This window comes from Trichosurus vulpecula, chromosome 4 (assembly GCF_011100635.1).
Source record: "Trichosurus vulpecula isolate mTriVul1 chromosome 4, mTriVul1.pri, whole genome shotgun sequence".
Lineage (NCBI taxonomy): Eukaryota > Metazoa > Chordata > Mammalia > Diprotodontia > Phalangeridae > Trichosurus > Trichosurus vulpecula.
In genome coordinates this window covers 223,788,131-223,904,934 of record NC_050576.1, presented here as the reverse complement: position 1 = coordinate 223,904,934, position 116,804 = coordinate 223,788,131, and the positions used below count along the sequence as shown (strand labels likewise).

General features: G+C 39.2%; 5 protein-coding genes across 12 annotated transcripts; 2 read left to right on the top strand and 3 right to left on the bottom strand.

Moving 5' to 3' along the window:
- Positions 1–22,861: 22,861 nt before the first annotated feature.
- MXRA7 (matrix remodeling associated 7) lies at positions 22,862–60,734 on the bottom strand. 2 transcript variants are annotated; one of them, XM_036753164.1, is made up of 5 exons: positions 60,171–60,486; positions 46,392–46,452; positions 38,260–38,356; positions 36,827–36,906; positions 24,310–24,398 (listed from the first exon to the last, which is right to left on the bottom strand). In XM_036753164.1, the coding sequence occupies exons 1-4, from the start codon at positions 60,447–60,449 to the stop codon at positions 36,873–36,875; spliced, it is 471 nt and encodes a 156-aa protein (XP_036609059.1). In that variant the 5' UTR covers positions 60,450–60,486; the 3' UTR covers positions 24,310–24,398; positions 36,827–36,872. The 2 variants fall into 2 exon arrangements, with proteins under 2 accessions (XP_036609058.1, XP_036609059.1); XM_036753163.1 differs by lacking the exon at positions 36,827–36,906 and having other exon boundaries at positions 22,862–24,398; positions 60,171–60,734.
- A 3,281-nt stretch (positions 60,735–64,015) lies between these two features.
- On the bottom strand, positions 64,016–74,475 carry JMJD6 (jumonji domain containing 6, arginine demethylase and lysine hydroxylase). 2 transcript variants are annotated; one of them, XM_036756653.1, is made up of 7 exons: positions 74,202–74,475; positions 73,289–73,677; positions 71,302–71,588; positions 70,002–70,137; positions 68,567–68,705; positions 66,881–67,008; positions 64,016–65,599 (listed from the first exon to the last, which is right to left on the bottom strand). In XM_036756653.1, the coding sequence occupies exons 1-7, from the start codon at positions 74,328–74,330 to the stop codon at positions 65,563–65,565; spliced, it is 1,245 nt and encodes a 414-aa protein (XP_036612548.1). In that variant the 5' UTR covers positions 74,331–74,475; the 3' UTR covers positions 64,016–65,562. The 2 variants fall into 2 exon arrangements, with proteins under 2 accessions (XP_036612548.1, XP_036612547.1); XM_036756652.1 differs by lacking the exons at positions 64,016–65,599; positions 66,881–67,008 and adding an exon at positions 69,488–69,572 and having other exon boundaries at positions 68,580–68,705; positions 74,202–74,462.
- A 317-nt stretch (positions 74,476–74,792) lies between these two features.
- Positions 74,793–78,849, top strand: METTL23 (methyltransferase like 23). Of its 3 annotated transcripts, none has more exons than XM_036753617.1 (5): positions 74,793–75,201; positions 76,553–76,657; positions 77,681–77,918; positions 78,048–78,132; positions 78,423–78,849. In XM_036753617.1, the coding sequence occupies exons 1-5, from the start codon at positions 75,082–75,084 to the stop codon at positions 78,586–78,588; spliced, it is 714 nt and encodes a 237-aa protein (XP_036609512.1). In that variant the 5' UTR covers positions 74,793–75,081; the 3' UTR covers positions 78,589–78,849. The 3 variants fall into 3 exon arrangements, with proteins under 3 accessions (XP_036609512.1, XP_036609514.1, XP_036609513.1); XM_036753619.1 differs by having other exon boundaries at positions 77,668–77,918; XM_036753618.1 differs by lacking the exon at positions 74,793–75,201 and adding an exon at positions 75,355–75,376.
- On the bottom strand, positions 78,390–82,762 carry SRSF2 (serine and arginine rich splicing factor 2). 4 transcript variants are annotated; one of them, XR_005010131.1, is made up of 5 exons: positions 82,078–82,757; positions 81,261–81,571; positions 80,862–80,965; positions 80,152–80,246; positions 78,390–79,645 (listed from the first exon to the last, which is right to left on the bottom strand). XR_005010131.1 is itself a non-coding variant. In XM_036753620.1 (3 exons), the coding sequence occupies exons 1-2, from the start codon at positions 82,437–82,439 to the stop codon at positions 81,268–81,270; spliced, it is 666 nt and encodes a 221-aa protein (XP_036609515.1). In that variant the 5' UTR covers positions 82,440–82,762; the 3' UTR covers positions 78,390–80,246; positions 81,261–81,267. The 4 variants fall into 4 exon arrangements, 1 of the variants encoding a protein (XP_036609515.1); XR_005010130.1 differs by having other exon boundaries at positions 78,390–80,246; XR_005010129.1 differs by lacking the exon at positions 80,862–80,965 and having other exon boundaries at positions 82,078–82,756.
- Positions 82,763–82,798: 36 nt separating this feature from the next.
- Positions 82,799–116,495, top strand: MFSD11 (major facilitator superfamily domain containing 11). Its single transcript, XM_036753616.1, has 13 exons — positions 82,799–83,688; positions 84,169–84,224; positions 86,230–86,337; positions 86,812–86,891; positions 87,011–87,107; positions 88,764–88,822; positions 89,383–89,527; positions 93,089–93,129; positions 96,060–96,125; positions 97,276–97,401; positions 112,561–112,735; positions 113,897–114,032; positions 114,633–116,495. The coding sequence occupies exons 1-13, from the start codon at positions 83,593–83,595 to the stop codon at positions 114,795–114,797; spliced, it is 1,350 nt and encodes a 449-aa protein (XP_036609511.1). The 5' UTR covers positions 82,799–83,592; the 3' UTR covers positions 114,798–116,495.
- Positions 116,496–116,804: the final 309 nt, after the last annotated feature.

The window sequence follows — 116,804 nt, the reverse complement described above, 5'->3', positions numbered from 1 at the left end:
AAACATTAAACTGTGATTCCTCAAGCATCCAGTAGCAGGGCATTCCCTTTACCATTGAATAATTAGGACACCTCTACTACCAGATAGCCTTTGAAACCTCCATTTTTAGTCAATCTGGTAACGAGTCTCTCCAAACCGAGTCAACGTAGTCTTCAGATGTTAGATATACATTTCATTGCTGGGTACATAATAATAGCTAATACTTATGTACACCTTAGAATTTACAAAGTGCTTTACATATTTTCTCCCATTAAGGGTTATGATGATCCCCATTTTACAGTTTCAGACTCAGTTCTTCTTGACTCAAAGGCCAGTGCTGGATTCCCCATGCCACTTTGCTTTTAAAGCCTTTCCAACTTAGTAGGATCTGTAACAGCAAGAGCTCCCTTAGCATTACTTTAAAAAACCCAAAGTGGCCCCAAAATTGTGATAGGACTTCGTTGGTGGTAAACGTCAATTTTATACACACACACACACACACACACACACACACACATACATACATATAAATATGACTGTGAGAGGAGAGAAAGAAGGAAGAGCCACAGGGCGGAAAAAATCAGTGGTGAATATGGAAGCTCAGGGAAAAGGCTTAAAAGCCTTTATATATACGTGTGTGTGTGTGTGTGTGTGTGTGTGTGTGTACACCAACCAATTGATATAGAGGCATGGGACCTTCTCACACCTCCAGAACAGAGTAGTGGATTTAGACCCTAGTTCCCTGGTAAATGTGAGGTACTGAGACACAAGGTATAATAAATGGGGACAAGTCGTGGCCTGCTAGAGGTCACAGAGCTTCTAAATGGCCAAGCTGAAACTTCAGCTTCATTCTCCTGACTCCTAGTCCAGTGCTGACATCAACATCGGAGCAATGGGCTTTGAGACATTGACACTGAGGGATTCCTATGGGTATTTTGGAAGGGACACAGATAAACTGGAAAGTCTCTAAAGGAAGACAACCAGGATGGTGAAAGATTATGATTCTGGGGATACTTAGTGTGGAGAAAAGAGGATTTAGGGGAGATAGCAGGTATCTTCTACTTCCCAAGAGAAAGGACTAGTCTCTGAGTTGCTTCAGAGGGTGGGAACAGAAGCCATAGATTTCTAACCACTAGATGGCAGTGTTAGCTTTTTTCTCATGGGATATTTTCTGATCAATGTTTTATGAGGAGATCTTTCAGGAGCTTCTCCTTGCTAATAATAGGCTTCCCAAGGATAGTGAGTGCAAAGAAAAGCTGCCTGTAGTGAGCCCTTCAATATGACTGAGGTCAGGATTGAAATGAGAGCTTTCCTTCTCCTCTGTAAAGCAGCACCTAGGGATTCAGGAAGCACTGCTGACCAGCGTGAAATGGCTGCTGATTGGGAAACCAGCAGGCAGAAAGGCAATGGCTATCCTTAATCAGATGCTGCATTTAACAAACCCACAGTGGAGCTGAGTGTGTAACAGCAGACAGATTCTCACCAGCAGCAGAGTGGGGTTGGTGGCTCTGGTCTTGGGAGAGGCTCTGAGGAAGAGGCTGTGTTCTGAATGTGCTGGACTCAGTGGGGGGGGGGGGGGGGTGTCGTAGGAGAAATGCCAGGGAACCATGGACACACATGGCATGCATTCCACCACATTGATAAGGGGGTAAGGAATTGAAAGGACTGAAATCATAACTGTATTAGAATGTACAGCAAAACAACATCTGAGACTTCAACTCTGTCTTATTTTGGCTATTTTTTTTTTTAGCTAGTCAGAGACAGAGTTCTAATAGCAGATGGAGGATCCAGCCAAGGAGAGAGGAGAGGAGGGGAGAATGCACTGTGGAGCTCTGACTTTGAGCCTTGCCCACCTAGTGCTGCGGGAGCAGGACGGGGACCACCGCCTGGAAACTCTTCATGAGGGCTCCAGGTGCTGCAGAGTGAAAAAGGCAGGAACAATCTGGGTAGATAAATTTTAGAATCGACATCGTCTAGGACAAGGGTTCTTAACTTGAAGTCCATGAACTTTTTAAAAATATTTTGATAACTATATTTCAATATAATTGGTTTTCTTTGTAAGATATTTTTATCTGTTACAGAATTCTGAGAAGGAGATCATAGACTTTAGCAGACTGCTAGGACATTTTCCGTGTCTACAATGGCCAGTATCTGCTGGGTTGACTTGAAAGGAAGCATCACCGTCAGGTGGACAATGATCAGGTGTTTGAGCCTGTGGCTAATGAAGGGAATGAAAATGTAATGGGACAGTAGGAGGGAGTTTCCCACAATCCCAATTCCTGTTTTAGAGAGGGGGAGTCGTCCTATCAATTCCTTGGGTAAATAAATTAGAGTTTGAGCAAAGAGGATCTGGAGGAGAAACCTCAGGCATCTGTGAGCTCAGAATAGGTCAGACAGTAGGATGTGAGCCTCACATAACAAGAAGACAATGACAAAAAAGAAGTCAGAATAAAGGAGAATATCAAAGAAATCAAAATGTGGTGAGTCCACAGTCATGTGGCAAGAGAAAGGAATAACTGCTATATGACCGTTTGTATGTTCATGATGTCATCTGTGGACCCTCTGTGGTAAATTTATAAGATAATAATAATCATAATTGCTAACATTTATAAAGCACCTACTGTGTGCCAGGCGCTGTGCTAAGCACTTTACAATTATTATTTCATTTGATCCTTATAACAACCCTGGGAGATAGGTGCTGTTATCCCCAGGTTGCAAATGAGGAAACTGAAGCAGACAGAAGTGAAGAGTCACACACACACACACACACACACACACACACACACACACACACACTGCAAGCATCTGAGGGTAGGTTTGAGCTCAGGTCTTCCAGACGCTAGGTCCAGCACTAACCGCTGCACCACCTAGCTGCTCCAAATAGGGACCAGTCATCCAGAATCATCAACACAATTAGGTTATATGTGATCTGTATTGTTGCATGTTTCATCCATATAGACAAGATTATTGAACCATTGAAAATGTGGCCAAACAGTGGATTTTCTCTTTCATGATTAACCTTATTCCCTTGCTTGGTTAAGAGTTATCCAAGGGTGTGCTGGAGACAGTCATAATCAGCTCCTGAGAGCTGGTGTGAGTATTTTCACCTTGGAAATATTATTATTCAGGGTTTTGTTCATTCCATTTATTTTCTAGACTTAAGAAAGTGGTGGAGAAGTGTTGATAATACAGATTAAACTTAAAAGTGTTTCATGCATTCTTTTTTATGTTTTTGGACAGCCAGTTATTAAATTTATTGGCATACCCCTGGAATTACGCCCCTGACCATAGTTCTTGAATGTACCTCCTTCCATTCCCCTGCATTTTTAATATGACTCTTTATGTTTAGATTGCATAAATTATGAACCAATTTACCCATTCTGGAAAACAATTTGGAACTGTGCCTCAAAGGTTATTAAATTTGACTCATTGATAATGTTACTAGTTGTATATTCCAAAGAGACAACAGAAAGAGAAAAAGGACCAATATGTACAAAATTAGTTATAGCAGCTCTTTTTGTGGTAGCAAAGAATTGGAAACTGAGAGAGTGCCCTTCAAGTGGGGAATGGCTGACCACGTTATGAATGTGATAGAATAGTAAAATAATGAAGGATATGGTTTCAGAGAAACCTGGGAACATATATGTGAACTGATGAAAAAGTGAGCAGAATGGGGTGAATTATTTATACAGTAACAATAATATTGTACAGACAACTTTGAAAGACTTTAGAACTCTGATCAATGCAATTGACCAACCACAATTCCAAACTCAGGATGAAATACGCTACCCACCTCCTAACAGAGAAATAATGGACTCAGTGTTGACTGAAACCTTTTTTTAATGGCCAATGGGGAAATTAACTTTGCTTGACTATACGTGTTTGTAACAGGGATTTTGTTTTCTCATTTAAGAGTGGGGTGAGGGGAGAATGGAAGGGAGAGAAAGTAGATTTTTATTGATTGAAAAAGTTTAATTTTTTAAAAATGCTTGGATTGAACATCCATTTGGAACTGATTACATTATATGCTCATAGAATAACAGGATCATAAACTTAAGGGTTAGAAAAGAATTTAGATGGCATCTAACCAAACAGTTTTGGCCTTCATTAAGAAAAGCAGTTTCTGTGATTGGGGAGGTATTTTGCACATTGTAAACATTTTTCAAATGTTTTTTTCATTCAATGGAACGAAGGGCCAAGGGAAGGGGGAGACTTTTTTTTTTCATTAACCAGTGGCATATGTTGACTGCTATGATTTCATTAACCAGTGACATGTTTTGACCGCTATGATACTCCACTCATGTTTGAAGTCTTATTCCTCAGCTATATGTGTCACCCTAAGAAAAACTGTTCATGTGTCAGGGCATTAAAAACTTCACAAACAAATGCACAAAGGAAGTATTGACTACACCCTTTGCCTGTAATAACACAATGTAAATTAGGATCATTAAAGGGCCTCTGAAGGAAGGACTCAAACTTAAATGGAGCCTAAATAACTTAACCCTAAGTATGGGTAGGTCCAAGAACATATCACAGAAACAATAGATAATTTAATTAAAGAAAATGAGAACAATGGGACAACGAAGTTGTTCTTAAGGGAAAATGTATACCTCTAAGCACTGTCACCCACAAAATAGAGAAAGGGTAGATCAGTTAATTGGGCGTGAACCTAGGCTACATACATGTTCAGGTATGTATGTGTGTATGTGCAGGGTATCCCAAAGACTATTAAAGCTTAAAACTGCACTAAAACTTTCGGAATACAGGCATACGCACAACACATACATGCACAATACACCATACATGTATGTGTACACGTGTGTGTATGCACATGGATGCTCATGTAGATGCACACCTGTATACATGCAAACATCAGTTGTTCTTCACTCTAGAAAAATAAAACATGCAAACACAGACACACACATGAATACACATATATTTTTGTTGCTATTCAGGCATTTCAGCCATGTTCGACTCTTCATGACCCCATCTGGGGTTTTCTTGGCAAAGATACTGGAGTGGTTTGCCACTTCCTTCCCCAACTAATTTTTTTTTAACAGATGAGAAACTAAGGCAAATAGGGTTAAGTGACTTGCCCAGGGTCACACTGCTGGTAAGTGTCAGAGGTCACATTTGAACTCAAGTCTTTATGACTGCAGGCCTGGCACCTTCCCATCTGCCACCTAGCTGCCCAACATACATGGATACATGTGTATAACACACATATATGTGTGCATGTGTGTTTCTGTGAGTGTGCTATTATGACGAGTACTGTGCCCCGAAGCAGAAAGAATGTAGTTTTCTACATCAAGCATGCATAACTTCCAAGTTAGAGAGAGAGAGCTCTGGAAAATTCAACACAATAGAAGTTTACGTCCAGAAGTTTTTGCATCAAAAGCCTTGAACCTCCTTTTTCATTTCCCTGGGCCAACCACACTCTCTGGGTCCCATTTGCTCAGACTCCAAATGGAAGGTTCCCATTCCTGGTAGAACAGAACTGGTACACCCAATTGTAAGGGGTTCATTTGATCTCAGATGCTTTTGTTTCTTTTGGATCAAAGGAGACTGGAGTCAGATGGTGGAGAGATAGTTCATGATGTGTAACTAGGACTTATGAATAAAGGATAGATATTAAAATTTACCTCCTGAAAGCATATCTCTTTTTTTTCCTTCTGGATGCACACACACACACACACAGATACAAACAGACTTGTGTGCACACCCACACAGCTCTCTACCCTGGCCTTCTTGGAGTATGTGATTTGGGTTTGAGCCAGAGGATCATGCAGGTCACAGAGAAGGAAGTCAAACATTGTTCATGGGTCACACCCCTAGGTTTCTGCCTCAATTTTCACTCCTACCAAGCATTGTTCTGGAAGTTAGACCCGATTATATTCTGGACCAGGTATGGGCTCTAATAGTGTGACTTTTGAGGCTCACAACAGCTCAGCAGCCAAGGGCCATATCTACAAATACCTAACCAGCCTAGTCAGACATATGGACCCCTCGCCTCCTTTCTCTGCTCTGTCCCGCACCCCCGTACCAGGGAGAGAAGAGAGCCGGCCAAACAGCGGAGTTGGCAAGCCTGTAACCACGGCTTCTGTGTGCATGTGGTCCCCTCGTCCCCTATTCCGTTAGTGCCACTGCTTCCGGAGGTGCCCCAAACCAGGTTGCAGCCCCGGGGAAAGCAAGGTGGCTAAATACAAAGCATCGAAACTAGGACGGGGAGAAGGAAGGGCGGATGACCCTGCAGTGTTTCACCTCGTCCTCCCCCCACCCCACCCAGTAGAAGGTCAGGGGGCACTCCGGTGGTTCTATGGCCGGAGCCTGCGGGCTGGCCGGGAGGCTGACCTCGGGGAGCTTCACGTTGGCTGCTGACCCCTCCTCAGGTCGTCTCTTTCGGGTTGGCTTTACTTTCTACTACTCAGCTTCGCAGTGCAACCCCGACCCCTAGTACAGAGCAAGATAAAGTACCCCGGAACTGTTCCCAAAGTCAGGCACTCAAGCCTGTAACGCAGCATCCACGTTGTCACCCCGCACCCGCTAGAGAGCTTGGTGATCCTTCCTCTCCTTCCCTCCCCTCCCCCTCCTCTTTGCCCTTCCCTCTTCTTTCCCATCCTCCTTTTCCTTCCTCCTCCCTTCTCTTTTTTTCACTTTCCCCCTTCTCCTCCTCCTCCTCCCTTTCCCTTTCTCCTCTTTCATTTTCCTCTTCCTTCCTTCCTCCCCTCCTCTTCTCTTCTCCCCCTCTTCCCCTTCTTTGTTCTTCGGCCTTCATCCCCTTCTCCTTCCCTCCCCCTTACCTTTTTCCTCTTTCCCTTCTCTCACCCTACTCTCCTTCCTCTTCTTCTCTTTCCCTTTCTCCTTACTCCTCTCTCCCGCCCTCCCCTTCCTCCCTCCCTTTTTCCTCCCACTTCCCCTTCTCTTCTTTCTCCTTTCCCTTCTCCTCTTCCCCTCCTCCTCTTCTTTCTTGTTGCCCAGCTCCTCCCTCCTCCTTCCCTTTTTTCTCCCCCTCCCCCTTACCTCCTTCTTCCCCTTCCTTTTCCTTACTCTTCCCTCCCCTTCTCCTCTCCGTCTCCCCCACCTCCTCCTCCTTCCTCCAAAGCAGGGCAAGAAGAGGCCCAGAGGTTGTCATATGATAGGATTTAGAGCTTTAAGGGACCTTAGAGGTGCTCTGGCCCAACCCCCTCATTCTACAGAGTGATTGGCTAAGGCTTGCATGCCTAGCACCCCTTAGGGTCCTCTTCGCAACTCCCGTGACTTTGAGGTGAGGGTGGAGATAGGTCAGGGTTGGGGCATTGGAGGCTGAATACTTGCCAGGTTCTAGGGAGAACCCCACAGAGCTGGTTAACATGCCCCAATATCAATCTTTTAGTCAGCTGACATCTTCCTAATGTCAATTAACCAGTTAATATCAATCAGCTTTTACAAAGGGATATTTCCTGAGAAGTTAAAGGGTGAAAACAAAAACCATCGTGCGCGCACACACACACACACACACACATATACACACACCCCAAAAATCTGAGACTGTCATAAATATATACAGAGTCCAAGGGAAAAGTGGGTTCCAGCTTAAACAGCATGTGGGGCAAAGGGGTAATTTACAGTTCCTGGTTGGGTGTAAGTATTCTCCTGTTGTGGAGCCCTCCTAAGCCTTCAGTGGGCAGTACTCAGCTGAGCCTCCAAGGGTGGGGGGAGGGGTAGAGTACTTAATAGATAGATTGATAGAATACTAAAGCCACTCTTAGCATCAAGGGTTTAAACAGTTTATCTTCCCTCAAATGCTGGTTTGGTGCTTCGTTTGTTACTGAGCCAATCTCCCAGAGGTCAGACTTAATGGGGAGGGAGTGGGGGAAAGGGAATGTGACACTACCCTCTAGGCACACCCCTCCTTCCCCCAGGGCTGTCCTCTACTACAGCGGTGTGCCTTTCTGAAGTTCTCTACAAACTTTCCTCCAGAAACAATTCCTGGAATGCTTCTGCTGAATTTATTTCTGTCATCTACTTAGGCCCAAACCCAATACATTTTGTCATCTTATTTCAGCCAATGGCATGCATGATTAACTAGGTTTTTTTGCAACCAGTTGATGCCTTTGATTAATTCAATAGAGGTGTCTAGATATTGTACACCCACAGTTTATACATTTGATTGATTCTGTAATGGAATCAAAGAGATACTCATCTCACCTATTAAAGTAAATCAGAGCCTAGAGCATCTTGTTAATTACATTGAGGTTGGAATATGGGACACATAACTATTGGAAAAATCCATGTATGCAGATCTGCAGGTGTCTTATCAGGACCCAGGAGACAGGAGCTTAAAACCAGTGACTTCCTGAGTGCTAGCTAAGTGTAGAGTTTACTCACTAGCCTTGACCGGAAGCATGGATTTTCTCTCAGTGCCCCACTTTTTTATGTAGTCTTTGTACAGGTTATGCCCAGATTCTTATACTTACTTTTCACCTTTGCACCTTATCTTAGCTGGCCACCTTCTACATTGTCAGATTCCCCTAGATGCCTTATCAATCACCTTGTATTTATTTTATATATGCTTATATTGTATACATGAATATAAACATAAGCTCCTGGAGGCAGATAGTATTTAATTTCATTTTCTTTTTTTTTTGGAGGGGGGAAGGCAGGGCAATTGGGGTTAAGTGACTTGCCCAAGGTCACAGAGCTAGTACATGTGTCAAGTGTCTGAGACTGGATTTGAACTCAGGTCCTACTGACTCCAGGGCCGGTGCTCTACTCACTTCGCCACCTGGCTGCCCCTTTAATTTCATTTTCATCTGTACATCCCCAACACCTAGTATAGTACTTGGCACATAGTAGGTGCTTAATAAATTCCTGGCTATTGATTAAAAGAACTCTGAGGAGCATTTAGGTGATGTAGTGGATAGAGCTGAGTTCAAATGCAACCTCAGACAGTTACTTAGCTGTGTGACCTTGGGCAAGTCATTTAACCCCAACTGCCTCCAAAAAAATAAATAAAATAAATAAAAGCACTTTGAAATCAAGTCATTTCCTACTATAGCATTGCCTGGACCTCCTCACCCCCTTCAGCCAAACTGCTGCAGGAAATCCCAACCCAACTTTTAGGACACAGAAGAACAAACCCCAAATCAAGTCCTCCTGACTTGGAAAGAAATGTTTTAAAATACATTTTATTTGATATCTTTTGCTTTTACATCACCTAAATTTCCCTCTATATCCTTTTCCCCATCCCCCACCCAGAGCCATCCCTTAAAATAAAAATTACAAAAGAAAAAAGAACCAAAGTTGTAGAATTTTGCTACATACATTGTTGTATTCATTCTACAATGTTTTATTGCCTCTACTTCACTTGGCATCACTTCCTATAAGTCTAAGTTCTCTGTATTCATCATATCTGTTGTTTCTTAAAGCAGAGTAATATCCTACTATATACATAAACCACAATTTGTTTAGACTCTGCTGAATCAATGAGTGCTATTTTCAGAGAAATTTCTCCTCTTTGAGTTCATGTGGTAGATTACTACTGCCAAAATAAATCTACCACAACTCAGAAATTATAGCGCTTAAAAAATCTGGGTTTTATTATGCTTAATCACAGGTTCAAGATTCAAAACAATAACCCTGATCAAAGATTAGGATTCTAAACAGACTTTGTAGACAAAATTATATCAGAGTGATAGAAAAATAAATTCTTTTATATAGTATCATCTCATACATTCTTTTAAGCTGTAAAAGTTTTAAAAAGACAGATTTATAATCCCATGCTTCCTTCAATATCATAAAAGTTGAACAAATTTAATTAAGCAGAGTCATAATCTCATACCTGCCTTAAGGAAACAAGCCTAGTTAAACAGACTCTATAGGTAATATAAATCAGGTTACAGATTAAGGTACATTCAGAGGGTTCACAATAGGCTGATCGAAGGGGAAAGGATTTACATGTCATCAGGATAACCAGTCAGGGACAGTTGGGATTCTTCTTCAGATAACTTATTATCACTTTGGGAAGGTAGAACTCCCCTTCGGTTTCTATCTGAGAAATGTCAAACAGTCTTCCCTTTAACATGATTATTACATGAGTCAGGTTTTGGTCAGGTGAAGTTAAAATTAATATCAGATAGTCTTTCAGTTAGCCAAAAATTATACAAGGAACGGCCCTGAGCCCTGAACAATAAAAGGAAACAAAAAATTCTCATCATAGTACTTTGGTTCCAGTTATTTACTACCACCAAAAGAGCTGCCATAAATATGTTGGTGTATATGGAGACTATCTTTTTTACTGATGACCTCCTTGGGGTGTATGTCTAGCAGCAGAAGCTTTGAGACAAAGGATGTGGACATTTTAATTACTTTATTTGCATAATTCCAAATATTTTCCAAAAAGTTGTACTAATTCATAGCTCCAACAACAAGGTGCCCATCTTTCCACAACCCTTCCAACACTTATTCCCTTTCTTTGTCATCTTTGTCAGTTTACTCAGTGTGAGGTGACAGACACCTCAGGGTTGTTTTGATTTGCATTTCTCTCGTTGACGTTGTTTGTCCTTCATCCTCATAAAGGACCACGACATCATGGAGGTGATGCCATGACATGCAAGTGAATTGGATTTAAGTGAGGGAGAGGTTTGCAAAGTGACCAGCCTCACTTTCTCTCCTGAAGCCATCTGGGCTCCAGATATAGACCAGGACAACTAGAGATGGCCCTGGATGCAGTGGGAGACCTTGGCCTTTTAACAGGCCTCCGTTTGAGGCAAAGCCTATTGGATGAAGCAAAGAAAGGCCTCATCATCAATGTGGAGCATTTTTTATATGTTGCTAATAGTCAATCATTTCATCTTTTGAGAACTACTTACTCATATCCTTTGACTTACTTAGCTATTGGGCAATGACTTTGGGGGGAGTGTTGTTTTTGTGTATGTATGTGTATATGTGTAATATACATATATGTATATTATGTACAGTGTGTATTATACACATATGTATATAATATATACATATATGATATGAATATATGTATATCATATATAGGCACATATATCTATATATAATATAGGCATATATATATCCTTCAAAATATTTTTATATCCGATATGTAGTTCTCTCTTTTTGCTTCTTCAGACTTAGCACTGTTAATTCTAGTTTTTTTATTCTGCTAATTATTTCCATTGTGCAGGTCAGAAATTCTGCCATTGGTCCATTTATAATTTCTCTATAGATTTTGATTTCCTTCTTGAACCATTCTGGAACATTTTGCTGTAATTCCATGCTGTCTTGGGAATCCACATGATTCTATGTTTCTTTGGGTATTGGTTCATTTTCCCTTGTCTTACAATATTTGGAGACATTTGTAATATTTTAGATATTTTTATATACATCTTTTCTTGCAATCATTGTGTCTCCCTGTTGGTTTGCCTGGTTGTGCTGTAAGTTTTTCACTGAATTATCTTCATCCTTAGGGCTTTGGTTATTTTATTTTTTTCCTATATTCCCCTTTTGCTTACTTTCCGACTCCTTGGTTCTTTGATGTTGAGTTTACCCCCAGGGCTGGACCTCAGAGCTCTCTCAGCCTCCCGTCAAGCTGGGGAATTAACTTTTCACTGGCCTCGGTGCTGGCTTCTTGAGGTACTCTGTCCTGCTTCTTTCCTTTGAGCTTGGTGCCTGACTCAGTTCCCTCCCTTCTTTAGATCTTTGACCGGACTGAATCAGTGACTGCCAATTATCACAAGCTTGTGGAACCACGCGTCCTGGATACAATTTCTGCTGCCTTGGAGTTCCCTAACTTAGGGGTTGTCCCTGGCAGGGGGAACAGAAGTTTCCTCCTCATGCTTCCCCTGGACACTGAGAGAAGGGGCAGAGACTTCAGAAGTGAAATCCCCTAGTGGGTGCCAGAGTACAAGCCCTGGTGTCTCCCTGCCAGAAAGTGAAAGCAGGGAGAGGTGCTGCCTTTAATAATTAATGTTCTCCACTGTTAATTCATAGTTGTTAACCTTGTTGAGTTTCTTGCTTTCTTTTCCCATGCAAAGAGCTCTAATTACTTTGCCTCTGACACATAATTCTTATTTGGGGTTTGTCATTTCTTTGGGGTTTTGGGTTTTTTTTTTAAGAGAATTAATGGGTACTGGAGGAAATGTCTAGTCTGCCATCTTGGTCATGTGACCCTTATTTAAAAGAGAGAGAGAGGGGAGAGAGAGAGACAGAGAGAGATACATATATATACATATTGGTTGGATGGTTAGTTGGTTGGTTGTTGTCTGTCATTCTTGAAGAGGACCAAAATGACATCACTATTTTAGTCAAGTTACAGTGTGCCTGACTGTGACCGATCAGACCAATACAAGGTCGGAATGCTCTGCCACAGGTCAGGCACAAATAATCCATGTGAACATTTGGGGTGGATTCAAATGTACGTGCATATCTGTACATGTGTGTATATATGCCTGTATATATATATATATATATACTATATGTACACATACACATACATGCATTTATGTGTGTATGCATACAAGTGTATACATATACCTACACCTATATGTATACATATACATACACAAACACATACACATATATGAAACCTGCAATAATTTTTTAAAATTCCTTTTAAAAAGGAGTAGAAATGGGTGTTAGGATCAGGAAGATGAAGGTTCAAATACTGCCTGTGTTACATTAACTAGCTGTGTGGCCATGGGAAAGTTTAACCTTTCAATGCCTCGGGCGACTATCTAAGACTAAGTTAAAAATAAACTTTATAACTGTACAGAGAGTTTTCATATTGGGAACTCCTTATACTGATAAAATCAAAGGTCCTTTTCTAACCTCAAGGCTCCACAAAAGCAGAACTATTTACAGACTGAGAGCAGACATGTGATTGTCATTGAAGAAGGAAATTCCTGGTAAGAAAACAGTCCACCAGAACAGCTCAGCGCATTTCCTGCAATTCCCAGTCTAAGAGACTTGCCCAAGGTTACACAGCCACTGTGTGCCAGAGGCAAGCTTAGAACCCAGATATTCAGGGCTCTAAGGTAAACTCTCTATTCCATTCTCCAAACTGCCTTTGTATTTACAACAAAATGCACTTAATTAAATAATAATAATAGCTAGCCTTTATGTAGCACTTACTACAAGTCAGTCCCTGTGCTAAGCACTTGACAACTACCATCTCATTTGATCGTCTCAACAGCCCCAGCTGCTATTATCTCCACTTTACAGATGAGGAAACTGAGGCAAAGAGAGGCAAAGTAACTTGCCCAGAGTCACACAACTAGTAGACATCTGAGGCTAGATTTGAATTCGGGTCTTCTTGACTCCAGGCCCAGCACTCAATTCACTGTTTATCCACTCTATATCCCTCCCTTTCACATCTGTATACATATAACCTGATTAAAAAAAAAAATGAAACAACCTCATTGTCAATAAGCAGTTCTGGTTCTGCCTTTTTTTTTTTTTGCTTTGTATTAGTTGGGGGATCTTAGGGGCCTTTCTGTATTTCTTGATATCCTCATATTTGTCATTTTAAATTAATCATTTAATTAAAAACATTCGTTAAGTGTTTCCAGTATGCCAGACACTATGCTAAGCTTCTGGAAAAACAAAGACAAAAATGAAATTAAATAGTCTCTGGTTCAAGGAACTTCTCTGTGGGGAAATAACATGTACGCATATTAACATATACAAACTCTATCTATAATAAACACGAAATGAATACGAGCAAGTGTAGGGGTAAAGGAGAGGTACTTGGGAGGGACCAGGAAGGCGTCATGGAGGAGGTGAAAGTTGAGGAAAGGAAAGAAGGAATTCTGAGAAGCAAAGCTGAGGAGAGAGTGTTCCAGTCATGATGGGCAGTCTGTTCTTTCTCCTAGCACTTGCCCAACCCTCCAAAGCTAGTTTCCCATGTCTGGAACTCTGTTAACACTACCGTGTTCTGCCCTCATTCCGATCAAAGGAGTAACTGTGACACATGTTCTCCCACAGGTGAAGGAGGAGCTCTGATGAAATCTGGCTGTGGTTAAAGGAGCAACTTTTTTCTTCCTATTGAGGCTGGTCTGAAACTTGACACAGGCACAAGAATAAACAGTAGATATGCTTCTGCCCCACTGCTTCCCAACCCCAGAACATTAAGGTCACAGCCACTAAAGAAAGGTTGAGTTTTGTACAGTCACAGGGTAAGCCATAAAGTGAAGCCCTCAGTATTGCCACAAAAGACTGAGTACTTGGAACCCATTTAAAAAGTTTGAGAGACATAGTTTCTGGGTAATGAGTCATTTTACTAATAAGGCTAGCATCTCATTAATAAAAGGATGGTCATTTGTCCATCTCTCTCATACCCCTCATGGAACCCACTCAGTGCTTATATGCCCTTGAAAGAGTGGGTATTCCTGAGGGCAAAAATCAACTCTGATTAGTTAACAATTAATGATAGAATGAATATTATAATGAGAGGTGGACCTATTCTAATGACGGTCTGGGGTAGGGACTTTGATCACTCAGTCTTGATCAAAGAAAATTATCTATATCTGTATCACCAGCTGACAAAAGGGAGAATCCATATTTTCCTGGACCTAAACATAATAGGCCAGAATCTATCAATTCACCTATCTTTCGAATAGATCTGAGTAAACTGCAGGGGTTGGTTTCTGAATGAGGAAGTAGAAAAGGGGAAAAATCTTGGTCCTGATTCAGTAATTAGTAATTTCAAGTGAGAAATAATCATTTCTCTCACATGGAAAGGATGACAATAGCCCAGAAACAGGCACTGAGTACTCAAAACAAGGGAATGACCAGGGCTTCATTGAGAAGTCAGGACCAGGGGACAAGGCAGAAGAGAAGTTCAGGGGCAGATGATATCAAGAAAGACCCACACCATATCCAGGGGCCCAACACTCCTACCAGCCAGTGAAAGAGCCCAGGGGGCACAGTTGATAGAATACTGGGCCTGGAGTCAGGAAGACCTGAGTTCAAATAATGTCTCAGAAACTTATTAGTTGTGTGACCCTGGGCAAGTCACTTAATCTGTCTGCCTCAGTTTCCTCAATTGTATACTGGGGATAATAAATAACACCTAATTTCCAGAGTTGTGAGGACCAAATGAGATATTTGTGAAGCACAGTGACTAGCACATGTTGTTGAGGTTCAGTTGTTTCAGTCACCTCTGACTCTTTGTGACCCCATTTAGAGTTTTCTTGGCAAAAATTTGGAGTGGTTTGCCATTTGCTCCTCCAGCTCCTTTAACAGATGAGGAATTGAAGCAAACAGAGTTAAGCAACTTGCCCAGGGTCTCACAGCTAGTACATGTCTGAGGGAGAATTTGAACTCACAAAGATGTCTTCCTGACCCCAGGCCTAGCACTCTATCCACTGTAGCAGATGCATAATAGACACATTTTTTTTTGAAGGTAGCCAGGTGTCACAATGGATAGAACACAAAACTTGAAGCAAGAAAGACCTGAGTTCACCTGTGGCCTCAGACTCTAATGAGCCGTGTGACCGTGGGCAAGTCACGTAAGCTCTGTTTGTCTCAGTTTCCTCAACTGTAAAAATAGGGATCATAATAGCACCTACTTTCCAGGGTTGTTGTGAGATAATAAGATAATATTTGTAAAGCTCTTAGCACCATGGGTAGCACATAGTAGGTACCATGTATGTGTTAGTTACTATTGCTATCACCGCCAGGGCAGCATTCTTCCAGAGTTCCGTCCCACAGAGCAAGCAGCAGATAAAAGATACAAACTTTTAGAGTGTTTTAGAACGGCCTTTGAGGACCAAAACAGAGTGGAAGCAAAGGCCTACAGATGGTGGACCTCTGCTATAGTGTATATATAGTGGGAATGAGTTCAGATGTATTGCTTATACACTGCAAATTAAAATGTCGACCACAGAACTCTAGGCCTATCACTGACTACATGATATCAACTGGGTTTTGCAGATTGTTTTTTTAAGTTGCATGCCCAATTCATTCATCTCTTCTTTCTCTCTTACACTGACAAAAGTGTTTAAAGATATGAATATGAATTTTCTCCTAAGAATTACTTTGGCTGCATCCCACAAATTTGGGCTATCTTGCTGCTGTCATTATCTTTAATGGAATTATCTATTTTTCTACTATATTCATTATTTCTATTATTTTTCTTGGACACACTAATTCTTTAAGAATAAGTTATTTATTTTCCAATTAATTTTAAATCTTTCTTAGACCTTTATTTAATAAAATTATATTGCTTATGGTCAATAAAAGATATGTTTAATATCACTGTTTTTCTGCATTTGTCTGTTACTTTTTATGCCACTCATTACACTCATTACATTAAGCATAGCTTAAAAAAAATATAGTTCTTTCTATTTCTATTTAATAATTGCCAGAGGTCTAGCATATCTAATTTACCCAAAATGTTATTTGGGTCCCAACTCCTGTTCATGACCACTTATCTGTTGGGCTAACATATCTTTTTATTATATACTTGGATCAGTTCCCCACGTATTCTGGAGAATACAGCTTTATCATAGAAACATGCAATAAATTTTTTTTCTCATTAACTGTTTCTCCTCTAATTTGAACTGCACCAACTTTCTTTGTACAAAATGTGGTGCAATGCACAGTGTGCTGGGCCTGGAATTAGGAAGACCCAAGTTCAAACCCAGCCTTAGACACTTACTATCTGTGTGACCCTAGGCAACTTAACTTAGCCTCCGCTTGCCTCAGTTTCCTCACCTATAAAATGGGTATAAGCACATGCCTTGCAGGGCTACTGTGAGGACTAAAAGATAAAATACATAAAATCTTAGTACAGCGTCTGGTACATTTGCTATACAAATGTTAACTAATAATAGTAGCCATTTTCTCTCCTATGATCCTTTCTATTCCTTGTTTTGTCATAAATTCTTCTTTTATCCAGAGCTACAAAAAGTGTTGCCTTCTTTGATTCTCTAATTTGTTTTGTAGGTTACCTTTTCTGTCTCACTCATATATCTATTTGTAGCTCATTGTGGTATATGATGTAAGATGTTGGTCTAAACAATTTCTGCCAGTCTCAAATGACATTTTCCCAGCATTTTGTTGTCCCTTTAGTTGGGGTCTTTGGGTTTATTGATCAATGTGCTTTTTTTTTCATTTGATTCTTAACTTTTCCACTGATTGATTTTTCTATTTTTGATTAGTATCAAATAGATTTAGTGATGACTACTTTGTAATATAGTTTGAGATTGGTACTGTTATTGGTCCTTTTCCTTCCCCACACTTCATCATTAAAAAAAGTATTCTTGACCTTTTTTTTTCTGCAAGATGAATTTTTGTTTAGTTTTGGTTTTTTAGATTTCTAAAATAATCTCTTTGCAGTTTGCTATGGCATTGAATAAGTCAGTTAATTTAGATGGTATTGTCTACCTACCCATGAGCAATTAATACTTTACTAATTATTTAATGTCTATTTTTATTTCTGTAATGAGTGTTTTATAATCAAATTAATACAATTTCTCTATGTCTTGAGAGGGGGACTCAGATAGTTTATATATATATATACATATACATGTATGTATGTATATACATACATGTATATGTATATACGTTGTATAGCTATTTTAACACTAGGTCTCATGGAGAACAAAGGTTAGGCTGACTAAAAACCTGCTCCACCCTTGTTTCAACAATCCGGCTAGCCACTGCTGTGGGGGGTGTAAAACCAACAACAACTAGCTCACAGAATGCTGCAAACCCAGGTTCTTTTGATCTGCTTTACTAAGGAAAGCAATGTTAAGGGGTTAACAATCTTACCTTAATCCAGCATACAAATATCATTCACTTAGTTCAGGGGGAGAAGCCAGCACCCTGAACTTCAGAGCAAATACAAATTACATTACAAACATCAACAGACAGACCTTGTCTGATTCAAATCTCAATGCATCGTTACCAGAGTTTAACAAAGTCCCAACATCCAGGTTTACCAGCTGGAGGGCTCTTAACTACAGCTGCCTAGAGTCTCCACATTAGCACACCACCAAGAGTGAGAGCCCTAAGCAAATAGCCCTGTCTTCCCTTTTTATGCACTCTTCGGCCATCATCAAACATCATCTGAGTGACCAGAACTTAAGCTCTTACTATTGGCTCTGGTCTTAGCAACTTCCCTTAGGACCCACGTGACCTAAAATCGTCACAAAAATGTGACTTAAACCCACATGGTCTAAAAGCCTCTGACATTACAAACATGTCAAATCCATGTAAACTAGGCTTTCCCTTGAGGCAAGGAGTCATCAAGGACTCCTACTTTAATCGAGGAAACAAAGGCCAAACTCTTCAAGGGCACTTGGTTGAATAAGTGCTAAGAGCCCATCTTGATTCCCAACATACCTCTCCACTCCCTTTAAGGAAGAAGGGCTGGTTTCAAATCCTCATAGACCCCTCCTACTGGCTAAACGGCAGGACTTTAATTTCTTACTCCCCTTCTTTCTTCCTCAGTCCTTCAAGGTCAGAGCAGGAGAGGTTTAGGGGTAGCCCCAGGCTTGTGGTCTTGCTCTCAACTATACTCCTAATTACAATAAAATCAGTCCTCTATAGGAAATCAAACTAAATATCTGAATTCAGGTTTTAAGGTTCTGCTTGTTAGGAGAGTTACAGAATGATTCATAAACCTAAACTGTAGCTTGATAATCTTTATATTCCCTCTGAATTACTCAATCAAATGCACCCCCTTCACTCTTAGAATGCAGCAAAAAGCACCCACACAAATACGTATTTTGGCTCACTAACTTTTATAAAGAGGAAATACAAGTCAATAAAAAGAAAATAGCTAACTACAATGGGTCTGTTTGTGAATACACAAGTCCAAGTGAAGAAGTAATTTTATGAAGAATGGCCAGTTCCTCTGTAAAGTATCTGTAACCTGAAAGAAGATTCAGCCACACAGATGAGCTGCCGTGATTAAGCAGTTTCTATACCCCTCCAATAATCTCCTTGCCTTCCCTTTTTCTCCTGCTCCTGTGCCTAGGGGAAAACCATACAGCTACTGCAACCACTACCAAGGCCACCACCACCACTGTATGATTTCCTGCCACTTTTTTGCCATCTCAGCTGCTGTAGCCACTGCTACTAAGAAAGAACAAGAGCCATCCCAATCCTTTCTTCTCTAGCTAGATCCAAACTTTGTTAGACCTTCCAATCCTGCTCCAGTCCCCAAATTGTCCAGTATTCTTTTAGGCAAAGCATAGGGATGGAGGAGTTACATTTCACAAAGTTGTCACCATGAGTTTTCAGCACTGATCTTGCCTACTGAGACCATTATGTTATTTTGAATGGAATTTCAATTATTTATCTTTTCCCTGTTGGCATTTGTTAGTATAGCACAGACTACCCTGGCCCCTACCATCTAAAGGCCAGGTAGATAATTTGACCACTTTCCCAGGGTACTCTGCTATTAGCTCCAGCTCCCACCAATTGTGTTCCCCCAAATGTAGGGAGGGTCTCCTGTACCCGGGTTCTCTTAACCACTAACAACTGGATTTATTTTTGCACAGAAATATTTACTGCAGAAGATGTAATCAAAAATATACAAATTTACTCCCCCAAACACATGGGAGGCATAATCCCTGCATACTTGAGGCCCCCCTCTCTCTCTCTCTCACACACACACACACACACACCCCTTTGCACCACCTCAGTCTCTGGGAAGTGAAAAGTGATTAGGTTCATGGCTTAGCTCATTTCCTGTAGAGTACAAACCCAGTTCCAAGTGCAAAACTCCCCTTGGGCTTGAATCCCGAGTACCTTGACTTCTCAGGGCTTCCATGTTGAGTTGCGCCATCCCACCAACAATACTGGCTCCATAGTTGCCATGGCTTGTACTGCTGAGTCCCATGGGGATCATCTCGGGCACCTGAAAACTGAAGAGAACAAGCAACACAGAAGAGAAACAAACACCCCCAGATCCATTTCCCAGAGCCAAGGTAAAAAAAAGGAGAGCAGGGTATGGAAGACTTTTTCCGCTCACTGGTATAGTTCATGGCACCCATGCTGGGCACCCTCTGGACACAGCAGATCAGGGTGGCTGAAAAGGAAAACAGCAGAGAGAGCAGTGGAAAAAGAGAGGACAACAGGTTCAATCTCATCAGATACAGGCAGCCAGTCAAAGGAGACTACACTGATCTGTGAGGGAGGGGACTCAGAAGCCTCCATGCTGGACAATCCAGATATGCTCCAAAGGCCCCTCAGGATGACTACATGTTAGGCAAACTGGGCATGCCCAGACAACCCCAGGCTCCATTAGTGATATATAAAAAGCCAATTGTTATATGGAGAACTCAAAGTGAAAGTTTAAGTAAAAACACAATTTTAAGATATAGTCAATTAGGGGTGGTAGTGGTTTGCTTGACTATGCTTAAGATCTATATGTGAGTGTGGATTTTAAAATATAGATTGTGTCTTTCCAAAACATGTTTATGAATGGCATAGATATGATCTGAAGTCTGAACTATTTATCACAGTTGGAGAACTATGCCTGCACTAGCAGCCTACCTGGGAGGAGAGACAAACAGATTTCGGGACCACCCTCTTCCCTACAGTCTCTAAGAGAGGTATAGGGCTAAGATAGGTATTAACCTGTCTTCCACCCATCAGCTATCCCTAGTCTAGGCTTACAATAGGTTCAGAACAAAAGCCATGTCCCTGATTGCTCTAAATGTGGAAGCATATAACCCTTAGGTTATATGCTTCAACTTACCCTCTTCCTACCAATGCTAGTTACACAAAAGATCATCACAAATAGCGAATATTGAGTAAAGGCATCCATTAAAGCAAAATAGCAAAGAGAAACCAGAGTGGCACTAATTAGAATATGCCAAAGAATGCAAATAAGCTTCCCCCAAGAGACAAATGGTCAAATATGAGTGAACAGTTCTCAAAAGAAGAATTTCGTGTTATAAAGAACCATATAAAAATGCCCTAAATCACTAATAACAAGAAAAGTGCAAATCAAAATAACCCTGAAGTTTTACCTCACACCCAAAAAATTGGAAAAGATGGGAATAATCAATGTCAGAGAGATTGTAGAAAGACTGGCACATGAATGCATTGTTGATGGAGCTATAAGTACAACTATTATGGAAAATATTTTGGAATTGTGTAAAGTGACTAAAATGACCACACCTTTCAACCCAGAGATTCCGCTGCTGGGCACATACCTCGAGACAAGAAAGACTCCATTTTTGTACCTGTACTTTTTTGTGGTAGCAAAGACCTTGGGGGGAGAGGGGAGGGAGAAGTTGATGGCCACGAACTAGGATAAACAAACTGGACTACATGAATTTAATTGAATATTATTATAAGAAATGATTACTATAATTAATACAGAGAATCATGGAAATGCTTAGATGAACTGATGCAAAATGAAGTAAACAGAGCCAGAAAAAAAATACGGTAACTACAATGTAAATGGAAAGAACAAATATAAACATAAATGTGAAATTATAATTTTACAGAGGTGGGTAGTCCATGAGTTTGCATCAGATATTTTCAATGCACTGATTATTTTGTTGAATTTTTTTTCATCTTTTTGTTTTAAAAAAAAAATTTTTTGTTACATAGCAGGGGTTGGCAAACCATGGCCCATCAACTACATCTGTCCCACCACCTATTTCTAGACATAATGTAATTTTAAAATGTAAAAACCATCCTAAGCTTACTGGCTATACAAAAAAAAAAAAAAGGCCACGCAGGATATAGTTTGCCTAGCCTTAGGAGATGGCTCTTTGGAATGGGGAAGGGGAGTGATACAAGGGAAAATCTAAGAGAGAGATCAAAACAAAAGATATCAATAGAATCTATTTTTAATTGCTCTTGCTTCATCTTGGAATTAGAGTAGATCTTAGCTCAGACCAGGGAAGGTAAAACAGTTCCATTTATGGGAGGTATGTTCCCAACAGTCTTCAGAGTTACAAGCCCTGGAAGCTAAGGAACGTAATAGGTCCAGATCCCATATACATCCACAACTCCTAGGACTCCATTTCATCATTCACAAATATTTCTCTCTTGACTCCTCTCTCTACTTTTGACCCCAATCAACAGAAATAAGTCTTTTATGCAGGTATCCAACATCAGCATCAAACTTCACATTCTTCTAGCTACTCATGGGTCTCATTTCTCTTTTGCATTTACAGCCTCTGCACAGGGATATTTTTCTGTGTAGATATCAAAGAGGTTGTTATGTATGTTTGTTATGATTTTTAAAAATTGATGGATTAGTGTAAGAGGAAGAAATTCAATAGTGATGATAGGTATGCCAAGAAAAAAAAAGACAAAGACAAGAAAGAAAAAAGAGCCTTTGAAACATATCTTTTAAAATAAAAAAAAGGTTAAGGAGACACAGATAAACTAGATAGCTTTGAAAGTTAATACATGGAATTTATGATATCATTTTTAAGAGAAATACAGGAGGATAAGAAGATAAGGAGTTTCAAATGCAATCCTCTTTTTGTTTTAGGAGTTTTTGTATTCAGATATGTTTCTATTTGTTAACATATACTAAATTAAAAATAACCCCCAAAATTTAAATAAGTATTCACACACTCCATTTACTGTTTTCATACATTCCATTATCTGTTTTGTTGGCATTTAATCAGGCAACTTTCCTTCTTACAAAATTTTATTTATATATTTTTTTACATCATGAGAATTCCTCCCAGAATTCATCTACTTCCCAGTATTACTCCCAGAGAGTCATCCTATATAACAAATAATAGTTTTTAAAGAAAAAAAGAAAGGAAAAAATCAACATGGGACATGCCACATACTTTATTTGAAACCATAGACTTGCTTGAGAGTTAGTTCTGAGAGGGCTGTTTTGGCCATGAAGGGCCTGCTTTTTCGTGAGGCAAAAGTGCATTGATCTATTATCAGAAAAAACGAACTCAAAGTCGTTTATTAGTTTAGTGCATGAGAGTCATAATTCACTAAACAGTAGCTTCATGTTACAGATGAGGTGACTTGGAAAAGCTGCACATGAAGTAGGCACACAGAAATGTAATAAAACACGCTGGAGCATGAATACAGACATGACTGAATCACTGGTTGCTGGGAAATGATTGCTGCAACTTGACTGACAGTTTAGCAATCAGACCTGAGGGATCCCATTCTGAATAAAAGCGTCTTTCAGTTTCCGAGCCAGAATTGTAAATGGCAGTCATTGCAACTAACTAGAAAATTGGATGCCCTCACACTTGAACGGTTTTGTGATTTTAACAATGTGGGTACTCCTGTCAATATGTAAAGTACTTTGCAAACCTTAAGGTATTATAAAAATGCTAGCTATTATTACACCTTGGCAGATAGTCTTTCAGAGTTGCGATGGCTAATGAATTCATTAATCGGCAACCATGCTAGTGATGAATCTCTCCAAACATAGCTGGACTGGTGCCTAGATCACAAAAATGAGTTCCTCCCCCAGCTCACCCTTGAATAACCTTCAAGAACCAAGGGTCACTTCCACACCACAATGAGCCATCAGAAGAGTTCCTGTATAGATGTCAGTTAAATATTTTGTTATCTCTATTGTTTTATGTTGGGGTCATTTCTTTCCCTGGAGATTGGGAGCTCCTCCAAGGCAGATGCCATGTTTTTTGCTTCTTTTGTATATTCTGCAGTGCCTAGCATATTGTAGGCACCCTACATTTGAATTGGACAAAGACTAGAAATAACATAGAACAGACTCTTGTAGCATCATTTCTAGTACCTTTATTTTGATCCACGAAGTAAGATGAGTCTTTGAAATAGACTTTTAGACTATCTAGGAAGAAATGGACTTCAGACCCCTCAAAAAATATTCTTAGACCCTAACCCTGGGGTCTAAGGATGATAATAGTAAAGATACTGTATCTTTCAGCACCCCTAAATCCCCCCAAACAGCATACTGTTGTGTCATGAATTAGGACAGAGTCAGCCCTACTCTATGTCGCACCATCTAGTCTGGTCCCATATTATTAATGTTTATCTTGGAACTACCATGAGGAATTTCTTAGCTCAAGTCAGAAGATAAGATATATGTACTAATTATGTCACATAGTCCGAACCTCAACAACAAGCAATAGGGAAGGAAACTCGGCTAACAGGGTCTGCCCACCCCTCTTCCTCTATGGGGAGTATTACTGCTCCCTATGAGATGAGATATAAATAGCATATGCAAAAAGATATGTGTATATATATGCATATATATGTATTTAAACCTACAAAAATCTGAAAACAAAGGTTTCTAATCTAATAACAGTCACAGTACTGTCAAAGTCTTGTTACAGAGTAAGGCAGCAGCTCTTGGAGAGCTCCATTGTTTTGGAGCCTACATATCATAAAGCTTGAGCTGTTCCTGCATATCTCCATCGGACATCTCTCCAAAAGTCTCCGTGTTGTCCTTCATCAGTTTGAAGATGGCAGCCAGCTGTTCTTTTTTAACCCTGGCAAGAAGAAAGAGTAAAGAGATTTCTGGTTAGGAGAATTGAGTGAAGAGTCACACAAGAGCCTTATTTACACACAAGTATTCCAGCAAAGACCTAACAATTGTACCAGACCAATAATGACCAAGAAATTAAAAGAGAAACTAGACCAAGAGCCTTCACCTACCCCAGAATTACACAAAAAGACAGCCAGAAACCTATGACCAACAGGAAAGGAATTTGGTCAGAAAAACCAGTGTAAGTACATGCAAAACAAGACAGTACGTACCCTCCCAGTATAAATCAGAGTCAGGCTGGGGATACCTAAAACTTGCAATGGGGGCAGAAAGAAGTTTCACTCTACTCCTTAAGAATCTCCAGTGGTTTCCTCTTGCCATAAAAGTATATGTTATTTTCCTTTGTTTCATATTTAAAGCCTTTCAAAATCTCTTTCCAGTCTCCCTTTCTAGGCTTATTGCACCTTAATCTCTTTCATGAACTTGACATTCCAGCCAAACTGGCCTTACCTGCTGTTTTATGTAGAGGACATTACATCTCTCACTTTTCTACCTTTGCAGGGGATTGCCCCCCTCCCCGCACCCCCCCCCCCCCCCAGCCTCTGTGCTGGAATGAATGTACAAGCCCAGAACACACTCCTTCAAGCTGTTGCTCTTTCCAAATTTTTTCCTTGTTAATTTTATTTGTCCCATTTTTTACCTGTGACTTTAACCAAGTGCCACCTAACCTGACTCTCCATTTGCCCTCTCCCCTGGATATTACTTTCCATATACTTTGTATTTATTTTTCTTTGTGTATGTAAGTTCCTTGAGGGTAAAGGATTGTTTTGTTTTGTTTTGTTTTTGTATTTCTAGCTTCTCTGTAATGCCTGGTACCTAATAGGCTCATAATAAATTCTTGCTGAATGAATGAAATGTAGATCTCACTTTCAAGAAATCTGGTGATGAGTAAACACTAAATGGTTTAACATCCACGGAAGAAAAATGTCGGGCAAACAAGGAAGCAACCATTTTAAGAGGCACAGGTAAAAAAAAATGGAATATGAGGAAAAAAATTGGAAAAATTTAGGGTAAGCAAGGAAGCATTTATTTTAAGAGGCATGGGTTGAAAAATGGGGCAAATAAAATAAATGAAAAACTGTTGGCTGCTTCTATGCTCTAAAATAGAAAAAGACAAATGTTTATGCAGTAAAGGATATTTTCCACCTACCCACTCATATCAGGTAAGGGTTATAATAGTTCAGTATCTGATACTCATTTTTCTGTCTATATGTTTTACAGTTGGTTCAATACTGAACCACAGCATTATCATCTGTGTCGGATTTAGACATCAGAAATTTATGCTGCTTGGAAAAGCTTCCATTAGCATAGCGTGATACAGTAGGGTGACACCTTACAACACTCAATAACTAATCTGCTCCCAAGGATTTAATTACCGTCTCTATGCTGACGATTCTCAAATTTACCTGTTGCCCCAAACTCTCTGCTGATCTCCAATCTCACATTTCCAATTGCCTTTCAGACATCTCAAACTGGATGTATGGCAGCATCTTAAACTCAACATGTCTATAACTGAATTCATTATCTTCCTCTCTTAACCTCCTTTACCTCCGCTTCCCCCCAATGCCACAGACCCCTTCCTTATTACTGTAGAGGACAATCTCATCCTCCCAGTCCTTAAGGATCAAAGCCTAGTAGTCATCCTAGACTCCTCACTATCTCTCACCCCTCAAATCTGATCTGTTTCCAAGGCCTATGGATTTCACCTTTGCAGCATTTCTTGAGGATACCCCCTTCTCTCCTCTGACACTACCACCATTCTAGTGGAGGCCCTCATCACCTGGCCCCTGGACTACTGCAACAGCCTGCTGGTGGGTTTGCCTGCCTCAAGTGTCTCCCCACTCCAACCCATCCTCTATTCATCCGCCAAGGAGACATTCCTTCATTTCACTTTTATAACCTAGTCCCCTCCTACCTATGCAGTCTTCTTATACTTCATCTCACTCCACAGAATGTACTCTTTAGACCAGTGACTATTCCACAAACAAGACACTCCATCTCTCTGCTCTGGCATTCTCTCTAGACAGTTTCCTATGCCTGAAATGTTCTCCCTCCTCAACTCTACCTACTAACTTCCCTGGCTTCTTTGTACCATCTTTTATTGGAAGTCTTTCTCAGCCCCTCTTAATTCCAATGCCTTCGCTCTGTTAATTATTTCCTATTTATCCTGTATATAGCTTATTTTGCATATATTTGTTTGCATGTTGTCTTCTCCATTAAACTTTAAGTTCCTTGAAAGCAGAGGCTATCTTTTGACTCTTTTTGTATACCCAGTGCTTGGTACATACGTGATTAATCAATGTTTATTGATTGTTTGATTTTTACACAGGGCTTTAAAGGTTTACAAAATGTCTTCCTCAGAGCAATGCCATGAGGAAGTGATGTTATTATTTCCATTAAAGTTCAGAGAACAGCCTGCCACAGGTACTAGCAAGTTTGCTCAAGAGTTAACTACCTTCCTGCAGAGTTTTATTAATTATTCTGATTGACATTCTGGCTTAGACAAGTACAAAGTTAAGCAACTGTCATAAAGACTCAGTAGTTAACTACCTTCCTTCAGTATTTTCCAATACTGGCTTAGCCTTTCCCCCCATGTCAACCCTCCTCCCCCCCCCCCCCTCCACTGCTTAAGGTAGCAGGCTACATACATAGGATATATACTGAACTACACCTGCTGGGCCTCTAAGTTAACTCCTTACTATACATATCCATCTTTCCATAGTCTCTGAAGCCTATATCTTCTGGGAACCCAAGTTCCAATACCAGAGTTCTCATGATCATTTGGGAAAAATAAAGGCATAAATGATTTGTCCAATCTGGAAAACAGGGAGACAACAAAAGACTCAGCACCTATATCCTTACAGGCAAATGATGAAAAATAAATAAAAGAACTGTGTAAAGTGCTTTGAGTTACTTGGAATGGAAGGTCCTATACAACTACATTGATCTAGATTTCTGGGGCCTCATGTAAATAGGTATTATTTCAAGATGAGGATGGAAGTGGCAATTACATTTTTAGGGTTAACACAATGCCCTATACTACCATGAAAGGGTAACTAAAACACTAAGAGGAGGAAGGTGCTGAAATTTTAGTGTATTCAAGAGAGAGAAGTCAATGAAAAAATAAACCTGGAGGGAAAAACATAGCAATCCAGATTAGCTACTCACAGATTAATTAGATTGAATGAAGGAATATACAGCTTGAAGCCACTAGAAATAGTTTGGTGTGAAAGAGTGACTTTCAGATATGTAAACAAGAAAGTTAATTATAAAAACAGACAAACCTAGAAAACTATGCAAAGCATGCGTTATCCGTTTTGTATAACAAACAAGATTTAGACTCACCAAAGACACAACGTTGTCTATTGGCCACATGCATGGTTAAGTAGGTACCTCTCGTAATTGTCATTTAGTTGTGTATAAGGCATTTTTTTTCATGGTTGATACTCTGTAGGATGGTTTTCTAGTAAGAGGTTATGCCAACAGCATCAGACTTATCACAGGAATGGATGGGCGGTGGAATAAGCCCTAGAGGGTAATACTGATAGAATTCCAGGGCTTCTGTTATACAGAAAAAACTCTCTGTAGGCCTTGTAGATTTTTAAAAGTGTCTATCTAACAACTTTACGACCTGGAAATTAGTGTGATATGAACACTGCCAAAGAGAGGATATATGAAAATCTAGCAATCTAGTCAGAGAATCTGGTAAAAAACTAGTCAATCCATGCTGCTTTTTAGGTAAAGGCAAAACCAAGAGGCCAAACTTTAAAATAATATTCTAATTACTACTACTACTACAAAATTTCCAACAGGAATTCATCTGAGCTGGTATGAATTCCCATAAAGAGGCTTCTTATTAATCAATAAGGCTATTTTTCAAAATGTCCTCAAATTTTTGAAGGACTTGTCTTAGGTATAGACAAGAATACAAAATCAGTAAATGATAACTATGCTTTGCTTTCTGGTAGTCGATGAAGCAAGACTCAAATCAAGAGATGGTAAGACACCCTTTTCTTGGAGGTGGGAGGTCCATAGATATTACATGTTTTCAGACTTTTTCAATGTATTAATTAGTTGTGTTGACTTTTTTTCCTCTCTAAAAAAGTACTATTTTTCATACGGGCTATGGGAGGGGAAATGGAAGGAATACTTGGGATAACTATGGGGATATAAGAAACAGAAAACATTATAATAAATCTAATTAGCATACATAAAAAATTTTTAAAAGGATGGGGGATACCTTGGCCATATTTGAAAGCAATAGGAAAAAAGAGATCTTTGATTAAGCTTCTTAGGCTATCGGTGCTCTATTTAGACACAATTTACTTTAGTACTAAAGACACTCTGTGCCAGGGAACGATATAAATCCAGAAGGTTTCCACTTAGTTCCTACTCTTACACTCCAAACTCCTATGATGTAGATATAAACACGGGGCCACTGTTAAAGCTGAAGATCTGAGACAGAGAAGACATGGGGATTGAGAAAAATAATGGCGGGAGTGAGAAGGGACAGGGTAAATAGGATGAGAAAGATAGTGAGGAAAAATAGGAAGGAGGAAAATATACAAGTAATTATAGCTTAGGAGTGTAAATGGGATGAATTTACCCATAAAATGAAAATGGACAGCAAATTAAAAATCTGAATTTGACAATCTGTTGCTTTCAGGAAATATAATAAAAATGAGAGATAAAATAAAAGTGAAATATGAAAAATGAAGAATAAAATAAAGGGCTGCAGAAGAATTTATTACGCAAAAAAGAGTAGGGGTAGCAATCATGATCTCAGACAAAGTTAAAGCTAAAAACAGAGTTAATCGAAAGAGAAAAATGGGAAAATTACATTATATGTCACCAATATTATTTAGTATTGTTTTAGACCATTTAAAATAACCAGACAGTATAAAACACATGAAAGTATACCTGCCAAAAGAGACACAGGAACTATATGAACATAAATGTAAAACACTTTTTATACAAATAAAGTCAGATTTAAATAACTAAAGTAATATTTATTGTTATAGCCAATATAGTAAAAAATGACAACTTTACCTAACTAGTCTATTTATTCAATGCCATTATTAATTAAATTATTTAAAGAATTATCTTACTGAGTTAGAAAAAATAATAACAAAGTTCATTTGGAAGAACATAAGGTCAGGAATTTCAAAGAAACCAGAGGAGATTCAGCAGTATCATAGCTTAAACTATATTATAAGGCGAGAGAATTATTGAATTGTAAAATGGGAAAAATTTCAATTATTTTAAATGTAAAATGTCTTGTAAAAAGAAAACTAATATAGCCAAGAATAGAAGGTTGCAGAAAACTGGGGGAAAACTTTCATAGACAATCTTTCAAATAGGGTGTGATTGTGTTGGAATATTGGTATGGTGCAGGAAATGGTGAGCTGGCTGATTTAAAAAAAAAAACATGGAAAAACTTGGACCTATGAGGGATATCCACCTCCAGAAAAAGAGAGATGACAAGTGGGAATATGCATAGTATGTGTATGAGTGTATATGTGTATATATGTGTATTTTATAGATATCTATGTATATGTGTGTATGCATTTAACTGTAGCTTTCGTTAGGGCAGGGTTGGGGGGAGGGAGGGAAAAAAATAAAGTAAAAAGTGCATAGCATAGAACAAAAGAAAACCTAGAAGGAAGCAAAGAAAAGCTGAATAGCTTTGAAAACAATATGTAGTATTTATTATATAGGTTTTCTTGAAATTGGAATTTGTTTTATATTGAATCCTCTCATGTTTTGCTGTGTACATGGAAATGTTCTTTTTTTTCTCCTCATTTTGTATTGAAGTTTAAAATGAATAAAAAATTTACCAAAAAGAAAGAATGGTGAAATGAATGATAAAAGAAGGTTGTTGTGTAGTGACAAAGCATTGACCACTAAGCACCATTCAATCTTATTTACATAGCACCTGTAGAATGAAGATTGTAAAACTCTTCAATCTCCTCAAGTCCAACACATGTCAAAGTTATATGGTAGAGGAATCCTCCTTTCACTGTCTTTGATAGAAGAGATCTGACATTTTTATGGGTCTGTAGTTAGGGTATACCCACAAACATATAAAAGAAGTAATTTGGGGTCTTTACCCTAAAAGGACTATGAACTGAGATTTCTGGGGATGATAGAAAGTTATAGATCACTAAATATCACTGAAGTTCCTAGAAAGCTTGAAACATATGGCATCTGAGACATCCATTTATCAGTCTGAAACTGTGGGAGCTGTCATATAGGGAAGCAGTTGAGATGAGCAAAGAAAAGAACTTAAAAAACCCTGTTAAGTAGAGACATCAAGGACAGACTGAACAAATCCATTTCAGTGAGCAGCACTTTTAATGGGGTTGGCAAAAATGCACATAAATTTATATATCTCTTATATTAAATCAAGTTGAGGACTTCTCCCAGGGTCTAGAAACTAGTATCTCTAGGGATTTCACCCTTATTCACAAGAATTTCACTTCTCTAATGAAAAATTATAACATTCCTCTATCAGACCATAACTTCCTATCTCTTCCTATGTCTCATCCATTCTACACCCTCATTTAGACTTCTAATCCTTCCCCTCCTCAGTACTTTCTCAAGCTATCATCCCTACTCAGAATTCACTTATCTTCCTCTCCAAACTTGATCCTATAGTTAGCCAATTCAACTCTACACTTTCTTTTCTTTCTTTACAAGATTTTTTATTATTATTTTGTTTCTAACATTATAATTATCCCAAGTATCCCTTCTCCTCCCCCTCCAAGGTGCCCATCCCATATAACAAATAATATTTTTAGAGAGGAAAAAGTCAACGCAACTGATCAATATATTAAAAAGTCCAAAAACAACTGCAACGTGTAATACCTGTGTACTTCTCACCTCCATGAAGGGGTAAGTTGGGGGTGTCTTCTCATATCTCTTCAATTGTCAAAGTTATGCTTTTTCCTCTACTCTCAAATCTTGTGCTTTCTTGCCCTATCATCACTCATCCTTTGCACCTCAGCCCCACATTATGTTCATTATCTGCTTCATTTCTATTCAAGTGATGTTGCATAGAGCTAGACGAGTCATAGAACTGTGCTAATTGGGTATATTATAAATTCACGTTATGCAACTTTAACTGGGCCTTCACTGAAGCAAGGCTATCCTTTTATTCTTCCTTAGTTGATTCTCTATCCCACTCACATGTGCATTTGATCCTATCTCCGGTTTTCTCCAACAGACTCCAACCTTAATCACTGCACTCCTCTTTTTCTCTCCTCTTCCTGTCCCTTTTGAATTTCCAATTTCCACTTATCAATCTTCTCAACAGCCAAGGTTCTCTCCTAGGCCTGGGAAGACTTATATGAACTCACACAAAGTGAAGTGAGCAGATCAAGAGAACATTGTACACAGTAACAGCAAAATTGTACAATGATTGACTGTGAATGATTTAGCTACTTTGATTAATACAGTGATCCAAGACACAGTAATGACCCTTGATGAAAAATGTTATCTGCCTCCAGAGAGAGAACTGACAGAGCCATTCATACTGAAGTATATTTTTTTCAGTTTTTTTAAATTTTTCTTGCTTTTTTTTTTGCAACATAGCTAATATGGAAATGTTTTGCATGGTTCCACATGTATAATTAATATCAACACTTCTTGCCTTCTCGATAAGTGGAGGAGGGGTGGGAGGGAATTCAGTACTCAAAAAATTTTAAATGAATGTTAAAAATAAATGATAAAATTTTCAAAGTTTTAAATTTTTTTAAAGATCAGAAATTTTAGAGAAAAGGAAAAGTGAGAATGAATGTGCACACAGCAAATTATGATAAAAATTGGGAGTGACTGAAAATATTAATGATTCTATATACATTGAAATTAATTTAAATGTAGATAGTTACTAAGCACATTTGATGGGATAGATTTATGGTCAACGCTAATCTTTTAATAAATAAAACTTTGTTTGAAAGACCTTTAAAAAAATACTTCTTTGTACTCACAGTTACTTCCTGAGTTCCTGCCCTCATCAACTCTCACATAGATTATTGCAATATCTTAAATAGACTCCCTGCCTCAACCCTCTCTCAGATGCTGTCAATTTTCCACATTGCTACCAAAGTGATTTTCCTTAAGCACAGAATGATCATGTCACTGCCTACTCAATCAACACAGGTGGCTCTCTGTTGACTCTAGGCTAAAATATAAACTTCTCTGTTTAACTTCTAAAGCCTTTCACAAACTGGCCCCAATCTATCTTTCCAGTCTCATTGTATCTTGCTCCATTGAATGCACTCTACAATCAAGCCAAACTGTCCTTTCTTACACATGACACTCCATCTCCCACCTTTGTGTTTTTGCATTGGTTTTCCTCTATTGTTGGAATACATTCCTTCTTAGCCTCAGACCCACAGAATCCCTTTCCTCCTTCAAGACCCAGCTTAGCACAAACACTATTTTCTTTTCTTTCTCTCCCTTCCTTCCTTTCTTCTTCCATGAGATGAGTGAGCTTTCTAGGAACTTCAGTGATACTTAACGGATTATAATTTGCTGTCATCCCCAGAAATCTCAGTTCATATTCCTTTTAGGGTAGAGACCCCAAATTCCTTCTTTCATATGTTTTAGTGATGATACCCTAACTACAGCCCCATAAAAACATCAACCAGATCTCTTCTACCAAAGATACACTATTAGAGCTGGCCACTCCCCAGACAGGGTCAGTTCCCCCTGGGTCCAGGTCATGATTTCATGAATATGTGCATTTTCATGGATGTAAGTAAGGTGCATTTTAGTGTGTGTAAAGTGGATTTTCATTATTATTTCTTAGGATTCAGTTTCCCAGGATCCATGGCCACAACAATCTCTATTTCCCAGGCTCATGGTTCAAAACATCTCCACCACACTAGCAAAGCATTATATAGTGATAAATAATATATGCATTTGTGTTTACATTGCAAACATCCACTGCGACTGCGCAGTGAGATATAGGGATGAGGTGATGTAAACTTGTGAAGCTATTGCTGGCAAGATGCCTTCTTTGTCTGATGCCCTATAAAGCAGGTGGGTGCTAGCCAGTGAGTTAGGGAACCCTTAGGGTTGAATGCACAAGCTGGAATGCTGTGTGTGTGCCTTGACTGGCCCCCATCAAGACTTGAGGGGAATCAGTGTTTGCCTCAACTGGCCCCCACTGAGGCATGAGGGGATACAGGGGAATGTACAAGTTGTGCCTGTCTCAACTGACCCCCACTGAGGCATGAGGGGATATAGGGGAATGTACAAGTTGTGCCCATCTCAACTGACCCCATCAAGACATGGGGGTAGTTGCCCTGCCTTCTTGCCGGCCCTGCAAGAAGGGTGATTAGGGAATGCTGTAGGAGTTGTACTCCCATTATCAGCAACCCTCTTGTGAGAAGACTAGACTAGAATAAAATAAAATTATTAACCCCTTTGAAGCTGTCTTTCCTGTCTGACCAGATTAAGAGTGAGCTTGTGCTAGCAGCCCTTCTGTGTGCTAGTGTTATCTGCCTTACAATGGGATATCTCTGCATTTCTTTCCTGGAAGTTATCAAGGAAGGCATACTGAGGAAAGGTCCTCTTGTGGGCTGTGTGAGTATATAGGTGCCAACATCAACCCATGTCTGCTGTGGTTTCTAGCATGCCCAAGGAGATCATCTGCAACTTCATCTAAAATCTAGGCCCCACTTCCATCATCTCCACTGTACAATATTCTAGCTTCTGGTCCATGTGATGCCAAAAAAATGTAGTCATCCTGGTTGGCAAAGGTGAGGACATGGTTGCTTGTCATCCTTACATGGAAAGGGAACTGAAAGATATTTGAGACACGCTGTTAGCTAGGCAAGAAGAAAGACCACGAAGGATAAGGTGAGGCAGGGCCTCTGAGGCTGTGTCCAGGTCAGAGATATCATGCCACATCGCCACAGTGTGAAATACGCAGTGGGACCAGGCGGCTCGCAACAAGGCCAACTGGTGTCAGTTGTATGTCAGCAACAGATCTATGGCTCTCTTGTGTTTGCAGGCATAAACCAGAGAACCTGCTTCATGTTGTCACTGGCTCATTCACAGAATCATAAGGAAATAGCAGCTTCAACGCAACAGCGAACATCTTGAACTGAGAGCTGGAGTCTTGGGATATGGTGTTCATGATTCTAGGCTTTTCTACACCTGCACAGAGGTACTCATCATCCTGGCACCCCTTCAAGGATCAAGGGCTCCCTGCAGAGCTCAGTAGGGATCAACGGATTCTCATTGAGGGCTGCTCCGAACTCCTGTCTTTTCTCTATCAAAACATGCTGCTTTTGCTCCTGAACCCTGCAATACAAGTACTTCTGGCACAGGCACTCTTCAAGGCACAGAATGATTGCCACCAGCTGCAGCTCTCACCTCAGCGATCCTCTCATTTTCTTCAATAAACTTTTCCTGATCCCCCAGCCGTTAGTACCTTCCCTCCCAAAATCCTTTGATTTAACTACTTAGTATTTATTCTCCTTGTGTTTACACTGTATCACTTATATAGGGGCAGCTAGGTAGTGCAGTGGACAGAGTGCTGGTTCAAATCCACATTAGACACTTACTAGTTGTGTAACCCTGGGCAAGTCACTTAACCCTGTTTGCCTCAGTTTCCTCATCTGCAAAATGAGCTGGAGGTACACGAAGAGTCAGAGACGACTGAAAATAACAGAACAACAAATCACATATGTGTACTCATTTCCCGTTTGCAATGTAAGCTCTTTGAATATGCACTTTCATTTTTGGTATCTGCGTTCCTAGTGCCTAGCACAGTGCCTGCTACATAGTAGGACCATAATAAATGCTTACTAATTGACTACACTTCCAACAAAACCATCATATTGTAGGGGATGAAAAAACAAAAGCCAAACTTATTAGCCTCTGTGTCCCCAAGCATTCCTAAGCTGTGAAGGAAAACAAGTTAGAGTAATGTGGAATCAAGGAAGCATCAGGAGTAAAGTCACCTTCGTTACTCACACACAGGGAAGGGAGGGAAAAGGAAAAACAGACATTATAGACAAAAAGACATAAACATGAAGATACTCATAGAGTTGTCTTAAAAACATATGGTTCATGCTGACCAGGATGGCAGTAAGGGAAATTATATATTACATAAAATTATATCATATTAATAATTATAATTCAAACAATATTATTATTATAAAATTATAATTATAAATTATATATAATGTAAGTCCTCACCAGTTCATTTTAAACAATGATTGATGGACTTGATCTACTAATCACTTTCACCTTCCTTACAGAGTCACGGGAGGTGATGGTGTTGAGGGCAGACTGAAAATGGGGGAAAACTGTTCAACACACACAAGGCAGAACACCAAGAATAAGTACTTGAGTCTCCAACCCTGCCAAGGAAAGACTGAAATTACGATGATAAGACCTTGAGTGACTGGAAGAAAAGAATCTTTGAAAGTGCAAATGAACTGATCTTTCTGAAAGCAACCAAGGCACTCTGTCCTCTTATATAGCCCCACAGCTTATCACTGGCCCAAAGACCAGGTTTCTACTAAAATCCTAATTCAGGTTTTCCTGTTACCTGGCCATAAAACTGCCTTATTTTCCAAACCTCAATCTACAATAATGTGACTATAGTAGAAAGATCATTTGAGCTCAGCCAGCCTCTTCTGCAATGTTGTTGTCAAGTAAAATGGAGGAATTGCACTAAAAGATCTCAAAGGCTCCTCCGGATGCTAAATCATATGATCTTCTGGTATCTTTAATCCAGTCACTCCTCTTTCTGATCTACAGGAAGAGAGGGACTAATTCTGCCTTATTTCCTTCATCATTTATTTATATTAAAGCCTTGAGGACTAAAATTTGCTTCTGTTGCAATGTACTTTTTCCACGGTACACTGTAGTGGCAATGTTCTTTGTGGTTGCTTTTTAGTAAGATGCAGCTGTCATAGGGATTAAAACTAAAAGCTAACAATACAAAAGGACCATCTCCGCAGGGGTTACAGGTGTGCACACGCATGATGGTGCTCACCAGCATGCATGGTGAAATGACCCATTTGCCTTTCAGATTCTTCTCTTGCTTTCTCTAGGAAACAACAATCCCAGAACAGTCTAGCTCCTCCGTCCAGCTGTCCCATTAAGACTGAATATGGACCTGAGTCATCATGCATCCCATGGACATTCACAGCTGTCAAGGGGATTATGTATTCTGTTTTCGCTTGTGATTCTTGATGCTCATGAATGATGAAATGAGGTTCGGATGGAAGATACAGTTTGTTAATTGGTTATGAAGGAAGTAGGGGAAAACAGACCATGTCAGTTTTGTGTAACACATTCACAGACAATGAATGAAGCACCACTAGTCTAAGAAGTCAGTATCCTTACCAAAAATATTTGGGAGAGTATTTGTGGTGCAGAACTAAGGTACTTGCTACAGGCAAGTGAAGTCAGAGGTCAGCTCAATCCTGTAATATAAAGGGAGTAAACCTGATAAGACCAAAGAGGTGGCATGGTTAAGACCTGAGGGAAAGCAAAGGGCAGTTCGAACTAGCAAAGGTGGCCTAATTGGGGGCTGGGATACTAGGGGCGCTGCTCTCCTGGATGTGTTTGTTATTTTATTCTATGGAGAAACATATGCTGGCAGCAGTTTGAAAGAGGCTAAAGAGTTGAAGGCTACAGTGGACACCTGACACTATGATTATTATTGACAGTGTGTTTTGAAACTTGAAAGGCTGGAGGGGTCAGTGGGTAAGAAGAGCAACCTAACAAACAATAAAAACAGTTACCTAGCTTTGCATTTTTGTAGCAGCGTAATCTTCCACTCCACTTGGACTCTGGAACATCATTTAATGGTTATGATGAATGTGTCTGTGATAGGGAAGGGGTTGGTATCACAGCAAATGCCTGTGGGATGCTAGAGACTCCAGGAAGCTATACAGCTACCACAGATGCTCCCGACTTTACCAAATGAACCCAGGGCACACAGAGGGGCCACCAGTGTAGAGTAACAGCATCTGTACACATGTTGAAAATTTGAGGAGTTTTTACAACAGTCATTTCTCTATGGGTGTCCTGAAAATATTCTCCACAGCTGCCCCGGCAGGACTAAATGAGGGTAAATGAAATAACAAGATGACTCTGAGTATCCAGTGGGTCCTCAGCCAAGGACTGGGACAATAACTGGAATATAATCTGAGCAGCTGCAGCTGCCCTCTGAGTGCCACGGTCCAGAACAAAAGATTACACTTCTAGCACTGGGCAAGAAGGGAGAGGGATTTGTGGAGTAAGGATGGGAAGGAAGGAGCACATTCTGATAATCCGATTTGAGCTAGAAGAATGCTGCACTGCACTGAAGTGATAAATTGGTTTTGTCATGAGCTCCCCATGTAAGTGAACCACTTGGATTTACCTATTCAGAAGCCAACAAGCTTTGGCAGTGGGAGAAATAGGAATGGGCCTAGTTTTCTAATCCCCACCCCGCCCCCCACCCCAGCAGATACTCTCACCTATACTATGAGCTTGGCCCTGTCCTTCAATTCAAAGTGCCTCCTAGCACAATAAAGGAAACTCTTTTTTGCAAAGACGCTCAGAGAATTCTCAGGGATAAATATTATTAGAACTGAAAAGATTAGCTAATAAAAAAGAATCCCTGAAATATAAGAATGGGTAAGTGGGGAAGGAGAATGTTCCAAGGGATTCAGAGATACATCTCCCTCTTGGGTCTTGAGAGAACATGGCAGAAACTTGAAAATACTTAAAACTATATGAAGAGCTGAAAAGGTTCTTTAACACACAGGTAGGGGAGAAGTACAACCTACCTTTGTTCTTCCTCCAACTCTTCTTTGGTCATCATCTTCTTATATTGGTTTCCTCGAAGTTTCCCAGGGCTATATTTAAATGAAAATACCTCCTCTTCTGCAGAAAGGGAGAATGTATATGAGTAGTGACACAAGTTTAAATTCTGGGTCCCTAAACACAAATTTCAAAAAGGGCCCCTTTATTTTTTTTGTCAACTACAAAAAAGGCAGATTTCTACTGAAGAATACCCACCACCTCCTCTTTTAACACATGCAGCCCCCTTCAATGCAGGAGCACTGGATGAAGTACTTCTTCCTATGCATTGGAGACAATGCTAGCTTGAGGTGATACATGTCCTTCTCAATCCTACCATCTGAACATAGTCTGCCATCAGTTCTATACTTTTCCAAATAAAGTTCCAAGATTCCTCACTTCTACAGTGCCCTACATTCTATCCCCAGGTCCACACAAAATTAGAGTTAAAGGATCAATCTGTTTGGAGACAGTCTAGCTATGTGAATTCCAGTTCTCTTTCAAAGCTTCACTGCTGACACCAGAGAGTCAAAGGAACACTTGACAAGTTCCTCATGTCTTCCTGGTGTTAATGGAACATGTCCAACAGTCCACAGACCCTAAGAAACTGTTATGTCAGAGATTCCAAACCGAAAATTTAAGGACAAAGCTTAAAAGGTGTAAGTCAGAGGGGAGTGTCATTAAGTCTTAGCCTCAAACTACTATACCAAGACCACAGTCTAAGTATGGCACCCCATATCCAGAGGCCTTTACTAAATAAAGTGTCATAAACTAACTTAAAATAAGGGAGCAAATACAATAACCATCTTAGGTTAGCACAGTGCCTGGCATATAATAGGCACTTAATAAATATTTACTAATTGATTGATGAAAAACATCCAAAAAATAATGAAAACAGATGAGAAATAGACACGAAGAATATCAGAAAGAAAAATTATATGCAGTGAATGCATAGTAATGAACAGTATGATAAAGACTTAAAAGAATAGGGAAAAGTGTATTGAAAGGTCAGAAATGTAACTGAAAAGGACAAATGTAGGATAGTGACCTTGAAGCTCAACAGTACACAACCCAAGACTATGATAGGAAATTTCCTATTGCATCCTGAGGGAGGGAAGGACTGAATGGCCTCTCATATTTAATTTTTTTACTCTGAACTTACAAAGAGTAACAAGTATAAACATGTACATATACAAAGAACATTTTTTTAACAAGATAGGCAATCGCATATGAGATCAAGAATTTCAGCTACAAAGCTGTGCCTTCCTTTGAACTTCCTTCTGTTCTTTTCTGGGCATTCTTTTAAATGCTTCATTGCTATTCTTTTCTGTCTTTTTCTTTGTTTGATATTGTCTTCACCAAAACCCCACTCCAACACCAGAATTAGTTTGTCTTTCCTACTTTTCATTGTCATCTTTGACTATCTGGTGGGTATGAGGTAGAACTGGAACATTTTTTTAATTTTGATTTTTTTCATTTTGTTTTTTTAATTAATTTATTTTTATTTTTCAACATTCACTTCCATAAGATTTTGAGTTTCAATTTTTCTCCCCCTTCCTCTCCTCCCTCCTCCCCAAGATAGCATGCAATCTGATAAAGACTCTACTTAGGCATTCATAGTAAACATATTTTCACATTATGTAAAGAAGAATTAGAACTAATAGGAGGAACCACGAGAAAGAAAAAAACAAAAGAACAAAAGAAAAGGAGAGCAAATAGTATGCTTCCATCTGCATTCATACTCCAAAGTTCTTTCTCTGGATGTGGAGAACATTTTCCATTGAGTCTTTTGGAGTTGTCCTAGATCCTTGCATTGCTGAGAAGAGCTAAGTTTATCAAAGTCAGTCTTCACACAGTGGGCTGATACACAATGTTCTCCTGGTTCTGCTCATTTCACATAAGTCTTTCCACGTTTTTCTGAAGTCTGCTTGCTCATCATTTCTTATAGAGCAATAGTATTCCATTACATTCATATACCACAACTTGTTCAGCTATTCCCCATTGATGGGCATCCCCTCAGTTTCCGATTATTGGTCACCACAAAAAGAGCTGCTATAAATATTTTTGTACATGTGGGTCCTTTTCCCATTTTTATGATCTCTTTGGGATACAGACCTAGAAGCAGTATTGCTGGGTCAAAAGATATGCAGAGTTTTATAGCCCTTTGGGCATAATTCGAAATTGCTCTCCAGCATGGTTAGATCAGTTCACAACTCCACCAACAATGCATTAGTGTTCCAATTTTCCCACATCTTCTCCAACATTTGTCATTTTCTTGTTTTGTCATGTTAGCCAATCTGATAGATGTGATGTGATACCTCAGAGTTGTTTTGATTTGCATTTCTCTAATCAATAGTGATTTAGAGCATTTTTTCACATGACTATAGTTTTTATTTCTTCATCTGAAAACAGCCTGTTTATATCCTTTGACCATTTATCAATTGGGGAATGACTTGTATTCTTATAAATTTGACTCAGTTCTCTATATATTTTAGAAATAAGGCCTTTATCAGAGACACTGGTTATAAAATTTCTTTCCCAGTTTTCTGCTTCCTTCTTAATCTTGGTTGCTTTGGCTTTGTGCAAAAACTTTTCAATTTAATGTAATCAAAATCAACCGTTTTACATTTTATAATGTTCTCTAGCTCTTGTTGGTCATAAATTCTTCCCTTCTCCATAAACCTGACAGGTAAACTGTTCCTTGCTCTCCCATTTTGCTGACAGTATCAGCCTTTATATCTAAATCATGTACCCATTTTGACTTTATTTTGGTGTACGGTGTAAGATATTGGTCTATGCCTAGTTTCTGCCATACTATTTTCCAGTTTTCCCAGCAGTTTTTGTCAAATAGTGAGTTCTTATCCCAGAAGCTGGGGTCTTGGGGTTTATCAAACAGTAGATTACTATTGTCATTGACTACTATGCCTTGTACCTAACCCTGAGGTAGATCTTCAGAGCTATTTTAATCTGCATTTTTATTTTCAAAGATTTGGAGCATTTTTATATAGTTGTCTACAGCTTGCTCTTTTTTGAGAATTGCATGTTTATATCCTTTGATCACTAATTTAGGAGTAGCCCACGTTTTTATATGTTTACATCAGTCTATATAGAATCAATCTGTTTCTAATTTCCATGAATGTGTAATATACACAGCTCCACTAATCATATTCCCTTCCTGATTTTGCTCTTTTGAGGCTATTACAGAAGCTAAACCTTTGTTCTGGAAACCAACTGTTCTGGAAGTCTTCATCTCTCTGTCACTCCAATGTCAAGAATCCTAATCATGTCTATACCCCATGCCCTAATAATAGAAAAAGTCAAGCCTGTTTTTCCTCTCAGACTGGGGCTTTTCAAGTGTGGCATTTATAAGAAGACAAAGAAATATAAAAAGAAATCCATAAAGCCCCCTGGAGCTTGGGGGTAAAAAGAACCAATTCCAGAAATATATTTGAAGCATGTGGGTTTTTTTCTTACCCTTGACAATAAAACCTGAAGGAGGCTGACCTGCTTCCTCAAAAGTGGTTTCTGAAGTTATGGATTTTTCTGCAGTATATTCTAGAATCTTTAAGGTGAGGAAAAAGTCTGTTATTTAGTATCATTTTGTGCCTTGGAGCAACATTTTTTAAACCTATTTTCTCTTTTCACTATGACATCTCAAGCTAGGATTGAGGGTTTAGTCTGCCTCTCCATAACTAACTCTGTTCTAGGCAGATGTTCAAAGAACAAAAGAGGGAAAAAACAGACCTAAAAAAAAAAAAGACTTTTATTGATGCCTTTTTTTTCCTTTATCTTAGTCATTTCTCAATACTACACATGCACTATGACTTGTAACAAAACAAACCTCTTTGGCAACAAAGGAAAAAACAGTCAAATAAAACCACCACAAAGTGACTGCATCTAATAGCATATGCAACTTTTTGTACTCATAGTCCTCCACCTCTCTATTCAGGATACTTTCATTCAAGAAATTCTGTAAATTGCAGAGTGTAGATTAGCTGAGTGGGTATCCAGAAAACATATGGAGTAATTTCAAATTAAATCAGGATTGATAATCTATAAATATCCATCAATTAATATTTATTAAGTGCCTACTATGTTCCAGTACTAAGTGCTAGAGAAACAAAAAGAGGTAAAAGGGAGTCCCTGACCTCAAGGAGCTCACAATCTAATGGGGGAGATAGCATGTAACATACACAAAGCAAACTAAATACGTGATAAACGGGAAGGTTTCTAATAAAAGATGGGATTTTAGTTGGACCTTAAAAGAAAGCCAGGAAGTCAATATTCAGAGTCGAGGTGGAGAGCCTTCTAGGGAAAGCCAGAAAAAATTCCTGGAGCAGAGAGATGGAGAATGGGTTTTTTGTTTATTATCATCAAAGCCATGAAAAACCCTATAGAATCAAACCATATCAGCAACAGATTTTTCCAGCTCATCCAGTTGTATTTTCAAATAAGCTTAAGGAGTTAATAAAAATGAGAAGGGAACTAACTGACCTTATATTATGGGTGCAGTGTAGACCACTTGCTTAGGGTGGCAGTGAGTCACATTTCAGATCTGTGCTGACTCATGGAATTATGAATCCACAGCTTTGGAATTCATCTTGTGTGACAATTTTACAAATGAGGAAACTGAGGCTTAAAAAAGACCAATTATTTGCCTGAGATCATGCAACTAATAATGGCAACCCTCAGATTGAAACCTAGTCCTCTGACTCCAAATCTTTCCAGTATGTACCATGCTGCCTCTAGCTCCCCAATTTTGAGTCAGATATCATCGATCCTTGCAAAGGCCTTTAATTTAATCAAGCACAGTATAATAAGTGACACATAAACATAACCAATCCTGCCAGATCATGTAGTTTCAATGACAAGAGGCCTCCACAGACCATCAAATGAACTTTCTCTTCCAGCTTCATTTAAAATCAGGGGAGATATTTGGGTAAGCTATATCAGTGACATAAATCAATTATCTACCTGGGCTTAGCTGAATACAAAAGAGGAGCTGTGGGGCCCCACTGATACTCTCTTCTGACAGCTAAAACCATAAACTTCCCTTATATTCACTCTGCCATGTCAAACTTCATAGGAGGAAGACTCATGAGACTCGAACGTTTAATTGGGACAGTTCAGATAAAGACTGAGAAAACAAAACATCCATCAGGAGGTGTGTCTGAGGATAATTTGAGCTGTATGGCGGTGTGCTTATAAATGTTCAGTGACTGGATCTCCAGAAAAAAAATTCTCATGACACATTTTTAAGTTTAATCTGCATTATCAACATATTCTTAAGTCTAGACAATTGACAAAACCGGGGCCTGATTTGTAGAGTCTGCTGATTTCTGAGGTGTAAATGGTCACAGTGAAAATTCAACAACTGACTCTAAAGAAAGAGTTCTAAATACAGAGAGAGAGAGTGAGAGAGAGAGAGAGAGAGAGAGAGAGAGAGGGAGAGAGAGATATTCCAACCAGTCTAGAGGGACTGATTAAGAATTATATTGGCTTTATTTCTTTTTTCGATCCCTCAAGGCACTGAACAGCATCCTGATATTTCCCTTCCTGCAGGCTTTGGTTTATAAGAAGTAACAGATTCCAGAGACCACAGCCTCTGAATTTTCCTTTAGCTCACAGGCCCAGCAGGGAAAATGAACAACTCTGAAAGCAAGCATTCTCCAGTGGGAGTGCCCAAGTCCCTTCCTTATTTCCTCTTGTAACCACTCAAGCTGCATAAGTCCTGGGCCTTCTTCAGTGATTTGTATTTATAGAAAGTGACAGCCTTGCCCTAGACCCCCGGGACTGAGGGACTGTGTTATCCCAGCTCTGCACTGAACACAGATGCCTCGGTTATTGCATTCCTGAAGCCTTCTATTTTTATTGCAGCTGCCAGTTGCAAATTTAAAGTTACAGCAACATTATTTCTATGGTTTTGAATTAAGGAAAGAGGCCTGAATTCATAGCGCCTATCAACAACCCAATGCAGCCAGACTGCCCTTCACTGATGTTAGGATTAAGTTTTATGGTTTTCCTCTACCTCTCCCTGGATTCTTCTCCTAAGAGTTAAGACCCACAGGCTAAAGAGAAGATTGATAAACTACTCAGAAAAGAGCAATTTCCTCCCCTGCGGTCTTAAGTTCTGAAATAACCATTAAAAGTAGTTTTAAAAAGACTGTTCAAGAAATGTTCATAGAGGAGAAATCTTTAATTTAATTCATAAAACAAGGGGAAATAAGTCAGCAAGCAAGCATTAAGCCCCTGGTATGTGCCAGGCACAGCGTCTGGGAAACACAAAGATAAAAGTGAAAGTCCCCGTTTTGAAGGGACTACAATGGGAGAGAGAGATGGGGAGAGATACAAGATATGCATATATAGGTATGAAGAAAACCAATACGAGGTAATTTGGGGGTAAGGCACTGTGGTTTGTCCTGCAATCTGGAAGAGGACCAATGACATCATGAGGGTCATGTCTTGGCTTGTGTGTGAAATGGATTTAAGTGAGGTTCTATGACAAGATCTGCACAACTTGGCAGTAAGAGCCAAAATTAAAATAGATTAAACTTTGAGCCACTGATAGGCTAGACTAAGACAGACGGAGGACGGTTGTTCGGTGCCAGTCATGTGACAAACAGGAAAGAGTGCACTGTGGCAACCCTACATTTTTCCTGAGGCCTCCAGAAATCCTTTGGCGGGCCTCAAGTGGCCCAGTGAGCCACATGTTGTGCAGGCCTGCTCTATGAGCTGAGGGGAGCAGGAAAGGCTTCATGCAGAAGGTTAATTCTAAAATGAAGGGTGAGGATTCAAACAGCCAGTGCAAAGGCATGGAATGATGAAACAATAATAAGGCCAGTTTGGATGGACTGTTGTGTCCCTGAAGGGGGGATTAATGTGAGTAATAAGGCCAGAAAGATAAGTTGGGGACAGGTTGTGAAGGGCTTTCAAAGTCAAAGAGAAGAGTGTATATATTTGATCCCAAAGGTAAGAGTCACTATTTGTTAAGTAGGATAACGACTGCTTAAGGAAAATCATATCAACAGCTATATGGTGAACAGACTAGGACTAAAGGGATTGAGTGACGAAGGTGGAGTTAGGAGAGCCGATCTTTAACGTTCTACAGAGATTACATCCTGGGGCAAGGACTCATATTACAGATTGGTAAAAATGGAGGTAAAAAGTACAGGGTAGGTGGATGCTGTTGCATGATGAGGAAAAGCAGGAAGATGTAGTGAACTGCCAAGATGCTGGTTAAGCAAATGCACTGCCTCAGTATTCTGAAGCTTATAGCAGAACTGTATTTCTTGGCCCTTCTCTACAATTCCCATCCAATACATGTTCCCCCAGCTCCTCCCACTTAAAGCAGTAACACCTCAAATGTCAGCAGCTGCAATACCCTCTATATTATAGTAAATAAATACTCCACTGCTGAATTTTGCAGCCTCTAAAGAATGTACACCCCTTGAGAGGACAAGCTGTTTCACTATCTTTGTATTATCAGTAGCTGGCCAAGTACCTGGCACATAGTAGGTGCTTAATAAATGCTTGTGGACTGTTTCTATTCCAATGAGCTTCCCAAGGCAAGGAGTAGAAGAGCAGAGCTGTATGACTTTGTAGCTTTTTTTTTTAGGTTAAAATTGTAGATAACTTTGTTGTGAAGTACAAAGAGTATTGGGTTTGGAATCAGTGGTGGTTGTTGTTGAGTTGTTTCTGACTCTTCACAACACTATTTGGGGTTTTCTTGGCAAGGATACTGGAGTGGTTTGCCACTTTCTTCTCCAGCTCACTTTACAGATGAGGAAACTGAGGCAAACTAAGTGACTTGTTCAGGGACACACAGCCAGTATGTGTCCGAGGCTAGATTTAAATTCGCAAAGATGAGTCTTCCTGACTCCAGGCCTACCATTCTATCCTCTTCACCACCTAGCTACCCTTGGAAACAGTGGATCTGGATTCAAATCTCATCCTGATGCTTTTTTTTTTTTCTGTGTGTGTGACCTTGGGCAAGTCATATAACCTCAGGATTCCTCAATTCCTTATATGTCAAAGGAGATTGACCAAGATTATCACTAAGATTCCTTCTGGCTCTCAATCTGGTTATTATAGGAAGTCTTTCCCACTTTCTACTACTCACCATCTTCTTCTAGTTCAGCTAGTAGTGGCATCGTCTTACTGTCAGAGTTTGGCTCTTCATCCTGAAAGGCAAGGAGAGGGATTAGAGCAGAGAACCTTGTGTTTCAGTAACTAAGATAGGTATAATCATAGATAGTGTGCTAGTCTTGGAGTCAGGAAAAGCTCATCTCAAAATCTGCCTCTTTCCCATGCTGAGCTATCACCAGCAAACAACTTATTTTAGCTCTCTGAACCTCAGTTTCCTCATCTGTAAAATGGTTATAGCAATGCCTAGATTAAATACTTCAAGGATTTGTTGTGAGGATCAAATGACATACGGATGTAAAACAATTTGAAAATTTTAAAGCAATTTACAAATCAAGGCTTCCCCAGACTGACTCGATACTCAACATTTCAGCCCCCTCAGCTGCCTTTCTACTGACTGCAGGGACAGAAGAAGCTGGAGCAACAAACTCCTCCAAAAGTCTTCCTTCAGAGAGGGCTCAGAGCTTGGGAGGTAACTCTTCGTTTTTCATCAGCAGCTCTGCTTGGTTTCCAGGAACTTTATGCCCCAGCAAAGCGACCCCTTTCCAGCTTCCTTTGGTTCAGTTTCTCCCACATTAGACTATAAACTGCTTAAGGGCAGGGACTGTCTTTTTCTCATCTGTATACTCAGTGCTTAGCACAGAGCTTGACTCCTAGTAGGTGCTTAATAAATGTTTATTGACTACTGACAAATGTTGGTTATTATTGTGATTGTTATTAAATTCATTACTATTATTAAACTCATTATTATTGTAATTATTATTAAACTAATTCTCATCTTTTTCAATGGAGTTCAGACAGAAATGGTCTTGGGACAAATAACTCTCTGCAATTATATTTAATATTCCCTTGCAGAGGTGGATAAAATAACTACTTTCTGTAGTTGAATGAAAGTATTAGAATGTGATCTCTGCAATGCTGCCGAAAGCATCCTTGGATTAAAATAGGACATCAGGGAACGATGCGCACCTCATTTTGTTCCCACATGATTTTTATCTACTTTGCTAAATCTCTATATTGTGAAAGCCTTTTGTTCCCAGTAGCTTGGAGATTATAAGTACTTGGCACTGGCACAGCTTTTTTAAAACGTTGAGCTTAAATTTTTATGATAAATGCTATCTTTGGGTGATTCAATCTGTGAAAATGGGGTAGAAACTTATCGGCTGGGTTCTCCAAGATCTATTCAGTTCTGCCTTCGTAGAATGAGGACTGTTTGCTGTCAGTTCATGCAAGATAGCAAGCTTTTGATGTTTTGCACTGTCTACTCTTTCCTTGTACAATCTACCCTGATCACTAAATCTGCACTTGTTAAAGATAGCCATTTTTATGGTTCTGAAGTACCATCATAAATCCCTATTTTTGACAAAGCACTCCTCATGACTTAGTCATTTGCTTGATAACATTATAGGCTGGGTTCCTGCGGATGCTGCTCATTCTTGTACCTTAACTATTTCATAGCCTTCACCTGAAGGTAGACTACGTTACGTCCCATTCTCATTTGTATCATTACTAAAATTCTTGAATAGCCAGCCAAATCAAACCCGACTCCCCGATGGCTGGCACTCAGGACAGCTTCTATGCCCACTGAGGTCTGAAAGTAGCGACTAGGAAAATTAGGGAATCAATATTTCAGTATTATTATAAAGAATTCTACTGCTTCAAATGAAAACATTCCAGATCTATTATTGATCCTAGCATCAATTAACTGTCATATGCCTATGTCTTCAAACTTCAAACAGAACAATGCCATCTGTACTCCATACTACCTGGGACTGTTTTGAGGATAAAACAAAGCAATATGCATTGGCTAAATTAGTACATTATAGTAATTTATTATTACAATAGTTATCTCTTGTGAGCCTGATAACAGATTGTGAACTCCTTAGAGAAAGAATTGGTATCTTGTTTGATTCTGGAATTACTAGCACAGTACTATGCGTGTATGCTATGTTTGCTGAGTTGAATGATACATTATATCAACTTACCTGACTGCTCCTCAGTCTCCTTTGCAGACATACTATCTCTGTTATGCCCTTTAACTGTGAATGTAGCACCAGGTTCTGTCCTGGGCCACATTCTCTCTTCTCTATGTGCCCTGTCTTGATGAACTCATCAGTTCCCAGGGGCCTGAGTTTCATATGTATGCAGATAACCCGCAGATCTACATAAATCTATTTCCTAGTCTTTCTGCTGAGTTCCAGCCCCGCATCACCAACTGCCATCTCAAACTCAACTGCCAAAAACAAAACTACTGTTTTCCTCTAAATCTTGCCCTCCACCAAACTTTCCTATTTCTTTTGAGGATACCACCATTCTTCCACTGGTATTATCCTCAACTCCTCCTTCCCTCACCCCAGATCTTGTTGCTAACTCCACAACATGTGTTACCTTTCTTAACTCACTCGGCTTCCCCCTTATTTCAGGCCCTCGTGCCCTTACCTGGACTATCTACAATGACTTTCTACTTTTTCTCCCTGCCTCAAGTTTCTCCCATCTCCAATTCATCATAATCAAGCTTGTCAAAATGATTTTCCAAAAGTACAGATCCGACCCTGTCATTGAACTACGGTGGTTAGTGCCTCCAGGATAAAACATATACCTCTCTGGCTTTTAACGTCCTTCGCGATCTGACCCTAACCTATGTTTTTGGACTATTATATGTCACTTTTCTTCTTACATTTTACGATGCAGCCAAAGTGACCTTCTCTTCCTCAAACACAATACTCTATCCACTTATCTCTGTGCTAATACACTGGTCTTACTCCATTTCTGGAATGCAGCCTCCTCTCATCTCTACTTCAAAGAATCCCTTGTTCAAACACCATGTTCTACAGTTTACACAGAAGGATTCTTAAGTTCACAGTGTGTGAACTTGTTTTTTAAAATACCCTTCTAACTACTTCCATTCAAATAAATTTCTTTTATAATCCTATCTATGTATTTTGATTTATACATTTGAAAGCTTTATTCTGTGAAGGGGTCCATAGGCTTTATCAAAGTGAGAAAGGAATCCATGACTCAGAATAGCTTAGGAACCTCTGTTCTACATAGAGCCTTTCCTGATTATGCTTCCTCTTATCCCTGCATTTATTCTATATATACCTATACATTTACATGATTCTACATTCTGGTCCCCAATGATCAGTCATGTAGGCTCTTTAAAAGCAGATGTTGTTTCTTTCTCTCTTTTTTTTTTTTTTTCATTTTTCTATCCTCGGTGCCTAGCACAGTGTCTGGCACATAACAGGCTTACAAAAAAAAAAAACTTACTAAATACTTGTTAATTGATGGATCATATTACTTTTTGTGTTTATTCTTATTAGAATGGTGATCAGTACAGGTCTTCTAGGACTAGAAACAACATCAGAGTCTCAATTTTGAAGTCAAAACATCTTATAGCCATGCTGGTCTGTTGCTGACAATTCTAAAATAATTTGAAGACAAAGGGACAGAGTTATTATGGCTACATTCTGTTGGTAAGAAGTAATCTCCAGAAAACCAGGGTTCTCACTTGGGGTGTGACTACTTATATGATTAGTATCTACTTAGGCTCCACCTTTGCACTCCTAGTAGAAGAATGCAGAAGAAGAGGTTGACAATGTGAAAGCAAAACACTGGGATCTGAGATTTATGGACTATTGAAATTAAGTAATGCAAAAGGCTTGGCTAAAATCTACTAGGCCTTTACATTTAAAAGTTAATGTGCAAATGCTCATATATACTCTAAGATATCAGAAGACATTAACATTTTATTACATAACTAGACAAAATTAAGTCTGAGGCTTAGTTTCACAAAACTACTGTTGTTTGTGGTTGCTTTTTTGTTGTTTATTTTTGTGATCTGCAATAACTTTATCTTATCCTAAAAGTCTCTGAAGCTGTATGAGTCTGAATGCATGGTATAACATCCTGAGTTTATTTCTGATTTGTTTTCTTTTTTTATGTCTGATAAACACTCTTCTTAAGTTACAACTTTAATGCAAACCCTACAGTGTGAAGTAATTCCTAGGACTTTTTTGAACTTCCTGGAGGAGTTCCCAAAAGTGTATTTAAAATTCAGGCTTCTTGCGTCAATGAAGTCCACTTTTCTTTTTTGATTCTGTTTTGCACAACAAAAGCAAAAAGGAGCAAGTTAAGAACATGACTCATATTGCTTTTGAGAATAATGTCCTGAATATAAAATAACAATTAGTTTTTTTGCCTCCTTATTTTTATATGAAAGTATAGGTTGTACCTGATATTTTAAAGAGTTGTTTTTGATAACCGTTTTTGGTTTATATCTGCCAGAAGTTGCTCAAGTCTGTACCTGACCAAATTTGTATATTTTGGACTTGTTGGAAACAATATTTATTTAAGTTAAGAGAATGTATCGCTATACTAGGATATTGAGATTAGCACTTGAAGTCAGTTAAGTTTTCCTCTATAATAGAACATTGAGAGTAGTCTGACTTTCTTCAGGAAGAGCCAGTGAATATTTCCTCGTTTGAATTCAGTTTTCCCATAGCAGTAAGAGGTATTTTTGCTTCCCCAATTTTCCAATCTATCACAAATAAGTATAGCATATAAGCTAGCAATAATATGGTGCTTCAAGCTTTGCGAAGCACTGTGCCTAGGCTATCTCATTCACAAAAACCCCATGAGGTAGGTGCTATTATTACATCCATTTTGTAGATGAGGAAATTGAGGCAGATGTTAAATGACTTGGGGCAGCTACGTGGTGGCAGTGAGTAGAGCACCGGCCCTGGAGTCAGGAGCATCTAAGTTCAAATGTGACCTCAAACACTTGACACACTAGCTGTGCGACCTTGGGCAAGTCACTTAACCCCCACTGCCCTGCCCTTCCCACTCCAAAAAAAAAAAAAAAAAAAAGAAGCAGTTAAATGACTTGTTGAGAGTCACACAGTGGTAGTCACACAGCTAGTAAAGTATCTGAGGTAAAACTTGAACTCAGGTCTTACTCTTTTACCTACCAAGCCACCTAGAATGAATTGGGTTGGGAATTAGGTAGTTTCCAGGAGTTTTTCACCCCAGTGTAATAATCGAGAGTATACATCTTGATGATAAAAAATAGTCAGCATCTATGTAGCACTTTAAGATCTGGAACTTCACGATATCATTTCATTTGATTCTCACAACAATCTTGAGGGGTAGGTACTATTAAATCCCCATTTTACAGGTGAGGAAATTTAGGCAGACAGAAGTTAAAGGACTTGCCCAGAGTCACACAGTTCATGGGTATATATGTTCATACGTCCGAGATTTAGATCCAGGTCATCCTGACTCTCGGTCCAGTGCTCTACCCACTACGCCGCACTGCACCACCCAGGTGTGTATTTTGATAAGGGTTGGGAATGTTCAGTAGAGGAATAAGTATGTTCTCCCTGAAACCCCACCTTTGATTCTCCTTCTCTTAAGCAGTATAAACCTGTTGACTGGGTCATCCGCCAAAACTCAAAGTGATGCTGTTGTGAACAGTGTGTTAGAGAACAGGGAGCATTATTAGCATTACCATTGACATGAAAGTTAGGGAATATTTCCTTTTTCCTATTTAGTTAACTTTAAGAGAAATGGATCCCTGGTGTAGCCCCTAAGTGTTCCTCTTTCTTTTCCCAGCAATGAACTGTGTGGTAGGCAACCCAGTATAGCAACAATCTGGCTAGCAGCTACTGTGGCCGTGTAAAACCAACAACAACCAGCATACAGGAGGCTGGAGGCTGCTAACACAGGTTCTTTGATCTGCTTTACTAAGGAAAGCAACGTTAAGGGGTTAACAATCTTACTTTAATCACACATACCAATATCATTCACTTGGTTCAGGGGGAAAAGCCAGCAACCCGAACTTCAGAGCAAATACAAACGAATTACAAACATACACAATATAAACAGACCACACCACAATCATAGTTACCAGGAAAGCATCAACATCTGGGTTTATAAGCTGAGGCTCTTAAAATGGCTGCCCAGAGTCCCACACCACTCTTCCTGTGACTGAGAGCCCGACAGAATGCTAACCTTTGAGCTTTTATACTCTGTTCAGGGTTCAAAGGATTCACACCTAATCATCAAAGGGTGTGAGCCTGGGGCTTTACACTTATTTAGCAAAAGGGTGTGTGCCTAGAGCTTTGTACCTAGTAAGACTTAATCAAAGACACTTAATTAATTTAGTATTCTAAAGCAGTAAAAAAAAAAAGGTCCCCCTTAATTACTAATACACCCAGGCAACATAAGTGGCTTCTGACCACTTGACTTTTTGTGTGCAAGATGATAAGAACTGGTAAGTAAAATGGCTACCATAATTTTCAGAAAAATATTCTAGTATGATTTATGTTCAGCAGGTACCTATTGATCACAGGATATGCAAAGATTTATAACTGCGTAAAGTTCTCTCATGTATCATCATCTAAACAGTAGCCAGAAAACACAAAGTACCTTTGACTTAAATAAAAGTATTCTTTTTTGGGAAAATTTAAGTGAGTACCAGTTCTAAAGTACTTGTACCTTTAAAGTACTTAAGTACTGGTTCTAAAGCCCAGGATGATCACTGGCATGAGGAAATCTCCAAAAGACAACCTTTTGTAGTTTAAAAAAAAAAAAAACAACTCACAACAAAATTAAAAGATCAACTAAAGACCTTAAAATACTGACATTCAGTCTTATATTAATAATAATTACTTGTACAGTCATCTTTGAAATGACAGTTCTGTGTGACCAGTATATATTTTATTTCAGAAAATTTGTACTTTGTGGTTTCTGTATTTGTACCTGGCAAGAACGAAAATTGTATATGTGCTCTGGACAAAGACTTTGAATGCTATGATTTTAAGTGCTTAGGTTATAATTTCCAATTTGAACATAGTCTTGAGATTAAATAATAAATAATAACAATCAGCCTAAATCTGTGGGTCTCCAGGATAGATGTACAAACAGTTGGAATGGAAAAGTTACTGAAGACTCTAAGTTTCAGAGGATTACATTTTGTCATTAAAAATTCAGTCCTCTCGAAAAATACATGTTTCCTCTGAAAAACTGTCTAAATATTTAAGATATATACTCTGATATATTATGTCTAATTCTGATAAAATACAAAAAACACTGAAAAAATTAAACATTTTATCTGTTTTTAATTCTGAGAAGTTTTTGTGAAAAAGAAAATATTTTATGATTTGAAGCCTGAAAATAATTGAAATTAAAAATATTCTATCTATATGTATAGATAGGGATTTCTGAATATTTGCTGGTCCTCTATTTAATGATTTTTTAAAATGTTTTTCGTATTTTAAAGTTCCAAATGACGAAAACAACTTTATTGATATAAATGTGTATGTAGATGTGGGTGTATATGACATTTGTATATCTGCAGATGAGTTTGTCATGGCTTCCCTCTATATACAGAAGCTAAAGATATCAGAGGCTTTTTCCTCTCCACTATTCCCCAAATGAGAGGATGATAATTCTATAGTAGCTCATTTGATATTTCCTTTTCTGAATTAAAACATGGTTGTAAATATACAGCAGATACTTGGGAAGCTTTTAGACTTATAAAATCCAGAGCCTATGCCTGAAACTAGGTATGATTCCCTGCCAGAAAGCTGTTTGCATTATGATTTGAAATGCAAATTATGATAAATTTGTGATGTATTTTCATGTAATCTTCATGCTGTTTAAAATAGCAACTTTCTTCACAATTTTCAAACTAAAATTCCACAATGTCATTTAAAAAATGTTTTTGTAATTTTTCATTTGTATTATTGATGCTTGATTTGGAGTGCATAATAGAAGAGGGTATGATATGTTACATGCCAGAGATGAGAGTTGGAAATTAAGAGAGAGAAGGAAAATTGAGCTGAAAGATAATATAAAGATAATGGATAGAAAAGATAAAATTTATTGAGTATTATGTAATATGCATGGTGGTGAGGCATCATAGGTAGAAAGTCAGTCTTTAAGTTTAGGAAGACAGGGAGTCTCTTCTCTGATATCCTGACTGTGTGACCCTGGGCAAGGTACTTAACGCAATGCCCTGAGTGGACGTCATTTGTAGAGGGAGTTTCTTTACTAAGGAGTGACCAATGAAATCACAGGGCCAGTCACTTTGCATATACTACAAAAGCAAGCAATTCCAGTACTTGTTAGTATTAATGACACTTGTCCTTGCTTTAACTGTAAGCATTGGAATTTGCTGTGTGAAGTGAAATCTCTTTTGACGGTAAATTTATTAATTTATTGCATATATTCTAATTTTAATCCTGGAAAATAATTGTTTATTCTGATGAATCCATAAACCCATTATGTTAAGGGAGGATGTTAGCAAATCTGGAATATTAAGAAGCTTTACAAGCAGTTCTACGTAGTTAATTTGAATTGCTATCATACCCTGGAAATGATACGAAATTTCAATGTACAAACTGACCACCTTCCTCCTTTCCAAGTTATCAGATCTTTATCCAGAATTCAAAAATACTTTGAAAATTTTAATTTTAATTTTAGAAGGTTGGTCTATAACTTTTGGACCCAGACCTGATGAAGCAATGTTTTTCTTTTTTCAGATTATAATGTTCGATTTGTAACATTGCCTGGAGTACTGGCAAAGCCTTCTGTTTGGACTTCCCACCTCAATTCTCTCCCTACGGGAGAACATCCTCCACTATGCTGTCAAGTTCAAATTCCTAAAGAGGTCTGACCATATCACCCTCCATTCAGTAAACTCCAGTGTCTTCCTGTTACTTCCAGGATCAAAATAAAATCCTCTGTTTAGTTTTTTTTTTTTGGAGGCAATTAGGGTTAAGTGACTTGCCCAGGTTCACACAGCTAGTAAGTGTCTGAGGCCAAAGCTGAACTCAGGTGCACTTCACCATCTAGCTGCCCCTACTGTTTAGCTTCCAAAATCCTTCATAACCTAGCCAGGCTTCTTACACTTTACTCCCTTCCACACATACTTTGGGATCCAGTGACACTGGCCTCCCTACTGTTCCTCAAGGAAAACACTCAATCTTCCAACTCCAGGCATTTTTACTGGCGGTACCATTATGCCTGGAATTCTCTCCCTCCTCATTTATCTCCTGGCTTCCTTCTAGTCTCAGCTAAAATCTCACCCTCTACAAGAAGCCTTTCTTGATCACCCTTACTGCCTTCCCTCTGTGTTTATCACCAGATTATCATGTATAGAGCCTGTTTGTACGCAGTTGATTATACATTGTCTCCACTGAAAGGTTAAGTGACTTGGGTGACCCAGACATTATGTGTCAGAGGCAATAACTGAACACAGGTCTTTCTCTTTTCAAGACTGGTTCTATATCTATACTACACCACCCTGCCTATCTCTAGCTTAGACAATTCACCTAGCAAAGGAGGAGGCTGAGGGCACAGTCCTGGTGGTTTCCAAAAATCCTAGAACTCATTTCTTGCTATCATTTCTTTCTGATTCCAAGAAGCCTATAATATAGGCTGTTCAAGGTTGTCATTGTTTCAAGTCTTGGGCAGGATTAAGCAGACAGATGGGGAGCATGACTCATCTTTGAATGAGTCCAAGTGTTTTGCGAAGACATAAGCCTTGCTCATTGCCAGTCTCAAATCAGCCTTATGGTCAGTATTCCAGGATCCAAGTTGCTGGCATCAAAGGTTAAATCTGTTTGCCAAATGGCAATTTCTATCTGTGCCTGGTAAATAAAATTTTCACAATTTGGTAGATCTTTAAGATCTGAAGTGATAGCCCAGGTGTGTCTTCCCATTTCTGCTATGATGCTTTAAATTTATTCTGATACAACGTTTATTCATGTACCTTCGAATATGTGTAGATATGTAATTGAGATCATTTGCGCCAAGAGCTTTTTCTTTTCCTTATGGACCATTATGACTCAGTAGGATTAAATTTTGAATCAGGGGATATTGTAGAGGCCCAGTGGATAGAGGGGCAGCCCTGGAATCAGGACCACTTGAGTTCAAATCCAACCACATAGCCATGTGATGCTGGGCAAGTCACTTAACCCTGTTTGCCTCAGTTTGCTCATCTATATAACAAGCTAGAGAAGGAAATGGCAAACTACTCCAGTATCTTTGCCAAGAAAACCCCCAAAAGGAGCACAAAGAGTCTGCTGTCACTGAAAACGACTAAACAATACAACAGTAGAGGGTTCTAAACTCTTATTCAGATCCACAGTGGATAGAGCAATGGGCCAGAGTTAGGAAGATGAGTTCAAATCCAACCTCAGACACTTATTAGCTATGTGACCCTGGACAACTCACTTAACCTGTTTGCCTCAGTTTCTTTAACTGTAAAATGGGTACCTATCCTGGAGGGTTGTTGTGAGAATCAAATGAGATAATATTTGTAAAATGATTACCACAGTGCCTGGCCATATCAATGCTGATTTCCTTCCCCTTCTCCAGAGATTAATAATGGACAAATTCTGCTTGGCAATTCCCCTCTGCAAAATGTCAAATAGAATAACTGCCATCTCAAAGAGAACACAGAGGTCAGGAGTACCTAGTTTACTGCAAAACAAAACAGTACAATAACTCTTTCCCCACCTTTTAACTATATTAGGTACTCAGAAAAAAAGAAACTTTTAGAACAGGCAGTGAACATTTTTCAGCAAAATCTGCATGAGACATGTATACTTAATAAAACGAATAAGGTCATACTCCCACAAAACAATAAGCATAAAAGTTATTCCTTATCCCCATCTTCAGAAATAGAAGAGAGAAAAGCATCCTGAGTCAGTTCAGGCTCTACCCCTGCACAAAACTAGTCATATGAGGGCACTTTCAGACAGTTATCATATGAAAAATAAATGGGCCTGTGCAGGAAAGCTCTTTTTTTTATTTTTTAATGCTGAGGCTATCTCTTTTGCACTAAATTCCTAAAACACCTGATCTCTCCTTAGCTTAATGGCAGACTAAAATGAGGCCAACAAATAGTCGCCTATAATAATGCTAACTGAACTGCCCAATCTGAGGAGTCCTGGCGCATACCAGGGCTGGCCCTTCAGACACTCAATCAAAAAAAAAAAGTCTTCTCCCATTCCTCAGCTTTCTTAGCCTAAAGATGGGATCTAAGACATGGGGCGGGGGAAGGAATTATATATTTTTCCTTCCAGCTGCTCTGTTGCAACAATGGACATAATGGACATTCTAGAGACAATACTCAACATGTCATATTAACTATTTATAACACCCCGGCATCTCTCCTTTATACACAAAGGAGAATTGAGCAAGGACAAGATAGAACAAATAAACTCTGGACCAATACATTGTTACCCTTGGCTGTACAGTACGGCTCATGAGTAATACAGCCTTTAAGGGTTCAAAAGGTAAAAATTTCCAACCAAAAGATCTGCATCAGAATCTCATAGTCCATTAGAGTTAATCAACAGGACTCTTAGAAGGGGCAGTTAGGTGGTGCAGTGAGTAGAGCACCAGCCCTGGAGTCAGGAGGACCTGAGTTCAAATTCAACCTCAGACACTTGACACACTTACTAGCTGTGTGATCTTGGGCAAGTCACTTAGCCCCAATTGCCCTGCCTTCCCCTTCCAAAAAAAAAAAAACCCAACAAAAAAACCAAAAACCCAAGACTCTTAGGTAGCTACTACTCCCTGTGTGACTTACTCAGACATCAAATACATCCCTCAAAACACTGAAAAGCCAAAGTATTAGTCACATACAACCTCATACCCATCAGACTGGCTAAAATGACAGAAGGGAAAAACGAAAAATGCTAGCGGGAATGTGAGGAAAATAGGTACACTAATGTACTGTTATGAAGTTACAAACTAGGCCAGTCATTCTGGAAAGTACTTTGGAACCATGCCCCCAAAAGTTATTAAACTTTTAATTTAATTTAGTAAAAGCTTTTGTTGTATTAAATGAAGGGCCCTAGTAGGGCCCCTTTGACTTTACTAGGCCTATACCCTAAAGAGACAAAGAAAAAGGAAAAGGATTGGTATGTGCAAAAATATTTACAGCAGCTCTTTCTGTTTAGGCAAAGAACTGGGAACTGAGGGGATGCCCATCAACTGGGGACTGGCTGAACGAGTCATGGCATGTGAATGTGATAGAATACCACTGTGCTGTAAGAAATGATGCAGGAGATGGTTTCAGAAAAGCTTGGGAAGACTTATATGAACTGATGCAAAGTGAAGCGAGCAGAAGGAGAACAATTTACACAGAAACAAAAAAACTCTGATTGATACCATCACCTGCCATAGTTCAAGGGACTTAGGACGAAAAATGCTATCTCCTGATGCAGAACTGATGGACTCAGAGTGCATATTGAAACATGTTTTTTTTCTCTTTTTCTTGTTTTGTTGTTCCCAGAACATGGCTAATGTAGCAATTTGTTACGAATAATTTCTGAAATGGGTTTTGTATTCTCTGCTTTCTCTCATTTAATTTTTAATAATATTTTACTTTTCTCCAATTACATGTAAAAAGAATTTTTAACATTCTTTTTTAATTTTGAATTCCAAATTCCCTCTCCCCCTTCCTCTTCCCCCCCTTCCTGAGACGGTAAACAATCATATAGGTTATAGATGTACAATCATGTAAAACAAATTTTTTGCCTTCTCAATGGGTAAGGGGAGGGAGAGAATCTGAAATTGAAAATAAGATAAAAATGAATTTTTAAAAATATTACAGTAGCAATCTCTGAACAAAATGTTGGAGGATGAGAAGGTAAAGCATGAAGCTCAGCTCTGTTATGTAGTCCTTACCCTGCTTCACACAATAAACACTAGGCAGAGACCGACTCTCAGTCCCAGAAATGACCTATAATTTTAAGACAATGATACGAAATAATTGCCAAATATGTAGTGTTCCTTCTAAATTAACAGCCCATGTGCTTTGCAGATTAGCTCCTCCCACGCTTCTGAAATCTAGATTTGAAACAGTCTAAAAATAAACATACAACTCCTGTGTCACCACCCTCCATTCTTTTTCAGAACTACTGGCCTTCAGAAACTCTCATCTCAAGCCAGAGAAAATACTTATATGTAAAACTGTGGGTAGGAGGTGTAAGGAAAGTGATGTAAGATGAAATACCAAAGTCTTCTAGCAGCCAGCAGTGGCAATAGCTGAGTCCTGACTTACGCAGGGAAAGCCAGAAGACACAGTCTCCCCAAATAGCTAAGAAACAACCTCAGGGAAGTGGATGGCAGACGTGCCACACACCATTGTTTCAGTTACAGATATCTTAGTTTGCTGAACTAACGGGGGCTGGAGCTGGGTGCCTCGGCTTCTGCATTACTCCACCACACCCAGGCTCTGACTGTTCTGGGTTTCCTTTAAGGATGAGCCTAAAGAAAAAAAGCTCACTCGCTATCCTTAAACCGGTGCAAATTTGCTGCGGGGAGGGGGAAGGGGGTGATGGCCTGTGTGCTCAGTTCTGCCTCCAAAAGGAGACACCCTGAGTTGTACTCAGGGAGGGCATAAAAGGCATAGATTGACACTTTCTTTGGCCCCTCATAGAAAGGGAGAGAGAAGAATGAGAAGTGAGGGGAAGGAAGGTGGTAAGTGGGCTGGAACCTGCTTAAGCCCCTCACCCCAAGACCGACAAAGGACAACCCAAAAGGCCAAAGCCTAGGCTGAAGAGGATGCCCAGGCTCTGGATGCAAGCTTGGTAGCAATAAAGGTGCAACCCGAGGACAGAGCGTCCAGACAAAAGGTGGGAAAAGAGACGGCGAGTTCAGGCCAAGAGCAAGAAAGAAGGGAGCAGGGGCCGCACCCAGAGGAGTCGGGCGTAGGCGGAGGCGGCGTCCGTACCTGTCTCTCTTCCTCCTCCTCCTCCTCCTCCTCCTCCTTCTGCTCCTGCTCCTCCCTTCCTGCCCCCGTCCGAGGCTCCTCTAGCTCGTACCGGGCGGGTCCGCGCGTCCGCACCTCCAAGCCGCCCCCGGAGGGCCCGGCCTGCTTTGGGGGAGCGGGAACCTCGGGGCTCGGGAGCGCACGGTCCTGGCCCCGCCAGAGCCACAGCGAGGCGAGCAGCAGCGCCAAGGCGCTCCCCCAGAACGGCAGCGCAGCCAGCACTTCCGCCAGCGCCTCCATCCCCGGCCCGGGCCGCAGGGAAGGGGTCCTGTCCCACCTCGAGGCGGAGCCCTGGGGCCGGCGCCGGGAGAGGGGCGGGGCGGGAACTGCGGCCCCTCGTGGACTCCAGGGCCAGAATTCCGGCCACTGCGCGGCGGGCCTCTCCTCCCCCGGCGATCTTTGCCTGCGCCTGTTGTCCCGTTCCGTCTTCCACTCTCTTTGAGCCCCAATCCCTTCCTCTTCGTCAACGTGTTTCGGCCTCCGCGGGGTCGGGGGCTTTGAGCTGTCCAGTATGCTTCCCAAGGCAACGTTCTTCCCCTTGTTTTGACTTGATAAGCGTCAGAGGAGGGTTTTATGGGGAGGCTGCCCACCAGCAGCTCATAAGAGACCTTAAAGGTTCTGAACTCTACTGGGCGTGCTCTAGGCCCAGGGCCACTCAAGCTGATTCAGTACTCTGAGCTATAGGATCACGATGGCCACCCAGTCTAAACCCTACCCCACCCCGCCCCCACCGTTTTACAAAACAGGGAAACTGAGGTCCTAGGAGGTTGAATGATTTAGGCCCCTAGATGTTACAGTGGAGTGATGTACTTGAACTCCAGAAGTCCCAAGTTCAAATCCTGCCAGACACTGATTAGATGTGTGAACCTGAGCAAGTCACTTAACTTTTCTGTGCCCATTGCCCCACCCATAAAAATGGGAATAGCACCTACAACGCAAGCCTTCAAATGCTATTATTAATATTATTGTCCAAGGTCACAAAGACAGCATCAGGGAGGAATCGAACCCCTAACTAGTCAGTGCTTTTTACTATACCATGCAGAAAATTTTATTTAAAATATTATTTATGAAAATACTTTTTGGTAAAGCAGGTGCATGCCAAAGCCCAGAAAGAGCTGAGAGTAAGAACCTAGTTAGGAAAGCTAAAATCAGACATAGTCTAAGCAGTCAAGGAAGGACCTAAGTCATTCCTAACCAAAATTGTCATTGCAATATCCACGGAGATATTGATAAAGCAGTTCTTGTACCCTATAGGATCACAGCATCTGTGTGAATAGCTATCATTTCTTTGTTTTTGGCAGCTCTATAGCGATTTATTGAGTTGTGTTCCACCATGCTGGCTTCACTCACAGAACTCAGTAGTGGTTTTTGGAATTTGGCCCTACTTATCCACAATTTCTTAGTCAAAACAAATTATTTCATCCCTCGATGGGTTCCTTTTCACAATTTCTGAATGGGGGAAGTAAAATAGAAGGTATTTCTTCTTCAATGGCCTCTAACATTAAATTGACTGATCTTGGGTCTTGCACAGAAGTAAATTAACATTCACATCCACCTGCTTTCGTGAACATCCTCCCCTGAATTAGACTTTATAAATACATTATGATGAAAGTACTGTCAGCCTGTGTAGAAAGATAAGATTTCCATTTTTACATCAAACTGCATCTGATGCTATCTGACAAATTAGAGTCTGAGTTAAATTGGACAAGATTTCAGGATGTGATGATGGTGAGGGGAACATAAGATAGAAATGGAATTGAAAAACATAGGCTCAAGGCACTGGGACAAATTTTTTTGTTGTAGTTCTTAAGACCCAGTGGTTGACTGATCAGTGCAGCTAACATTCTTCAGGACCTAAACCATGGAAATTCACATCCAAATTTCCTCCATTGGTACAGTTCCATGCAAAATTGAGATGTGCACCTCCTCTTATTGGGGGTTGATACATAATGCTTTAGGACAGGAGTATTAGATTACAGGTTATCCTAATCCAAAACTGTAATTTTAGGTCTATATCTTGTGGTGTAGAGCACTTGTGATGCAAGTCTTCAGACTTTAATTTTATATTTGGAGGACAAATAAACAGCAATTACATTGTATAAACCTAAACGAATAATGAAGGGAAGCAAAGGAAAAAACCCAACCCCAAATTAGTATTTTATTTAAAATAAGGAACAACCAGGTAAGATAAGAAAGTTCTGACTGATGTGGGAGTATGAACAGAGGACAATTAAATTTCCTCTTTAATATTCAGTCGCTATGGAGAACTTATGGGACTGCTAATTCTCGTTAAGAGATCTGACTGTTGTGGAAGGGACAGGTGGCTGGTGGTGAAGGGAAGTCTCTTCTGACAGATGAACTTTGGCCATGGCATGAGCAAACACTGTCTCTGGGCACTACCATAATAAACACAAAGGCCCTAGGGCACACACTGACTGCTCCTTGCTGCTGACAATTGGTAACTGCCACATTGAATGAGAAACCCAGTTCTTGCAGTGTTACTTTCTATACAATGAACATATATTAAGTGTGATGTTAAAACAAAACTTGAAGAAATTGGTTTTCAGTACTACATATGAACTTAAATGAAGAGCAATGCTTTTACAACATTAGCTTTAGCTTTAATATGTCTAATATGGACTAAAATACTCCACTTAACATGTATAATCAATATAGAATTGCTTGCCTTCTCAAGGAAGGGGGAGGAACAGGAGAGGGGGAATTTGGAACTCAAAATTTTTAAAAAATATTATAAAAATATTACATGTATTTGGAAAATATTTAACAAAATAATTTTAAGAAACTTAAAAAAATCAGGCCATGCCTTTCAGAAGCAAAATAAAAAATCCAGTATCTTTAACTCTTAAAAATGTCCTAATCAGTCACAAGGTTTTTGCTCTTCAGGTAATAGGCAACATTATGTAAGTATCACCTTTTGTCTGATCCTCAGGCTAAATGCTTATCTCATTGTCCGATTCACAAGCTCAATCCCATGTTAGCAATTTTTTTAATATATAAAAAGTGATCTTCCTTTCAATAGGGCTCATTCCTTTTTCCAGTAGTAGGGACAGATTTGCACATATCTATCCATTCTGACTGGTGTCCCTTGTGATATACAGTGGTCCAGATACCAGCTTCTACACTTTTGCCATTTAGCAAAAAAACACTACCACAACTTGCGTACCTCTAGGTATGTACTAAAATCTGAATAGCACCTTATTTACAGCTGAGCTACATTCAGATTAAGATAAATATATATCCCTCTTGCTACTGACTGACACATAAAGCAAGTGTTGGACTGAAGATGAAAAAGGTTGCAACCTCTTGTCAAAGGGGTGATAAACTTAAAAACAAAGAATGAGATGTAACACGGGATTTGTTTTGCTAGATTGTATGCTCGTTATAAGGATTTTCTCAGTTTTTTTTTTAAATTGTTCAATAATGGGAGAGGGGGAAAGTGGTAATAAAAATAAAATTTTTTAAATTAAACAACTTTGCCTAGAGGTAGTAAACCTGGTCTTTGGGAACCCAAAACATGAAGGAATCTTTATGTCTTTGTGCTCTTCTTTAACTGTATGGGAGCTCATTGCAGCATCCTCTGCCCTGTCCTTTCTTTCTAGCAGGACTTTTCCCTTCCCTTTCTTCCTCCCCCTCTCCCTACTCCACAACATTTACAAGGTCTCTGTTCCATTTTCTCAGGTTCCCTGGTCTCTGTTTTCCAAGAAAATAGCCAAGTGGCCCATGCTAATGGTTTAGTAGGAAAAAATAATGAAAGAAATTTCAAGTTGTATAACAAACTAGTAGAAGGTGGTTACCACTGTTGGTGGCAAAGTATTTTATTTATTGATAATCAGTTTTTATTTTTAAATAAATGTAGATGGGAATTTAGTTGGTAGGAAATTAAGTAGAAGGTATTTAAAAAGGCAAGTACAACTACCAGAAATGTGGAAACAAGGTACTGTTTATGGTATTTAAAAGCGTTATTAAATATCAAGTACAAAGTCAGTTTAAATGCCCAATGATTTACTTCATCCACAAACATTCACAGTTAAAGGTTGTCCACTCATCCCTGGGTATTGCAATATATTCCATGTAACTAGAAGGGATTGCAGCAGCATATCATGGCTTCAGGTACCATGCAGCTTGCAGGGTGACATATCAATTTCCCAACATGAAACAGTATCCACTGGAATCCACCCCTGTTCTAGCAACTATTTAGCAAACAGTAACTTTAACAGAAGAACCAAGCTTACACAGGAAGAGATGATCATCCTCAAAATAAAGCCAGAGTGGTCCAACAGTAAAAGTAATTAAGACAGCTATAATCTACTATTTCACAGTAAATGACCTGAATTTCTTATATGAATACCAACTTTTTTTGGACACTCCTAGTTCCCAAGTGCTAAGAAGCACTCAAACTATTCAAAACTTACAGGAAGTTTGTTTCATGAAATCAGATAATGCTAATACACACACAGAAAAACTCCATTGACATTGGAAACATTTTTGTGAACAGATAGTATTTCAAAATGAAAATTTTTACATTAAAATGTGGAGTGGCTATTATCGGGCCAAATGGCTCCTTTTATTGCCCCATATTCTTCTCCCTTCCTCATTTCTTACACTACTTGAGCATATCACACACAGGGGACAGGTTAAGGCATGAATCAGCAAAGGGGAAAGATGGAACCTGATAGTCAGTCCCAAAGTGATATGTTGGTGTTGCATTGCAACTGTATGAAAGTGGACTCCAAAATTCTTGAAGCATCAAATGGCAAAAATAATCAGAATTTAGCCCACATACCTATGGATTTTTTGGCAGAAGGGATAAGGTGTTAAGGATGGAGCAAAATTTTGTTGGCCTGCTGCCTATCTGCACTTCAGTAAGTTAGCAAAAATCCTATCTTGAACAGAAATTTATTCATTCAATAATCATAAAGTCAACTCAACTGAAAATTAATGTCTCTAGTTACCTTCGCTGATAGTCAAGGAAGTTTTCCATTATGTTAATTGATTAAAATGTAAAGTTCTAAATAAGAAGACAATAGCAACCCTATTTGTCTTTAAACAAATCATTTTTACCTTCCTTAAATAATGGAAAAGAAAGTAATGAACCTTCTTACCCAGTAGTACCATATTAGCCTTGAGAACTTATGAAGCTTTTAGGCTTCTTAATCTTTTCTTAGATTTTCTCACCCATTAAGCAGCATTTGATGGAAGACAAGAAGCTTGGACCAGAAATGAGCTGTCCAGATTCAAAGAAGATTAAGGAGTAGGTAGAAGCAGAGGAGGTGAAAACCGGATTGGGTGGCTACTGACATGGCAGCCACCTCTAGACGAGTCTCATTACTGCTCACAGATGAGCACAGCCGCCAAAATTTTCCCTAATCCTGCCAAGGAAAGTACAACTGCCTAAATCAGTATGTTGACAACATAAGTTTGAGAAAAGCTAAAGGAGATGATAATTACAGAATACTAGATATCCCATATCGTAGGTACTTAAGTGAAAGCTTAAATTTCTTAAGGTCTGGACTGGGAGATGGAAGTAACTTATTACAAACCAATAAATATAATAAAGTGCTCAACAATTAATTACAACTTTAGCATGGCTCAAAGCATAACAAAGACAGGAAAGAAGTACAAGATTACAAGACAGACAACTGTGATTAATTTGATTATGACAAAATAATATTTATATGTGGCAGGGCTAACTCAAGAGAATTATTTCACTAAATATTCACCTAATTTTTAAAAAGCCAATTTTCTCATGGAATTCCAGTCTCACAAATGGAAATAAATGTGTGGCCTCTAGAGTTTTTATAATTTAGGGGAAAAAAATAAAAATAAGATGGCACAGATCTCACTTGCAAAAAGCATTTCAGTGACAAAAGCTATACACATTTAGAAACAAATATTCTGACTCTAACATGCTTTCCAATCCCTCCAAAACACCTAATCACTTTTGACATAAACATATTCTGAGTTGCACAAGAGGAAAAGGATTTTAGTTTTTCCATGATGTACAAAGAGAGAAAGAATAATTCTTTTATTTCAAATTGTGATGCTACATAATGAAAGGTCTAAGAGGGCTGTGAACTGCTTCTTTTCTCATGTGAAGCAGTTGATACTGCTGCTGGCAGACAAGGCTGAAGGGTGAGATGGGGGGCGGGGTGGGGAGAAGGGTCAAGACAGCAGTAGAGTAGTCAAACTTCCACTCCCCAATCCCTTATTTGCTTGGTTGCTTTCCATAAGCAAAGAGGACCTGTAAATTCCAGCAGCAAAGGGAACGAAACAAATCTCAAGTCAACATTCCTCTAGTACCATGATAAAAGGGCACAAGGGGAAGGTTCTGATAGACTAAAGGCAAGAAACATTTGAAAGTTATAAAACGGATTCCATTTTTATTAAATAATGCAAATGTTTTTCTTGGCACCATTTAGACAGCGGTTCTTAACTTCTTTTGTAGAACAAACCATGTTAATTTGAATTGGTGGAGGAGAAGGCCATTTAAATCAACTGGCAAACAAACAGATTCACATTTGAGGGCAGTCCTCATCTGGTATTCTTTGTCCCTCACCTCATCTGTAGGATCCAATGGGATTCCCTACCCTCACCCTGTCAGCTCAACGTGAGCTTGTCCTTTAAAATCAACAGCAATCCCACTCGGTCACCTGGAAGAGCTGCGCTCTTTGCTCACGCAGTCATCCTGAGAGGTGGTGTCACCATTGCCCATCATACTGCAGGTTCTCCTCTTTTTCCTTCTGTGCACTGTCCCATCAGCTTCAGAGCCAGATTCACACTTAATTAAAAGGTGAAAAAAAAATTCAATATGGTATACATTCAATTTTTTCAGTAAGCTCCTCTGTCCTCGGAAGACTAACCATTCAAGCACTTTTTACTAGTAGAGTCATTTTGGAGCTATTCTATAACAAAACTCTGGATGTTTCTGGTTGCCAGAAGGCTTACAATTATCCTTCATCTAAATTTCCCCTTATTATATATAAGTACATTTCAATATTTCAAAAAGATACCATTTCAGCAGATACTCCTATTTGATGAACATCTTAACTAATTATTCAATAGGAAGCTATCTATTGCTTTCTAAATTGCTGTGCCACTCCCTCCTCCCCTGCCCCACCCCAGTCCTCCTCCACCCCTACCCTCACATTCAACCAAAAAAAAACCAAAAACTACATGAACTGATGCTGAAATGAGCAGAACCAGGAAAACATCGTATTCAGTTAACAGCCACATTATATGACTAGCTTTGATAGACTTATCTCTTCTTAGTAATGCAAGGATCTAAGACAACTCCAAAAGACTCATGATGAAAAATGCTGTACACATCCAGAAAAAGAACTATGGAATCTGAATGCAGATGGAAGCATTTTATTTGCTCTCTTTTTGTTTCTTCTTTCTTGTGGTTTTTCCCATTGGTTCTAATTCTTTTGTACAACATAACTAATGAGAAGATAGGTTTAATGTGAATGTACATATTGAGCCTATATCAATTTACATACTGTCTTGGGGTGGGGTGGGGTGGAGAGGAGAGACAGGGAGAAAATTTGGAACTCAAAATCTTATGGAAGTGAATGTTGAAAATTAAAAATAAATAAATTACATTTTTTAAAAACTCCAAAACTTAGGAGGAAATCTTCCAGTAAAAAGCCTCCTTAAACTTAGCTAAACTATTCTTTGAGTGAAAGATACAGTTTAGTGCCAGCATTATATTCCAAATTTTTCAAGCTTGGCAGGGCCTACGGGGAAACCCCTCCCCCTACCCCCCTCACCCCCTCCATGCTCTTCTGGCCTGATCCTTGACAAGTCAGTTCAACCTCAATCATGACAAGATTAGAGCTTAGAGGAACTTATTTAATTAAGATCTGATCTTTAAGATATTTATACAACCAATTACAATGGGGAAACTCCATAATTTTAGTCCCATAACAAGGGAAGCAAAAACAAAACAGCTAATAAGCATGGAATTTAGGTTTTTGGTTTATCTTAAAAAGAAAAAAATATTAAGTAGGCTACTCAGTGATACAAAGTGGCAGAAATCTCTATATCAAATACAAGTACCTAGTCCATCAGATATTAAATATATAGAATGAGACACTGTCTTTGCCCTTTTGTAGTTCATCATCCTGAGGAAGGCATTTGTTCCAGAAACCTACTGGAATGGGCAATGACTTCTGAAGGAATCAGACAAAAGATCCAATTCTATCAACTTCCCCAAAATAGCCTTGCTACCAGAAGGAAAGTGATACCCTCCTGAACAAGTCCCACCCCTCCTGACCAAGTCCCACGATAATAAGATAGTCCAAACTATCATCACAGCAGGTTTCCGTAAGCCTTACCTCAGAATCAGAGTCAGATGAGCTAGAGCTGGAAGAGCTGGAGGAGTCACTAGAACTGTCAGAAGCAATGCCTGTGGACTCTTGCAGATCAACTGAATCAGCTAGGACTGCCAGCTCAGGGTGTTCTTGCTTCAAAATCCTAAGAGATGAGAGACCAGGTTTGTGTGGTTTTAACAAAGAGCAATGATGACAAACAAGGATGCAGGGTTAAGAGTTGAGACTTAAGACACCTTGAACCGAGGAATGCCAATATATGCTCTACTTCAGAGGGAATTTTTTGATAGTGGTGAAATCACAGACCAAAGCAGAAGTTGGGGCGAAGAAAATTATACTTTTATGAAATTGCTTGTTTAACCAGCTATATACACCACTACATCGCACTGTAGGGAAAAGAGCCAAATGGACTATACTCATGAGGAAGTTTTTTGGCATTAGAGAAGAAAACAAGAAGCACAGGGAAATTAGGTTTCCTGGTCATTTTAATGAAAAGTCACCTTTCCACAGCACAGCATTTAAAGGCCTGACACTGATGCGGTTAAATTCAATTTTGACTGGGGAAAATTAGCCATATAAGAAAAAGAAGTTATATGTGGCAGATTGGTATCCTTCCTTTTATTGAGGTTATCATTTAGAAAATGATAAAGTACTAAACAGGGGCAGAAAGCTCAGAAACTGGACTGGAGAGCCTTCTATCTTCAGAAAAGTTGGTCTGACATCCACATTAGTGGATGGCAAAAATCCCATTCTCTTTGGAAGGCTTCCGGATAGCCCATATCACACCTTGCAGTGGCCTATATGAACAGTCAATGGGTCTCAGCCCTCTGAGGTACCAAGAATCCAAGGAAGAACAAAAGCCACCACCCTTGCTGGCCATCTCAGCAGGGAAGCTGAGGGCTGAGTGAGCCAGAATCCCCCTCTTACCCCGAGTGCTGGTCCCTCCAGGTCAGGGTTGGGACACAGTGGCACGGGGGTGGCTTGCACTGCCGCTGCCCGTGCTGTATCTGTTCTGTGGATAAATAGAGGAGCTAAGTCTCCAGGGCAGTCACCCCACAAGAATTGAAGGCAATAGTTCAATGGGAATAATGCTTCTTGGTAATTAAAAAAAAATAAAAAACAAAACAAAACTAAAACAAAAACTAGTAAGCTCATTTTCCCAGTTCTAATTTCAAAATAAAGTGAAAACAAAAAAAACAACAAAATACATTCCTGATCCTAAGCATGCACAAAAAATTCTAGCCAGACATCCTTAGAAGTAACTGATTTTGGACCCAATCTTTTCAACCCCAAATACTTTCCTTGCAGTCCCAACTGTTCCCAGGCCTATTTAATACGGATGTATTTTGCTTCAGCAATGTGGACAGAAATCTGGGCTTTTTCCATTTAGTTTTCTGTAGAGATGCGGTCATGGCAAAAAGAAAAATCTGACGCTTCTCACCTGTACCATTTCCTTGATAACTTTGGCCTTCCTCTTACTGTCTTGTGCCACACAACAGGGAAATTAGTGCTGCTGGCAAAGTTTTGGGTGATGGCAATAGTAGTGTCAAGGTTGAGAACAACATGCCACCAACCTCCTGAAATTCAAAAAACATTGTCCATCCATCAAACAGAGATATCACACTAGCTGCATCAAAGCCACTTCTGCGTCAGAACCTGCTGAATTTTGACTTGCTGCACAGCTATAGAACTTTATTCATTTTGTCACTTTAAAACTTTTGCTTTTGGAGAAAAATGTATTTCTCACTGAAAGGGATTCTCTAGAAACTTTAGATGGTTAAATTGACTAGGTCCTTGTGCCACTTTTAGGGCATTTTAGTAATCTCCTTAGGTTTCAAGGGTTCGAATTTCCTAAGAAGTGACTTGAGAAAGTTTTAAAAATATCCTTCTTGTCACCTTCCCTGTCTGCCCCGCCCCCATATGAAATCCTACACACATATCTCACAGTTCTCTATCAGCACAACTTAGTCTACTCCTTGCACTGCATCTCCTCATTCTGCATTTTTGCGGAGGCTGCCCCGATGCCTAGAGAAGGCACTCCCTCTTCACCTTTCTGCTTTTTTTAAATCCCAAGCTTCCCTTAAGGCTAGATTGTATGTTACCTTCTATTAGAAGAGGCCTTCCTAACCTCCTAGCCAGTGCTTATTCTCTCCTCAAATTATCCAGTATATATTTATTTATATGCTGCAACCTCTCCTGTAGAACATAAGCTTCTAAAGGACTCTTGTTTTGTCTTTGTATAATTAAGGTCCAGCTCAGTTCCATTTGTCCCTAGTTTATAAACAATAAATGCTTGAAAAACAAATAAATTAGTTCATCTCTAAGTCATCCCGGTGCAGAACCTTAAATATTATCAGGGAGACCCTATATAAGTATATTAGAATATTTAGTATATAGTATATTTACAAATAGAAAGTCATAGCATGTTTTGAAAATGGTTGTTTGATAATGAATAAAAAGTACTGGGGATACAAACAGAAAAGTTGTCTTTCCTACTTTCAATCAAGGAGATCACGTTCTATTCTAAGTGATACACCTCTCTAAACTTAGCTAAACTGGTATTTGATTCAGAGGCACAGTTAAATGCCCTATATTTTCGAAAATGGGCACTGTCAATTCAACATTTGATTATATCATAGGTGCGTAAGGACATTTGGTTAAGTTTTGCTTTAATCTGCTTAATTTTAGATGTGCTGAATTGCCTGTGATTTTATTTTATTTTTTTACCAGTCTATTCATACCTGGTACAAAGACGGTCTCCCCTGGTTTCTGTAAGATTTCTAAGGGTTTGAATTCTGGTGGCCAAGTTGGAAGTTGTGTCCGGGGATAAATGGTATTGAACCAGGTAATAGCTTCATCTTGTTGGTTTCCACCTTCATCACGAGTCACCTTTATAAGTTCCCTGGGAGTACTGGTAGGGAATAGGCACCAGCGTTTGTGTCCTTGTACTAAGGCATTCCATGCACTGGTACCCAAGGGATCAATGTGAATTCCTGTTCCAGATCTTGGTGGCCCCATCACAAACCACCTATACGAAGAAAAAAAAACCCATCTAAATATGAGTAGTGTGTAAAAATTGTAATCGTTCAACACACACACAGACAATACTCATTTTAAGATCAAGAAGCTTTTCAAACCTATGACAGTTCAGAGCAGTATTTAATATAATCTGTTACTCAAATTTTGCCAAATACCTGGGTGTTTTGCCAAATACCTAGAAGAGTGTTAAAAGAATATCTCTTTTTCCCCTTGCTCCTATGGAGATCACAATTCAAATATTTAAGTGCCAATTGGGAGCAAGGCACTAAGGAAGAGGAGTTAAAATACCATCTCTGTTTTCAAGGAACTTACAATCCAAGGAGAGAAGGAAGACATAAAAACTTAAAACAGAATCTCCCAACTCAATGAGTTATGTTTAGAAGAATGGCTGTATACAACAAAGCTTGTTACTTGACCAAAGTCTATAAAATGATGACTACTCAGATAATTTAAATCATTCTCAACCATTATATTTAGGTAAAAAAATGAAAGAAAAATAAAAGAAGAGCTTTCAGACATTGATGCTAAAGGTTAGACACTCCTAATTCTCCTTTAGGATTGGGACTGGACCTAAGATTTCACTGGCATACAGAACTTCCCACTGAGGAAACTTCTACCAAAGAATGTCAGCACCTTCTCTGCAACTTATCGTCTTAAGAGCTGCCTAGAGCACTGAGAGGCTAAATGAATAGCCCAGACTCACAAGGCAGGTATGTGTAAGAAGCGGAATACTCCGAGGGTTCTTCTCTAAGCCAAGATCTTAATTTAGCCCAAGTTTCCGTTTAGGGATAGTCCTAGAACCAGGCCACTGCCAAATCCCTACCTGTTCCCTGAGACCTTAGTCTTGCAAAAAGAGTTTTAAAATTAAGTTTCCCTTTCTTACTGATAATCTTATGCCCTGAGAAAGGTGGTTATCCAGAGATCCTTGAGGCTTTTATGTTACATGGTCTGTCCCTAGCTGTTGAAAATAACATGTGAGTGAGTAACCAAGGAAAGGGTTTTCTTTTGAAGAAACGCCCCTCCCCCAAAGTAAATTTCTAAGTCATATGCATTGAAGAGAATAAATTATATAGAACAAATTCAGAGTTCTTGGTTCAAATAAAATAAATAAAATAAAAATTATTGGCTCTGTAACTTACTGCCCATGTGTGGGCAAGTAATTTAACCCTTCTGGATGCCAATTTCCTTACCTGTAAAAAGGAGGAAGATAGACTAAATAATCTCAATACAAAGCTCCTTCCACCTCTAAATCTACAATCCTGTCTCAACTACGCTCTTTCCTGACCCTTTTCCTCTATTACCCAAAACAAATAAACAAACCAAACCAAAAAAGACCCATTCCTGACAGAGCTGTGTACTGGAAAGCATGTTTGATGAATTTAAAGCTATAACTTAAGACAATCAACTTTAAATACTTTAAATGATCAGTCCAATTATTCACTTGGAATTTAATTATCATCTTTCTACCATGGTTGCTAGTACTCTTAGCAGCTAATTTACCTGTCTGGGTGGAGGCAAGATAAAAGAAGACTGATTGAAGCCTGGTCAATACTGATGCTTGTCAACTGTTCTGGTAAGGGGTTGAAAATGGCCAAATTAAGCTCCTGGCAACTATGAAAAACTGTCGCTGTAATAAAATTTTAGTCACTCAATAAAATCTACGAGTATATTGAAAACTAGGTAGTCTACCTGTAAGGTGGCCTGCGCTTTTCTCCTGCATACTGGAACAGATCATCTGTGAAAAATTTGGGAACCTGATAGTCCTCCAAAAGTTTTCTCCTCTTGGGGTGCTCCCCATAGCTGCTATCAAAGATGTAAAGGGGACTATCATCTCGGGTGCTCTCCATGTATTCAATGTAGTACTTCATCTTCATCTTCACGGAATAGCCATCGTTATCCTCCCCACACTTAAACTTCTGGTTCCTGTATTTGCGTTTCAGGCGCTCTAGAGTCCATTTTTCCTGGGCAGACCAGCCCTCCTGGGCTTTCAGCAGGACCACGGGCTTGTAAGGCCTTTCATAGCGCTCCACAAATTCTTCCACAGAGAGCTGCAAAGCATCCACCCTTTCCACGTTATCCTGAAAACGTTATTAATAGACACTGCGGTTAAGCGGGAGAGGAAAAAAAAAGTTGGCAAAATGCGGGTATCCGCTAGGGACCGCTTATCCACGACTTAAGTAGGTGGTCACATTCCTTCTTTCTTTCTCAGCCCCTGGGGGGAAGCCTACCTAGCCGGGTGTCCTATCTCCCCAGCCCCCCACCCCGCACCCCCACCCCCACCCCGCGCAGGCTGCCTCCTCACAGCAGGGCTCCTTCCCACGTGGGGTCCTGCAGCCCCTTGTCATCAGGGTCTGACCTCTCCCCTCCCGTCCAAACTGTCCGACGGGAAGGTGACGTCCTCCCCGGCCTGTTAGTTCTCAAGGCCGTCCCCCGGGCACGGGCCCAGGCGGGTCCCGCTCCGCGCTACTCCGCCGCGGGCCCGGGGGAGTCCAGGCTGCCTCCCGGCCCGGTCGGGCAGGCTCCGCCCCAAGCACAGAGAGGGGGGCCTCGGGCTGCTGCGGGCCTCCCACCCTCACCCCACCGGGGCCCGGGCCACACTCACCGCCACCGCGGCGGGGTTTAGCGAGAAGCTCTCGAAGTAGTTGTGCCGGGTCCAGTCTAGGGAGTCTTTCAGCTCGGGCCGCGCGCTGCGCTTCGCCTCCCGAATCCGCTTCTTGCTCTTGTGGTTCATCCTGCGGGAGGCCCCGGCCGGCCCTCGCCTATCTCCGCTATGCCTTCGCCTCACGCAACAAGCTCCGGGAGGCTCCGCGATCCGCCCCCTACCCCGGATACCGAAAAAAAGGAGCAAAGAGAAACAGCGCCCTACTAGGTCCCCTTTTCTGCCGGCTCCTTTAAATGTACCTTCCAGAAAATTCAGTTCACTTGCTCCTCCCCTATCCCCAGCCTCGGATTGGCCAAACGAGCCCCTCCGGCACCACCCACAAGTCCTAGGGAGCCTTCCATTGGCCTTGGCGCCTTCCAGGCACGCCCTCTGACCCCGGTTCCACCGCCATGTTGGGAAGGTCAAATTGAAAAAACAGGCTAAGGCCTGAAAGTGGCCTGCCATCGTCGCCCCTCACTCTTGCTTCCGGTTTTAGCAATCTATTTCCGCTCGACGTCTTTATGTTTCCGACTATCTTTAACCCTGTTCTCTAGTCTTGATCAGGTTTTGACCCTTTTTCCGCCCCACCGCTTGTTCTTTTTTGTCTTTTTAACGCATTCTGTCGCAAAGAGGGCTGAGACCCAAGCGGCTTTGGGACCAATCTAATGACCATTTTCTGGGGTGGGGAAGTAGCCGGCACGTGGGTGCCTTAGCCACGTGTTCCCTGGTTTCACCTTTAGGGTCCCATCTGGATTGCTCGCGTCTCTGCCCCACTTCTAGTACTATAAGATTAGCTGCGCGCGTTTAATGGAGTGTTAGCTCTACCCTAGGTGCCTCAGATATGGCTCAACAGGAGGCTACATCCCTGGAAGAACCTGTGGTCCGGGCCCAGCGGTTCCGGTTCTCTGAGGAGCCAGGACCCGGAGGGAAAAGGGCGGTTCTGGAGGTCCACATTCCCCAGGTGGGTAGGCGGGCAAGATAAAGGGCAGTACTTCCCCCACCTCGTGACATGACTTTATTTGGGCTGGTGGACAACTGGAGTCCAGCTGGACTGCTGTCCTGCATCAGGCTGACTCACAGATCCCTGGAGGAGCCTCCATTGGTGGGAGGCCTGTTGGCTGACAGAGTGCTTTTTGGTGAGGCAGTTAAGGGCCCTAGCAGCAAGTGCGTTTCTGTGCCCCTTGTGGTGCAGTGAAAGTAGCTTTGGAGTGGAAAGACTGAGTTTGAATCGCAGGCCTGCCGAATTCTAGCTCCCTGGGCAAGTCACTAAACCTCCATGAGCCTTGGTTTCCTCCTCATCCTATTTTCCCTCTGCATGTTTTTGCACTGGCTGACAAGTCCCATGTCTGAAACACTTTAAAACTCTTCCCCTGATTTTGTTCAGTTGTGTACAACGTTTTGTGATCCCATTTGGGGTTGTCTTGGCAGATCCTGGAATAGTTTCGCATTTCCTTTTCCAGCTCATTTTACAAATGGGGAAACTGAAGCAAACAGGGTTAAGTGACTTGCCTGAGGTCACATCCCTTCCCCAAATTATCTTGCCTGTACTTATGGTCCCATTCTAACCTCCATTTAAGTTCTTTGGGGGTATGGACTGTTTCATTTTTGTCTGTACGCCCAGCACCTGATGATTAATATTGAGTGATAAAAACGGAAATATTTACATACCTTATTTGGAGGTTTACAAAACACTTTACAACCATTTCATCTTATCCTCACAACCTTGAGAGGAAAGTGCCATTATTATCCCCAATTTTATGGTTGAAGAAACTGATGGAGCCTGAACTTAAAAAAAGATTCCATCCAGGGTCATCTATCCGCTGTATCACCTAGCTGCCTACTAGCAGTATCCAGTCTTGCAGGGTTGTGAAGGAAATACTTGTTCACAGTTAGCAACTCATTTTTCAAGGTAGTTTAAAGGAGTAGCCTGAAGCTCTGGGAGTTCAACCAACTTGCCAGTCACATAGCTAGTACCAATCAGGGGAAGGATTTTTATCAACACTAAGACAGGATGTCTAAGCAGAGGTGCAGTGGTAGTATATTGGGAAAAACATTGGATTGAACCTTGGTTCAATTCCTTCCTTTGCTGGTGACTCACCTGGCTAGTGTCTAAGGTCATATTTGAACTCTGGTCTTCCTGACTCCTGGTCCAGTTGAAGTCTAGATACTTCCCTCTATATTATATTGCTTGTAAATTGTAATTTTCCCCCCCAAATGACATGTGGAACATGTTGGGTCTGTCTTTACATGCACCCAGCAGTTGTTTCGCACCACCTGGACTTTAACCAACAAAAATCCTTTTGCCTTTTCAGGTTCTCCATTTCCAGTATGGCATGTATGTCTGGCCTTGTGCTGTGGTCTTGGCTCAATACATTTGGTATCACAGAAGTAATCTGACTGGCAAAAATGTATTAGAGGTAAAAGTTTATTAGGTTTTAAAATCTCTTTTCTTTCAGAGATTGGCTCAAGCCCGCCTATGTGAGGAATTTCCTAATTCCTCCAGATGCTAACACCTCCCTTAAAAATGTTCTTTTATACTTTAATAGCTCAGTAGAATGTAGGCTCCTTGAAGGCAGAATATTTTCATTTCTTTGTATTTACAGACCCAGGCAGTCACACACTAGATCATGATTTGCAAATCATGAGCTTGCCATTTGATCTTATTGAAGAGCAGGCTTCTATTAAAAGCGTTTTCTGTGTTAAGACGTTTCATTTCCTACACAGAATCTTAAAGGTTATTTCTGTGACAATACAGAAATCACCTTTAAGAATGTCAACAATCTCAACCTGATTCTGACATTTCTACTGAAAATGAATTTGCCACTCCCCATTGCAAGAAAGATGACTCTTCCAGGCTTTCTTGCCTCCATATTCCCTTCTGGCTTTATAAGGCACCCACCAAAAATTGGGGGCTATACTGCATCTTGTTATGAATTTGGGAATCAGAAGGAAATTTAAAGGAGACCCAACAATTGAAAGAACCTGATTGTCAGAGGCTCTCCAGTGTTAACCATAGATGACCTTGTTGCCTTGGTTATTTCCCAAGTACTTTGACACTTAAGCTCCTCCAAAAACAGCACCTTCTGAATTTCCCCAGGTAAGTCCACTATATGGGCCTCGAATTGCAGACTCGTCAAAATCTTGGCCATAGGCAGGTCTACTCTTGTCCAATGAGATAGACTGCAAAATTAGTGATATTTATCCATTCTTCCAGATTAGGCAGTACACTTTCTCAAGAAGTTATCAGATTGCACTAACTTCCTAAGGATACTTTTAACTCACCTTTTTTATCACAAGTTAAGTGCTTTTCATCACTTTTGCCCCATTACGTTTACATGCCTAATTCACAAGTTTAGTGCTTTTCATCACTTTTGCCCCATATGTATACATGCCTAATTCTTCACAGGTAACTTTCTAAATACTTCAGTTTGCTGTTTCAGATTGGAGCAGGGGTGAGTCTCCCTGGCATAGTAGCAGCAAAATGTGGTGCGGAAGTAATATTGTCTGACAGCTCAGAGCTACCTCATTGTCTAGAAAACTGTCAGCAAAGCTGCAAGATGAATGACCTACCCGATATACATGTTACTGGGCTCACCTGGGGTCAGATCTCTCCAGAACTGTTAGCTCTACCTGCCTTGGATATCATTCTGGCCTCTGATGTATTTTTTGAACCAGAAGGTAAGCTTAATTTAGTGATTTTAGATATTTACTTCAAAGCTTCCTTTAAAGTATTCAAGTATTAATAAACTTAAATCCATGTTTCGTAGCAGAAAAAGCAAACTTTTATTCACTAAATTGTTCCTACAGACTTTGAAGATATTTTAACTACAGTGTACTACCTAGTACAAAGGAACCCTCATGTTCAGTTGTGGACTACTTACCAAGTTCGAAGGTAACCTAGAAAACATCATGCACCATTATCTATAATTTATTCCTGTCCTGTGCATTCTGGCTGCTTTAAGAGTTTAAGGGTAAAAAGAGTTGTTCATTAAGCACACCACAGCAGCTTTGCATCTAGGTATCACTGTGCAAACTAGGCAATATTCTAAATATAGTAACTTAGAAAAGCACTCCTAAATTTTATCAACAAATTAAAAGGTAGCCTTGGCATAGTTAAGGAAAAATTAATGATTGAAGTGGGGAGCCAACTGCATTGTTAAGAAAAACCTTTATTTTCTTTAGTGCTGAGTGTTCACTTGAAGCTTTGCTCTACAAGTGGGAGCTGCAATGTATCCACATTCCTCTGGAGTCTTTTGGTGCCGACAAAGAACATCTAGCAGAATCTGCCCTTCCAGGAAGACATACTGTTGAAATGATGATCATTTCTTTGGCAAAGAATGTCCTCTGAAGTGTTCCTATGTCTCCAGCAATTAAGTCCTATATGCTTCTTTTGAACAACATCACAATTCTGTTTAGTGTGCTTGCTGCATAATAAAGCCACCAACAAGCCCACCCTTCTCAGTAGGAACCAGGAATAAAAATTTGCAGAGTATTATGTAAAAAAAAAAAGAAAGAAAGAAAAAAAGAAAAAGAAAAAACCCTAAGTTGCTAACCATTTTGATGTTTATTCACTTGGCTCGGATAAAATAAAGCTTTAGTGTAAACCAAAGCATGCAACCACCATAATAAATTTTACCTAAGAATTATGACTTAGCTCTTTAGTCCCAAGAGGTTAAGTACTTGGTGACTTTCACCTTTGTTAACAGGTGAAAACTATAAATGGCCAATGCAGGAGCTGTCAGATAAGACTACTTTGGTACCTTGGTTTTAGTAACGAATTGGGTACGTGCCAATTTGGCAGCAGTACCCAATTTTAACTCAATGGGGAGAAAAAGGCTCAGTTCAAAAAAAAAATAAAAAATTAATTTTACTTGAGTACAGTCAATAATGACATTCACAGGTTAGTTGCATAGGTCTTTCAAACTAAAAAAAAAAAAAATTAAGACCAAGACATTGAGTTTAGAGAAAAGCTAACATCAAGAAAAATGTTTTAATTGTAAACTACAGAAACAGTGGTTATAATACAGAATATCATAAGCAAAAGATACACCATGTTATCAGTACTTACAAAGGAATGCTTTCCTTAACGTTACATTTTTCATATGCCAAGTTCATACATGAAGATGATCTGATTTACCATTTTTTTGGGGGGGAAAAAAAATAAGGTGTGTTTATCATCAGCTAGATGTGCTCACTGTATGCTCCGTAATTTATATGCAAGGCCCGGGTGACTGGAAGTGCAGTTGTCAGGCATTTTAATAAACTGGACAGCCATTTGTTTCTGCACGACAAGGCATCTTTACACAGGAGCAATCAGGAGAAAACAGGAAACAGCCAAGCACTCTGCACTGCAACACGCCACCTTAACAGCTAACCAGCATTACTCAACTGCTACACAACTGCGCCTAGTGCACAAAAATACATAAGAGAAGAGATTAGAATTGTGTTTGGTAAAAGAATCCTTTCAAAAATTAAGTCTTGTCACCTGAAAAGTCATACAAATTTGGGTTCAGATACTACTTAGTATCTGAAAGTAGTTAGTATTTTACAAACAAATTTACACCAAGGTTTTGTAGATTTTTTTTTAAAGGAATGAAGGCAATGTTGAGTTAACTTCTCTTGATAGCATTAGGCTATTCAGCATGTAATGGCTGCATGTTTCCTCAAAACTCAGGAGGCCACAAATCAGGTTAAAGGAGTCTGTTTAATTTCAAACAAAAATCAGCACTATATAAACAAAAATGAAAATTTACCTCAAATATCCAAAGCCAATAATGAAATCTGTAGTCGTTCACTTCACTAAATTACAAGAAATTTGAATAACAGCAACAAAATGGCACATAAAATGAAGTTTGCCATCTGAGGCAGCTTAAAACAAGTTAAAAAGTTAGACAAAATGTTACAAAATAACCTTTTCAATAGCCAGTTGCTTGTTCCAGGGACTCTTCAATGGACTGAATGTGGTCTTTCCCCCCAAGTCATCCATTATGTTGCTTTCTGTCGTATCTAGGTTTGAAAAGAAAGAAATTCAGCCAACTTTCCATACAAAGACCACCTACCATGTGGTTAACTTCAGGCCAAGTTCCCGGTTATGCTTGAGATGGCCTTACTAAAATTTAGTGAAATTTTAGAAAGTTATAATGCTCTACACCCACCCACATAGCCCAAGGCTTAATTTGAGGTTTTTTTTTTTTACAAAAAGCTACAGTAGCACAAATTTAAAGAAAGTCTGGCTTAAACTTCCTTGACCATGAACCAAAAATGAAAAGATGAAAAAGGCTATATTCAAACCATCTTTACCTTGAACCCAGTATGTTTAATATCAATTAACTATGTTATTTTGCATATGTGGGAGAAATAACCTTCAAAGTCACTTAAGAATTAACACTTAGCTTAAAATCTGAGCTACTCAGGCCCCTTTACTTTTAAAAACAGGACCAAACAATTTGAGGAGTTAAAGACACACTATCCTTTCCCACCCTGTGTTCAATTTTATTCCCCCCCCAATTTTGGTGTTTTAAGAAATATTTGCCAAATTCATCAAATTCCCAGCCAGTACAGCAACTGATGAACTCAACGTTCTTTTAAAGGATAGTGCATCTTTAACATTTAAAGACAAACCTGCTCCAACACACGCCCACAGAAACTGGTCCCTGGAGGATCAGCCAAATCAGTTAAAATCTGCAATACTGGCCAATATTCTTTTAGCAAACAGGAGACCGCAGCTTTAAAGGGGAAAATGCAGATGTTGGATAAAAACAGCAAGAAATAATCACTTTTCATTAATAGGTCTCTTAACAGTTTAACCAAATAGCCATTAATATCTAAATAAACATACTTTTTCTGCAGACCCCTGGCTTTGATATTACTCCCATAGCTGAGTTAGAACTCCTAACAGAAGGAGTTTATTTTAGGTCAGTTGGCTTAAGAACTACTTCAAACCCCACTTAAGTAAGAGCTATTGTGTAAATCTGTGTCTCCCGGTTTAGGAGATAAACCTTGGATCCTCATAGACATTACCATGATCCTAAGATGAAACAGCTCCTTCCTCTTCAGGAGACTTGGGGGGGCTCTTGGATCGAGATCTAGATTTTGATTCCCTCTTCGATACAGGTGGAGGACTTCTGGATCTGGATCTGGACCTGGACCTGGACCGAGATCTGGAGACCGACGAGGACTTGGATTTGGATCTACGGGCCGACCTGGACTTAGAGGTAGATCGAGATCTGGATCGAGTGCGAGAACGAGACTTGGATCGGCTGTAACGAGATCGGCTTCGGGATCTGGAGCGACTCCGGCTTCGAGAGCGGCTGCGGCGACGCCGCCTCGGGCTAGAGGCAGAAACAGGCATAACAGGCAGGGTTAGAAAATAGCAAGTTCGGCCCCGCCCGCGTGCTGCCGCCCAGGCCGCCATTATCTCACCCCACCAAGAGCCGCCATTTCCCCAATCTAAAGGGGGAGGGGGAAGCCTTCTCTCGGGGTCGCTCTTCCCCGCTTCACAGACCAGCTCGCAATACACCTTGGAACCCTAGCGGTCCAGAATCTTGCCCCAAGACACTGGGAACAAAAGGCTCCACGGTGGGGGAGGGGGAAATGGTGACCACGTGCCCCCCGCCATTTGGGCCACCACGTGGCCCCTCGGGCCCAAGGGGGCACCTTCAATCTCCTTACCCTCCCTGCCACCCGACTGAAGTGGAAAAAACAGGGCGTAAAATCAGCCCTTGTCTGGACTTTAAAACCAAATCCGCTTCGCCACCCCGCCCCCAACGACCTCTCTTCTCTTACCCTCCCCGCCACCCCAGATCCCCGAAAACAGTTACCGCCCCCCGCTTTTTACCTGCGGCTCCGGCGTCCGTAGCCGCCTCCCCCGTACCTGCGGGGCGGCGGTCCCCGGCGGCTGTGATGGGAGTCCGGCGGGCGGCCATAGCGGGCCATTTGCACCCGCAACTCCCGACCGTCAAGCACGGCGCCGTCCATGGCGTCCATAGCGTCTTCGGCGTCGCGCTTGTCGTGGAAGCGCACGAAGGCGAAGCCACGGGACTCCTTGGTGTAGCGATCGCGGGGGATGTAGACATCGCCCACCCGGCCGTACTTCTCAAAGACTCGTCGCAGAGTGTCGGGCGAGGTGCGGTATGTCAGGTTGTCCACCTTCAGGGAGGTCATCCCCTCCACGTCTGGGGGAGGGCGCCCGTAACTCATGGCCGGCAAGGGCTCGGCCCGAAGGCTGCGCGCCGAAAAATCAACGCCCTGGGAGGGCCCGCGCGCGCTCGGCTAGAGGCGGCAGCAGCGACCCCGACGGTTCGCCGCAACTAGCAGGCTCCGCCGACCCTTTCTCTTCAGAGGGGCCCGCGGCTCGGTCGCTGGAAGGGGATTTTGAAGAACTCGGTCCGGTTTCACGACTCTGGAGACGGCCGCACGACCTTCCTCCTCCTCCCTCACCTGAAAAGTAACTGAACGGGGCGCTACAACCCAGCGCCCGTTTATCACCCTCCTCACAAAATGGCGGCAGCGCTACCCGGAAATGAATACTCTTGAGTCATTAGCTCCGCCCCTCGGCCAATCTGTGTAGCCCAATCTCCTCTCGGCCACCCTTCTATTCCCCGCCCCCACTAGGGCCTAGACGTAGGAGCGAAGGCCCCGCCTGCAGAGGGCGTCGTTCGCTGACCGGGTGAGCTTGGCGGGAAGGGGACCTCCAGAGCCCGCCACACGCTTTTCCCGCCGTCCACGGGACGCCGGAGGCCCCTTCCCCAGGAGGAGGGCGGGGGTGGGGAGGGGGAAGGGTGGCGGTGGCTCTTGGCTCCGCCCTGCCCGGCCCCGCCCCGCACCACACCCCAGTGTAGGAGCTCCACGCTCACCCTGGCGGAGGCCCCAACCCTTCCGATTGTCCTATGGGCCCGCTGCCCCACTAGACTCCCCACTTCAGCTCCTTCTCTCTGGGGCCCTCTCCAGCTCCACGCCCCCGCACGTCCACAGCCGAGGGGTGGGTGTGCCCGCCCCGGCCTAGCCCATTCGCCTCGGGACTGCATTTCCCAGCGGCCCCAGCGCGCCCCGACCCGAGCCCCGTCAGCTGACAGAATCGCCTGACTCGCGAGGCACTCCCCGGCTCGGGGCTGGGGCTCCGGCTCACGCCCGCTGCCCGCCAGAGTCCTGAGGGGAATGAGTGTTCTGTCTGCACGTGCCGAAGGAATCTTCGCCCCCAGCCTCGGAAGGGGTCCAGCTTCGCTGCCTCCGCCCCTCTCGCGACCGACTCCCAGTCCAGGCGTCCACCCCCGTTTAGTCTCTGTCACTCCCGATCGTTTGTCTCTCCAGGGATCTCGAGTGGGGTCGGTGCTGCAGCGAGAGCCGAGGCAAAATGTCCCCAGAATCCAAAAAGCTGTTCAACATCGTAATTCTAGGCGTTGCCTTTATGTTTATGTTCACTGCCTTTCAAACTTGTGGAAATGTGGCGGTGAGTGGTGCTCTCTTTTCATCTCCAGATCTACCTGCTCGTTGCGAGTCCAGTCAGCGTTGATGCCCAGGAATTATAGGGACGACTCAAAATGACGTCCTCCATGCCCTCACTCTGCCCCTACCCACCTCCCTTCTCTCCCTCCTCTCTTCTCTCGGTTATAGGCTTGATTTTGTGTGTGTCAGGCTTACCCCTCCTTAAATGTGGGTGCTTAATCATTGCCGCCCCTCGTCCTTCTTTTGGTTTGGGGCTCGAGGACGTAGCTGAGTTTGCCTTGGTGGTTTTACCTTTTAAACCTAGCGTGTGCTAAGTTCTTGGAAGGACGAGGAAATGAAACCCCCCACCCATAGTTTTAGTCCGTTTGTGTTGACCGCGGCCCCCCCCAGTGATACACACTCCGCTTCATTTAGGGTTGGGAATTCTCCAGTGCTGTTAGTAGAGGGAACTGGCATTTAGTAATTCCTTTTATTTTTCACACAGCAAACTGTTATCAGAAGCCTAAACAGCACAGACTTTCATGGCAGCGGATATACCAGGTATAGTACGCTAGTTGTGTTTGTTTAATTGAACTGTGGCCGCATCACATCAAACGATGTTTGGAGCGCTGGACCTTAGAATCAGGAGTTCTTGGTTTGCAATCCTAACCCAGCCCCTTGGTTGTATGACCACCGGCAGGTTATTTAACTTCTCCGAGTTTCCGTGTGTAAGAGCCCTTGCATTGTGTACCTCACTTCATGGGGTGATTGTGATGAAAGTCTAAACCTCAAAGTGCTTCATGGATTAGTTCGCAAAGGTGCATCTCTACCTGTGCCTTTCCATTTTAAAATCTGATTAACATCGTAGATCGTAGCCTCGGTTGGGCTTATTTTTTTCATAGCTGTGAGTGTCATTTAAATAAACCAGGTAGAACTTAGTACCCAGCCCTGAATGGGAGGGAGTTTACTCTGTACCTTAAGTACTTCTCTACTTTTCCTCATTTTTGTATGATAGTGACAGCCGTCTGGGAAGAGCAGATAGAGCATTGACCCGGGACTCGTGGAGTGCTGGGCTAAGATCTTTTGTCTGCGGTAGGGGTTGTGTGATCCTGGGAAAGTTGCTTCTCTTCGTAACGCCCCTAGGACCTTCGTAAGACTGGATCGATCTGCCCCAGTAAAGGGAGCTAGGTTCCTCATAAAGAGTTTCCTGTTGCCAATGAAATCATAAGCCGAGAACAAAGGAAAAAGTAATGTTTCCTATTGCCTTTCATCAAAAGAAGCTTCCAAGTGTTCTGATAAATATCTGTTGGGAAAATGTTTCAGCCGAAAGATCATTTCTTTAGAGCTAGAAGGGAACCAATTAGACTTCTACCCCCTCTTGTGTTATAATTAAGGAAACTGAGACCCAGAGTTCTTCGGCCAAAGTCCTTTTTTACAGATGGATAAACTTGAGGCTCATAGACTTGCTCAGGTCGAAGTAAGTCATATTTGAACAAAGAAATACAATTAACTTTTTTTTCCTGGAAGAAAGAACAAAAGCAGCATAGTCTCCCTACTGTTTGTGTGTGTGCTCCAGTGCACACCCAACAATTCAGTTTCTTTCGGTTTTTATATTCTGTCATTTGCTTCTCCTAGGTTTGACCTTTAAGTTAAGTAATGAGAAGCAGCATTGCCTGGTGTCTGCAGACCCAGGCCTCTAAGCTAGGATCATCTGGGTTCAAGTCTTGCCTCTGAAGCATGCTGGTTGTGTGACTCTGGGCAAGTCACTCTGTGGCAAGACTGTTTAATTGCAGAAAAGGTTGCAACCTGTGTTGGTAGGAGTTCCATCACCTGGAGATTCTCTATAACCAAAGAAATCACAGGTCTAGTCCCTATGCTATGTTATATTAAGTAATAAGTATGTAATTAAAGTGATTAACAAAATAATGTATATATAGTGCTTTATCCCAGTTAATTCTGAAATTCTAACTTGATTAACATTATTTTGTGATAACATTTATCAATTTTAAAACTAAGGGATAACTTATTTTGTCTTTGTAAACTAAGTGTGAATCCTAAAACTGAGCTTTTTAACTTAGCACAAATCACATTCTAGTCAACATTCTTGGTAACCAAAGCAAGTTATTCATTAGTAAGTCCTAAAATCTTGTTTAACTAGTATCACTGGTATGCAAATTGCAGTTGTGGCAAGTGAAAATTCACTTTCAAGTAATTGGGGTTAATATCCATGTTTTATGGTAAAAGATTTTAGATCAAATTATTAGGAAGGAATTTTAGTCAGTATGGTAATAAGGTAAGTAACGTGATTTGCCAAATATTCTAGATTTAGATAGTAATACATTTTTGACTAAATATTTTGTATACATTCTAGTGAACTCCAGTATAGATTAATACAGGCTGGTAGTCTTGTTTTTATAAGGATCTTTTAATGATAATAGCATATGTTTTTATTGACAGAAAAATCTACAATATATCCAAATTGATTTTTTTAGAAAATCATTTGAAGCTTTTTAGATGGCATTTCACATTGTTTTTCCTGTTCTGTTTTTTCTTGCTTTTCATATAGCATGGCAATTATTTATGGAGTGTTCTCTGCTTCAAACTTGATTACGCCTTCTGTTGTAGCCATAGTGGGACCTCAACTATCTATGTTTGCTAGTGGTTTGTTTTATAGGTAAGTAGCATTGTGGTACATCATTTATTTCATCAGAATGCCATCAGCATTTTATAAGAACTCAGTAAAAGTTCACATGTTTTCTAATCCGGCTTGATGTGAACCTAACATCATTCCTTCTAATTCTAGAGAATATTTCATCAGTTTGGCTATTTTGTACTTTTTGATACATTCTAGATGTTAATGTAATTAAGACTTCAGGAAATCTTATCCTTTTTCTCAGGAATCCTGTAGTGTTTGTTAATTTTTAATTTAAAAAATTACTTTGCATAAGAATACTTGAGAGTAGTGAACTTTCAGTGAGCAAACCAGGCCAGTGATTTTGAGTTAGATGAAAATTTGGAGGAGAAAATTTAGAGACATCTTGGAACTTAAATTTTAGAGGAAGGATTCACTCATGTTGATTCTTGGAAGGCATTATTGGCATATTTTGTATATTATTTGAAGATAATAAATTGACCTGTTATATTTTAGCATATACATTGCCGTTTTTATCCAGCCTTTCACATGGTCCTTCTACACAGCATCTGTTTTCATTGGGATTGCAGCTGCTGGTAAGCATGGCTTTATCTTCCTGTTCTTCATTTTTCTGGAACTTATCAATGGGTATCACTTGTTTGTAAAATTAAGTGACTTAATCTCTTTTTCTGATTAACTTTGGTTTGCCTTTTAGTGCTTTGGACAGCACAAGGAAATTGCCTTACAGTAAATTCAGATGAAAATACTATTGGAAGAAACAGTGGAATTTTCTGGGCACTCTTGCAGTCCAGGTAGAATTCCTATATGAAATATTTTTTCTTTGATTATTCAACTCAGCAAACTCATTCCTTTGTTATTTAGTGCTTACTCTTCAGACCTTCCACATCAATTGACATTATTAAGTTTCCAGACATGTGTAACATTATGCTCAAGATTGTAGAACAGGGGTGGGGAACCTGTACCCTTTGAGGCTACTAGGGCCCTCTAGGTCCTCAAGTGTGGCCCTTGGACTGAATCCATACTTCACAGAACAAATCCCCTTAACATGCAACCTGTATCTCCAGGATTCACAGGTGCAATCACAAAGAAGAAAATTACAAACATATAAAAGCATAAGATAAATTATATTAACCAAATAAAAAAGCATCACATGGTCATGCTGTTGTTATCTTTTAAGATTATCTTGGTATTGCTTTCATGGACCTTTTCCTTTGTTTTGGTAATTCATATGACTGTAAATACATATGTTTATGTTGAGTCACCTCCTAGGTGCCAGGTACTATACTAAGCCCTGTGGATACGAAGAAAAGCAAAGAGTGTCCTCAAGTAGCTTAGTCTAATGGCAGAAGACCACATGTAAACAACTATGTACAAACAAGATATGCACAGGATAAATTGGGGATAGACTCAGAGGGAAGGCTTTAAGATTAAGGAGGACCAGGAAAGGCTTCTTGCAAAAGGTAGGATTTTGTTTGAAACTTGAAGTATGCCAGGGAAACCAAAAGGTAGAGATGAGAAAGGAGAGAATTCTAGGCATGGGAGAAAGCCATTTAAAATGCCAAGAGTCTGGAGATGGAATAAGAAACAGCCACGGGGTAGTATCACTGGATTAAAGAACGTGTAGTGGGAAGTAAAGTATAAAAAGACTGGAATGGCAGGAAGGGGTCAGGTTATGAAGGCTTTAAAAACCAAATAGGAAACATCAGGGAACTACTGGAGTTTATTGAATAGGGAGCTCTCAAGATCAGGCTTATGCTTTCATAACCGAGTAGAAGATAGACTGAAGTGGGGAGATGAAGAGGGTGCCCAAAAAGAAGGAAGGCTGTTGCAATAGTCTAGTAGTGGTATGATGAGAGCCTGGACCAGGAAGGTGGAAATGTTATAGCAGAGAATGGAGGATAGGACTTGGCAGCAGGTAGGGTGAGAGAGAATTTTGAGTCCAGGATGACATGTAGATTTGAAGTGTGGGTGACTGGGAAGATGGTGGTTCTATCATGAATGTAGAATGAATCCCTAATTTCCCAGGTCAGAATGCCAAAAGAAATACATGTTTAAAATAATAGAAGAATAGTTTCTTCATAGATTCTTGTAATTCAGGAACTTAACTTGTTTCCAAGTCATCTTGTTACAGAGTTTTAGTAAATCACATGATTCAGAATGAGTTTACTTTTCTTTGAAAGCTGCTGTGAATTGGGTCACTAGCACATGACAGGAGATTTTGTTCCATATGTAGGGACAGCACATTATTTCAGATCTCAGTTGTGAATTAAAGTTTTGTAAGCATGGAATGGAGGAGGGAATCACCATTTTCTTAATTATTACTCTAGAGCAAGTAGAAAGACTTGGGGGAAAATAGTATACTTTTTTGGTCTAAAAATACCTGATTCACTTTTAAAAATTTCTTAAGTAGTCTTTTAATTTATCCCCTCACCTTTTTTTCCTCCCAGCTTGTTTTTTGGAAATCTTTACATTTATCTTGCTTGGCAAGGAAAAACTCAAATATCAGGTTTGTATTATCTACTTTGCTTTTAATATATTGTTTAGGCCCCAGTGATATCTGTCATTTGTTACTTTGGGCATTGCTATAATAAAACTTGGGCTTCTAGATTCTCACTTTCTTATTCTGAGATTTTTAGCAACCTTAAATCAGCAGCTTATTTTGATTGTCCTATAGAGTGAATTGCCATGATTCAAATAGTACTAAAGACTTTAAAGTCATCTGTGAAGTTTTGTTATGGGTTGAGGGGTATGCAAGAAATACCTGATACTAAATCAGGAGAAAATCTTCGTACTTTGTTTCTTTTAACTATTTTTACATTGCTCTGTAATGACAAAATATGATTTTCTTTTTGTATGCCCATTCCTTTGGCATGTTACCATATCTGAAACATCTAAAGGCAAGAGTGGAATTGACATTTTACCTCTTATCCAAAGTTCATCAGATTTTATTGATGCATTTAGCAAGTGTTTTGATAATCCAATGTCTTAGCTATTGTTAGCCTCTGTGGAAAAAATACATATTTAAGATTAACACTGTAATTAACACTGGCTACCTTTTTTCTTCAGAGAATGACCGAAGAACTGTTTTTATTGCTCTGACGGTGATTAGCCTTGTGGGGACAGTTCTTTTCTTTCTCATTAGGAAACCAGACCCTGATAATGTATTGGGAGATGATGAATCCTCTGATAATGAGAGTCTGGAAGTCAACATGTAAGAACCTTGGAAATTAACCTTTTTTTTTTTTTTCAAAGTCTGTATACGTGTGGTGCAGGATCACCAACCTCTTAATCCCTGGCTATCATCTCAAAAACTAGACAGTCCCAATAATTGCAGGAAAAATAAAAAGAAATTAAGAAAAAAGGAAGAAGAGTAGACTGGAAATAGAAGAGGAGGCATTACATAAAAGACTTACATTCTGATTTTGTCTTCGCCACTTGGGCAAGTTGCTTTAACCTTTTTTGGGTGTCAGTTTCCTAACCTTTATAGTAAATGGTCTAGTAATTGCCTTAAGCACACTCACTGAGGTATACCTGAGGGATAATGCTTCATTTCCTTCAAATTGGATGGATTTACTTCATTTATCAAGTGCCTGCCACATGCAAGGCGCTGTGCTAGGTTGTAGATTATATTGTACAGGCTTAAATTTTTCTAGAAAAATTTCAAATGAACTTTGAATGTTATTTTATGTTGTTTATTGAAAATAATGAAGTTTAAACTAATACTTTGCAAACTATTTCTTCTCCAGAGCATATTATAAATCAATAAGGAGATATGTCCAAAATCACCTTATTTACTTACTTTTGTTCAGCTTTTTTTCCTGGTTTTATTAAAGACTAGCAAGTTTGGATAAAATTTTGCCCTTTGTTTTGAATGCTTTTATTTATGGTTTATATTTTGTATTTTAAGAATAGTTTCTAGATTTAAAAAGTCTAGATTGGGAGAAACAGCATCAAAAATTATTTGGACAATTATATTTTTATTTTTTGTGAAATAATAAAACTGAGAAGTGTGTCAGATAACTCCGCTACTAAAAGACTTAAAAAAATTTTTTTTTGTCTTTACCATTCAGGCAGCTCATTTTAAGCTGAGAGAGTTGCCTGAAACATTTAATTTTTCTTTAGTTCTGAGTTGGTTAGTGATTGAAAAAGTACATGAAGAGTTTATGTAAAATAGAAAAAGGTATAAATTTGTTTCAAATATCTGTTTTAGTATTCTGAGTGTTCCCTTAGCATAAACCAGTAAAAAAACAAGTAGGGAGAAAGATAGGCTATCATAACTGTAGTAAGTACTGTCTTTTGTCAGATCTTTGATGGCATATCATACAGCAGAAAAGGCATTGAACATGAATTCCAGTCTTGGCTCTGCCACTAACTAATCATAATTCATATTTTATATCATTTTACAGTTTGCAAAGCACTTTTGTCACAACCCTTTGAGGCATAGTTATACGTAGTACAAGTACCCACTCCCATTTTATAACTGAGAAAACAGTCCCAGAGAGACTGAGGTCTAGGTTTATGCATATGCAAAAGGAAGAATTGGACAAGGTTATCACTAAAATTTCTCCCACCTCAAGATCTACAAAATTCATGTTCCCTTAAGGAAATCTCTAAAGTCAATGCATAATTATTGAAGTTAGCAGATAGTTATTGAACTGTAGTAGATAGGAGGTAGTTATTGAGCTTTCTAATACGAGTATACCCACATCACTAGGGGCAGAGAATCTCAGGCTTATTGTGAAAGACAGTTTTCTGCTTTGCATCTTAGATGCAGGCCTGCCAAACCCAGTATTTATTAAATTCTAAACATTTCTTTTTAGAGGAAGCTGGGTCCAAATACAGGGATACCCCCATATCCCTGAAAATTGAACACAAGGCATTTAGAGTTAAAATTTATAATATTTTCAAGCAGACAAAAATTCCACACTAAAAATTGAGCAAGGATTCTAGAGTTTAGGTAATAATCTAAGAACAGTAGCATCCTAGGGAATCGTTTTCCTAAAACTACTAAATCCTTCTTTGGCCACCCTCTTTTAAGGATTCTCCTTTCCACTTAGTCAGAGATGAACTTATTTTTCTTAATTGAAATATTGAGACTTCTTCCTTTTCGTCATATGATCATCACTTCAGAGAAAAGTCTTTCCTTGGCTTATCAGCAGAGAGGAGCTTGGTCGTTAGTAGGTTAGAAACTAGAGAGGGCCCTTTGATAAGAATGATGTAAAAAGATTTCAGTATAGCATATTGTTTTAGAACTGATAGTTGAAGAAAAACTGATATTTTTCACACAGATTAGTGAAAAGACTTTACACTATACTGTGAGAGAAATGCTTTCTTAATATATCTAAAAGAGGGAGAAGAGAATGAGGAGTTCAGTTTAGCGTACTTCCACACTGAATTCTTCAGTCGTGGAATTCCTTGATAAATGGAGTTTCAGGAGGTAACTGGTAACCAAGTTCCAGTTAATTTGAATGTATTTGAAAAATGGTAGATTATAGATCAATCCTGTTTTATTTCTGTTTTTAAGACTAAAAGATCAGAACTTAAGGTTGGGTGCTAATCAAAGATCAGATTAGTTGGTAGTTAGACTTGTGCTGTAGTAAAAAAAAATTTCGTAGGAATGTCAAACTGACCTTTAAAGTTACAACTCTTAGAAAATTCTGCTTACTATTAAGTTGTTTGAATGTAAAAGATGAGGTATTAATTTTTTTAAATTTCTTAGTGCTGTGATCAATTATTAGTCACATGAATGAATAATTACTTTTTCTGTGTTCTTCTATCCTTAATTTGAAAAGATTGTGAAAAATGTTAATAATTAGAACTCTTTCTATTAATGGAATATGGTTTATAGATTGAGAGTACCGTTTTTCTTAACTGGGATTTATTGGTTGGAGCTAGGATTCTTAAAGTACCTTATGAGAGATAGAAAGCCCATAGACAGTAACATAGCAAAAGATTGAATTATCCCTGCCTCCATAGCAGCTACAGTTTTCTTGTTGAGAAGAGAGGCTTTCCTGTTTATTAAATTACCATACCTTTTCTTATTAGCATAAGGGAAACAGAAAAGGATAGTGAAAAGAACATTTACTGGCTTTGGAGTAACAGGACCTGGATCAAATCTTGGCTCCAACACTGTCTTTGTGTCCTTAGAAAAGTCACTTAGCCCCTCTGGGCCACAATTAACTCATCTGTAAAATGAAGGGTTGAGTTAAATGACCTCTTGACATTCTCTTTATTTCTATCATGTAAACTGGAGTTTGAGTTATATGCTTCTTTTTTGAGCTTATTAAAGGAGGCTTTATTGGTATAGTGATGAAAGAGATCCATTTTTTCCCCTTTCCATTAAAGAATGAAGAATTTTACTCTCCATATACAGAATGTTGCATATATAAAAATAAGTTTTGTTTACAAGGTAGTAAGAAAAATAATGGTTTCACAAATAAATTATTTTCATGAATTTAAAATACTTCCTTGTTATAGGTTATATTTGACTAAGATGTAAATGAAAATAAGCAGAAAGCTAACTTTATATGAACTGTATTTTTCCAGAAGATTGAAGACCTAAATTTATGGAGCATAGTATATGTTTTTGACTAAAACAGAATCATGGGCCTTCACGATAAAATCTAAAACAAGGAACATTGAAGGCTACCAGAAATATTTTCCAAGCCACTTAATACTTGGAATCCTATTGTTTAAATGCTGTATTGAAACGTGATGGTATGTTCTTTTTTCTCCTTGAAGACTGAAAAGAAAATCTTTTTTATTTAATCAGGTCCATCCAGAACAACATGACAAAGGCAGTAGATGCATTTAGTAAGTATTCTGTACATCTGAAATTAATATAGCAAATTCAGGAACTTTTACCCTTCTTCCATAATTGACTTGTTTTGATGCCACTATACAACTTTCTCTTTCCCACTCATGTTATTTAGAAATCTGCTAGCTCGTTATCATAGAGCATTGCCCCTTTGTGACATTTGTGTTAGGGTACAAGCTTTTTATTATATATATTTCTTAGTCTGGTGGGATGGAGGGGATGATTTGATTGTGGTGATCACTTTTTGGCCTTTTGGCTAATATCAAGTGAGCTGCTTAATAAACGATATTATAAAGGAGCTCTCCTGAAAGTCAGTGTGTAATGTAGTTAAAAGTCAGTTAATAGACATTTATTAAAAGCCTACTGTGTGCTAGGCCCTGTGCTATGAGCTAAGGAGAGGAAAGGAAAAGAAAGGAAAAAGAGGCTGCTCTCAAGGATTCATAGGCTAATGGAGGAAACAACAGGCAAACAATTACATACAAACAGGATATCCTGTATGTACAAGAAGATCAGTCATGGGAGACAGCCAGGGAAGAGGTCCGGAGTCAGGAGACAGTGTCTTGTTTAAGGAACAAAAGGAGACCAGTATGACTGGATCACAGAGTATATAAGGGTGTAAGATGAAAAAAGGCTGGAAAAGTGGAGGGATGGGAGCAGATTTGAATGCCAAACTGAGGATTTTATATTTGATCCTGGAGGTGATAGGAAGCCTCTGGAATATATCGAGTGTGGGCTGGGGGAGATGACATGGCCAAATCTGTACTGTAGGAAGATGAACAACGTAGCAAAAAGAACTGTAGATTTTCACCCAGAAGACCATGTGTTCCTGTCCCAGATCTGTTCACTTAACCTCCTTCAGTCTATTTCCTCATCTGTAAATGAGTCTTTAAGGTTATTTGATATCATTGATGTACATACTACCATCAGTAGAGATTGAAATCACCTATACCTACTGGTAAAAATTCTCAGAGTTGTGTGACCAAAAAGTTTGTTACCTGATAGTCAAACTGCCAGTGGATCTTTGTGAATTTAGCTAGGCTGGACCTCTAGTGACTCAGACCCATACTTGAAGACTTTCTAGCTTATTAAGACTTGTCAGATATTATACTCCACTGGCAAGTCCTTCAAGAACCCAGTCACTTCTATACAGTTAGGCACTGTAGTAGGACTTTTGTGGAAGTTCGTGAAGAAAAATGAGGTGATATGTGTAAAAGATGTCTGGAATGATGCTCTATATTCAGCGTATACCATACACTGTGTTTGTGATCAATTTGACCAAACATATACAGATCTTAGTCAATCTATAAGAGCTACAGATCAGTCTCTCATAGTGCCTGAACAGGAAGTTCAAATATGTTCATAATTATTTTTTAAAAGAAAAATGTATTTTATATAGTTATTAATTTGTAGCAAGTGAAATTATGCTCTGGGAAATGGTGCTCTATTTAGCATTCAAACATATTTGCCAGGGATTTCTATTCTGACTTCAAAGAAGTATTCTTCCTTACAAACCAAACTATAAGTAAATTATTTTTTGGTCTTTTGAACTAGAGATACATTTTGCAGAAATGTTGCTGATTTATTTCATATCTGTAGTATCTAGGTTATTGTAATAATTTTCATTGTAACCAAAGAATTTCTCTAATGCAAATGTTTATGGGAACTAGAAATACTAACCATCAGACCTTTCCCCTCAAATCAAGGTTGAGTGAATTCAGTATAGTAAAGATCAGGTTTACCCTAGGAGATTATAGATGGGATTTTGATGAATGTACTATGTTTCATGCTAGCAGCTATACCTTTTCCTCATTTCTAGAACCTTGGTAGTTGACCATAATGTAAATTAAGCCACGTCACTCATATATAGAACATGAGGAATACCATACTGAAAGGCCAAACAAAGGTTCCTTACTGGCCTTTTTATATACCTCAACATTTCCAATTTAAAATTTTTTTTTCTACTCTGCCACACGTTTGAGACTATATCAGAAGTGCAAAAAAAGTTTTGGGTAACCACAATAATGAGCTGGTATGTAGACCAAAAAATTTAAGGGTTAATGCATTTGAAATATATTTTTGATTTAAGCCTGGTCTATAAGTTATCTGAGACTTCTCTTGGCGTGGTTCCATTATTCCAGTATACTGAGTAGGGTAAAATAAGATAGAATGAGTTCCTAAATATGGCAGACCCTTAACATCATAACCATAATTTCTTCCTAAGTAATTTATCTGCTGCTGTTGTTGGCATAGTCTCAGTCTTTTGTTCTGGTTAAGAAAACTTCTTATGAGAACTTTTATCTAGTTAATACAAGTCTGATATTGTATTGGTAATTAAGGTGGAACTTTTTTACTGTTTTCTCTTTTAGAAATGCTAAAGTAATCAAATGCCTTTGATTAAGCCTTGCTAGGTGCAAAGCCTCAGATCCGTACCCTTTTGTTAACAAGGTACTAAACCCCAGGCCCACGCTTTTTTGCTGATTAGGTGTGAATCCTTCAGGCCCTGACATGGGTATATAAGAGCCAAGGTTGGCCTTGGACTTTTGGAGCTCTCAGTCACTGGAAGAGTGGTGTGGGACTCTGGGCAGCCATTTTAAGAGCCCCCAGCTTTTAAACCCAGATGTTGATGCTTTCCTGGTAACTGAGTTTGTATTTGGTCTGTTTATATAGTGTATGCTGGTAATTTGTTTGTATTTGCTCTGAAGTTCAGGTGGCTGGCTTTTCCTCCTGAACTAAGTGAGTTATATTTGTATGTGTGTGATTGAAGTAAGATTGTTAACCCCTTACAGTTACTTTCCTTAGTAAAGCAAATCAAAAGACCTGTGCTGGCAGCCCTCTGTGCGCTTGTTGTTGGTGGTTTTACACAGACACAGTAGCTGCTAGCAAAACTGTTGCTACAGATATCTTCTAATATCTCTCTTATTTGCAGAAAAATCTCTTAAATTGTGTGTCACCAAAGAAATCCTGTATCTCAGTGTTACAACTGCCTATACAGGTAAGGAATTTATGGGAGAGATGGTAAATATCTAATGGTTCTAGGACAGCATTGTGGCACTAGAGGTTCAGAAATAGATCCTTATGTTCTGAAATGCATGAATGCAATAATTCTCTGTATAATGAGATATGCAAGGAATATCATAAGAGGAATCTGTGACAACAATCCTTTTTAAAAATTTTTATGATAGTTTAATATGCTGGTTATTTTGCCTTCATGAGTCCCAAAGGTAGAAACTTGTATTTAGAGAAATTAGAAACAAAAATAAGACCTTTTAAAATTCAGTGTTAAAATGTTGTAACCTTGGAGAAAGTCCTGTTTTCTTACTGGTTTGAGTTTGAAATTATTTCTTTTTTGAGCAGTATAAAAGAAAATTGTGTTTAGTTTAAAACATTGTGTTGTACCTCCAAACTAAAATATTTAGCATTATTTTTCTAATTTTGTCATTTTCCTTACTAAGAAAGGTTACTCATGAGAAAGTTGAAAATTTTAATTTTCATCACCCATTTGTAGTAACTATAGCAAAGCTACATATCCTACTTACCCCAAAAGACAGCTAAGAAGTTAGTCTTGGTAATATTCTTGTACATTTGAATAATTTAATTTTATCTTAAGGTTCTTACAGATGCCACTTTGTGGCTAATGTTTTTCACAGCATCTGTAGCACATCAAAATTGTAGGTTAAGGGCAAAAAACATTCCTTGCCAGGGCAGCTAGGTGGCACAATGAGTAGAGCGCTGGCCCTGGAGTCAGGAGGACCTGAGTTCAAATCTGGACTCAGACATTTGACACACTGGCTATGTAACCTTGGGCAAATCTCTTAACCCCAATTGCCCTGCCTTTCCCCCTCAAAAAAAATCCAAAAAAACCCCATTCCTTGCCTGGGGATTAATTGCTTAATTTAAATATTATTTATCTTAACCATCCTTAAGTAGTTAGTTTGTCATTAATTGCCTACTGTGTGTCAAGCATTGTACTAGATGCTGGAGATATAAAGGCAAATAACAAAATAATCCCTTTTCAGGCAGCTTCTAATGTGCTATGAGAATTGAGATTTTTGGAGTGTGTATGTGTCTTTTTTTAATGATGTTTTGAGACATAGAGAATACATACATGATTCTATAATTAATTGAAGGATTTTTCTCTAAAGGCCTGGAATTAACATTCTTCTCTGGTGTATATGGAACCTGTATTGGTGCTGTAAATCAGTTTGGTACAGAAGAAAAAAGCCTCATTGGACTTTCTGGCATTTTCATCGGCATTGGAGAAATTTTAGGTTAGAAATAATTTTCACTTATCTCTCCAGTTTTGAGGGTTTGTTGTAGAACTTTCATATGCTTCTCTACATTTTTCATGTCTTTCAGTTTCTCTTATTTTCTTGCACTTGGTATTTCTGGTTATTTTCATCATCTTAGAATAAATAAATCAAGGAACTTAGACCAAATCAATCAGAAATAAAATCATCAAGATAAAAAAATATGCCACATTTCCCAAAATTTCATCTCAAAATGTAATTTCATATACATATTACCTTTCTAGAGGAACTATTCATTTTAGTTATCTATGTTTACTTTAATGCCTGTATAGTGCCAAAAACTGTTTACACTTAAGTATACAAGTCTAATTGATAATGATATAATGGAAAATTTGTTCATTGTTAACTGAGGAATCTGAAATTTCATGATTCTAATGTTAGGGCCAAGTGAGAGAAAGCATGTTATGATAGAAACAGCATTATTGGATTTGATTTGAGAGGACCAGAGGTTGAGTCTAATCAGTGCTACCTGAATGACATTGGGCAGATCACTTAAGTTTGTGGATCTCAGTTTCCTCCTCTAAAATGAAAGGGAGTGACTAAGACAAAAGACAAATCCAACTCTAAGTCCCATGATCCTAAGTAATTTTGTAATAAGTAAACAATTTTTCTTATTTCTATTCACTTTTACATAAGGAGACCTTTTTTCTCCATTTAATAATATCAGGAATTTCAAATTCCTCTCTCATTTTTGTATTTGAAGTCTTCTGGTATTGCTTCCATAGTACAAAAATTCATATTCAATTAAAACATTTTTCTGCACAGCTTGTTAAGGTAGGTGTGCAAATATTATTATCTACATTCTATGCTTGAGAAAACCAAGGCTCAGAAAGGTCTCTTGTGATCACACACAAGGAAATAGCTTAAGACACAAATAAGTGGCAACTAGGTGTCATAGTAGAAAGACTACTGGAGTCTGAGGACCTGAGTTTAAATCTGGCCTCAGATACTTAATAGCTTTGTGAGCCTGAGCAAGTCATTTAAGTGAGGTCTGCCTCAATTTCCTCAAATGTAAAATGGGGATAATAATGCCTACAACCTCTCATGGTCGTTATGAGAATCAAATGAGATATCTGTAAAGCACATTGCCTGGCACATAGTAGGTGATTAATAAATGCTTGTTCCCTTCCCCCTTAAGGTGAAATTTAAGCTCATCCATCCTGACTGCTAGTCCAGTAATCTCTGTATTTGAACTGTATTGGTTTGTAGAGGATTTAAAGTATAATACAGAATATTCCTATCCTTGACAAGCTCACAGTCTCATAGGGAAGACAAGCACATGAAGTAATAAATTATTTTTAACAGTACAAAGCGGTGTAAAAATGAGTAGAAACTAAGTGACATATGCTGGAGTAGCATTCAAGAAATTTGGGGCTCTAGTCATAAACTATATGACTTTGGCCAGTACATTAAAATCTGCAGAGTTTAATTTCATTCTTTTCTAAAAGTGGGAAATAGCTAACCTGAGACTTTTCAAACTTAGTATAATAGAAAGAGAAGGAATATTTGGAGTCTGAGGAATTGAGATTAAAGCCCCTTGCTACTGTGTGACTTTGGGCAAGTTATTCCCTCACTCCATACCCCCTCCACACAGTTTCCTCATCTGTAAAATATTGGCATTGAACTCAGTAATGTCTTCATTTCTTTCCAGCTCTAGTCTATGCTCCTTTAATCTTTAAAACCCCTTCTAGACCTAAAATTATCTGATAACTGGACTCTACCTAGTTGTACCTGGGCAGAATATTTTATTTTGACTTAATATATATTGATTTTAAAATTAGCTAAAATGAATGTTATAGTTCTACTTTACATTTTGTTAAAAAATTATTCTGAAGTTAAACATCAAAAAAGAGCATTTTAATGCACACATGAGAATACAAAATAGGATTTTTATGAAATAATAAATCGACATTTCATATAACTTACTTTTTCAAAAAGTATATAATAAATTTTACACGTTGCTTTCCAAACTGTCCCCTGCTTGTTCTTCCTTCTGTTCTGTGCATTTTTTCTTTTTGTGCTTAGTTACTTTTTTAATTAATAAGTATTTTTTATTAATCTATCCTTTTTACTAAGCAAATTAAAAAGCCAAAACAAATTTCTCAATAAATATTTTTATAGTCTTACAAAACTTCCCATATTAGCAGTGTCTAAAAATCTATGTGTCTTTCTGCATTTTGCGCTCATCACCTCTGTGTCAGGATATGTCATATTTCATTTTCATTTTTTTTGGATTCACAGTTTATCATTGTATTGATCAGAGTTCTAAAGTCTTTCAAAGGTGTTTTTCTCTGTAACAGTTATTGTATAAGTTGTTCTAGTTCTGTTTACTTTGCTCTGTATCAGTTCATAAAAGTCCTCTTAGTTTCCTTTGAAACTGACATAACACTTCTTAAAGCACAATAACATTCATCTATCACAATTTGTTTAGCAATTCCCCCTTAGCTTCCATTTGTTGGCTACCACAAAAAGAGCTGATAGAAATGTTTGTCAGTACAGATCCTTTTCCATTTTCTTTTTATTTCTTTGGGATATAGGCTTAGTATTGGTATAGCTAGGTCAAAGGCAGGAGTGTGCTGATAAACATTTCTGTTCTCCAGAAAAGAATGTGTGTACAACGCGCTTTTAATTTATTCTACATTGTTAACATTTTCTCCATCACTTTCTTAAGTTGAGACAATAAAAAAACGATAAATTAAGCCCTGATTTATAGCATTTTACTAATTTCAAAAGCGTATGCATAGTTTGCTAACTTTCTGGGCACAGTTGCAAAATGATCTCCAGAATGACTGGACCACTTCACAGCTCCACCAACAATAACACAGAAGTGTACCTCTTTTCCCATAGTGCTCCCAACATTTGTAATTTTCCTCTTTTTTATCTTTATCAGTCTAATAATGAATTTGCTTTAATTTGCAGTTCTCTAATTAGTAATTGTTTAGAACATTTTTTCATATGAGTATTGATAGCTTGTATTTCTTCTTTTCAGAATGCCTGTTATATTCTTTGACCATTTCTCTGTTGAAGGGTGGCTCTTAATCTTATTTGGAGCATCTCTATTAAATATTTGGAGCATCTATATCAAAACAGAGAAAAAGCAAAGGAAACAAATAACACATAAGCATAGTCAAGCAAAATAATCCATCTCATAGCCATGTCTCATTCTGCACCTTGTGTTCATCACCTCTGGAGGAAATATGCTTTATTATAGGTCCTCTGGAGACATGCTTAACATTAATCAGTCTTTCCAAGTTTTTTTTTTTTCTTTACAGAGTTGTTGACCTTGTATAAATTGAACTTTTATTTCTGCTCACCTCACTATGCTGTAGTCCTACTCCCTAGGATTATTTGAAATTGTTTCTTTTGTCTTTTATTACAGAACAATAAATATTCTATTACATTTATGTACCACAGTCTGTCACTTTCCCCCTATTATCTTAGAGGCAAGCTAAGTCACCCATTTAGATTTTCATTCTTTGCTTTACTATTTTTTTTTCTTCTTCCTTCAAGGTCAGGAAGTTTGGGGGATTTTTTGTAACTATTCCTTCCCTATTATGATGTATCTTCTCAGCACTTTTCCCCTGTGGACTGATTTTTCTAGAGAGAGAGAAAGAGAGAGAGAGAGAGAGGGGAGAGAGAGAGAGAGAGAGAGAGAGAGAGAGAGAGAGAGAGAGAGAGTGTGTGTGTGTGTGTGTGTGTGTGTGTATTCAACCTTCCTTTGTCTATTTCAAATAAGAATTAAGATTGATCTGATGTCCATTCCCCTGACCCCTTCCTCTGTGTTTTTATACTCTTCTTACATAGTCCAAATAGAGAACTAGTAAGCTCTACCTTCTTCTTCTTCTTTTCTGTAGTACTGTATTCCTTTTTTTCTTCTTTTTCTTCCTTTCAGACCTTCCCAACAGAACCAATCCATTCCCAAGATCTCTGGTTTTTTTTTACTTATCTCCTACAGTATCTTTTGAAGATAAGTTTGTGATGGAACATTTTTTCCTTCTTCCCTGTTAGAATGTTAACAATTGCTCAAATTACATTTCTAGGTTTCTCTTGACTCTTTTGTTTGCATTTCAGAGTTCCTATTCAGTTCAGGTCTTTTCATCAGAAATTCTTCAAAGTGCTCTATTCTACCGAAGATCTATTCCCTCTCCTTCCCCCAATAGTACTACTTTCAGGGTAAGTCATTCTTGACTGTATGCCTATGTCTTTTGCCTTTTGGAATATTGTATTCCAAGTTCTCTTTAATTTCTAGTAGAAGCTTCCAGGTCTTATATGGTCCTGACTACAGTTTTTTTATTTGAACTCCACCTTTCTTGATATGGGAGTTTCCAGATTTTGCCTCTGCCACTCCAGAGATTTTTCTCTTTTGGATATCCTTTTAGCAAGTGATGTATAGTTGGTTTTTTTTTTTTTATCTTTACCATGCCTTCTAGTTCGAATAGATTTTAGACAGTTTTCATTTATTATTTCTTGAAATAGTTTCCAGGTTTTTTTGAGGTTTTGTTTTTTAATCATGGTTTTCAGGAAGTTCAGTGATTCTTAAATTATTTCTCCTTGAACAACCCAGATCCTTAGTTTTTAATGTCAGATATCATCTATTTTCTTCTCTTTCCATTTCTTCTAGAGTTTTTATTTTATTTTTTTATCTCTTCCTTCATTTCTTTTACATATTCCTATAGTCTTTGGGAAAAATACATTTTTTTTTCCTTTGCAGAATTGCTCTCTTTTTGGCTATCTCTAGGTATACTCTCTCTCCCTCTCTCTCTCTCTGTGTATATACACACACACACATATATATATATATATATACACACATATATGTATGTATATGTGTATATATGTATATTGTGTGTGTGTATAAAATACTGGTCAGTGGTTTCTTTGATGTGCTGATCTCTCTAGCTTTAATTCCTGAATGAAGGTTTTGTGCCAGTGTCGGGCTTCATCATCCACTGCTGTGCTTTTAAGTGAGGTGTGGTTTCACCTTGGGATCCCCTGGGTTCTGACCTCCACTTTTTGGAATTAGGCCTTAACTTTGAGGTTCAGAGGGCTGGATCTTCAGGCCCACTATGGCATATCATGACAGTGTTAGGTCCTTCAGAATCCATGGGCCTGGCATGTCCAAGGACTCCTGTGGTATGGCACTGCTGACTGCTGCTGTTATCTTGGACTTTCAAGGTCTCTACCCTGGGGCTTTCTGTGTACCCTGGAATTTTCTTGGGGGAGCTCTCCATTCTTTTTGCCTCAGGTCATAGAGCTTTGTGGTCTTCCTGTATCCCTGGCCTGACTGATCACTCTGAGAAACTGCCCTTCACTAGCACTGGCTTTGCTGTGGGTCTCCTTTTCCTGCTACCATTAGGTGGAAGAAGTTACATCTTATCAAGTTTGTCCTTGAATTTCTTGGTCTCTGTTCTCTCTGTTGTGAAATTCAGGGTTTTGTTGGAGTAGATATGTGGAATCCAGGCAGGCTGCCTCCTGTTCAGAGACCCATCATAGCTAGAAGTAACCAGTACCTTATATTTTTAAATGGAAAGGAAGATACATATACTAGTATATAAAGCATACTAAGGAGACTGAAATCTAACAAAACATAGATCTAAATGAATGTTATCCTCTCCAGAGTAAACATCTTCAAGTCCCAACTAAAATCCTTTCTTCTACAGGAAGCCTTTTGCAACCCTTCTTAATTCTAGTGCCTTAATCCTTTTAATTATTTCCTATTTATCCTGTAGATAGTTCATGGTACATAGTGGTTTCTTGTTCTTTCCCCTGTTAAATTATGAGCTCCTTGAAGGTCAGAACTGTCTTTTGCCTCATTTTGTATCCCTGGCATGCAACATATAGCAGGTGCTTAATAAATGTTTATAGACTGACTACCATTTTTCTTAGTGACTGTTCCAAACTTTCTCTTCCTTCTCAAGCCTCCCATGATCTTGGCTTCACAACAAAAAATTGAAACTACTCAGTAACTGCTCTTTTCTCTCTTCCTCATCTTATTTACTTCTGACTTTTCCTTGTCACCTTCGTTCCAGTCTCCAACTAAGAGGTGATCTTTCTCCTTGCCGTTGCGAACCTCTGTTTGTGTCCTTGACCTCTCTCATACTGCCTTCTCCAGCAGATTGACCTCACTGTCATCCCCATTCTTTCTCTAATCATCAGTTTCTAGTTTCTCCTTGCCTACTAGTTATTTCTTTGCTGCCTACAGACATTCCCAAGTATTTCTTTCCACTAGGTCCTACCATGCCCACCAGACATTGGCCTGTCTCTTCTCTCTTTTTCAGCTAAACTTGAAAAAAGTCATGTGTACTCAGTGCCTCCACTTCCTATCATTTGCTTCTAAATCCTTTGTAGTCTGGCCTCCAGCCTCATCATTCACTGCTCTGCCAATTACCAAATCTAATGGCCTTTCCTAAGTCCTCTTCAGTCTTGGCCTCTTTCCATCCAGCCTTTGACACTATCATCTCCTTCTGAATACTATCTTCTCTGGGGTTTTATGATATCTACCTCTTGATAAATATCAGATAATTATATACTTAGAGCAATGAGCCTAAAGTCAGGAAGGCCTGAATTCGAATATGGCCTTAGACACTTACTAGCTGTGTGACCATGGGCAGTTTCCTCATCTGTAAAATAGGGATAATAATAGCACCTGTCTCCCAGGGTTGTTGCAAGGATCAAGTGTAGCACAGTGCTTGGCACATATAAGCATGATATGTGTGCGTGCATATGTATGTATGTATATACACATGTATTTGTGTGTATGTATATGTGTGCATTTATGTATGTGCATTTATACAAGTGTGTGTACATATATGTGCATACATATATACACATATATGTTAGCTATTTTTGCCTGTCTTATGCCTCCTTTGCTGTATCTTATCCATGTCCCACCTACACTAAAACTGTTTATTGTCACTCATTTGATAATTTATCAATTCTCATGGGTTCAGTTATCCCTATACAGATGATTTCCACATCTGTGTATCTGGCCCTTGTCTCTCTCCCTCTCTCTCTCTGTCTCTCTTTTTTTTTTTTTTTTGGCAAGGCAATAGAGGACAAGTGACTTGCCCATGGTCGCACAGCTAGTAAATGTCAAGTGTCTGAGGATGGATTTGAACTCAGGTTCTCCTTGCTCCAGGGCCAGTGCTCTATGCACTGTGCCACCTAGCTGCCCCCCTTGTCTCTTTTTTAGTGCCAATCTCATCACTATCTTATGAGTAGATATTTCCAACTGGATATCCCACAGTTCATCTTAATCCCCCAAGCTTATTCTTCTATCAAATGTCCCTATTTCATTCATAGTCGTTGCCATCCTTTTAGTCACTTAGGTTCACAACTTTGGTACCATCCTCAATTCTTCACTCTCACCACTCCTATCCTGTCAGTTACCAAAAATCATATAGTTTCTTTCTCCACATCTATTACATGCATTCCGTTCTTTCCACTCACACAGTCATCACCCTAGTTCAGTCCCCCTTCTCAGCTAGACTATTTCAGTATCCTTCCATTTGGACTCCCTGCCTCAGATCTCCCCAGTTCAGTCCATTCTTCACTAACCTGTTAAGTCATTTTCCTAAAGTGAGTCTGACCAAGTCACCTCCCTTTCCCCAATTCAGTAAACTCCAATGTCTCCCTGTTACTTAATGGGATCATATATAAACTCTTTTAGACAAGTCCTGATTATATCATGGCAGATTGGCCTCAAGATATTATATACATTTCACAGTAACTTTAAATGGATTTTTTTCCTACATCTCCTGGCTGGATTTTATTAGTAACCTACAGAAAGGTTGGTGATTTTTGTGGGTTCATCTTATATCCTCCTACATTATTAAACTTATAAATTATTTCAATTAATATTTTAGTTGAATCATTAGAGTTCTCTGAACTGTTGTATCATTTACAAATAATGATAATTTTGTTACCTGTTTACTTATACTTATTTCAGAACTAACATTTCTAGAGCTGTATCAAATAATAGTGGTGACATTGAACATCCTTGCTTTGCCGTGATCATATTGGAATGGCCTCTAACAGTTCTTCATTACAGAGAATGCTAGCACTTTGGTTTAGATATTAAAGCTATTAGATATAAGACCATGTCAAGGAAAGGTCTTTGTATTCCTATGCTTTTTTGTGTGTTTTAATATAAACGAGGGTACTTCTGGCCACAGTGGCTACTCAAAAGGTGGCAGGCAGACCAGTTACACCACACCAGGAAGAACCTGGAATTCATACCATACTAAAGAAATCCAACAAGAAAACACGACTGCTTCTACTACAGAACTGCACAAAAAAGTTAGCCAGGAGCTCTAGGGCAATAGGAAATGAAGCTGCTAAAAACTACTGCCAGCTCAGTCAAACAAGCCAGCAACCTCCTAGAAAGTCTGCAGAGCTTTATGTCTACCAGCAGCATGAGTGGAAGGCTACTAGGAGAAGGGCCCAAAGTGATCAGAAACCCACAGTGTGGACCTTGGGAGCCAGTAGGAGTGGCAAAAACTAATGTAAGCATTCTCAGAACAGACAACCCTGGGCCACCAATATCCCCAGCACTCCAGACCTCAAAGATTTAGGGGGCTTTAATCGTGGGAGGTGAAGGTCAAGGTAAGGATCTAAGTAACCAGGGCAGTCCACCCTACCCAAAAGCATAGCAGTTGTTGAAGCCTGGTCCTGCCACAAAACCCCAATTTAGAAACTAAGGCTGAAGAAATGAATAAACTGGAGAAAACACTAACGACTACAAAGAATTAACAATAGATCCAGAGAGGTCACCAAACCCAACCTAGAAGGTGACAGTTTTACAACTGCAAGCAGAAACTCAAAAGAAAAAGCATTTTGTTTTTCCAAAAGGAGAGCATGAATTCTTAGAAGAAAAAAAGCAATAGATTTAAAAAAAAAAACTGGAGGGAAAATCTGAGGAAGGAGAATATATAGCTTAGGAGAGAAAGTGGTAATCCTTATTCAGGTAACTGGACACTCAAAATTAGAAATCAATGACTCCATGAGATAGCAAGAGATATTAGAACAAAATCAGAGGGTTAGAAGTAAATGTAAGATATTGCATGTCAAAAACAACTTAACTTAAAAACAGTTCAAGGAGAAATAATTCAAAAATCATTAGACTTCCTAAAAACCATAATTTTTTGAAAAGCCTAGATAACTGCATTGAAGATAGTAAGGTTCTTAAGGGATACTAGTCTCTTTTTTCCTCTTTTAAAGTATTAGCACTTGCTTATTATTTAGCCTCTTCACATTGTTCAAATGCATTTTTCTTTCTAGGTGTCTCTTGTGTCCTGTGTTCCCATTTTAAATATTTTACTCAGCTCTGTCATTCTAAACAGAAATACTTAAAAATCCTTTATTCTCTTAAAGGTCCACCTTTTCTGTTTGGTATTCTCAGTTCTGCAGAGTAACCTATTCTTCATTGTAAGAATTTTTTTTTTTTTGCCTTTTGGTGCATTTGATGTATTCCCAGTCTTACATTTCTATTAAAGTAATTGCTGCATAATTTTGTATGTGCCTGACTATGCCTCCTTGGTACTTGAACTCTTTCTGTTTTCTTTAAACAGTTCTGGGCAGTTTTATGATTTCTTGATATTGAATATCCAGGTTTGGCCATCTTTTCTAGTTCTCCAGGTCAGTTATTTTTGATAGTAGAAATCTCAGGTGTTCTTCCAAATTTTCGAACTTGAATAAATGAAAAGCATTATATGTACTACAATAAGATCTGGGAATATAAATACAAAAGTGAAGACCACCTTTACTCTTAACCTTACAACACATATAAGAAAGTGGTGGCTAGGGAGGGATATTTTGATATGGAAAAAATTACTGGGATGGTGAGTAGGGGCATAGGGGGATTGGAAGGACACACTTTCCAAGGAGTAGTGACAGAATTTATTTGATTATGATTCTATAGCTGGGAATTGGAGGGGGAAAGATATGGATAAGGACTTATGACAGTTGGTATGGTTAAGTCCAAGGAATGAAGTGAAGTTCAGGCCTAGGTGTAGTAAAGATAGAGCCCTGGAGGGCATGTTTGGCATGATAGGATTGAGTTTTTCCAGGTGTGTATCTGAACAAGGAGCATGTTTGCTAGTCTGGGGAGTAGAGAATGTTTAGAGCCTGGGCCTAGATGAAGTGGGTGACTGAGACAATCACCAGTGAAAAGTAATGGGGATTTGGGGCAAGAATTTCAGGAATGAAAAGGTTGAGTCTTCCAAGCTCTCGTTTCTGCATTCTGTGGCATGGCAGCTAGTGAGGAGCGGTCTGGGGTCACTGAGGCAGATATATGTGGTTATGGCTTTTTCTAACATTTCCTGTTGCTTCATTGAATTATTGAATTCTGTTTACTGCATGCTGTTTTTCAGCATCCACTAATTGGGTAAGATTTTTTATCTTCAGTTCTAAGAAATTCACTCAACTTCCAAGTGTTTTTATTTTATACTTTTATCTACTCTTTCAACTTTTCTGTAATTTCTCCTCTCTACTCTTGGAATCCTTATGGCCAATTCACCGTTTTTTTTTCCTGGTGTCTGCTTATAAATATTGCAGAATTTTTTTTTCTTCTGCACGTTTGTGTTAAGATTATTTTAATCTGTAGCATTCCACTCTATTAGGAGTTTTTGTCTGTTGATTCATGTCTTCAGGCCTGGTTCCTGGATGGAACTTTTGTGCCAGGGCTAGATTCTGCTCTGTACTGTAATCTTGGCTGGAATAGCTTATCCAGAGCCTATCTCCCCCTGCAGTCCTAGAATAGGATTGTACTGTATTGGGGCTAGGTCCTGCTTTCATTACAATCCAAATGCTGCTACTTTTATGCAGTTTTGGATGACATGGCTGGATCTTGGTCCCATGCCTTGCTAGGAAGCTACCCTACTCTGGGACTCGGAATTGGACCTGGAGCTGGCACAAGTCCCCTCCACTGCTACAGCCTGGGGATCTGACTCTTCTGGTACAGACTTTCAGTCAGAAGTTTAAACTGGCTTTGCCCCATTTTCCAGTGTGGTGCTAACCAGGAGCTCAAGCTGGATTTAAGTCCTTGTCCCTCCAAATGGTATGTCTTCAGGCTTCTCGCCAGGTGCATCCCTGTCCTGGTGGAAGAACTCACTGGTATTTCTCTTGGTTTTGTTGAATTTTTATTTCACATAGCAGTCTTCATTGTTCACAATCTCATTTGTCATCCTTGACTCCTAACCTGTACCTACCCCACATATGCCAGTTGTTGTTAGATCTTCACATTTCTGTCTTTACACTATTTGTTATGTACATACACTGCTCTCCACTCACCGCTACAACCATATCTCCAGCCCTCTTCATTACTTGCCAAGACTGTTATGATAGCCTTCTAATTGATCTTCTGCTTCACATCTCTCCTCAGCCATCTTCCACTTAACTAACAATAATTCTCTCAAAGTGTAAATCTGACCCTATCAACTCTCTCCCCTAATTAAATAAATTTCACTCTTTCCCTATTACTTACAGGATCAAATATAAAGTCTTTTGTTTGCTGTATAAAACCCTTTACAAGCTGGCCTATTCCTACCTTTCCAGTCTTCTTACATCTTACACCCCTCCGTATACCCTATGATCCAGCTACAGTGGCCTACTTGCTGTCCTTCATACATGATGTTCTATCGCCAGACTGTGGGTTTTTGCAACTGACTTAAGCATTTATTAAACTTTTTTAATTGAATGACTCTTTTTCAAGGAAGTTGAGCTTGGCTAGAACCTTTCTTTTTGCCATCTATGCTGGAAGTACCAGGACAATTTTTAGACAGTCTATAAACATTTACCAAGCTATTGCTACCCCAAATATAAGATTTTTGTCCAGTGACCATAGACATGTCCTGGAGGAATCAAATTGTATCAATCCTGATATCCTTGTTATAAACAAAACCATAAAATGAATAACAAGTTCTCCTTGGAGAGGCAAATAAAGGAGTGGGCAAAGTGGATTTTGCCATGTACCTGAAGGCAACAAAAAACATTTTATGCGATCATCTCATGTTGCAGTGTTCATGAAAATATTTTCATAAAGCCCACTGTGAAAATAATTGTAGTATGTGCCATCTATTACAAAAAATAAAGAAAGAGGTATAGAAATTCTTGAGAGAACCTCATTAAAATTCTCTAAAATAAATTAGCATGTTGATACTTAGTGGCTATAGGTGAGGAAGGTAGAAAATGTTATTAAATGTAGTTCAGGAAAAGTAAAATGAGGAAATCCAAAGACTTGTAAACTGCACGGAAACATCTACGCCTAATAAGTACTTTGAGGAGAGAATTGGAAAGCTCTGGACATGGGGAACAGCTAGTCAACTAACATTTATTAAGTGTTTACTGCGTGCCAGGCTTATCCCTGAGTCTACAAAGAAAGGCAAAAAACAGTTGCTACTCTCAAGAAATTCAGTCAAGTGGGGAAACAACATGCCCACAACTATGAACAAATGATTATTTTGGATAAATTGGAGTAAATTCCAGAGGGAAAGCCCTAAGATGAAAGAGGATGGGGAAAAGCTTCTTCCAGAAGGTAGGACTTTGGCTGGGAAGTAGAGATGAGGAAGGAGAGCATTCTAGGCATGGGTGTCAGCCAATGGAGTATCATGCACAATGGAAGCAAGGAAACCAGTGTCATTGGATCAAAGAGTACATGAAGGGGAGTAAAAGTACAAGACTTGAAAGGTAGAAAAGGGCCAAGTTGTAAGGGACTTTAAAAGCCAAACAGAGGATTTTATATTTCATCCTGGATGTTATAGGGAACCACTGAAGTTTATTTATTGAGTGGGAGGTGAGGAGGGTTAGGGTCATACAGTCAGAACTGCATTGTAAGAAGATAAATCTGAGCACAGAATAGCATCACCAAAAATAAAATTAGTTATATTTTAACAGAAAATATATTGATGATGTTATTTATTATCATTCCTGAATCAACTTTTTGTTTATTCTGCCAACTTGGTAGAATGAAATCTAAATTAATATAAGCTAGAAGAAATATGGGGGCAGCCAGGTGGCACAATGGATAGAGTGCCCTGCCTGGAGTCAGGAAGACCTGAGTTTAAATGTGGCCTCAGACACTTAATAGCTGTGTGACCCCGGGCAAGTCACTTAATTCTGTTTGCCTCAGTTCCTCACCTGGAAGAGGAAATGGCAAACCATTATCTCTGCTAAGAAAACCCTAAAAGGGGTCATGAAGAGTTGGACATGGCTAAAATTATTGAGATGACAAAAACAAAGATTAAAGAGACAAAACCATTACCTATTTACACAAGTTATTGACACTAAAAAAGTGGATGATCAAAACATTCAGAAGTTCAACTAATGTAAATCAGTTGTTGTAATGAGACAAAAATAGTAAACACCTTAGTCCTCAAAATCATCCTGAAAGTGCTGAAGGATAGAGCTAACAGGCTGGCACCAGACAGACAAAAGATGGAAAAAGACCTGCAAAGGTTTCTATAACCAGCTCTTTTCACTATCAAGGATTTTAAAGTTACTTATTTAAGCTCTTTAACAACATAACCACAGAATTGCTTATGTAAAGGAAATGGAAATGGTGCTAAAGAAAACAGATAAGAACAGTAATTGAACGATACCGAACATGTGCAGAAAAGATTTGTGCTGGAGGTGACGTGTTTTTGAGGGTGTTGAGCAATAGATTCTCAGCATATCTGGAGAAGAAATCTAAGACCTTTTCTTATTTAAAAGTAAATGACTAATGAACATCAATACTTATTGACCTATATGCCTTTTTCCTGCTTATGTAAGTTTTTTTTATGATTTTAGTCTTAAATATTGAGATATTAGTCTTAAATATGATTTAGTCTTAAATACCATCCTTGAGGGTATTAGAAGAGAATAGGCTTTCACAAACCATTTTCCATAGTAGACAGCATCTTTACCAGTATATAATTTGCTGAAAGGTGTAGAAAATATAAGATTATGTTATCCTTATTTGTTGACTATGAGAAGTCACTTCAGTAGAGCAAAATTTTTCCTTAAGGAATCTCCAATTAGGTGTTTTCTGTTGTTTGTGTCAAAATTATATTGGATTCCTCAAAAGATATAATAAAGGGTGTTTGCCGATCCTCCACACAATAATAACAAGCCAGGAATGAGACAGATGTATGCTAACCAGAAGTTTTGATCACTGTTATGCAGTAGTCCCAAGTTGAGGAGGGATTCTCTAAAGATGTTGAGGTCCATCACTTCTCCTGTTTGCTATTAGGATGATATCATCATATATCATGGTATATATCATATATACACACATATATGTATATATGTATATACATCATGCAGTGTAATGACATATCATAACATTGTACAAACTCAGCAATGAGACTCATAGTCACCTTCAAGAGTTTGGTCTAATTATCCAGACAGGAAAAAACAAGTACTTTTTGAAGGATATTTGTTAACCAGATTATGGTGTGCAACTGAACAGATAATTTATAGAGCTTATCTATAAGGGGTGGGTGTGTGTGTGTGTGTGTGTGTGTGTGTGTGTGTGTGTGTGTGTGATGCCGAAAACAGACGAGTTGGGCCAAAAACTGAAGAGTGGGCTTTGGGAAATGGCAGAGTTCTTTTAGTGACCCCAAGCTTCTCCCTGAGACTTTATTTAAGAGAAAGAGCACTGGACTAGAAGTTCACTTTTCAGGAATGTAGCAAGGATTTTTGTTCACATACAGGTTGGTCTAGGTAGCCTCTGAAATTCCTTGATTCTCAAACACAAAACCTGGGATTATTTCTAGTCCCAGTTCTGCCATTCAACTTGCTATTTGATAGTAGGTGAAACATTGGGCTGAAGGTCTTCATCTGTAAAAACAAAAGGATTGAACTACAACTATATCATCACTGAGGTGCTTTCCAGCCCCAACACACTGTCTCTGTATTGAGCTTTATAATCTGATGACCCAGTGGCCTCTGATGTTTTCCCCCATTGGTAAGAGTCTCCCTATAAATGCTGTATTGCATTTAGATTATGGACAGGTAAGTTTAGCACCTTTTCCTCTCCAAAACACTGTTAGCATTTTGATCATTATTGTAATTGTCCGTGTAATGAAGTGTTGAATTTTTTGACTTTCAATAAACAATAATAAATGTTTCTTGACTTTGTAGGTGGAAGTCTTTTTGGCTTGTTAAGCAAGAACAGTCGTTTTGGCAGGAACCCAGTTGTGCTGTTGGGCATTTTTGTGCATTTTGTAGCTTTTTATTTAATTTTTCTTAACATTCCCAGTGATGCCCCAGTTGCTCCTCTTGAAGGAACTGATAGCAATGCTTATATCAATTCGAGGTATAGTAACTATCTGGCCTATGATTTTCTTTCTCAGTAACTAACTTGGGGGAAGGATAAGGTGACACATATAACTAAACAAGTTACCTTGAAAATCTGTTCTGTCTACATAAAGTCAGCTGTGAAATATCTTTTGATAGAGTTGGAGCTTGAATATAGGAATCTACAGATAAATTATTTCTCCAATTTGTTGATTTTGGCCTCCTGTCCTACCAAGTCTTTTAGTTTATCCAAAAGAAAAAGCTAAAGAAAAAAAGAAAAGTGGACCATAAATTAATAAAAATAACTATAGTTGATATCTGTATCGTGTTTTAACATTTATCATACACATCACATAGGTTATCTTATCTGAGCTTTAAAACAATCCTTCAAGATATGGCAGACCTTATAATCCTCCTTTTATACAGACAAGGTAACTGGCTAAATTGTTAAGTGACTTGACCAATATCACTAAGTTAATAAATGTTAATTGGGATTTTAACCCAAGTCTTCTGGTATCAAATTCAGTCTTCTGTCACCCGCACAATAGCTACCCCTCTGGATAGATATTGAAATTGTTGAAAGTTGGTTTTTGAGGTCTTCAGGAGATTGCCTTCTCATTGGAAAATCCTTTTAACATCCTGGTGTATAGACCATATGGTAATATCAGCCTTCAAATGCATGCTGACAAAAGATATGGAGGCTTTCCCTGAAAAACAGAAATGATTCTGGAATGGGTCATGATGAGAAAAAAGCCCAGCACTGTCCTCAAAGACAGGAATGTTAAAGTCCTGCCTCTGACACATACTTGCTGCATGATTACTGGCCAGTTACTTAGCTTCAATGCTTCAAAAAACCCTCTAAGACTATAAATTAAAGGTCTGTTGCTGATTTAGATCTACCTTCCCCTCTTTTCCTCCACCCCACCAAAAAAAAAAATAGGCATCGTGACTCCTAAACCCTTTCAGTAGTAAAGTTTCCCAGAGTTTGAAAACAAGTTAATACAGAATTTTATATTTTTCCAATTCCATTATTTTTTTCTGTTTTACTTTTTTAGATATTTTAAGTTTTCCTCTTAGTTTGTGTATAGTTCTTATATTGTAAAGCTTTTATTTTCTCTTAATGCCTTCAGTAAACACTCATAATACTTACATAAAACTATTCTTTAATTTTTTCATTCAGCAAAGAGATTGCCCTATTTTGCAGCTTTCTGTTGGGTCTTGGAGACAGCTGCTTTAACACTCAACTAATTAGCATTTTGGGTTTCCTTTATTCAGAAGATAGTGCACCTGCCTTTGCGATTTTTAAGTTTGTTCAGGTAATGTCATGCTCTTTTAAATGAGTTTAAAATGGCTACCTTTTGCTATATATTTGGAATTTGTGTTATCTTACATTGGTGGGTTGGTTTTTATTAAAATGAGTATTTTTTTTAATGTCAGGGTTTCAGAGAAGGTGTGATGGGAAGTAGGAGGTGACTAGTGTAGCTTTCGTGCTCTCATTTCTATGGAGGGGTGTGGGTGTTTATACACACATATGTACGTTTTACATAAATGCATGTGCATGTATAAAATCTTTCTTCTGAAGAGATATTTGCATGCTTTTCTTCTTGGACTTATAAGGAGAACTTTCTCTTTGTTTCCATAGGCCATTCTTCCAGAAAATGATATTTATCATGCTACATGTACTGTGTTGTAGTCCTCTTATGTACAAAATGCAGTTTTAAAAGCGAGGATCAGAGTTTATGTGAATATTAGCAGAGATAAGCAAGAATATGTGTCATGTTGGGGAAATAACTAACCCTTCAACATCTACCAGACTGTGAGAATGGATATCATTTATGTGGGAAAGGAAATGGGTCATTTATTGAAATTGTAGGAATATATTAATATCATCTTTATTTTCTTCTGTGATCTTTCAGTCCATCTGTGCAGCAGTGGCATTTTTCTACAGCAACTACCTTCTACTTCATTGGCAACTTCTGGTCATGGTGATAGTTGGCTTTTTTGGAACTCTTTCCTTCTTCACTGTGGAATGGGAAGCTGCTGATTTTGTAGCTCGAGGTTCAGAGTACAGAAGCATTTGATTTCACATTTAAAGCATTTTTCTTTAAAAAACTTGGTACAGTGGGAAGAAATTCAAGGTTGCAAGAGTTTGAATGAAGGAGCCACTGTCAACTTAAACAGTATAATGGATGGCATCGACCAATGTGGAAAAAAAGACTCTCAGCCAAAGTTGGTCAAGTTTACAGACATAAGATATTTAAAGGATGAAATAATGAGACATTCTTTGAACTGTTTTTGTTGGCTATAATTCTTTCTGTTTCTTAAAATTGTGTTATAAAGTATTAGTATTGTTCCTCTCACTCCTATTCTTATTTGAGGATTCATCTTAGCTATTGAACATGTATCTTTTAAAGATTCCTGCTGTGCATGGATTATGTTATTATTATATGGTATTGAAAAATAGCTATAACAGATGACCATATGTATGTAAGAATTAAATTTAAAGTTTTAGTGGCAGGCTCAAATAGAAATCTCAGCTTTCAAAAGGTTTATACTTGAACTTCTGTTAAACATGTTGCTCACTAATCCCTTTTTCAAATTACAGTTTACAGTGGAGGCTGAGTTTTAAAAAAGCAAATGAAAATATTACAAAGTTATAGATTGTAAGGAGGCTTTAAAAACGTTAAGCTAAGTGATATAGTGAACAAAAACATAGCAGCTGTGTTAGAATCTTGCCTATAATTCTCCTGGAAGATGTTACACAAAATGTCCATTATGTTCTGGTAAAATTTGCACTCTAGTCCTGGATTGCCATGGTCAATAAGAAAAATAAGCTATTCAAAATTATTCCTTATTTTCTTCAGTTAAAATGCTAGAGATGTCCATAGATCTTTGAGAGAGAAATTTGAATATTGAGGGAGGCAAATGGCAATCTTGACTACCTCCCTGTATTTACTTTTAAATAGAATATTTAATGTTCATATTGAGAATTTTTATTAAAAAGTTGTCAGCCACAGGCAGAAGGCGGAAGGGAAAGAGAGCCTGAACTTGATTAGGATTTAAAATTCACCAAATATTTTAAAGTATGTACTATGTTTTAGGCACTATTAAACACTAGAATCTGGAAAATTGATTCAAAAGTACTGAATTATCCTTTTTCTGCCATATTAATAAGACTGTAAAAGTCTCTATGACCTCTTATTGGCTTAGGTTAAGTACAATTAGCAAACATAAAGTATATTAATAATTGTTAAGTGCAGTTTCAGAGGTAGCATGAAATAAGATACACTGAACCATGTTATATTTACCTAGGTCTTAAAGTTGACTATGGTTAAGATGAAAAATGCCTCCAATATATTTCCTCAGACCACTTAGTGTTCCAGACCCCTCCCTTGTCCCTTTGTTTCCAATGGTTCTTCATATCTGTAGAATAAAAATGCTAAGTAGCTCCTGGGTGTTATAATTTTGGGGAATATAATTCAACCAAAATACTATAGTATTCCTTCATCATCTATAGATTGCTAGTAGTGTTGTCAAGAAGGGAATAAGAGTGAAGCTGTTTAACTGAACTGATTAGAAACTTGAGTTTTGCCTGACTGCCACTAATGTACTTTGTGCTGAATAACTCACTTTAAATTTTGTACTCAGTTTTCATATCCATAAATGGGGATATTAACCTTAAAGATTTGCACAATGGGTCTTGGATGAGAGGTGGGGAGTACTGCTATTTAAATTTCAGTAAAATACGGAGTATGATTAATAAAGTATTGAAAAAGCTTTTCAGTCTCATCACAGTTTCATTCAGAGATTCAGAGATGCTGTCATTTGATCTTCCTATAATATTTTTGTGAGCATCATGTGAATTCATTTTAACATTTCAAATTTAATATATTATGTGTATATTAAACTTTTTATTGACATTTTGGGTGTCTTTCTTTAGAGTACCTCATACCCAAAAGTATAGGAAATTTTCAACCTTAGCTTTGAATCCTCTTAACAAATTTTCTTTGGGTACTGATAAAGAATAGACATCCTTTATCAGATATTACTTTCTTAATTTTTAGAATGCAAATCAGTTGCTAATGGAT

Excerpts from the sequence above, each read along its gene's own strand:
- MXRA7 (XM_036753163.1), bottom strand. The coding sequence starts at position 60,449 with ATGGAGGCGCTGGCGGAAGTGCTGGCTGCGCTGCCGTTCTGGGGGAGC. Across the intron at positions 46,453-60,170 it reads AGGAGGAGGAAGAGAGACAG|GATGAAGAGCCAAACTCTGA; the intron begins GTACGGACGCCG and ends CTTGCCTTTCAG. Across the intron at positions 38,357-46,391 it reads AGCTGAACTAGAAGAAGATG|AAGAGGAGGTATTTTCATTT; the intron begins GTGAGTAGTAGA and ends CCCTTTCTGCAG.
- JMJD6 (XM_036756653.1), bottom strand. The coding sequence starts at position 74,330 with ATGAACCACAAGAGCAAGAAGCGGATTCGGGAGGCGAAGCGCAGCGCG. Across the intron at positions 67,009-68,566 it reads CATCTGACTCTGATTCTGAG|TGTGAATCTGGCTCTGAAGC; the intron begins GTAAGGCTTACG and ends CTTTTAATTAAG. Across the intron at positions 65,600-66,880 it reads AAAGAGCGCAGCTCTTCCAG|GATTAGGGAAAATTTTGGCG; the intron begins GTGACCGAGTGG and ends TTTCCTTGGCAG.
- METTL23 (XM_036753617.1), top strand. The coding sequence starts at position 75,082 with ATGGCTCAACAGGAGGCTACATCCCTGGAAGAACCTGTGGTCCGGGCC. Across the intron at positions 75,202-76,552 it reads TGGAGGTCCACATTCCCCAG|GTTCTCCATTTCCAGTATGG; the intron begins GTGGGTAGGCGG and ends TTGCCTTTTCAG. Across the intron at positions 78,133-78,422 it reads ACTACTTACCAAGTTCGAAG|TGCTGAGTGTTCACTTGAAG; the intron begins GTAACCTAGAAA and ends TATTTTCTTTAG.
- SRSF2 (XM_036753620.1), bottom strand. The coding sequence starts at position 82,439 with ATGAGTTACGGGCGCCCTCCCCCAGACGTGGAGGGGATGACCTCCCTG. Across the intron at positions 81,572-82,077 it reads TACGGACGCCGGAGCCGCAG|CCCGAGGCGGCGTCGCCGCA; the intron begins GTAAAAAGCGGG and ends TTCTGCCTCTAG.
- MFSD11 (XM_036753616.1), top strand. The coding sequence starts at position 83,593 with ATGTCCCCAGAATCCAAAAAGCTGTTCAACATCGTAATTCTAGGCGTT. Across the intron at positions 87,108-88,763 it reads TGGGCACTCTTGCAGTCCAG|CTTGTTTTTTGGAAATCTTT; the intron begins GTAGAATTCCTA and ends TTTTCCTCCCAG. Across the intron at positions 93,130-96,059 it reads AAAGGCAGTAGATGCATTTA|AAAAATCTCTTAAATTGTGT; the intron begins GTAAGTATTCTG and ends TCTTATTTGCAG.